The sequence below is a fragment of the Pan troglodytes genome, chromosome 13 (genome assembly GCF_028858775.2).
Source record: "Pan troglodytes isolate AG18354 chromosome 13, NHGRI_mPanTro3-v2.0_pri, whole genome shotgun sequence".
NCBI classification, from domain to species: Eukaryota; Metazoa; Chordata; class Mammalia; order Primates; family Hominidae; genus Pan; species Pan troglodytes.
Genome location: NC_072411.2, coordinates 44,326,134 through 44,470,312, shown reverse-complemented (window position 1 = coordinate 44,470,312; position 144,179 = coordinate 44,326,134). Strand labels below are relative to the sequence as shown.

The 144,179-nt window shown below is 36.3% G+C and overlaps 1 long non-coding RNA gene across 3 annotated transcripts; it reads right to left on the bottom strand.

The window, feature by feature from the left end:
• Positions 1-72,141: 72,141 nt before the first annotated feature.
• LOC107973696 (uncharacterized) lies at positions 72,142-117,051 on the bottom strand. Of its 3 annotated transcripts, none has more exons than XR_008546535.2 (11): positions 116,682-117,051; positions 100,765-100,964; positions 100,539-100,625; positions 96,908-97,094; positions 96,480-96,559; positions 87,291-87,436; positions 86,964-87,069; positions 86,742-86,868; positions 84,963-85,109; positions 75,573-75,671; positions 72,142-73,505 (listed from the first exon to the last, which is right to left on the bottom strand). It is a non-coding gene; the product is annotated as an uncharacterized LOC107973696 (long non-coding RNA). The 3 variants fall into 3 exon arrangements; XR_008546534.2 differs by having other exon boundaries at positions 100,765-100,924; positions 116,682-117,047; XR_010150280.1 differs by lacking the exon at positions 72,142-73,505 and adding an exon at positions 74,237-74,372 and having other exon boundaries at positions 100,765-100,924; positions 116,682-117,047.
• Between the last annotated feature and the right edge of the window lie 27,128 nt (positions 117,052-144,179).

Genomic DNA, 144,179 nt, shown 5'->3' with positions numbered 1-144,179 from the left:
TAGCATATAAACTATCATTTATATTTTTCTTTTATGAATTGTATGTATGTATGTATTTCTGAGACCTCACTCAATCAAGTTGTTTGTACAGATTATTTGTTCTTGCCCAGTGCTTTTACGCCACATGACTGACCACTTTCATATGATAAAGAAAAACTTGCTGTAGTTGTAGCATATTGCATAATTTGAAATTTTTATGGACCTAATTTCATAATTAGGAAGTAAAAATAAAAACAGCAGATGGAAGAGAGAAAGGAGAAAGCGGACTTCGGCAGTGTCCCTTGGATGGCTGGATGGGCAGATTGCAGGAAACTGGGAAACAGCCATTAAATTGCCAAGGATGAAGTCACCAATCAGTCATAATCGACTGACTGTCAAACCACAACCCTGTTCAGATTTCTCATGGACTTCAGTCCCTTTCTTATTTTTGTGAATGAAATTCCAACAAGGCAAATTTTTTAGTGAGACAGACCACAAGTCAAAGATTTTGAAATTCTCTTTACCCCAGTGATTTCTTGTATCTTTACCCTGGTCTTTAAAATTCATATTATTCTTGCCTAAGATGCCAAAAAGTCAAATTTTTATAGTTTGAAGAAAACTGAGCTCTTTACTTGTTTACTCTATCATTTATAAGGTATAAATACATTCCAAGTATCTTATTTTAGTGTGATATGTGATTCACATATTACTGGGATAAAGGAGAAAATTAAGTTATTTTTGACAATAAAGGCTACTACAAAATTGCAGAATGTATAAAGGAATAAAAAGTAACAAGCACAGACAGTTTTTCAGTCCTAAAATTCACTTTTTATTCCTTATAACAATATTTAAGAAATATTTTCAATTATTTATTTAACAAATATTTATAATATTCTTATTAGGCACACTAAGTAAAGTCATCTTCTAGATCCAAAAATCCAACCCACTCCCTACAAAAAATTATCTGGAACAAAAACTGCAAGAATCACAGCAATTTACAATAGTTCTAGATGAAGGCTAAACATTAATCAGATTCCTAATATTAAATTAAGTGTGTCCACATAGGCAGGGACATGTAAGAACATGGCAACTCCCAGAGGAAAGTTGATGAAATGGCAGTTCTTCCTTTCCTTTCCTTTCCTTTCCTTTCCTTTCCTTTCCTTTCCTTTCCTTTCCTTTCCTTTCCTTTCCTTTCCTTTCCTTTTCTTTCCTTTCCTTTCCTTTTCCTTTTCCTTTTCCCTTTTTCTTTTTTTTTTTTTTGAGATGGAGTTTTGCTCTTGTTGCCAAGGCTGGAGTGCAATGGCACGATCTTGTCTCACTGCAACCTCTGCCTCCTGGGGTTCAAGCGATTCCCCTGCCTCAGCCTCCCAAGTAGCTGGGATTATAGGCATGCACCAACATGTCCTGCCAATTTTTGTATTTTTAGTAGAGATGGGGTTTTGCCATGTTGACCAGGCTGGTCTCGAACTCCTGACCTCAGGTGATCCAGCTGCCTTGGCCTCCCGAAGTGCTGGGATTACAGGTGTGAGCCACCACACCCAGCCAGGAATGGCAGTTCTAAGAAGAGGCATGCTAGCCTGAGAAGCGGGGAAGCAAGGTAGACAGCAAATTAATGTATGTGCACAAAATGGGTTAAAGGAAACTTGCTGAAGAGATAGGCACTGTGAAAGGACCGGGACACAAGTTAATACATGTTCTTCCTACATTAGATATTAAAAATGGTAATATTTATAATGATCAAAACATCAGCTACATAGGCCTATTTCATTTAAATTTCATGATAACTTGATGAGTAGGTGTCGTTCTTCAATTTTACAGATGAAGAAATGTATATTTTTTGTGTTCAGGCCATGTATTCAAAATTATAGAGCTAATAAATCACAGAACTCATACGTATCTCAGTCTTTTCCTTTGATCAAGCTGTAACACTTCCTGCTTGTACATATATGTAGACATATAGCCAGACTTTTGAGATTGCTGCAGAACTAGGTTAAGCCCATGGTAGGTGAATAGAGAAGGATACCGATAGATATTGGAGCAAGCTAATAAACAAACATGAGCATGGGAGGAAGGACAATGGGGAGGAGGAAGGACAATGGGGAGGAGGGAGGGGGAGAAGGGTGGGGCAGAAAACAACTCTTAAGCAAACTATTATTTTGGAATTTCTCTTTTTTTAACAGTTAAACAGAAGATTGGTTGTGATCTCAAAAACAAAAAAGACTATCCATCTGAAATTTAAAACAAACAAAAAACTGAAACACAATCTTCACCTCCTTATATGGTAGGATTATCTTTAATGTGTTGGCACCACTACTAGGTTTCCTTTCCAATAACTTACCACCCCGGAACTGCCTCTTGTTTCTTCCCTTGGAAACAACTTTGTCAGTGTTCTCTATAATGCAAAGGCCAATAAAAATAATTTACATACAGCATATCATATCAAACACAAGTAACTCTATTCTTATCTAAAATACTAAAAGCTACCTCGAATTTTATTTGCTTATAGCTAGTGATTTAGATAGTACACCACAAAATGAAAGTTTTCCCTTGGATTATTAACTGTTTTTATTCAGTTATCTGATTTATCTGTCTAACCACTTTGGAAAGAAATGCTTCTGTGATGCACACAAAATAAATGCCCCCAAAGTGTCCAGTGAATACATCATTGGTTGAATAAATGTATTTTGAAAAGGAAACACTTTGTTATCCTCTCCAAGCATGCTCAAAACAATGCATACTTTCCTTGATTAATCAAAGTCTTCATATTACAGAACAATTATCATTCATTTTAAAGACTGTTTTATTTTACTGTAAAATAAGTATGGAGCAATGAGGAGTTATGCCTGCAGAAAGGAAAAAAAATTGCCATTTTAAGATGAATTGAAAGAAGCATAATGTAACCTAGCAAAAGAAGACTGTTTTTTATGCCAATTAAGCAATACATGGTAGAGTAAACAACAATTAGGGTCAAAATTGATTATCACAGGAATTTTCTACCTTCTGTAAAAAACAGAAAAAGACAGGCAAAAGAAAAGAAGGAAAACTACCGATTGAAATTATATTACAAAAAATTAGTGGGTGATGCTTGCAACAGATATCTTCCTCAAATTTTACCTATCTGATTCTCATTCCAGGGGAGGGATAAGGATTTAGAATTGAGTAAATCTTAGGGATATCTGAAGCACAATTTACACATAACAATAATAAAATACTATTCATATATTTCCAAGTGGGGAAATCAAATCATCAATGTTTTGCATTTGGAAGAGTTTTTTGGTTTATAGCAGATTCATTTTTACAAGGAATATTTTTAAAGTCAAGTAATAGAAAAGTAAAATTATTACAATAATTTGGGTTTTCAAAATCTGTGGTGAAGAGGGAAAGAGAAAGGTGGAGCCACAGCTAGTTTTTGTTTGTTTTAATTGTGAAACGCAAAAGATACTGGCAACCTGAGCTATCAAGTTCTAGAAAGCACAAATTATTGTTAGTTTTAATATCATTATCTTTCACTGAATTTACTGTAAATATTAGAAACTCAATAATTACTGGTTGAATGGATTGAAGGATGTGTTTAGAGTAAATAGATTCTATGTGTAAAGTCAGTACCTGAATAACTTTACTCTTTACCTCTACAGGGTAGAGATGTTATTGCGTCAACCAATTTCAGCTAAGCTGGAAAAGTTTTTTAAAGCCGGTCCTCAGCTGTATCTTGATAGCTAAACAATTGTTGTTGTTTATTTCTAAATGGATTATAATTGTAGCAATAATTAATTTGTAGGGTAGCAAAGATGTTTTATTTTTTAAGAAAAAAATTCTATTGCTGAAATTTACTTGAAGGATTGAAGTTAGTAAGACTTTATAAAGTCAGAATTAGCTTCATAATATGTGAAAAAGATACCACCAGGATTTTCGTGAATGTTGAGTTTTACTGACTTATTTACTCAGGCAACAAAGTTCTTAGGAACCTACCATATGTTGGGCTCTATGAGCCAGATTCTATGCAAATAAGAACTATTCTGTCTTCCAGATATTCCCATTATGGTAAAAGCAGTTAGGTAATTTTAAACATTATAGGAAACTAATACAGATTGAATAAAATGGGGGATGGAGGTACTGTAACCAGTACAGGATGCTGATGCACCAAAGTTGGCTAGGACAGGTCGGCAAAGACTCCCCAGAGTAAAAGACATTTAAACCAAGTCCTTGACCACAAGGAGTTGACGTTTACCAGATGGACAATTAGAGAATGGGAAGTCCAACCAGAAATTAGGTGAGAAGGAATTGCCTTCCCATTGAGGTGAAAGAGAGCATGACTCCTGGCAGTGGATAGGAAATTTGGCAGCTCTGGAATGTAAAGCAAAGGTAGAAAGGAGAACAGGAGTATGCAAATGTGGATAGGAGATAAACGAACAGATTGTGAAAGACTTTGGATGTTGTGGTCAGAAGTTTGTACTTTGTACTGTTATAATAAAAAGGTAAAGAATGATTTCATTCATGGGAACAATGTGGTCAGATCTGTGTTTCAGAAAGACTACACAGAGCCAGGGTAGTGGCCAGGCACATGGAACAGAACTGATAGCAGAGATCTTCTTAGAAAATTCTTACAGTGGTCCAGATGAGGAACGATGATGGCTGAACCAAGGCAGGGCAGACATACTAATTTTGATTGTTGTTACCAATATAATGAGAAGTTCGGGGTGATATGAAAACTTCTCTACTGTGCCTTTTCTAAATATAAGCTATGGCATTTGCACTGAAAAAAAATCGTATTTTATTTTATTTATATATATATTTTTGAGACAGAGTCTCACTGTCTCCAGGCTGGTGTGCAGTGGCGTGATCTTGGCTCCCTGACACCTCTGCCTCCAGGGTTCCAGCAATTCTCCTGCCTCAGACTCCCAAGTACCAGAGAATTTTTTGTATTTTAGTAGAGATGGGGTTTCACCATGTTGGCCAGGCTGGTCTTGAACTCCTGACCTAGTGATCTGCCCACTTCGGCCTCCCAAAGTGCTGGGATTATAGGCATGAGCTACCTTGTCTGGCCTAGTCTTATTTTAATTGTGACCCTGTGGAAGTTGTTTCTGCTACCATATCTGGTAGCTAAACATGTGAGATTATGTTCCAGATATGTTACTATTTTACCAAAGAATGAGAAGCACCAGAGTTCAACTTTTCTAAAAGTGATACACTCAATGGTCCTATTAGAGGGGAGGGGCAACGTAATTACATTGATTAAAACAGAGCCTCTTTACTCAGCAATCAGTAAGTACACCTTGACAAGGTAATAATATCCATTTGCTCTTTATAACCTTTTTTTTTCCTCACTAGCTTGGGTTCCTTTATTCCTACCAATACAGGGCGTTCATTCCATGTAGCTAAATATTGCTGTTTATTCTTAGAGTGTATCCAAAGTTTTCGAATATTTTTTAAATGTTTTATAACTCCCAATACTCTTCATTCACCCACAAAATATTCTAATTTTCATAACATCAGTAATTCAGGCTATTTCTTTCTTTGCATATATGTCCTTTAATTAAGCACAATCAGAGATTTTACCTAGGTATGTGTTACCTTGGCTCAGTCCACTAGTATTTGTGCTGCTCCCATTTCTTGAAAAATACTATTTTTGATGTTTAGCATTTGTAGACTATCCACAAAACTTATCAGAGAGAGCAGAGTCTCTGAATATATCACCTATGTTTTTATCTTAAAATTGCTATCAAGGAAATTAAATCTTAACCACTAGATTTAATGTTACCTAATTATGCATTTCTTCATTTTATAACTCTACTACACATAATTTTATTCAGTGGAGACTGCAAATATCCTAGTCATAATAGACATGTGGAAATATCTATTTTATATCAACTGAGCAGAGAATTATAAAAATATATAAATATATATTAGTTAACATGTGTTTAATGTGGAATAGTTCATGCTAAAGAATGTTCATGGTGGATGATATGCATTTATAAATTCTTTTTAAGATTCTAGGGAGATGGTTCACAAATTTCTATAAAATTTTCATCTTGTAAGAAGTATTTCTTGATTATATATTTGCTTCTCTTATCATGTTGACTCTACAGCTTTTCAGCAAGAAAGTGTGGTTTCAAATATGTAATCCTTTTATTACTTTCTCATTATTTAATAGGAATGTGGTGATGTACCAGTTATACGGAATGTACTTCAAGAAAGTAAAACATGTTATTTGTTCTTAGAAAACCCTGAAATAAGAAAGAAACAAAATGTTATGTTACAGGGAATCGCACAATCCAAATGGAGAATAATAGTACAATAAGGAAAGAGGAGAAGCTTACAAGTGAAGAAGGAAAAGTATTAGATAATGTCTATGCTCTAAAGCCCTGGCACCGGTATTTGCTAATACTTTATAACCTGTTTTTATTATTATTGCAAAGATTTTCTGAAACTATTTATTTCTTCTTTAGAAAAGTATTTGAAAATATATAAATACTAAGGATTTCATTGGTTAGAGTCAGATATTACCATATAAACCAAAAAGAAATATTTATAAACATAGTTGCTTCATCCATATATATAATGCTTCTAATAATATAGTAACATAAATGTCTACTATTTGTGTATAAATACATCAATTAGAAATTATTATTTCATTTACTTTATGGATTAAGTGTAGATTAAGTAACTTAAAATGCCTGTAATTTCTATGTGGTATATAATTTTTCAATTTCAAAAATTGTGAATATTTGTGAACAAAGTTGTGGTGCAAATATGTTTTTAAACTACTGTCCTATACAAAATGATTTAGAAAATGCTCTTCAATTCCTTTTTATCTCTTAGATCACCAGTGTTGCAATGAGCTTACTTTATTTAAGTGACTTTAAAACATACATTTTTTATATTTTTTTTGATGTTTTATAACTTGACAAAGTTCATAACTTGCCAAATCATATATTTGATAAACTTTTATATTCTGAATCATTAAATATACTAGAATTTCTTTCAAGTGCTAATTTCCCAAACATGGAATCTTCATTAGTTTGCACTTCTAAAATAAGCTGGGAACTACATTTCTTTTTGCATTGCTTTGGTACTTTCCAATAAATAGGTGGCATGATGCATGTTTTTATAGCATCCTTGAAATTTCTTTATTCAATTTTTGACATGTTTCCTAGGAACAGACCCAATCCTTCTCTGAAAGAAAATTTTTGAGGGTAGGTGGAAGGGCAGTTTTTTTTCTTTTTTCTTTTTTTTTTTTGAGACAGAGTCTCACTGTGTCCCCCAGGCTGGAGTGCAGTGGTGCAGTCTCGGCTTAGAGGGCAGTTGTTTTTGTGGGGCAATCAAACATAGGTGGTCTTTTTGCTGCTATATTTTTTAAAGTATACATATCTGCTTATTAAAAAATAAAGCATCAGACTGAGTTCTGTGTACTTGCTTGTTTTTTTTTTTTTTCGGAGTAGTAAATGGCACAGTTTTTGTAAAGCACTTTGAACAATGCTTTATACAGAGTATAGTAAAAGCTCAAAAACAATAGCTAAAAAGAAATGAGAAAAAGATCTGTTTTTCTCATTAATGCAAATTTTCAACATGGAAAACTTAAATTTGAGTATTAAGTTTTCTATATTCAAATTCAACTAAGTACAAGATACTTTGAGTAGAAAATGTCCACAGAATACTGCCTCATTCACCAATAGTAATGTTTTTCACCACCACACACAAAAAACGTCATATTACAGAGTAAAAAAACCCGTTTTGCAAATTAAATTGCAATGTTTGTTTTAAAGTCCTGTAGTAGTTGTCCATCCTTTTGAAGGAAAACATGACTATTTTCTATATACTTTAGCTTAATTTCTAAGACTTCTTTCTTGTGCTTGGTGAGTTGAAGGAGCTTTGAAAGTTAAGGATAGAAGCGCAAATATTTAAGACAAAGAAAAAATTTGCAGGTAATTGCAGCCTCTATTAAAGTCTTAATTAAAGGGCACTAGGAAAGCGAGTTAGCACATCTGAGATTTTAATCAAACTGCTATTTCAACCAATTTATTAATTGACTCCAGGATTAGGTTGTAATGTGCACTGTTAAGATGTATGTGCGTGATCTGAAAACCCTGGGACTGAGTGCACTCATTTCAGGAACAACTAAATTGAAATGTGCATTTAAAAGTGATCTCCTAGTTCTACGGGTATAATTGTAAATCTTGTAATAAGCATTTACTATTTTGTGCCTACAATAACCAAACCTAAAATATACATATATATTATATATATATTTTATATACATATATTATATATATATTTTATATACATATATTATATATATTTTATATACATATATTATACATATTTTTATATACATATATTATATATTTTTTATATACATATATATTTTATATATGTATTTTATATACATATATAATATATATATTTTATATATATATATACACATAAAATTTGGAATTCAGCAGACACTTGTTGAATGGCTGAGTGCTTATAGATACCTCTTGATAAATTTAAAGACAAAAGTTCTTGAACCCGTTGCATTCTTGATTTGAAATATGGTTCAGTCTTAATGATACTTATTCATTGGATACAAATAAAATTGATTTTCAAATATCTTAAAGCTATTTGTACTACAACCAAAAGGCATTGTTAAAAATATAGAATAATCTTGTACATTTCAATCTGAACATTGTGCATGGGGTTTATTTTATCCTAAAGGCTTCAATGAAGATTACCCTCTGTATTTTCGAATGTACAATATTAAAGGTGGAGAGAAACAACCTCACACTGTCCTCTTCATAGAAATGTATTATAATAAACTTATTACAAGCTTTAGAGTGAAATATATTTTCATCTGCTGTAGATTATGAGTTAATTTATTTGAATTACAAAGGGGCAAACTCAATTCTGTTTTAAATTTCTCTTCTACCAGATGATTTTAAACACGAACCCATGTTCTTATTCCCCTAGGCAAACAGGAAAAGGCATTCACCTTTACTTTAAATATAGTTTTTTGAATTCGTGGTGTTAGGGTTGGTGAATATCGAAGTTACCAGCGGTGAACCTGTACAGGTCTGCTGCAACCTGAATTCTTGCCTCCTCAGAAGAAAAAAATTGACTGAGGAGCATAAGGCAGAAGAAGAGACCGAGGTAAGTTTTAGAGCAGGAGTAGAAGTTTTTTAAAAGGCTTCAGAGCAGGAAAGAAAGAAAAGTACACTTGGAAGAACCCAAGCAGGCACTGTTGAGGTCACGTGCCCCATTTAACCTTGAACTTAGGATTTTATATGCTGGCCGATTTCAGTGTCCTTCACCCCTTTCCCTTCATTCTTCTCTTGGGGTAAGCCTCCCGCATGTGTGGTACCCGCCTTGCGGTTGGGAGGTGAGCGTGGGCAATGTGTTTAGGAAGTTGTACGCATGCTCACCTGAGGCTTTCTTCCCTTTTCTGGTGGAATGCCACCTGCAAGTCATACTCCGCCATTTTGTCTCTTAATGTGCATGCTTGAGCCCATTCACTCAGTTCCTGATATCTTATTGGAAGCTGCTGATTACAAATTTCAAGTGTTTTTATCTATTGGGAAATTGCCTCTCTCCCTGGTGCCAGCTGCAACCAATTATCATTTTAGTATGACAACTGCCTGACCATCACCTGATGGTCGCTTAACATTCCTAATGGGTGGGGGGAGCCCTCTCCTTCCCCACTCAAGCCTGACTAGCTACCTACTGCAACAATGATGTGTTTTAAGAAGTTGTGGGAAAACAAAACGAAAGACAATTAGAAATTTTCTAGTTTCTAGGCTCTCTAAACTTAAGAGATTACTGCCAGTCCAGAAATCTCTAGTTGTTAAGATTAACCTCTTGGGACCTGCTGTAAGGAAGAACAGATTTAATTGTTTCTTTTTTGGGTGACTAAACATAAAGGTTTTGACATTGATGAGTTGTATTAATCATGCTTGTTTATTTCTGTATTTCTGATGCTTTGGCATCTGAAACCTTGCTAATTCTGGAGAGACTGCTCCTCCCAGAGCTAAAGACAGTAAAGGACTCACTTGTGAGTGCTCTTTTCATATACAAACCAACCAATCCAGATCCCACAAGTCAACCACCTTTTAAATAAATCAGACTCTCTTACAATCTGGCCCACTATTCTCCTGCTCTAACTACTCTGAGATAAGGTCCTAAACAACTAGAGACAGATGGTAACCCTTAAAGCCTGCTAAAATTATTCAAACTAGCCAATCATAAGGCTGCTTACCCTGACTTGCTCATTCCTTCCCGCAGAACCCACAGCAAAGGTTGTTGCCCACATTTTCCTCTCACTCCTGCGCCTTCTGACCCACCCTGGTGATTTCCTACGTGGCCCCTGCATAACTTGGCAGGCCCCCTCTTCTTGGGAACTGTGAGTAGCAAGCTGTCTTTTTAATAACAATTATCTCCTGATCTGTTGGCAATACCATACCTGGATAATAATAAAATCTGTGTTTTAAAACAATGAAAAATGGTTGTGCTATTCAGAAAACAGATGGGTCTTCTCTCTTCTATTAATAGGTGAGGTGCGACCTTCTAGCCATCTTAATAGTAATGTAAAAATGTTGCTTTAAGCAAATGTCTTTAAAAGCTTTATGCTTTCTAGGAATCCATCAAATGCTAGAATCCTTTATACCAATATAATTAGTTTGTGTATTGCAACAGGAACTCATAATGCACCTGGCTAGGTGCATTATGCATAATAAAATTTCTTTTCAACATTTCACAGCAGGCAACATTTAGCAGGGTCTTACTTTAAGAAGTAAAGATTCTTTCACGTCCATTATTTTATTTTTATTTTATTTATTTTTTATTTTTTGAGACGGAGTTTCACTCTGTCGCCCAGGCTGGAGTGCAGTGGCGCGATCTCGGCTCACTGTAAGCTCGGCCTCCCGGGCTCACGCCATTCTCCTGCCTCAACCTCCTGAGTAGCTGGGACTACAGGAGCCCGCCACCATACCCAGCTAATTTTTTGTATTTTTTAGTACAGACAGGGTTTCACCGTGTTAGCCAGGATGGTCTTGATCTCTTTGACCTCGTGATCCGCCCACCTCGGCCTCCCAAAGTGCTGGGATTGCAGGTGTGAGCCACCACACCCAGCCGACGTCCATTTATTCATAAGTATAAACAGTTGAGATGCCCAGATCCAGGGAGTACTTCTTTATATATAACGATGTTCTAATTTAACATCCTTGCTGTAAAAATAACATATATGAAAACAACTCATAGACTTTCTATCTGTCATCGTACTTTGGCATTCAAAGTAAACCTATTCTGCTTCAATTTCACTTTACTATTCTAAAAATCAACTTTTCCTATTCAATTCTACGACTTTTCTGTTTTTAAGGCTGTTATTTGATCCAACCATATTCAGGTTCAGATTTCTAATAAAATGTAGGGCAAAAATGATTTTCTCACTCCTTATTGTGCCTTCACACAGACCATGATGACAAAATGTACAATAAAACTTAATATAGTATGCATCCTGGGTTAGACTATTTTATATATTATCTTTTCAATAAGTTAAAGTTCAAGACCTGATTGACACTGGATAATTGCTGGCATTGATGGATATATAAACCATTTATATATTATTTTATAAACTTTTATAGCCACCATTTCTCTTCATCATTATTAACAACCCACAGCAAGGCCATTCACTTTTGCATAGTCAGTTAAATAAGGAAAACTGCATGTATCTGAGCAGATCAATATTATTGATTCGTTAAGATTGATATGTTGTCCATAATGAGTCTAGAAATGTTTCAAACTATTATGAAAATATTTGCTTATCATTGGTGTTTCATTAAATAGCACAATAATCGACCAATCACCTATTGATAATGATCTGAAAATTGCTACTTCATTTTGGACCTCTTCATCTAATGATTAATCAATTTTAAATTGTCTTAATTCAACTTTTTAAATTTATCTTGTTTTAATCCTCCCCTCACTGCAATAGCTTTCTAGCTAGTCACTCTACCTATATTCTTATCCCTTAATAGATTATGCTTCACAGTGTTGCCAGAAAGAATTGGGCTAACATGTAGTGAGAAGCAATTTTTTCCCATGCTCAATATTCTTTAATGATTGTTATTATTTACAAGGTTTTGTACCAACTTCTTAACAGGTTGAAATCTGTTGTCTACAAACATTTTATACAGTATAATCCAATACTGTTAGACTGTTTCTGATTCCCAAACATGGCACACTAGTTTTTAACTCTTTCATACATTACTTTTACCTTTTCAAGTGCCTTCTAATGTATACTTGACTCACAAACTTGGTCATGACATTTTTGCTGAGTTCTCTAGGTGCATGTTGGTATTTTCTATAATTCCATTGGCACCTGTGTATACTTAATGATAAGTATTATTCTCTTTTTTTTATTACAGTTGTGTGTGTTTGCCTCACTGATAGGTTTCAATCTTCCTGAGTATAGTGAATATAAATTTTCAAATATGACTTTGACACTACTCCATGCATGTAATGTATTCTCAATTAATAGAATCATCTATCTCAAATAGTTGAATGGATGAATGTACACAGGGCCCCTGAAGAATTACAGTGGCTGAACAAGGTTCAGTACAATTTTCAATCCCTTTAAGACCAATATACTGCTATCTAGGTAAATTTCAAGATAACATGGTTTCTGAACTTCTGAGTTCCTTAAAGTCAGAAACAATGTATTAATAGTCAACTTCTACAACACAACAACAGAGAAAACAGTAAATTGAGTAATGCAGTAAGGAAGAACACCATCTTAATAGAGTCTTGTCGTATCTCAGAAGAGAAGGTAATGGGAGGGCATTTGCAGTATTTTTAGTCATGGCCTGGCTGGTTGACTTCAAGGTGTATCCTGCAATGTGTGGAGCTGATTTGAGTTTATGACAAAATAGCTTTGAAGTGGTGAGCACAGAGAAATGAAGGTCTTGAAGCACTTCCTGATGAGAAGACTGTTTGTATTCATAAATAATCTGTAGTTGTTTTAGTCTTATTTTCCAGAAGCAGGTATTTCATGGAGCAAGCAGCAGGTTGGTTTTTCTGGGTCACAGTAATATTTAATATACTTTCAAGAGTATATGTCCAGCTTCAGCATTGTCTAAGCTAAGCACAGAAATTACATTGGTTTTGATTCACAGTGACATTCTATAATTTGTATCTTTATCTTTAATGTCTATCATAGTACCTGAAATGTGGAATGGTTTAAATACTCCACATGCTTTAATTTATTTTGATTTGGATACTTTAAGGCATGGAGATTTTCTCTGAATCACATTGTTATTTTTTATGAAGGCAGAATTAGCATCATGCAAATATTTGAAATATAATGACTTTGCCTATAGAACCCATCAATTCTCCTGTTTAGCACTCCCCTATACCTTTTCTATTTCTTTCTAACGTTATCCCATTTTTCTCATCTTCTCTTAGTTATTCATTATTTCCCCAATCTCACTTGTCACTTGTGTTTGGATTCTACTCATTCTATACCGAAGTTAATCTCCACTTTAGTTATATATCTTCAAATACAAATTTAAAGTGATTTTCACTGTAAAAAATTAAAGAAATTTAGAAAAGCATAGAATATAATTGCCAGAAACTCACTTTTCACTGTTTACCTATTAACATGCACCTTCCTAGAAAGTGTCTTAGGCGTATATACAGACATGCCCTTGACTTCCTGGACACATTTGGGATATCCAAATGTCAGACATTATAAGAAATTTTGGAGAGTTTACAATGTTCATTTTAATTATTTAACCATTATTTTGTGCTGTGCATTTCAAACATCAAAACACAATGCAATTAAATTCAACAAAAAATTATTGTACATCTCCCATATGAAAGACAATCTATTATTTTCTAGGGAGTTAACATAAATAAAATCTTTCTTTCAAAGGTCGCCTTTGGAGTTGATTTCAGAAGATACAGAACTGACATTCTTTTTTCCCAATTTTTGTTGTGTGCACACCACATGAAATTTGCCATTTTAATCACTTTAAAGTGTGCAGTTCAGGGGTATAAAGTGCGTTCATATTGTTGTACTCATTATCACCACTCATCTCCAGAACTCTGCCTCTTGTAAAACTGAAATTCCATACCCATGAAATAATAACTCCCCATTGCCTGTCCTCTCAGCCCCTGATAACCACCATCCTACTCTCTCTTCATGATTTTGACTACTATAAGCACTCATAAAAGTGAAATCATACAGTAGTTGTCTTTTTGTGACTGGCTTATTTCACTTAGGATAATGTCTTCAAGTTCACCCATATTGTAGTGTATTTCAGAATTTCCTCCATTTGTAAGGTGGGATGATATTCTATTGTATGTATTTGACACGTGTTGCTTATCTGTTCATTCATGGAACTAATATTTCTACACAATGGCTGATATGTATCTTTTTTCTTAAGGCTGTTCTTTAGCCAGCTAGATATCTGTAATGAGACTAACCAATGACACTCTAACATGACAATTAAAAGAACTAGAGAAGCAAGAGGAAACAAACTCAAAAGCTAGCAGAAGACAAGAAATAACTAAGAAAAGAGCAGAACTGAAGGAAATAGAGACACAAAAAACCCTTCAAAAAATCAATGAATCCAGGAGCTGGTTTTTTGAAAAGATCAACAAAATAGATAGACTGCTAGCCAGACTAATTAAGAAGAAAAGAGAGAAGAATCAAATAGATGCAATTAAAAAATGATAAAGGGCATATCACCACTGATCTCACAGAAATACAAAGTACCATCAGAGAATACCATAAACACCTCTACACAGATAAACTAGAAAATCCAGAAGAAATGGATAAATTCCTGGACACAAGACTAAACCGGAAAGAAGTCAAATCCCTGAATAGACCAATAACAAGTTCTGAAATTGAAACAGTAATTAATAGCCTACCAACCAAAAGAAGTCCAGGACCAGACAGATTCACAGCCCAATTCTACCAGAGGTACAAAGAGGATCTGGTACCATTCCTTCTGAAACTATTCCAAACAATAGAAAAAGAGGGACTCCTCCCTAACTCATTTTATGAGGCCAGCATCATCCTGATACCAAAACCTGGCAGAGACACAACAAAAAAAGAGAAAAAAAATTTGTACCCAATTCTAACTTCTTCCAATTATATGACAATCAGCCAAATATTAATAGCTAACTCACTGCCTGCTCCCTCAAATGTTTTCTCTTTTATGTGCACTTTTATTATTATTTTTAATTGATACATAACTGTACATGTCTATGGGATAGAGTGGGGTATTTTGATACATATATACAATGTGTAATAATCAAATCATAGTAATTAGCATATCTATCACTTCAAGCATTTAACATTTTTTATGTTGGGAACATTCAAAATCTTTCCTCTAGCTATTTGAAAATATAAAATAAATTGTTTTTAATTATAGTCACCTTGTAGTTTTGTAAAACACTAGAACTTATTTCTTCTATCTAGCTGTACTTTTATATCTGTTAAACAACCTTTGGCTATCTTCTTCTACCCTGTAAACGTCTGAGCCTCTAGCAACCACTATTCTACTCTATGCTTCTACGAGATCAACATTTTTTAAGCTTCTGTATCTGGATGAGAACATGCAGTATTTGTTTTTCTGTGCCTGGCTTATTTCACTTAACATAATGTCCTCCAAGAAAATTTTAGGCCAATATCCCTGAGTTTTTCTTTCTTTTGGATATATACACAGTAGTGGAATTGTTGGATTATATGGTAATTCTACTTTTAGTTTCGTAGAAATATCTATTCTGCTTTCTATAGTAGTTGTACTAATTTACATTCCCACCAACAGTGTATACCTAATGGTTTGACAATTTTATCTTTGCGAAAAACAACTTTATGTTTCCATGATCTTTTGCATTTTCTGTTTTAATTTTATGTATTTACTTATACTCTGGTCTTATTTCTTTCCTTCTACTAATTTTGGATTTGATTTGTTTTTGCTTTACTAGTTCTTTGAGATGAGATGTTAGGTTGTTTATTTGAAATCTTTCTACTTTTTCGATGTAAGCTTTTCTCTTCTAACCTTCCCTCTTGATACTTCTTTTGCTGTATCTCATGAGTTTTCCTATGTTGTGTTTCTATTTTTGTTTCAACAATTTTAAATATTTTGTTAATTTCTTCATTGACCTATTGGTTTTTCAGGAGTATGTTGTTTCATTTCCATGCATTTGTCCAATTTCAAAAGTTCCTCTTGTGATTGATTTCTAGCTTTATTCCATTGTGGTCAGAAAAGAATTACTTTGTATTATTTTAATTCCTTTAAATTTCTTGAGACTTGTGTTGTGGCCTAACATGTGGTCTATGCTGGAAAATATTCCATGCGCTGATGAAAAGAATATGTCTTTTTCAGTTGTAGGATGAAGTGTTCTTTTAATATCTGTTAGGACCATTTGGTCTAAATTGCAGTTTAAATCCAATGTTTCTTTATTGAATTTCTGTCTAGATGGTCTTTCCAATGCTGCAAGTGGGATGTTGAAGTCACCAACTACTATTGTATTAGAGTTTATCTCTCTCTTTAGATCTAATAATATTTGTTTTATATATCCGGGTGTTCCAATGTTGGGTGCATATATATTTATAATTGTCATATCTGCTTGTGAAATTGATCCTGTTCTTATTACATAATGATTCTGTTTTCACAGTTTTTGACTTAAGTATGTTTTAGCTCATATAAGTGTAGGTACTCCTGCGCACGTTTGGTTTTTATTTGCGTAGCATATCTTTTTCCATCCCTTCACTTTCAGTCTATATGCATCTTAAAAGGTGAAGTAAAATTTCTTATAAGTAGCTTATGGTGGGGACATTTTTAAAAATCCATTCCATCTTTTTATACATGTTAAGTGGAAGATTAAATCTGTTTACATTCAAAATTGTTACTTATATCTGAGGGCTTATTTCTGTCATAGTATTGATTGATTTCTGATAGTTTTGTATATACTCTCTTCCTCTTTTATTATTTATTATTGCAGCTTGGTGGATTTCTGTAGTTCTAAGGTTTGATTATTTTCTTTCTCCTTTGTATATCTGTTCTACCATTGAGTTTATACTTTTTGTTTTGTTTTTTTGAGACGCAGTTTTGCTCTGTCATGCCCATGCTGGAGTGCAGTGGTGTGATCTTGGCTCACTGCAATCTCCGCCTCCAGGGTTCAAGTTATTCTCCTGCCTCAGTCTTCCAAGTAGCTGGGATTACAGGCACCTGCCACCACGCCTAGCTAATTTATTTGTGTTTTTACTAGAGATGGGGTTTCACCATGTTGGTCAGGCTGATCTTGAACTCCTGACCTCAGGTGATCCACCCACCTCAGCCTCCCAAAGTGCTGGGATTACAAGCATGAGCCGCTGCATATGTTTTCAGGATAGAGATTATTGTCTTTTAGCTTCCATACTTAGGACTACTTTGAACATTTTTTAAAACACTGGTCTAGTGTTGAATTCCCTTTGCTTATCTGGGAAATACTTTATTTCTCCCTCATTGTGAAGGATATCTTTGCTGAGTATAGTATTCTTGGTTATAATTTATATTCATCACTTTGAATATATCATCCCATTTTCTCCTGGCCTAAAAAGCTTTGTAGAGAAATATGCTGTTAGTCTAATGTTAGTCACTTATATGTGACTTGACACTTTTATCTTCCTGGTTGTAGAATTATCTCTTTGTCTTTGACGTTTGAGAATTTGATTATAATGTGCCTAAAGAAAGACCTTTTTGGGTTGAATCTATTTGAGGACCTTGGAGCTTCCTGAATCTGGATGTCCACATCTCACCACAGATATAGGAAGTTTTCAGCTGTTATTTTATTGTATGAAATTTCTATGCCTATTTTCTTTTCTTATCTCCTGGAATTCCCAGTTCACTTAACGATATTCCACAAATCTTGTAGAGTTTCTTCACTCTTCATGATTTTTATTTCTTCTTTTTCTTCAACTGTATAATTTCAAGTGATTTTTTTTCAGGTTCATAGATTAGTTCTTCTATTTGATCAAGTCTGCTGTTGAATCTCTCAACTGTATTTTTAAATTCCATTCATTGAATTCTTCAGCTTTAGAATTTCTGTTTGGATCTTTTTAAAAATCTAACTTTTTGTTAAATTTCTCATTCAAATTATAAATTGTTTTACCAATTTTTTTAAATTGTCTACCTGTATTTTCTTGTATTTCATTGAGTTTCTTTCAGCTCATTATTTTGAATTTTATTTTCTGGAATTGCATCAATTTCCTTTTCATTGGGATCTGTTACTAGAGAGTTATTATGCTCCTGTGTTACTGTCATGTTTCCTTGTCATTGTATGTTTCTTGTGTCCCTGCATTGATGTCTATGAATCTGGTTCTAATAATCACCTATTCCAAACTTTATAAAATGGCTTTTGTAGAGAAAGAATTTCAACTGCAGTTGGGTTTTAGTGTGCTGACTGAGAAGGGCGTGGTGATTCTCTTAACAGACAGGTACACTGCTACAGTCTCCATGCAGCAACAATTATGGCCACCTCAGTGGCCTATGCTGTCGAAGTTTATGACAGTGTCAGTGGCAACACAGGTTACTAATGTCCTCAGTGTTAAAGGCTTTTAGGGTTCTCCTATTCTCATTTTCCCCACCATAGGGAGACTTAGTTTAGGGCATCCCTCTTGATAAGGCCTGAAATAGCCTACCAAAGAGTGCAGTGGTACTGGGGTCCAGGTGGGGGTGTTCAAAGAAGCTATGGAGCTAGATGGCTAGGCTCAGGGTCTCATGAACCTATTGTGGCATCTGGGTTTCAGGGAGTAGGTTTGCTTTCTGTGGCAAGGTTGGATGTATGTTGCTCACAGAGTCAGGAGCTGTGACTCAGAGGTAACTTCTCTCTAGCAGCTTGAACCCAAGGGGCTGGATTGTAGCTGTAATTCTACCCTGGGGGGCAGAGTACAACACTAGCCTGTGGGGAAGAAAGTGTGCTTTGGAGATTTGGTATGATTTCAGTTCTGCAACTTGAACCAATAGGGTTCAATGGCAACTTGGTTCCCAGGGGGTGAAACACTGTGTAGTAGTAACTGTAGACTCTAGGACATTGGGTCTTGCTGGTGTCCCAAACTCTATGAGGTCAGGTGCAGTGGCAGCAAGCCCCCAGAATGGTGAAGGACAGCTGGTGTTTAAGCCCTGGGGAGGCAGGGAACAGCAAGGTGATGACTCCACTCCCCACTGAAAATTATGCCTCAGCATCTCAGACTTGATAGGGGGTAGTCTAGCATGAGGGAAGCAGAGTACTAGAGTTGTTTGCCTGTAGGGCATGGTGTCTCTGTTTCCCTGGGATGTGGGGTAATCTGTAGGCTCAGCCCTGGGATGCATGATTGCTCAGCTTAGCCAAGGCTCTCATTCTCCAGGGGGTGATGTGCCACTTCAGCTGAGGCCTGGAGACATGACTATTCTGGGCTGTAAGGTGTTGCTTCAGCTTAGGCATTGAAGAAGTATACTGCTCTGAATGTACCACTTCAGCTCTAGCCCAAGCGGGCAGGGGAAGTGGTAGTCGAAGTGGTTCCAACTCCACTTGGCCCCATGGGGAAGGGTGTCAGAGTTGCTGGCAGCTCAGCTTGGGTAAGTCAGATCACTGGGCTGCTGTGGTTCAGTGGAGGTTTAGCCTTGGGGATGAAGGAGAGCTGTGGCTCCTCACTCCTGGAGCAAGATACAGTCAAGTCATAGTTCTTATTCCAAGATGGCATGCAGCAGTCACCATATGGGCCACAAGGAGCAGGGCACAGTATCGTTTCCTTCTCTGAGAGAATCCCAGCTGTGAGGACTCAAGACAATTCCCTCAGCAGGACATAGTACCTTTGAGAACTGCAGGAGATCCTAGTGGTAAAGTATTTAGTGTGTCCAAAGTGTGAATGGCAGTTGTTGGGATCCACTTGCCTACTCTCCCATCATAGGGAGAAATTCCTCCTAGATCCCAGCTGATCCCAGTTAGGGGATGGTGGTTGGAGGTTACACATTTCCTTTTATTCTCTCTGTGGCCATCCATAGTTTCAGTGCTCATCAGGGTTTCTGTTACTTCTCTGATGCACCCCAACACTCTCCTTCAGTTATTTTTGTTTAAGTATAGGTGTTTATTCATTGTTCTGGTTGTCTTTTTCAGGGGGACATGTGCTAGGGGCATCTAAGTTGGCCATCTTGCTGATGTCACTCTCCTCCACGTGATTGCTGGCAATTACAACCATTATGTCATGTACATCAAACAACCAAGTGGAAATGGATTGAGTTTGTGTTTGTGTTGGGACAGAGGTTACAGTTGGTGGACATCTTGAATAGCAGCTACTTAGTTTTAAAAGACTAGTAAATGAGACACACCAAAGATGATTATGATATTTGCAAATCAGGGAGAGCTAAGCAAGATCCATTTGTTTTCTGGTTAATAGAATACAAGTGTCTGTGTACCAAGAAGTATAATTAATTATCTTTAATGACTATTGCATTAGTCTGTTCTTGTGTGGCTATAAAAGAATATCTGAGACTGGATAATTTATAAAGAAAAGGAGTTTAATTAGCTCATGGTTCTGTAGACAATACAGGAGGCATGATGCCAATATCTGCTTCTGCTGAGGGCCCCAGGAAGCTTACAATCATGGCAGAAGGTGAAGGGGAGCAGGTATGTCACACAGTGAGAACAAGAAAGGGGGATGTGCAACACTCTTTTAAACAACCAGATCTGGCACGAACTCAGAGTAAGAATTCACTCATTATTATAAGTACAGCATCAAGGGGATGGCACCAAACCATTCATGAAGGATCCACTCCCATGATCCAGTACTTCCCACTAGGCCCTATCTCCAACATCAGGGATCACATTTCAACATGAGACTTGGAGGGGACACACATCTAGACTATATAATTCCACCCCAGCCCCCAAAATCTCATGTCCTTCTCATATGGCAAAGTTCAGTTATCCTTTTCCAACAGTCTTAACCTCCTCTAACCCCAACTCAAAAGTCCCAAGTTCAAAGTCTTATCCGAAGATGAGTTTTTTCCAACAATGAGCCTATGAAATTAAAAACAAGTTGTTTTATTCCAAGATACAATAGTGCTATAGGTATTAGGTAAACATTCCCATGCCAAAAGGGATACATCAGCCAAAGGGAAGGGGCAACAAGTTTAATGCAAGTCTGAAACCCAGGAGGGCACACATTAAACCTTAAAGCTCCAACATAGTCCTTGATACCATGTCCCATAACCAGGGCACAATGATACAAGGAGTGGTCTTCCAAGGTCTTGGGCAGCTCTGCCACTATGGCTTTGCAGTGTGCAACCCACATGGCTACTTACACAGGTTGGAGTTGCATGCCTGTGGATTTTCCAGGCTCAGGAAGCAAGCTACTGGTGACTCTACCATTGTGTAGTATGGAGGGCAGTGGCTGCCTTCTCACAGCTCCACTAGGCAGTGCCCATATGGGGACTTTGTGTGCAGCTTTAACCCCACATTTTCCCTGGCATTTCCCTAGTAGAGAATCTCTGCAGGGGCTCTGTCCCTGGGTGGATTTCTACCTGGGCACTTAGGCTTTCTCATACAACCTCTAAAATCTAGGTGGAAGCTGACAAGCCTCCTTTACTCTTGCATTCTGTGCACCAGCAGACTTAACACCATGTGGAAGCTGCCAAGGCTTTTCGTGTCTTGTGCTCTCCAAAGCTGCAGCCTCAACTATATCTGGGGCCTTTTGAGCCATGGCTGGAGCTGGAGCAGCCAGCATGCAGGGAGCAACCTCTCAAGGTTGTATAGGGCAGCAGCAACAAGAGTTTAGCCCATGAAACCATTCTTTCCTCCTAGGCCTCTGGGCCTGTGGAAGGAGGGACTGTTCTGAAAACTTCTGAAATGCCTTCAAGGCCTTTTTCCTATTATTTTGGTTATTAGCACTTGGCTCCCTTTCAGTTATGCTGTTTAGTACATGGTTTTCCACAGCCCTCTTGTGTTTCTCTCCTAAAAATGCTTTATTTTTTCTCTCTCTCTGCCACATGGTCAGGCTGCAAATTTTCCAAACGTTTATGCTCTGCTTCCCTTTTAAATATAAGGCCCAATGTTAAGTTATTCCTTTGCTTTTATATTTGATTATATGTGTTTAGGAGCAGCCACACCACTTTGTGAATGCTTTGCTGCTTAGACATTTGTTCTGGTGGATACTACAAGTTATTACTCTTAAGTTAAAACTTCCATAGATCTCTAGGACCTGGACTCAATGCAGCCAAGCTTTTTGCTAGGATGTAACATTAGTGGCCTTTACTTTAGTTCCCAATAAGATCCTCATTTCCTTCTGAGACATCAGCCTGGACTTCAGTGTCCATATTTCCATCAGCATTTTGATCATAACTATTTAACCAGTCTCTAATAAGTTCCAAACTTTTTCTTATCCTTCTATCCTTCTGGGCCCTTCAAACTGTTCCAACTTCTGCCCATTACCCAGTTCCAGAGCTGCTTCCATATTTTCAAGTATCTTTATAGCACACTCTACTCCTGTTACCAATCTTCTGTGTTAGTCCATTCTTGCATTCCTATAATCAAATATCTGGGTCTGAGTCATTTATAAAGAAAAGGGATTTAATTGGCCCATGGTTCTGCAGATTGTACAGGAAGCATACATCTCTTTGGTTGACATATCCTTGGCTTCTGGTTAAGCCTCAGGAAGATTCCATTTATGGCATAAAGTCAAAGGATAAGAAAGTGTATCATGTGGTGAGAGCTGAAGCAAGGTTGGTGGGGAGCTGCCACACTATTTAAACAACCAGATCTCATGTGAACTAACAGAGTGAGAACTAACTCATCACCAAGGGGATAGCACTAATCCATTCATGAAGGATCTACATCCATGATCTAATACCTCCCACTTGGCCCCAGTTCCAGTATTGAGAATCACATTTCAACATGAGATTTGGAAGGGAGACATATCCAAACCATATCAACTATATTAAATTAACATTTGATAATGTATTTGGGGATGTCTGTAGATTGAATAAAGACAGAACTGAATTACCTTCTTATGCTGTATATGGCATTCATATTTTGGATGTAAATTTTTCTCCTGCTTAGTGACAGTAGTTTGGGATTTTTAATTTTGTATAGCCCATAGTTTTAATTACTGCCACAAATGTTTATCATCTAGACAAATTTTGAAAAAAATCATTTAAAATTTTCATATTATATTTTTATAATCTATGTAAAGAAAGTATTACCTTTTCATGGTATTATTATAAGGACTAAGGAAACAGTATATGGTATATAGTAAATGCTTAATGACTGTGATCAGTATTGTGGTGAGGACTGAAGAGGTTATCATTTGGCCACCAAAAAGCAATTGGTGAATTTTAAAGAGAAGTTCAATGGACTGATATTGACAAGAGGCAGATTGCCAGGGGTTATGGAGTAAATTCTGCATGAAAGATACAGGGATAATAACTGTAAACCACTTTTCCAGGAAGCTTGGTATTTAAAGGGAATTGGAATACAATTGAATTCGTGAAAGCCAGATACAGAGAAGTTGGTTAAAAAAGGGTTGTACATTTTTTAAAACAGTTAAAACAGTCATATTTTTGAATCTGAGTTGTGACTGCTATAACCAATAAAAATGGTGGAAGGTATAGCCTATTCCTGATGCTTGTTTACGAAAAGCTATACAGCCTCTGACTAGGGTTCTTAGATTGTCATTCTCCGGACATTGGTTCTCAGATCCCAGCCACCATGCCATGAGAAGTCTAAGTCCATGTGGCAATTCCAAGTGTAGGTATTACAGTCAAAAGTTTCAGCTGAGTCCAGGCTTTGAGTTATCCCACATGCCAGTTATGGAAATTAAAAAGCCTCCCAGTGATTACAGCCTCCAGAGTTTCTATTGGTACCGCCAGGTGCCAATACTCACTTGCTGGAGCTTCAGACATTCTTGAGCAGAGAGAAACCATACCTGCTGTGCTCTTCTGAATTCCTGACTCATGAAATCCATGAGCAAAATAAAGTGGTTGTTGTTCAGGCCACTGATTTATGGGTGGTGCTATTTAATATACAACAATAGATAATTGGAAGAAATAAAGCATATAAAATCATGAATTTGAGTGTGTTTGTAAGCCGAGGGAGGGGAAAAAAAGACAGGAAGCAAACAAACAAACAAAAAATGGTTGTGAGAAAATAATTGATAATAGACCAGAAAAGAAAAACAAACAATAGAGGAAGGTTCTGGAGTCAACTAGCATGGGGGGGAAAATTGGGAATAAATAATTTGGCAGTCAGACCTCTGGAGCTCTATAGATAGCTGTCAGAAGATACTCAGAGCAAATCTGTGAACAACAAGAGTAGAAAAAATATGCAATGGCAAGTACTGACAGAGTACCTAGTATGGTCTACATATAAATCACATACACACGCACGTTTCAATTTTTGTCACTCATTTTCATATTCTTTTTTGTCATGTTCTAGGACTTCCTTCACAATCCTGTGCACATTTAGAAAATCTTTTCAAAAGAAAGATTTTCTAATATCTTATAACTGCTATTCAAGATATTGTTGCATTTGATTTTTTTAAATTATAGTTAATGATGCCTGATTCATCATCCACTCATTGCTTCTTCCTCATAGACAGAATTAAATGAGGCTGCTGGTGGTTTACAAAGACTATTTGAGAAATGTGGCAAAATCTTGCAGTCAACCATCTGTATGAGGAGCTGTTTCTTTTCATAGAAAACATAAGGCTTATCAGCAACTGAAACTCTTGATTTCTTACCAGAAGAGATTGGGTAGTGTCCAGTAAGATGAAACCACTTGCTTTTCTAATGCATTTCCAAAGTCAATGAATAAAGCATGGCTGAGGCAGCACTTTAAAATATCTTGTAGGACAGGCATGGTGGCTCATGCCTAGAATTCTAGTACTGTGGAAGGCTGAGACAGGAGAATCACTTGAGGCCAGGAGTTTGAGGCCAGTATGGGGCAACATAGCAAGACCCCATCTCTACACAATTTAATAAGAAAAAAATTAGCCAGGCATGGTGATGTGTACCTGTAGTCCCACTTACTTGAGAGACTGAGGTGGGAGGATCACTTAAGCCTGGCAGGCAGGTTGAGACTGCAGTGAGCCATGATTGCACCATTGCACTACAGCCCAGGTGACAGAGTGAGATCCTGTCTCCAAAAATGAATAAATAAATACAACAAAAACAAAATATCTTGTAAACATTAAATCAGGTTCATTTTATCATTTTATACTTTCTCTTATACATGTTTCAGTAAAATCACGACCACGGACCTTTCTAGGTCATGGTACAAATTAACAATTCAATTTTCTGAGTCTTTGTTTCCATGCTGTCTTCTTGTAATGGCAGTAACTTCACAGTTGCAGTAAACCTCTTCAGGTGTTAGCACAAAAAAGTAGAGATACTGGCTGGGTGCATTGATGCACACCTGTAATTCCAGCACTTTGGGAGGCCGAGGTGGGCTGATCATGAAATCAGGAGTTCGAGACCAGCCTGGCCAACATAGTGAAACCCTGTCTTTACTAAAAATACAAAAAATTAGCCGGGCGTGGTGGCGGGCACCTGCAATCCTAGCTACTCAGGAGGCTGAGGCAGGAGAATCTCTTGAACCCAGGAGGCAGAGGTTGTAGTGAGCCAAGACTGCGCCACTGCACTCCAGCCCGGGTGACAGTGCGAGACTCTGTCTCAAAGAAAAAAAAAAAGAAGGTAGAGAGTAGAGATACTGAGCATAATAATCAACCCCATACATAGGTTTGGCAACAATGTAGATTTTTTGAAAACATAAAATAGAAAGTATCTATGTTATATAAAGAAAAATACAAGGTAATTCACTCCATTGCTTTTCCTCATTATACCCTCAGTGGACTAATGTGTCTTCTACCACCCTTTCATTCTTCATAAGTAATGCTCATATTTTTCTCATTTCTGGTAACACCATTATGTAGAGAGGACATGTTTTCTTTTAATTGACTTTTTAAATATACAAATCCTTTGAGGGCTTCTTCTTAGACTTCTTCTTTTCTTTAAAATTCTTCTTTTGAAAAATCTGTATCTTTTCCCACAATTCTGATTGTTGTTATACTTCTGCTAATGCTGAAAATGTTAACACAGAGTTCCCAAACTCACATCCAGCAGCCTGCAGAACAAATGTGGCTTAGAGTCGTGTTTTGCTTATTCCCCACAGTGAATTAATTGTGTTAATTTCCTTATCAACAATTAAAAACTGGGAAACAGTCTAAGTGCCTGGCTTGTCTTAGCAAAGCAGGGTCTGCAATGGCAAGGGTACCAATCTATTGAAGCTGAGTGGCAGCTACTTCCTTTAGAAAGACATATTTTTTCCAGTGTGCTGCCTCCCCATTACTTTTTTGTTTCAAATGCAGCCTGTTACTTCAGTAGTTCCTGTAAGCATTTGAGTTTGTAAGCCCTCTTCTAATCCATACTTTGAGCACTGAAGATCTAAGCCTGCATTTCCAGCTGGTGGTTGGACAGGTCTATTCCAAACATCTTGCACTGATCCTTCTACATAAAACTTTCTGGCTTGTTCTGGTAAAAATTCTCTCAGATACCAAGGCTGGAAGCTGTGTAGTATTTTTTGCCATTTATTTTTCCTCTTTTATTGGTATTGATTAATGGTGAGAAAAGTCTTATAGATTCAGCTTCTATAATATATTTTCTCAGCAAGTTCTTCATTACCTTTTACCTAGGACCATTAGTAGCCTCTAAGTGGTCTTCCCCAAAGAATTACTCCTAAGCATCCCCATTAGAACAATCTTCCAAATGTACAACTTTACTCATACTACCACCTTGCTCAAAAAATGATTAAAAATAAAATTTTCAACTTAGTATTCTAGGCCATTCAAAACAGGAATGAGACCAGTTGCAGTGGCTCATGCTTGTAATCCCAGCACTCTGGAAGGCTGAGGCAGGAGGATCACTCTGGGCCAGGAGTTCAAGGCCAGCCTGGGCAACATGGTGAGACCCCCTTCTCTACAAAAAAAAAAAAAAATAGAAAAAAAAATAGCCAGGCATGGTGGTGTGCACCTGCAGTCCCAGCTACTTGGAAAGCTGAGGCAGGAAAATCACTTGAGCCCAGGAGTTTGAAGCTGCAGCAAGCTATGATCTGCCCCTGTATTCCAGCCTGGGCAAGACAGCAAGACACATGACTGAACAATCAATCAGTCAATCAATAAATCAGGAACCAATGTATTCTTTTTAGATCAGACCATTTTAGAACTAGCATGACCTTAGTCATTATCTAGTTTAATTCCTTCTAAGTGTAGCTGAAGAAACTAGGTCTTGAAGGGCTAAGTCTATAACTTGATAGGTAGTTGGCAGTGCAAAGACAAAAACCCAGCTCTCCAGTATAGGTTCCCAAGGCTACATCCACACGCGTTAACCAAAGCACTTGTACTACCCAAGAGACTGGTTCCTGGCTTCTATTCCACTCATCACCATTAAGGGCTGAACAGGTGCTGTTGAGACTGTCTCCAAGATCATGCTCCCCTTAGTTCTATTCATCTCTTTCCCTTGCTTAGAGCATGGGGTACCTCCATATATTTTTAAAATGCATTATAAATTGAATCTTGATGAGGCCATAGCAAATTCACCATATTCGCTGTTACATTTCAGTATCCTGCTTTCAGCCCATCTACTGCTTTCTTCCAGTCACACTGAGGAAGAAGACAATGTTAGTCTGTATTATTCTAGCAACCAGTGCAATGTCTTGGATCTAACAAGTTGGATTGCCATTGAACTCCAAGCCTGGCCTCCTTTTCTGTCTATCTACTTTATCTTCCTCTAAGGATGTCTAGTACAATCTACTAAATAGAAATTCCTACCCTTGCTCCAGGTTGTTTCTCTTCCAAATGAGTCTCCATGTGTTTGTTTCTTTGACATTTGCAAATGCTGGAGGTCATACTTTGGTTTGTTTTTCTTTAGCATATAACTGATTTCAATACCCCTTCCCTCTCTTTGGCCTTTAGAAATATAGATTAGGAACATTAACAATTTGTAGTTTCAGTTCCATCAGCGATTTGCCGAGATTTATAAAAGATTATCACAGGTCTGAAGAGCTATAGGCGATATAAATTAAGATCAAGAATTGGTAAACCACAGAGCCCTAAATCTCTGGAAGTCTACCAGGTTTGCATTTGTGGAAAATCTATACTGTTCCTTTGATACTTGCTATTACAGCCTAAGAAATAAGCAATTTAATAGTTACTTAGCTTAATATCTATTACTAAGTAATTTTAATTTCATCAAACTGTTCATTCCAGTTATAGCTTCATGCTGTGTTATGAAATTTAATCAAATATTAATTTGAATTCAGGTTGTAACACTTCTAGTTATCTCATCATAATTAAACTCTCATTTCAAAAAGAATAAAAACAAAAGAATGTACTTATGCTTAGAATTGCCTGTCTGCTACTTCTTGTTTTGCTGAAAACTGAAATAATTAATACTAAATATAATAATGATCTGTCATATATTTAGATTTGCAGTGGTAGGTATCTTATATTTTTATTTAAGATGACTGAAGTTGATCCAAAATAATCTTTTGACTTTATGCTATCGTCTTGATATCTGCATATACAAAACCTTATTTGATCATTATATTTAAAATTAAAATTGTCACGACTACCCATTCCCTTAACATTTAAAAATACTGAACTGCAGGCATTTTTTAATAAACCAAGATGAACGTTATAAACGATTTAAATGACTGTTTATTTTCTTCGTGGTTTCCATATCATTTTCCATTGCCTGCCAATGTTAAGGCCTTTCAAAATTATACTTTCTTATTTGGGGGAGACCTGAGTTTACTTCCTAGAAGCTCTCCTACAAGCACATCAAAGGCAGGTACTCCTAGCAACGAGCACAAAGTTCTCCTAGCAATAAGCATACTGTCCTGAATTTAACAGGTGCACAAGGAATATCTGTTGAATTGTTACCAAACCCCACATCCTACATTTCCTTCATCTCAATTTGATCTTCTTCTGCAGCTTTCTATTCCTGCCTACTGGTAAGAATATGCTCCCCCCTCCACAAAACACACACACGCACACACACACACACACACACACACACACACTTAAAATTTTAACCAAGACCAGGCGCGGAGGCTCATGCCCATAATCCCAGAATTTTGGGAGGCTGAGGTGGGCAGATCACTTGAGGTCAGCAGTTTGAGACCGGCGTGGCCAACATGGGGAAATCCTGTCTCTACAAAAAAATACAAACATTAGCCAGGCATGGTGGCACATGCCCGTAATCCCAGCTAATCAGGAGGCTGAGGCAGGAGAATTGCTTGAACCCAGGAGGTGGAGGTTGCAGTGAGCTGAGATCATGAGATTGTGCCACTGCACTCCTGCTTGGGTGAGAGAGCGAGACTCCATCTCAAAAATAAATAAAATAAAATGAAATAATATAAAAATTTTAACCAAGAATAAATATACAATTACAGTTCTTAGGAATATTGTAAATGCTGTGCATAGGCTAAATAAATCAAAATGTGTTAGATCCCATCCTCCAGTGTCCTAGATAACCTTAATTCAATAGATACCTATAATGTGCTTAGATGGTAGCAGTATAGGTCTCAGGAATCCAAAAATAGTCTAAGACATGGTCCTGATCTTCAGAAGCTCATGACATACTGGGCAAAACAAGCACGTGTGTATGACAAGAGTGAAATGTCAGCACCGCATGACAACACAGAGGAAAGTAGGAGCACATAGGCCTAAGAGGCCAGGGAATACAGCACTGAAATGATGAGATTTGTGATAGGTTTGGATGGAATAAAATGCTCTCCACTGGGAGAAAAAAAAAAGGTAGAGGACACATTTTTATGTGAGGGAAAATTAGGGACAAAAAAAGAGCTATGAGAAAGGAAAAGAATAAGTTTGGCATAATCGAAAAAGAAGCTTGAGTGGAATTAAGGGCTGAGGCATGACAAGTCATGAGACACACAGCAGCTTCAAACATGGCTTTGTAATATCACATGGGAAACAAGGATCTATTGAACATTTTAAACATGGATAATTCTAAAAGCCAATCAGTGTACTCCAGAGTCAACATAGGAGTTACAATGGAGCAGAAGACAGATGTTAGGTCACATGGAAGATGAGAACTTGAACCAGGGAAGATTTATAATGTGTGTTTTATTTATTTATTAATGTGTGTTTTATTTATTTATTTATCTCTGCTAGGTAAGGAACAACAACAATACAAATGTACATTTGAAAACATTTTTCAAAACCACCCAAATTATTCTTTTTTATATTGCTGCCCATCTATGAAAAGTTTTTCATATAATCACCAATATTTTCAATAGATAGCACACCCAATATGTCAAAAGTGAATAGAGAGTCTGAATGATAAATAAATGAGTTAACTCTTACTACAAGGTATATATTTACACTTATCTCCATGTAGAGATATTTATTCTAATATATTCCCAATTATACTAATAGTCACACCATAGGACAGTCTATCCAATCCTGGTGTTTGCCAAATAGAATAATGTCCATTATCCCCCTTTCTCCCAGTGATTATAGTAAGAGATAACACAATAGCTTCTTAGTTCTAGAATTCTTATTCCTTAATATGATCCATTGTTAATGGCTCTCTGAAGGACTAGAGTTTTCTGTAATGTGACTAAGCTAGAGAAGTTTGAATCCACTTTTGATATGGATTCACTTAATTCAGGTGCCAAAAATTGCTTATCTGCTTAGTACCTATAGGGCACTTCCTGGTTAACACTATAATTCATCCCCAGCCAATAGTAATTCCAGATGGCAAATAAAACTATCATTAGATTGGCTGGCAGACAATATGACATCAAATAGTATGTGTAAGAATGTCTGACATTTTAATTTTGTGCATGTGGACTTCAATAACGAAAAATCAATGTTAGCGTCTTAATGTTTAATCACTAAAATGAATGTATCATATTTATAATTTTTAATATTTAAGTAGACTATTAATAATACTTCTTGCAAAGACAGTGGTAAGAAATAGAAGGCATATCTTGTTCCTTGAAATTACTTTAAATGTAGTAAGGAAACAAAGATACATATGCATATACTTAAAATTAATTATTAATTATAGAATATTTAAAATATTTAAAATTGCATTGTTAATGTTATTATTCAATATTAACTAGCTTAATATTAATTACTAATAATACTTGTTTTATGCACTGATTTTATAGTAGGTATTACGGTAATTGGTTCCTCAAAGACATCATATGCCCTCTTGATGAACACAGCTTGAATACTCCAAGAATATATATCAATGATACGAAATTAAAAAAAAAATGATGTAACCATTGAGATGATAAACCAAGAAGAACTTTTTAGTGTTTACAAGTCCAATACCATGGAACATCCTTTTCCAGTAGGCAATGTGATAGATCAACTGTGGTTTCCATTTGTAGAACCAAATGTAACAGATTATTGACATTTTAGAAATATTTAGTAAGTTAGCTTGGAAGTGAAAGTAGGTATATCAAAGATTTTTAAAATATTGTTTGATTTAAATTATATTAGAAACAATGTTTCAGTTCCCAATTTAATGCTTCTCTGTATGTATGTGTTCCTATGTATGTGTGTGTGTTCCTGTGTGTATGTGTGTTGTGTGTGCGTGTGTGTGTGCCTGTGGTCATGCATTTGTCCTATGTATTGAATTGACGCTGTAAGTTTGTCTGTGGCTCAATTTATACAATTTTGAACCGGTGAACAAGTTATAGAACAGAACAGATAATGACATCCTGAGATACTTCTAAGGGAAGAGCCAGTAACACTCCATCTAGAACCACAAATGTGCTTTTTGAGAAAGAAAGGCGGAAAGGACAGAGGGAAGGAAGAAGGAAAAGAAGGAGAAAGGAAGAAGTATACAAATAAAACTACTGAAGAGAGACCGCGTCTAAACAAATAAGGGTCTTTTGATCAAATTATGTATTTCAGGTGGGCTATATCTTTACTGACTTTTAAAATCCTAATGGTAATGGAACACTCTGCAAGAGCTGTAAACTGGAGACCACTAGAGGTTTATAGCCCGGTGGTATATTTTATTTGGCCATTTTGTTATATCTGTACAGGGTTTTAAAAAATCAGTGGAATTAGGTATGTGCTCTACTTGCCAGGATGCATGCAACTTGGCACATATGTGCACCTACAGTACACTTAAGATTTAGCACCTAAGCAAGGTCCATAACCAATGGTTATCAGACATCATTGATTTTAAAATTTGAGCAATTTGAAATCTTTGGAATTCTAAAAAACAGCATCTTTTTAAAGAATTACACAACAAATGAGGAAAAGATTGTCCAGGGACTAAATTGTTCCAAATTGAAGATATTGACTCAGCAGAAATGGAGTCCATGCTCAAACTCAAGTCATGCTAATTTAAGAGAATAAGGTTAAAAGCAAAGTAAAATAAAATAAAATAAAATAAAGAAAAAGAAACACAAAGAAAGGGATATTTGTAAATATATCCTTGAAAACTATCACAAAATCTTTTATCATAAATACAAAATGATTGCAAAACTACCTCTAAATTGCTTTAAGATTAATACAAAAATTGAGTGACTCATGCAAAATAAAGGAGATGAAACTGCTCTAGCTTGACTCAGAGTTACACTCTCAGGGTGAAGTACTGAAAAATACTGCTAAATATATTTAGTTTAGAAGAAAAACCAGCAGCTAGTATTATTTCTTTTGAGGATAGGTGAAGGGACAGAATGGCCATCTGGGAGGAAAATCTCTGAAAAGGGACATTTATCAGTGGAACAGAAGGACTTTAGATGTGAAATCTGGCTGCTATGTTTGAGGAAAAAGAACCATTTAAAACTTAGCTTTTCTATTTCATGGGTGTTTTCTCACATGAGAAAAATAACTCTGGTTAATATGTAATTCAAAGAAATTGTTGCATCCTATGTGTCTTATGTGTATCCCCACTATGAACTTGCTTGGTTACATGTCAATAGATAAACCTTGGAAGAGAGATGCCAGGGAGTACAATATTTCACCACAGTACTATTCCTCTGATGGTCCGTATTGCACACACTAAAGTACACCTACCTCTTTTTTTTCACACCACTCCACAATGACAACTTTCCTCCTCTTTCCTTTCCCCCACCATATGGTCCTACCGTTGCTTGCAATTTTTTCAATATGTTCCTACTCATCTCCTGAAATAAAGGATGATTTGTCTTGGTTCAGCTTTCCTCAATGCATCTTGGAGTAATGCAGGGTAATCTTAACAATTCATTTTCATATAAAGAAACCAGGCAGGGAAAAACTAAGTAAGAGGACATTGTGTGGAAAACGTCAAGAACATAAACTTTTAAGGTTTTAATATAAGGGAAAATTGGGCTTAGAAGTATATTTTATACTATACATCTATGGTAATCCAGACAGTGTTATTTTGATGAAAGGGTAGATGCATGTATCAAAGAAATAGATACCAGGAACAGATCCACAGAAATATAATCAACTAATTGGTCAAAGGCCATTTAATGGACAAAACAAAGGCTTTTCAACAAACAATGCTGGAAAAAACTTTAAATTGTGTGCTGTTCTGGGTAGCATGGTAGCCTGATCAGAACTGGCACTGTGAGCTCTGTCCATCCCAGGAAGTGAATTCTCCTTTGTCCAGATTATCCACGCTGTCTACATTTGTTCCTATTAGTCCTCTCAATGATCAGATCTACTCTCAAAGTATCACAGTGCTTGTGTTCAAGGAACTCTTATTTTACTTAATAATGGTCCCAAAGTGCAAAAGTCCTGATGCTGGCAATTTGAATATATGAAAGAGAAGCCATAAAGTGCTTCCTTTAAGTGGAAAGGTGAAAGTTTTCAAGTTAATAAGGAAAGAAAAAAATCGTATGCTGAAGTTGCTAAGGTCTACGGTAAGAATGAAACTTCTATCCAGGAAGTTGTGAAGAAGAAAAAATAAATTTGTGCTAATTTTGTTGTGACACCTCAGACTGCAACAGTTATAACCACTGGCTGAAAAGTGTTTAGCTAAGATGGAAAAGGCACTAAATTTGTGGGTGAATGACATGGACAGAAATGTGTTCCAACTGATGGCAACCTGATTCAGTACTCTCCATGATTTCAGGCATTCACTTGGGGTCTTGGAACATATTCCATGTACTTAAGGGGATATTACTCTATAGGTAGCAAAAACCATATGAAAATAAGCTCAAAATCATTTGTTAGGGAAGTGCATGTTAAAATTAAAATGGGGATACTATGGCACATATTTAGAATTTGTTTATTATTTATAGAATTTAAAATATGTTTAGAATTGCTTAAATAGAAATTTGAAAATGAACTGACAATACCAAATATGTGTGAGGATGTGGAGCAACTGGAACTCTCATACCTGGTGAACAGGAAGGCAAAATGGTATGGCACTCCGGAAAATAGTTTGACACTTTCGTGATTTGTTTCCCAGATATTTTGAGTAACACTCCAAATTTCAGAGATATCTGTTAGGGTACAAGTTCAATCTTATTTTCCTAAAATGGTACATTTTCTAACTCAGTAGGATATTATTAAAGGTAGACATGCTCTGTTTTGAACGCCTGCCCAATCTCATTAACTTCTTGAGTGAGGCCTTTTGTTTTGTTTTTCTCTTTGCTTATTTGACATTGTATAGCTTTTCTCTCAGTCTTTTAATCATACCATGTGTGATGGTTAATACTGAGTGTCAACTTGACTGGATTGAGGGATACCGAGTGTTAATCCTGGGCATGTCTGTGAGGGTGTTGCTCAAAGAGATTAACATTTGAGTCAGTGGGCTGGGGAAGGTAGATTCACCCTTAATCTGGTGGGCACAATCGAATCACCTGCCAATGAACATAAAGCAGGCAGAAAAACGTGAAAAAGAGAGATTGGCCTAGGCTCCCAGTCTGTATCTTCCTCCTGTGCTGAGTGCTTCCTGCCCTCAAACATTGGACTCCAGGCTCTTCAGTTTTGGGATTCAGACTGCCTCTCCATCTTGCAGACAACGTATTGTGGGACCTTGTGATCCTGTAAGTTAATACTTAATAAACTCCCCTTTATATCTATCCTATTAGTTCTGTCCCTCTAAGAGAACTCTGACTAATACACCATGCCACATTTTTCCTATTTTCTGGGTCATGTATAAAACACAAAATAAATTGACAGAGGACACAGAGAACTAGTTCAGAAATCCTTCTGAGTATTTAAAGTTTGGACCTCAAATTGAAGCCCAGTTTCTCTCCTTTTCCAAGTGTTACATAGCCAACTCTTTTTCTAAGGTGCCATCTGTTGGCCTATGTATGAACCCTGGGTGATATAAGGGGTTATTTGTAAAGCAAGTGCCAATTTACTAAGATAAGGCTTTGTTTAGTTAGTTGGTGATATTCAATGGAATATTAACCTACAATATCCATGATAGTATTTTTTTTTTAATTTTTAAATTTTCTTTTGAAACAGGATCTTGCTCTGTCATCCAGGCTGAGTGCAGTGCTGTGATGTCGGCTCACTGGAGCCTTCACCTCCCAGGCTCAGGCAATCCTCTCACCTCAGGCTCCTGAGTAGCTGGGACTATAGAAGCATGCCATCAGGACCAGATAATATTTTTAATTTTTTGTAGAGACAGGGTTTCATCATGTTAGCCAGGCTGGTTTGAATTCCTGGGCTCAAACGATCTGCCTGCCTTGACCTACCAAAGTGCTGGGATAACAGGCATGAGCCACCACATCAGGCCTAATTTTTTATTGTTTGTAGAGAAGGGTTCTCACTATGTTGCGCAGGCTGGTCTTAAACTCCTGGATGAAAGTGATCTTCCCACCTCCGTCTCTGCCTCCCAAAGTGCTGGGATCACAGGCATGAGCCATCATGCCCAGTCTCCATACTAGTTCTTAGAGGCCACCAAATGATTATTTTTAGCTTAAGAATCTGCTCCTGGATGCTTTCTAAAAATACTAAAGAACCTTTATGTTTCCAGCAGTTTTGTTAGGGTCCAATCTGTTTCACAGAAAATACTTTGGCGATAGCCACCTAAGTGTCTTAGGCAACATCTACACATTTTCTAAGGCCTCTGGGCCTCATAAGTCACCTTAATTATTCTCTTCCCACAAAAGTTTTTGCTTATGAGGTTCTTAATAGAATATAAATCAATTGATATTGGGAAGGTTTGATTATATATTTCTAGATCTGTCCTACCTCAGTCTGTAAATTTCTTTCTATTTTGTCTAGGCTTTAGAAGTCTTTCACATTGACTCTTAGCTCAGACTGAGACCGGGGCTTAAGATCAATCACAATGGGCCTGCTCTGTTCTGAATGGCATTAACTTTCAGAGGCAATTTATCTTCGTAAATGTCTGGCCAGCCAGAACTAAAGGTAGGTGGGTCTGAAAGGAGTATGGGCAGAATGTAATGGAGGGTTATGTAGTGGAAGGGGAGCAAGAGTGGTGTAAAGGTTCAGTTTACAGGGTGGAGAACCTGAAAGGAGGAGCCTAAATAGTAAGTATTCACAGATTTAACTTGCCTTGTTCAAAGGAACTTTTAAGGATGCGATGTTGTTACATAAAATTACTTCAGAACTTCCTCATGTCAATGAATAAATGGAGATCACTAGATGCTTCAAATTTTTCTCCCTTTTTGTTTTAAGACATGTCTATACATCTAAAATAAATACTATTTATATTCAAAGCTCACAAAGCATCCACTATAATTTTAAATTATCATTGGTAAAATTATGCCAACTAGAAAGATAGACGTTAGGATTAGAATGTGAATACATGTAAGAAGATAGAATCAGACCTAGCAGAGACATAGACTAAATTGAGAAGAAATCATAAAGGGATGGATGGCAATGGTCGGTCAGCTATGTTGCTGGTGCACCTCATGGCTCAAGTTCCCACCCTAATGACTGGCTGGATCCAATTACAGACCCAACAAATCCAGCGAATGCAAGTTTTTGAGATGGGATCTACCTTTGAATCATGCTCTCAAAGACCAAACAACAACAACAAAAGCCACAAAGGAAAATTTTCATGCATTTTAAATAGCCCAAGTTTGTCCTACAAACACAGCCTACTTTAGCAAGGGGGAATATAGCATAACATTGAACGAATCTTCATAGTTTCTCAGAATGGAGTGGTCATTGTATAATATTTATTAAGGTTTAGGGTCTGGGCTAGAATAGTTTAAGATGAATCTTTCTAGGAATGGAGTTACCTGGGATGGAGAAAATTTGTGATATAACTGTTTAGTATTGAATTAAACAGTATCAAAAGAGTCTTTCAGTGTTTAAAAGTAAGTTGCAAAAGTAAGGTGAGCAATATATTGTCATCATAGGAGAGATTTTTGCCCAGCAGCAAACTACTTGCCCAGATAAATTGGTTTATAGTAATTTCCTGAAGCAAACAGTTAAGACACACTAATATAGATGGCCTCAATTCTCAGTCCTGATAGTTTAGCTATGTGAACAAGGTGATCTCAATTCTATATTTAGGGGGAAAAAAAGTCAAAACAAAGAAAGGCACATGCTTTGAAGCTTCAGTTCACATGCTAGTTTTTCTCCCTTCTGAGTATCTAACCATGAACAAATTAATTAGTATTCTGAAGTCATATTTGTAATGAATACTATAATTGTATCTTGCACAGACTTTATCAATATTAACTTAATAATGCATGTAAAGAAGCCAGTGTGTCTTATAAAGAAGCTGCACATTGAAAATAAGTTATTTCCCCCTTGAGAGAATTAAATCAATAGGATGAGTAGTGAAAATAATATTTTAAGTCCTTGGAGTGTAGAAAAAAACTAAAATTGAGAAAGTAAAGCCTAAATACCCGATAGAAAAATGGGAAAAAGACATAAACAATTCATTCCTAGGTTTATACCCAAGAGATAGGAAACATATCCTCAGAAAGATATGTTTATTTCCTTTTATGCTCACAAGGCAAACTTCTTTACATATACATTTGAAATACTAATTAAGTTGTGTTGATTCATAGTTGCCATGTTAGAAAATTTATTACTCACAAAACTTTACAGTGTTTGGAGGATACACTTATGACAGCTTTAATGAGTTAAATTTTTATTTTTATTAAGTTACATGTCATAAAATTTACACATCAAAAATGTATAGTTTGATGAGTTTAGGTAGATTTATACAATTGTTCAGCCATTATGTGTGAGATTTGGAATACATCCCCAAAATATCTTCATTGTCTATTTACAGTCAATCCCTACTGCCACACTTTGCATTAGGCAACCACTCATGTTTTCTGTCTTTACAGTTTTATTTTTTCTGGATATTTCAGATAAATAAAAATCATATAGTTTGTAGTAATTTGTGTCTGCCCATTTCTAGTTAGTATAATACTTTTGTGAATCATTCATGTTTTGGCATGACTCTAAAATTTGCTCTATTTTATTGGTTAGTAGTATTTCATTGTATGGATGTACCACATCATGTTATCTACTCCCACGTTGATTGACATCTCAGTCATTTTTAGGTTTTGGTTACTAGTCATAATGTTGCTATAAACATACATGTAAAAGTCTTTCTGAGGATGTTTCCTCTCTCTTGAGTATATACCTAGAAATGAATTGTTTATTTCTTTTTCCTATTTTCTATCAGGTATTTAGGCTTTTCTTTCTCAATTTTAGAGTTCTTTACAACTTAAGAAGATTAGACTTTATCTTTCATATATGGGGGAAATATTTTCTTCTAACTTATTTATATTTGACTTTGCCTACATTGTGTTTGTATATACAATCACAAAATTTTTTTATTGCCTCTGAATTTAAGTCACAGTTAGAGAAAATTTTCACACTCTCGGGTTACAAATGAGTTTAGTTCTGTTTTATTGTGGATCATATATAGTTTTTTGTTTTACATTTAGGTCTCTGGCTTCTTTGAAGTTCTTTCGGCTGAATGGCTTGAAGTATGAGTCCCTTTTTATGTTTTTCCGAAGGATGTCTTGTTATCCCAACACTAATTTGTATGAAAGTATATTTCACCTCCCCCCTGCCAGTGACAAGATGTTGAAACAGGAAAAGTTCCCTTATCTTCCTCTCAGGGCTTGCCACAGAGGGAGTGGCTCACTTTTTCAGTGCCCTACAGCTCAAACTCCTAGGGGGAGCATGCAGACGGGCAGGTCATTGGGAGTGTGGGCTCAGGTCCCACAGTAGTATCTAGGGTTGAGTGCTTACAGCTCCTGAAGCCCCAGTGGGTGTGTGTTACAATATGCTCTTTCAGCTTAGCCACCCACAGGTGTCTTGTGTTAATCAGCTCAATTAGACCCTCTGCCTTATCGCAAGGACAGAGGGCTTGCTGTATCCCAGGGTTCTTGCCTTAGTAGACTGCAAAAAATTGGATCACACATGGGCTTGGAGAATGAGTGCAAGGTTTTATTGAATGGTGGAGATACCTCTCAGCAGATTGATGGGGAGCCAAAAGGTGGATGGAGGAGTGGGAAAGTGGTCTTCCCCTGGAGTTGGGCCGTTCAGTGGTTGGGCTCTCCTCCGACCACCCTCAGCTGAATTTCTCTTGGCATCTGCGTCATTTTGCGGTCAATGGCATGTTGGCATCTGTGCGTTCTTCTGCTGCTGTGTTCCTCCTGACGTCCGGTTCCTTGTGTGTTTTTCTACCAGTGTGTTCCTCTCTATGGCCAGCCACTTGTGTCTGTGCCCGCTAGGGTCTCAGGGTTTTTATACGCATGGGATGGGGAGTGTGGCAGGCCAGGGTGGTCTTGGAAAATGCAACATTTTGGCACAGAAACAGGAGCTCTTGTCCTTACCTAGGTCAGTGGGCAGGCACAGGCCCGAGGGTGGAGCCCTTGCCAGGAACCACGCCCTCCTCTACCCAGCACTTCCCTGCCCCACTCCCGTATCAATGTGACCTTCTTCATATTACTAAAACGTTAAAATATACTGGATTCTTTTTTTAAAGCTTTCTTGTCTTTTCCACACATCTGACAACTTATGTGTCAGTTTCATACTACTCCGATTTTTGAGTCTTTAAAGTATATTTTATTATTCGGTAGGTCTAGTTTCCCCTCGTTAATATCCTTTTACAGGGACTTCCTAGATTTTCTTGAATGATTGTTCCATATACTTTAATTTCATTTATCTCCCAATGTCATCATATTTATCCAATTTTTATGTTGATATGGGGATACTTGACATTTGTATAATGTTCTGTGTCTTAGTCCATTAGGGTTGCTATAACAAAATATCATAAGCTGGGTAGCTTAAACATCAAAGATTCTTTTCTCACAGTCCTGGAGGTTAGGAAGTCCAAGGTCAAGGCACTGGGTGAGGGACTGCTTCCTTAGTTCATAGACAGCAGTCTTCTTGCTGTGTCCTAGGATGGAAGAGAGAGGAACCAAATGCTCTCAGGACTTTTAAAGGACACTAATTCCATTCATGGAGGCTCTACCTTCATATTCTCATCTAATTTTAATTATCTCTCAAAAATCCCTACTGCCTAATATTATCACATTAGGGGTAGAGTTTCAACAAATGAATTTGAGGACACAAATATTTAATCATAACGTTTGGCCATCATATCTGAGAACATAAGATATTATTTAAATTTATTTTTATGTCTTTTTGAAGTGCTTTTCAGAGATTTTCTCTGTCAGTTTCTCAATTTTTTAATTAAATGTATTCCCAAATATTAATACTTATTATATATGGAGCTTTCCCCTTACATCTTCTAACTGGCCATATTTGTACATATAAAAACTACTGATTTTTATACACGAATTCTAGATACTTTATTTGGATTATTTTATCATTGTGAAAATTTTATAATTGTATTTCTTATGTTATCTAGAAAAACTGTCAAATCATCTGCAAATGAAAATAATTATTATTTGCTGGTTTTTAAGCATGTAATTGTTTTCCTTTTGCTAGTTGTTTTGGATAATATGTCCAATAAAATGTTAAATTCTAATGGAGTTAGTGGGCATCTTTACACACTGAGATAGCATATATTTAATAAAGTTTTCTTTCATTTGTTAAATGAATTAGTCGATTTTAGGACTGAGAAAATGTGTGTGTGTGTGTGTGTGTGTGTGTGTGTGCAAATGTCTACTTTACTATATGTTGAAAAATTAGGAATGGGTATTGATTTTTTTGTCAAAATCTTTGCAGCACCAGTACCTATAGAGACATTTTCCACCTTATCTCCTTTAATTTTTTTTTAGTTTGAAATGTTTTAGGACTCATAAAAAGTTGTAAGAGGAATACAGACTTTCTATGCATACTTCACCCCATTTCTCCAATTTTTTTTTCTTTTTTTTTTTTTTTTTTGGAGACAGAGTCTCGCTCTGTCGCCCAGGCTGCAGTGCAGTGACACGATCTCGGGTTACTGCAACCTCCGCCTCCTGGGTTCAAGCGATTCTCCTGCCTCAGCCTCCTGAGTAGCTGGGATTACAGGCACCCACCACTACGCCTGGCTAATTTTTGTATTTTTAACAGAGACGGGGTTTCATCATGTTAGTCAGGCTGGTCTCGAACTCTTGACCTCAATATCTTACATAACCATATAGCATTGTCAAAGCCATGGGACTGATATTGATACAACACTAATCACTCAAATATAATTGGTATTTGTATTTTACCTTTTTATTACACATGTACTATTTTGGAGGCTGTATTCTCTGATTTTTTTTGCATGTGTAGATTTTAGTACCCATCACTGAATTTGCCATAGAGAATTGTTCTATTATCATATAGAAACTCTGTTGTGTTATCTTTCGATAGTCATACCTTCTTCAATCCTAACCCTTGCAACAATCCATTTGTTCTCTAATCTTTTTATAGAAATGCAATTCTATAACACATAACTTTTTGAGATTGACTATTATTTTCTTTATTCATCAGGTGCCACTCGGATTTATCCACACTTTTATGTGTATCAAAAGTCTATTGTTTTTTATTGCTGAATAGTGGATGCATGATAATCTGCTTAACCTCCAACCTGTTGAAAGATATTTCAGTTGCTTGCAGGCTGGGGCTATTAAAAATAAAACTATGTAAATTCATGTGTAGGTTTTGTGTGAAATTAAGTATTTATATCTCTAGAGAAATGTCCCGACATATGTTTGCTGGATCATACAGGCAGTGTATGTTTAACTCTATGTGAAATTGTCAATTTTTCAAACTGGCTGTAGCATTTTACATCCTCCAACAATACATGAGATATGTAGCTGTTCCACTTTCTCACCTGTACTTTATCAGTTGGTATCTTTAATTTTTTTTAATCTATTCAAGTAGGTGTGCCCTTATACCTTATCTTACACTTATTTGCATTTCTCTAATTGTTAATGATTTTGAATGTTTTTTTCCTCTCTGCATTTGCTGTTCACATGTCCTCTTTGGCATTGCATCTTTCTTCCTATTGAATTTAGGAAGTTATCTGTATATGCTGGATCCAAGTCTTTCATCTTGAAAACATGACATTTACAAATACTCTCTCTTGGTCTGTAGTTTGTCTTTTCACCCTCTTTATAAAACTTTTTATTTTATTTATTTTTTGAGACGGTCTCACTCTGTTGCCCAGGTTGGAGTGCAGTGGTGCCATCTTGCCTCACTACAATCTCTGCCTCATGGGTTCAAGAGATTCTTGTGCCTCAGGCTCCAAAGTAGCTGAGATTACAGGTGTGTGCCACCAAGCCTGCCTAATTTTTTTTTATATTTTAGCAGAAATGATGTTTCACAATGTTGGCCAGGTTGGTCTCGAACTCCTGGCCTAAAGTAATCCACCAGCCTCGGCCTTGCAAAGTGCTGGGATTACAGGTGTGAGCCACCACTCCTTGCCCTTTTCATCCTCTTAACAGCTTCTTCTGCAGAGCAAAAGTTTTAAAATTTGATAATGTTCAATATATATATATATTTTTATTTTATTTGAAGCCATGTGTAAGATTATCTGCATACCTTTGGTCATAAATATTTTCAATTGTTTTCTAAAAGTGTTTTAGTTTCACATTTTACATTTTGATGTAGAATCCATTTTCAGTTAATTTTTGTACAGGAAATGAAGTTTAGGTCAAGGTTTATTCTTTTTCCTGTGAATATCCAATTTTCCCATCACAATTGCTTGAAAAACCTGTGCTGCCACTGTATATCACCTAAGGAGAAAAATAGTCTAATACTGTTTTCAAAATTGGGAAATATAAAATTGATATAATACTATCATCCAATCTATAGTATCAATTCATATAGGTGCCTTAATAATATCTTTGTAGTACAAGAAGATGAAGGTGAAAAAGATGAAGATAAAGAAGAAGAAAGAAAAGAAAGAGAAGGAGGAGAACAGGAAGAGGAAAACAAAAAGATGTAGGAAAAGGAAAGCAGAGGAACACATTTTAAAAATTTTCTGCTGCTAGATGATACATTAGTAGACATGTATCTGGTTTCTTTAAAACTTTTTTCTGAGCTTTTTTTGCCTTTCTTGACGTGGACATATTTGAAGAGTATCAGCTAATGTTTGTATGCTCTCCCTCAATTAGGTTTTTTGATACTTACAATTAGATTACTGGATTTTTAGCATAAATATGACAGTTGTGTTTTTTTCTCTTTTAATTATTGCGGTAAGGAGATACCAGATTATGTTTGTTTGGCTGATTATTGGTAATATTAACTTAATTTACTTATTTAATGTTGTGTCTTCCAGGTTTCCCTATTATATGATTAGTTTATTTTCCTGTTATTAATTTCAAAAAATTCTTGTGGATATACATTATGATTACATATATTTTGTCCTTCATCAAATTTTCACCCACTAATTTAGCATTCATCTATTTTAGTACATAAATATCCTTTATATTTTTACATAATTGGTATTTTTGTTCACAATTGTCTTATTATCTTATGTATTTTACTATTTTATTATTATGCTATTATTTCATTGTGCAATTTTCTCTGCTTTTTCAGATTAAAAAAATTATTTTGGTATTTTCAAAGTTTGTATTTATATTATGTAGTTACCATTATGAGATTGATCTTTATGACATTAATGCCCTTAAGTATCTATCATTTGATAGCACAGATTCAAATGATATCCCTTGATGTCAACCTCTTGTGTATGCTTTAAAGAATGAACATCTTTTACTTTAATTCTGCCCCTTTCTTTTTGAACCCATTTATTTAGTTGTATTTTTTCTTCTTGTCCAAGGCATATAGGATTTATATCCCAATCTGCCACTCTGCCCCCACCTTTTATATCATCTTATATATGTTCCCATAAGTCACTGGGCTAGAGTGTCCCCTGTCACCTTTGGTTGGGTGATGTGCTTCTTCTAGTAGACATCTTAAGTGCTGTATGCATACGGAGTGCTCCTTGAATGCTTGTAGCTTTAAAATTATTTAACTATAAGCATATTCCTAAATGACAGGTGAGCTGTATATATATATATATATAGGCTTTTGTATTTTAAATTTAATTTAATCTGTAACTGACAAAAAATAAGTGTACATATGTACCGGGTACAATGTGATTTTTAATATAAGTTTATAAATATTCACTTACTGATATTTTGTTCATCTTTATATACACAGGATACAAAATATGACCTTGTAAAAAGCAGGTGATCCATAAAGGTTTAGCAATTGAGTCAAATAATGTAATCGGAAGAAAACATCGTATTTTAGTTGCAGAGGGATGGAGCTCAACTGCATGTAGTTTCCTTAATATGGAGTGACAATATCTGTAGAACTTTTAGAAGACTTTTGTCATGAGGATATTAATATACTCATATTCTTCCTTTTCAATATGGAAGCAACTTGGTCCTGTCTCTAAAAAGTCATGTTTTGGCAAGTTCCATGTAAATGCTCTTAGATTCAATTTCTTCTTTTAATTAGCTAATTAATACTTCACCTATCTAACAGTACTGAGAGTCAGGATAAATACAAGTGGAACCCCATTATAAATTATGAATTAAATTTAACTACAGAATTGATTTTAAGGAGTGAAAGCTTTAGTATGACTTTCTTTAGTAGAAAAAAAGATTTTCATGCAATAGTTGAGATAATATCAGTTATCTAAGATTCAATTCCCCTCCCCTGTTTTCTATAAATTACTTTCTAAACTATCTACTCAGATAAAAAGTAGGTTTAGAGTAACTTACCCTCATTTTTAGATATAAAGATTCATAATTATAGTAATATGACAGGATATGCTAAAAATCTGGTTAGAATGGCCTACTTTTTGCTTTGCTGTGGTAGCACAGATCTCTTAAAAGACCACTGAGATCTTGTTTGCCTTTGTCATTCTTCTAAAAGTGTTTTAGTTTCACATTTTACATTTGTCATATTTAGTTTGTCAACTTCATTTCATCTTCTGTCAGCTAAATGTAATATTGTACATTTTCTGTAAGAGACATGAGACAAAACATCTGGGTCATCCTTTCTTATAGTAAGCTGAAAAAATATCTTTCCCACTGGAAAGTTTTTCTGATCATTATAATAATGAATATGTAGTGAACTTTATTTTGCCAAGTTGCCTCGGTGGTTAGGAGGGATGTGCAGCCTGTGCCTCTCTAGCTATGAGTGAGAGATGACCTCATTTAGTTTTAATAACATGTTAGGTGATTATTATTTTATTTTTATTTTTATTTATTTATTTATTTATTTATTTTGAGATGGAGTCTCACTCTGTTGCCCAGGCTGAAGTGCAGTGGCACGATCTCGGCTCACAACCTCCACCTCCCGGCTTCAAGTGATTCTCCTGCCTCAGCCTCCCGAGTAGCTGGGATTACAGATGTGCACTTGGCTAATATTTGTATTTTTAGAAGAGAAGGGGTTTCACCATGTTGGCCAGGCTGTCTCAAACTCCCGACCTCAGATGATCCGCCTTCCTTGGCCTCCCAAAGTGTTGGGATTACAGGCGTGAGCCACTGCGCCCAGCCAATTATTTGATTGATGCATTTTCTACTTTTTATTAGCTTTGGAGACAGTCATTGGCAATAGTGGTCACTTGTGGCTGGAGTGTATAAGTAAGTGTGAGTAGCACATGCGTCAATTTGTTTAAAAATATATTGCAACCCCACACAGTGTGTAGGCCAAAAATCTGCAAAATGGTATTATTTTTTAAGCAATGTGGTACTTCGCTATTTTAGGCAAGCTATACTTCTTACAAAATTGCATTTCCAAAAGCTATATTATAGAGCAGATGGCCATAAAATCAATTGTATTTCTTCAGAAATAATGCTATATGTAGATGCTATGCTCTTCATCAAAAATGTGTTCTCATGGTAGCTATAGAACTAACAATATGTCAAAAAATTAAAACACTTAACCTCAGAAATATGCAGTTATTTGGATAGAAGGCACATGTTCTCGTAATCATATTATTTCAATGCTACAGATATCCTAAAGATCAGAATTCCAAGATCAGAATTTAAACCAAATTTAATTATTTGCTCACTATTAACTATCTAGTTGTTGAAAAATACAAGACTAGATTCTAAATCTCTGTACTCCAGGCCTAATTACATCTCAATTACTTTAGAGCAACCTCCTTTACAAAAATCTAAAAACTGAAGTTATTTACAAGTGAGTTAGTTTGTCTGAAGATGTATCATGTCTGACAGATGTTCTATTAGGTCTTAAACCTGCACAGCTCAAATACTTTTGAAGAATTTTATTTATAACCAGATTATGAGACCTGTTTTGTAGGAAATATGTTACAACTGCCAGATATAAACAAGATGCCTTACAGAATGGAAATTTACCATTTTAATTTAGATTCTGCTGGAAAAGGAGGGGGGGAATAAGAGTTACATGTCCATTTCTCACTAGAGTGGATATGACTAGAAATTTACAAAGCTGACTTTCTATTTTTTTTTATTTACACATTTACTCGATAAATATTTATGGAGCACTCACATTTAACAGGACCTGGTTTCATCATAGCAATAAAATAATTCATGACCTCTTATTGCAATTTACTCTGCTTTCATAAAATATCATTTGAAGAAAGTATAATGAGCCTACACAGTATCTGCTTTTCAGGCTTTGGTATGGAAAAGTCTCTAGTTTCTGTAACTATACAGTATTGCAGCACTCAGAAAGGTAGAAACACAGGAAGGTTGTGACTAGTACTTAATACATGGTAGTTGTTCTTTTTCATTTTTCTTTAAAAAGCCCATATGTGATTATCCAGTTGTGTGTATAAATGAGCTCCGCTGTTGGCCATCTTTTTGTAGAGGACCTCTGTGGGGAACATGAATTGCCTTTAAATCAAGCAGGCTTAAATCAATGAACTAATTCCCAAGCCTTAAAGTGGTTATGCATTCATATAAGGAAGTGTCAATCATCAAAAGGTCAGATAAGAAAAAATTTACATGAATCAATCAATGGGAGATTTCCTGGGTGGCCAGAAGATATCTGATTACTCTGAGACTTGACAGAGCTAGAGGTGAAGAGAAGTTTGTATTTCTAATCTGTGTGCTAGGAAAGAGTCTGCCCAATGTGAAAGTCCCAAAACTAATCCAGGTAGTGCTGAATAAATCTTTGACAGTGATTAGCTTGGCTCTTAAAAGAGAAGACTCTCCTAAGTGTTGGTTAAAAAAAGATAAAAAGGCCGGGCGCGGTGGCTCACGCCTGTAATCCCAGCACTTTGGGAGGCCGAGGCGGGCGGATCACGAGGTCAGGAGATCGAGACCATCCTGGCTAACACGGTGAAACCCCGTCTCTACTAAAAATACAAAAAATTAGCCGGGCGTGGTAGCGGGCGCCTGTAGTCCCAGCTACTCGGGAGGCTGAGGCAGGAGAATGGCGTGAACCCGGGAGGCGGAGCTTGCAGTGAGCCGAGATCGCGCCACTGCACTCCAGCCTGGGCGACAGAGCGAGACTCCGTCTCAAAAAAAAAAAAAAAAAAAAAAGATAAAAAGCGCAATTTAATGTCCAGAAAATTTTTAAAAAGGTAACAGGAGAAAGCTTTATACCTACCTTTTTTATTAGTTTACAGTCTATGCAACAAACTGTGGTGTCTAAGGGCATGGTTACTGGAACCATAATTATGGAAACCACTTCCCACCTCCAGCACTTTCATACGTTTCTTATGTAACATGGAGCTCATAAAAATACATAATTCAGAAATTACTTGTAAGGATTAAATGTGTTATTACACATACATATTTAGAACAATATCTCTCTACTTATTCACCATTCTAATTTCATTATTATTATTATCATTTTTGTGACAGGGTCTCACTATTTTGCCTAGGCTGGTCTTGAAATCCTGGGCTCAGTGGTCTTACTGCCTCGGCATCCCAAAGTGCTGGGATTACAGGTGTGAGCCACCATGACAGACTAATTTTATTATTATTTGATGATGACAATGATGATAATGACAATGATGTAACTCTTCTGTGATGCCTGATATTTTGTAAATATCTGAAGTCTAGAAATGACTTCAGATAGTTACATAAATCTGCCAACATTTTAGTAAACTAAGATAAGAAGGATAAGTTGTTTTAAAATAAATAATAAAGTTTTTAAAACTCAGAATCTGTAGTAGTGGAGAATTATCAAGAGAATTTCATTAATGAAAACATCAAGAATGTCTTCCCATCATGACTTTAACATGTTACTACAGATAATGGATGAAGAAAGAGAGAGAGAGAGAGAGAGAAATAAGCATTTATAAAAACTAAGATAAATTCATATTTAAAAATAAAAGAGAACAGAATTATTATTATTTGTGATATGGGCAGGAGACAGGGAAACACTGGGTAGAAGAGGGCGGTTCCCTGGCAAAGGCCCCACCCTCAAGCGTGAAGACCCCTGGCCCTAAATGGGAACAGGCATTTCTGGTTTTGCACCCAAAAAGTTGCCTTTTGGACTGCCACACTCCCCTATCCTGTACCCATATAAACTCCGAACCCCAGGATCCAGAAGCAGATGAGAGACAAGACCAGGAAACAAGCAGGCAACCAGAGGGACAGTGGAATAACACAGCAGAGAAAGAAAGGAGGAGGAACCTCTAAACGCCCGCAGCAGTTTGGCTGGGGGTGGTCAGAAAGGGGTTTAGCTGCTGGATAGCCAGGATGCAGGGAAGAACATCTTCCTACTCCATGCCCCTCTTCCAGCTTCTCATCCATCCCGCTGAGAGTCACTTCCACCACTCAATAAAACTTTTGCACTCATCTTTCCAGTTGGTGTGTGACCCGTTTTTCCGGGAAGCTGGACAATAGCTAGGAATACAGAAAGCTATTGCACTGGCCACCTGGCCGTGCAGAAAGGCAGAGAGTCCATTGAGCTGATTAACAATTAAGCAGCGACTGAACAGGTGAGCCACACCCCTGTCGCATGTCCTGCGACGGGGATCAGGGAACTCTCCCGTTTAAACAAGAAGTCACAAAATTTTCTTTAAGAAAATCCAAAAGAATCAGATAAAATAAAATTAAAATCATTTGTGAGTAAGTATAAAAGCTAGAAATAAAACTAAAATGCATAAACATTTACATATAGGTCAGCCAAAGCGAAGAAAGAAGTATAACAGAAAAAGACACCCTTTAAAACTGAGGAAAAAATTTACAACAGATTTAGCAATATAGCAAAGAGAAAATGTGCAAGGCTCCAGGGAAAAATATCAAAGACACAAAAAAGACACAAAAAACAGTGCCAGAGTGAATGTTAAAGTACCAATTGTGTTTTTAATAATTTATAAATTTAACACAATCCTCCTTTAAAAGTTCAATAAGATTGTAGAATTTGGAAAATGATCCTCATATTAACTTTTAAAAGTATAATTTTTTTTTTTTTTTTTTGAGACGGAGTCCCCCTCTGTCGCCCAGGCGGGAGTGCAGTGGCGCAATCTCGGCTCACTGCAAGCTCCGCCTCCTGGGTTCACGCCATTCTCCTGCCTCAGCCTCCCAAATAGCTGTGACTACAGGCGCCCACCACCATGCCCGGCTAATTGTATTTTGTATTTTTAGTAGAGACGGGGTTTCACCGTGTTAGCCAGGATGGTCTCGATCTCCTGACCTCATGATTCGCCCGCCTTGGCCTCCCAAAGTGCTGGGATTACAGGCGTGAGCCACCGCACCCGGCCTAAAAGTACAATTTCATAACAATATCCAAGAAAATTATAAAAAATTGATGACAAAAATTAAATAAGTATCTTATATAACATAAATATCTTATATAACATACTACAAAGTTATACTAATCAGATATGTAACATAAGCACAAGAAATAGGCAGCTGGATTAGTGAAATAGCTAAGAACTGCCATTTCAGAGATCACAGAAGAGTTATATTACTTGTAACATGAGCAACAGAAATAGACAACTGGATTAGTGAAATGGCCAAGAAACAGATTCATGAAAAAGTTACTTTTAAATATGTGTGGAAATTATAAATGACATTTATATACAGTGATTGATTATCCATTAGGGAAAACTATTTGTTGTCCAATTTACATTATACACAAAAATACACGAATTAACTCCCTTAAAGATTAAATAGCTAAAGGTTAAAGACATTATTTTTAACTGGTCAAATATGAAAGAATAATTTTATAGAACTGTGGGGCAGAATACTTTTTTAAGCAACACAACAAATTGAACAGAAAGTGAAAGACTGACAGACCTGACCACATAAAAATTAACATTTCTGCAAAAAGTTTCATGAAGAGAAATAAGAATAAGCAACAACAAAAAATAGAATAAGTAACACATTAAGGATAAATATTCATAACAGATAATAGTTAAATGAAAGAGAAAAACCAATCCTATTAAAAAACTGGGCAAAAAATATAGGCAGATAATATACTCAATGAAAGCATGTAAAGTGGCCAAAATGAAAAGATGTTCAATCTCTATATAAAAATATGAAAAAAAATCAACCTCAATAGTAATGCAAATTAAAATAAAAATAATTCATGTTTTACCCATCCAGTTTGGGAATAATTTTTAATCCAGTTTTGGCAAGTTTTAAAAATGAAGTGTAAATTGGTTTAACATTTTTAAATGGCAATATGGCAATATCTAGCAAAACTTTAAATTTGCATACTCTTTGTTTCAGCAATTCTACTAATCTGGACACATACTCACACATATGTAAAAAAAGGGTAACTGTTACGTTTTTATAATAGTTCAAAATTGGATGGAGCTTTGAATAAATGATTGCCCCTAAGTACTATAGCAGATACTATTTCTGATACAAAATAGTTTTTCTGTTAACATTTGCTATACTTTTAGTAGTAATTATGATTGTTGGGATCTGTGTTGGGTATTTTCCATTTCTCCTCCAGATCTTCACTTTCTACCTATGTCTATCTTGTGTGGACCTTGGAAGCTAAACTCTGTGGAGTACAACCACAGACTTTTGCTTCTGTTTGGGCCTCACTAGTAAGTGGAAGGATGATTAGAATAAGGCTGAATATTTATTATACTGACTCCTTCCATGCTAAGTCACTGTGGGTTAGATGCTTCTCTCTCATACAGGCCACAATTTCAGTCAGGTCCCCATTCTGGTAGAAAACTTTCCTTGTTTTTTCAGGCCTGAGGTGGTAACAGCTCCCTGCTATATTGAGCCACAAAGTTCTGCACTATCCATTGTCTGTTTTTTTAAGGCCCACTCACACCTTTGTAAGTAGTTCCTATAGTTAACTCTCCTCAAGGTTTCAGTGAACCATTGATTTATTGCCAGTACCCTTTCTGACACTATACATAACAATGTTTAATTTTTCTTTATTGCTGACTGCAATAGACTGAATGTTTGTGTCCTTCCCCAAATTCTTTTGTTGAAATCCTACCCACCAATGTGATGATATTAGGAGGTGGGCCCTTTGGGAGGTGATTAGATCGTAAACATGGAGCCCCTGTGAATAAGATTAGTGCCCTTGTAAAAGAGGCCCCAGCGACTTGTTATCCCTCTTTCTGCCATGTAAGGATACAATGGGAAGAGGGGCATACAGAACCTGGAATAGGGTCTTCCCCAGAGCTTGACCATGCTGGCACCCTGATCTCAGACTTCCAGCCTCTAGAACTATGATAAATACATTTCTGGTTTTTTTTATTAGCCAGACAGTCTATGACACTTTGTTATAGCAGCCCATATAGATTAGGATACTAGCAAAGCTCTATTTTACTTGCAGGCCTTTGCCTTCTCTTTTACAGCTTTTTGTTCAGAGAAGGTAACTTTTTCCTCAACATAATGATCAATCTTGATTATTCTGAGTTAATAGAATGGTAATTCTATTAACTGTGGGAAAAATTGATTTACAAGTGGTTAATGGGATATGAAGAGAGGGGCTTCTAGGGAAAGCTCTCATGAACTTAAAAAAAAAGACAAACAAGAAGAAATGTTTTTCTGGTGGACATGGTCAAGTCTGGATTGATATCTGGCAGCCATTTTGTAACCACTGCTGGAGCTGACTTGTGTACCACACCATCTTGCTAATGTGGCACAGAAGGCAATGTCAAGACCCTGGGCTTTGAAGGACATCGATGAGCTGACAGATCTATCAACCTTAGGGTTGCCTTGTCTTGTGTATCCTCTTTGGTGAGATAATTGTCCCTTATTATTTAATAACCTACGTTGAGTTGATTTTCTCTTAGTTGCAATTGGAGACATGCCCACTGACATGAATACTATTAAATGTTGAATATTGAATGTTGAAAAGCACTAAAAAAATGGTAAATTGGCTGTTATTGAGTTGCCAATATTTCTGAGAATAATTGTTCACTAAAGAAAATTAAATGAAGATTTTATATATATACATATATATCATTTGATATTGCTATATATAAAAATATCATTAGATTATACATATTTATAAAATAATATTTTGCCTCATATCCCCAAACTAAATAAGTATACATGTTATCTATATAATTGGTTTATTGAATGTTCTGGAATCAATAGATTATAAAAAGTAAACAACTTATTTTTACTTCATGCTACTCCATTAAGCCCACTCATCAACTTACTCTTCCCTCCTCTGGATGTAATATTTGGCAGATCCCATAGCTCTTGTGAGAAACCTCAAGGATTCATGTGTAACCTGTGTCTCCTTTATTAAATGATCTAGTCTAACCTAATGGCAAAGTTTCTATCTTTGATTAAATTTAAATATTTTTTCAATCCAACTTGGGCTTCCTTAAATTTTTAAACCTGCATTAGAAAGGGAAACATTTAGGTCTTCTTCACTTTTTCACCACCTCGTTCATCTACTACCCTTGCTCATGTTCTTGGCTCCCGTAGAGTTGTAAGAGGGAAAGAAGGTGAGGGATATAAAAAGTCTTAACTTATTGGCTGGCACTGGGGCTTTTTGCGTATCATGTTGACAATGCTGGCTAATTTTCTCATGAAATTTATTTATATGTTTCTTGGGTGATTTTCTCTGGTGAGGGGCTCAGGCTGAAGCTCTATGTAAAGGCAATGCCTCCTTTACCTTATTATATATCTATTTCCTCAGCACTGATTTTTCTGAGCTCTATCCCTCTGTAGGGGCCATCTCATCCTGTGTGAAATACACTTCGAAGGGATTCATTAAAGATTAACCGTGTTTTTCTTCCTTTATCAGAGTATATATCTGAGAAACACACATCTTTTTCTTCTTCTTGTGTGTATTAAACATATATCTCTCTGTAATCTCTCTTTCTCGAGCAATTCTACTCAAAATTCACCTCTTGAGATTTGAAGGTTTTTTTTTTCTTTTTTTTTTTTTTGAGACGGAGTCTCACTCTGTCGCCCAGGCTGGAGTGCAGTGGCATGATCTCGGCTCACTGAAACCTCCGGCTCCCGGGTTCAAGCGATTCTCCTGTCTCAGCCTCCCCAGAAGCTGGGATTACAGATGTGTGCCACCACACCCAGCTAATTTTTTTATTTTTAGTTGAGACAGGGTTTCACCATGTTGGCCAGGCCAGTCTGGAACTCCTGACCTCAGGCGATCCGGCTGCCTCAGACTCCCAAAGTGCTGGGATTATGGGCGTGAGCCACCATGCCCGGCGGAGATTTCAAGTTTTTATCAGACCATATTCTCAGACTCCAAAAGGCCAAGTTCTACAACTGCTTATCCCAAGTTTTGCCTATTATTTACCTCCAAATATATAAAAGAATGGTAGAATCCATTAGGTTTCTAAAGGAATTGGAGAATATGAATTTCTTTAAAGGGATATTTAGTATGCTGTGATGTGATTTCTATGTTCTTTTTTTGGGAAAAAAGAGGGTATAACCTGTCATGTAACTGATGACAAGCCAATCGTTGAGCTAGACGTAGCCACCCTCTTTGCAAATGGTTTAAAAGTTTAACTTATAATTTGCCCTTAATTGGCACCCCATTTTCTTGGCTTTGAGATAATTAAGACTGAGTCTTCAGTTAAAATGTTAAGACCTAGAAAATTTCATTTTAACATGTCATTTCCAGTAATAGATATGCAAATGCCTAGAAAAAGGATGTCTTAGCATCAAGAAGAAGTATAAAGAAGTATCAGAACAACGTACTTCATGTTAAAGGGGCTAGTCTTAGGGAAGGGAAGGATATGGAATAGGGTGTAGGTCAAAGTAGAAGAGAACATTTAACATTCATAGTATACACTTCTTTTTTGTTCAGATTTTTAAAATGAACCTTCATATATCATTTATGTACCTGTAAACAACAACAACAACAAATAAAAAGAGGTGAGTACAACTAGACCTTTGGAGCCAAAACTATTGGAGAATTCATTAGATCATGAACTGTTCAGTAATGGAATTATGTATTTTTGTATCACTGACTCCTTTTTCTTACAATCTTGATGCATGGAAAGTTTAATAAATCTGTGCTGAATGTAGAAACAGAAGTGAAAACAATATACTTGAAGTTTCTAATCATGGAGTCAGGGTATATTATGTTTAGACACGTTGAGGACACTGCCATACCAGCTAGAAAGAAAATGGGCACACCTTAGCCCATTCCCCTCAAGTATTATGCAGGAAAGGGAACATGTGTCTTTTTCCCCCAACTTTATGAGATTCATGTGTAATTACAATTGGCTGTCCTGAGAAATGAAAATGACCACCTAACCTCGTTGCCTCTGGCACACTTAATATAGTTTTGTGGCAGCCTACATATGTAATAAAACATTTTATCTGACTAGGAATTCCTATAGTAAAAGAAAAAATCTAAATCCCTGGGGCTGCACAGGTGGATTAGATTATGGCAGTATTAACAAAAATACTTTTCTAGTTCTGTTTGTCATAAACACAAAACATACATAAAACATTAATTATATAGGGAGCTTTCACTTATGAAAATATTAATATATAAAAAATGTAACCCTGTTCCAAATTTAGACCATGCAAAATGAATCTACTAATCACTCAAAGTGCTAAACATATTTTTGACTATGTTTTTATTTGACTTAAAATTTAGAAGGGCTTTCAGGGATGTTTTCGAAATCTATCATTAAAAATCAAACAGAAAAATTTTCATTATTATAAAGCAAGCTGAAATATTCAACATCATTCTTCTGAAAGCTTATTTGAATAATGATTCTTGTAGCAATCTCAATCTTTAGAGGAAATGCTAAAGATTGCAATTTCTAGGGATTAGAGAAAGCAGTCCTCTCTTACCAGGTATATCTCTTGATCATAGCCTCTCGCACCCCCACCTTATTTCTCTACTCTCCCCTCCCCAAGTTTAAGGCAGAACAAAAAGGAAATAGTGGTTTGTATGTCCTAAAAGACAAGAAGCATGACCAGGACTGTAGGATAAAGGCAAGAGGAGGCAGTCTTCATTTGCTGTGATGGAGGATGGGAGAAGAACGAACCATGAGCTAATTGGCTTCAGAATGTTCACACCAGCTGTTGGAGCCCTTTTCTTGATCATTGCTGCAGGGTCGCTGACTATGTGGGACTCTGCTATAGAAACTAACATTCAAGTAAGAAAAGGCCTGAAAAGAGAGGAATAGCTGTTAATTAGACAGTACTGAACAAGCTGAGCAGTGAAAATGTGGGACTGCCATACCTTGAGGAGAAATTTGGCCAATGTGATAACCTACATATTAGTGACAGCAAAGAATGTCTGCAAAGGATAATTTTCTAAAGGTTGAGACTTTATTCTTGCTTCAAAGTTCCTTACATAGCAAAGGGGTTTATCATTCACCTATCACTGTCACAAAAATAACGAGGGCTTTGAGGCTTTCTGCTGAACTTTACAGATATTTGCAAAGCATTTATGTGGCTCTTAAAGGTAAATGTGTTTCACCAGACTTACATAAACACTATTAGGATGAATATAGCATCTCAGCCATTTCTCTCTTTTTAATGTCTTTGAGTTTACAAATATTACCTCTGGAAAGTAAATGGAACTTCCTTGTTCTCTTACTGTGGTATAGACTCTCAACTCTAATATTGAAACAGAATAAAATTATCTTGCTATGCAGTTGAGATCCTGTATTTGAGATTGTATAATAAAGAATCGTTTGTGTGCTAAAAATTTTGACACAGAAGTCTGAGAGGTATAAGGAACAATGCAAACTCATTTAATGCACACAATCTCCAGGCACTTTTGGCATTTTTAATAGGATTTTTAGGCATAACATCTTACATAACCACACAGAAACTGTTTCATTTCTAGTCTTTTATCATGAGCAAGAAATTAGAAAATAGTGCTTCCTATGCTAAAGAAAAATTTGCTGGTGATTACACTTTTTATGGTTGAGTTCCTTACAGATGATTTTTCCCACTTGTAAAGAATGTGGTAGTAACCATCTCATATTTTAACAGAAGAAATGAAAGGAAATAGATCTATTTGCATCACATTGCATTGTATTGAGTTTGTAAAGAAGTTCCTCAATCTTCTGAGATTTTGTTTACAAGGATAGTTTCTATATACTTGGCAATAGTTTCAGTGCCTCTGTAGTTTACAAGTCTTAAAATATATGAGATTGATAATGCTCCACATATACAACCATGCAACTGCTCCAGAGGAAATCTTTTCCTTTTTCTTTTCGACTTTAAATGAATGGCCAGTGGATATTTTCAAATGGGTGAAGGTCTAATTATAATATAAATTTTAATGCTTAGAGGAATTAAGATTTTTCTAATAAGGTTTGGGTGGCCACAAAGAGCAATGCATTGCTTTCTTGGACATTCAAAGATTTCTAAACATTCTGCAGAAAATACAGACAGAAAATCTACACAATGTATTTTAGTTCTGTGCCTTCCACATATAGAAAAATTATATTTGAAAAGCCAATATTCAACTAGAATGGGAATCTAGCCTATATTTGGGAGTCAACATTAATATTAGAAGAAATATTTAACTTTGATTAATGAATGACAGAACTTGGGAATTTTTAGTAGAAACGTATATGTAAATTATTTTAATTAGGGTGCACTCAAAGTTTTATAATAATGACAATAATAAGACTCAGCGCTATGTAAAGTGTCAAGGGCTAGTTATGCTCCAGATCCTGTGAAGGATATTTTGTGTACATTTCATTTATACCCAAGCCAATTTTATGAAATAGATACTTTTATTCTCAATTTACAGATAATTTAAAGTGACAATTCTAAAGTCATATAGCTGGAAATCGTTAAGCTTAAATCCAAGTACTAGTCCCTTTGATTTCTTAGCTTATGCTCTTGGCAGTTGTTTTGATTGTTAACGCTACACTAAAAATCACCACAGACATAATGGTGTACAACAAAAACAACACTCATTTATTAATATTAGCTTCATGGTTTGGGGGTTGACTGTGCAAAAGTAGCTGAGTCTCTTATATGACTGCACTCAGTGTCTGAGACTGGAGTTATCAAAAGATTTCTCACTCACAGGCCCGGCTATTGGGCAGAGAACCCTTACACATGGTTTCTTCATGTAGCTCAGGCTTCCTCAGAGCAGAACAGCAAGGTTTCAAGGGGGGAGTATCCCAAAAGATAGAGCTCAGAGGAACCTTTATTGTCTCTTCTTAACTACTCTTCAAAAACACAGCAACACTTCTGCAGCATTGTAAATAGTAGAAGTGACTCACTGAGGCCAGCATATTGTCAAATGGAGGGAAAATATGCTCTATCTCTTAATGCAATCAGTGTCAAAGATTTTGTGAACATTTCTTCTTCTTTTTAATTTTTTTTTAGTTCAATAGGTTTTTGGGGAATAGGTGATGTTTGGTTACATGAATGACTTCTTTAGTGGTGATTTCTCAGCTTTTGGTACACCCATCACCCAAGCACTGTACACTTTGCCCAGTGTGTAGTCTTTTATCCCTCGCCCCCAATCCGCCCTTTCACCCAAGTCCCCAAAGGCCAGTGTATCATTTTTATGCATTTGGGTCCTCACAGCTTAGCTCCCACTTATGCATGAGAACATATGATGTTTGGTTTTTCATTCCTGAGTTACTTCGCTTAGAATAATGGTCTCCAGTTCCGCCCAGGTTGCTGCAAATGCCATTATTTCATTTATTTTATGGCTGAGTAGTATTCCATAGTATGCATGTGTATGTGTGTGTGTAGGTATGTGTGTGTGTATATATATATACACACACACACATATATATACACACATATATACACATATACACACACACACACACACACACACACATATATATATACACATTTTCTTTATCCACTCATTGATTAATGGGCATTTGGGATGGTTCCGTATTTTTGTAATTGCGAATTGTGCTGCTATAAACACTTGCTAGTATCTTTTTTATATTATGACTTCTTTTCCTCTGGGTAGATACACATGAGTGGGATTGCTGGATCAAATAGTAGATTTACTTTTCGTTCTTGAAGGAATCTCCACACTATTTTCCATATGGGAGTACTAGTTTACATTCCCAACAGCAGTGTAAAAGTGTTTCCTTTTCACCACATCCACACCAACATCTTCTTTGATTTTTTAATTATGACCATTCTTTCAGAAGTAAGTTGGTATCACATTGTGGTTTTAATTTGCATTTCTCTAATAATTAGTGATGTTGAGCATGTTTTCATATATTTGTTGGCTGTTTGTATATCTTCTTTTAAGAATTGTCTATTTATGTCCTTTGCCCACTCTTTGATGGGATTGTTTGGTTTTTTGTCTTGCTGATTTGTTTGAGTTCCTTGTAGACTCTGGATATTAGTCCTTTGTTCGATGTATAGCTTGCAGAGATTTTCTCCCACTCTCTAGGTTGTCTGTTTACTCTGCTGATTATTTCTTTTGCTGTGCAGAAGCTTTTTAGCTTAATTAAGTCCCATCTATTTATCTTTGTTTATGTCACATTTGCTTTTGGGTTCTTGGTCATCAAGTCTTTGCTTAAGCCAATGTCTAGAAAGGTTTTTCCAATGACATCTTCTAGATATTTTTATGGTTTCAGGTCTTAGGTTTAAGTCCTTGATCCATCTCGAGTTGATTTTTTATAAGGTGAGGGAAGAGGTCCCAGTTTTATTCTTCTACATGTTGCTTGCCAATTATCCCAGCATCATTTTGTTGAATAGGGTACTTTTTCCCCACTTTATGTTTTTGGTTTACTTTGTCAAAGATCAGTTGAATGTAAGTATTTAGCTGTATTTCCAGTTCTCTATTTTGTTTCATCAGTCTATATGCCTGTTTTTATACCAGTACATGCTGTCTTGGTGACTACAGCCTTACAGTGTAGTTTGAAATCAGGTAATGTAATGCCTCCAGATTTGTTATTTTCCTTAGGCTTGGTTTGGCTATGAGCGCTCTTTTTTAGTTCCATACGAATTTTAGGAATGTCATTTCTAATTCTGTGAAGAATGATGGTGGTATTTTGATGGGAATTGCATTGAATTTGTAGACTGCTTTTGACAATATGGTCATTTTCACAATAATGTTTTTACCCATACATGAGCATGGCGTATTAGTCTGTTTTCACACTGCTGATAAGGACATACTTGAGATTAGGCAATTTACAAAAGAAAGAGGTTGAATTGGACTTACAGTTCCACGTGGCTAGGGAAGCCTCACAATCATGGCGGAAGGCAAGGAATAGCAAGGCACATCTTACATGGATGGCAGCAGGCAAAGAGAGAGAGCTTGTGCAGGGGAACTCCTCTTTTTAAAGCCATCACGTCTTGTGAGACTTATTCACTTCATGAGAACAGCACAGGGAAGACTTGCTGCCATGTTTCAATTACCTCCCACTGGGTCCCTCCCACATCCCACAACATGTGGGAATTCAAGATGAGATTTGGATGGAGAGACAGCAAAACATGTCACATGGGATATGTTTCCATTTGTTTGTGCCATCCATTATTTATTTCAGCAATGATTTGTAGTTTTCGTTGTAGAGGTCTTTCACCTCCTTGGCTAAGTATATTCCTAAGGATTTTATTTTATTTTTGCAGCTATTGTAAAAGGGGTTGACTTTTTAATTTGATTCTCAGCTTGGTTGCTGTTGGTGTATAGCTGGGCTTCTGATTTATGTACATTAATTTTGTATCCTGAAACTTTGCTAAAGTAATTTACCAGTTCTAGGAGCTTTTTGGATGAGTCTTTAGGGTTTTCTAGGTATACAATGATATAATCAGCAAATAGTGGCAGTTTGCTTCCTCTTTACTGTTTTGGATGACCTTTATTTCTTTCTTTTGTGTGATTGCTCTGGCCATGACTTCCGGTACTATGTTGAATAGAAGTGGTGATAGTGGGCATCTATGTCTTGTTCCAGTTCTCAGGGGGAATGCTTTCAACTTTTCCCCATTCAGTATAAAGTTGGCTGGAAGTTTGTCATCAATGACATTTTTTACCTTAACGTATGTCCCTTCTATGCCAATTTTGCTGAGGGTTTTAATCGTAAAGAGATGCTGGATTTTGTCAAATGCTTTTTCTGTATCTATTGAAATAATCATGTGATATTTGTTTTCAATTCAATTTATGTAGTATATCACATTCATTGACTTGTGGATGTTAAACCATCCCTGGATCCCTGGTATGAAACCCAGTTGACTATGGTGGATTACCTTGTTGATATGCTGTCAGGATCAGTTAGCTAGTATTTTGTTGAGGATTTTGTATCTATGTTCATCACGAATATTGGTCTATAGTTTTCTTTTTTTGTTATGTCCTTTCCTGGTTTTGGTATTAGAGTGAAACTTGATTCATAGAATGATTTAGGGAGAAGTCTGTCTTTCTCTATCCTGTGGAATAGTGTCAATAGGATTGGTACCAACTCTTCCTTGAATATCTGATAGGAATTCAGCTGTGAATCCATCAGGTACTGGGCACTTTTTGTTGTTGTTGGTAACTTTTTAATTACTATTTCAAACTCACTGCTTGTTTTTTGTCTGTTCAGAGTTTCTATTTCTTCCTGGATTAATCTAGGAGGGTTGTATATTTCCAGAAATTTATCCATATCCTCTAGGTTTTCTAGTTTAGGTGCATGGAGGTGTTCATACTAGCCTTAAAAGATCTTTTGTATTTCTGTGGTATCAGTTGTAACATCTCCCATTTCATTTCTAATTGAGTTTATTTTGGTCTTCTCTCTTCTTTTCTTGGTTAATCTTGATGATGGTATATCACTTTGATTCATCTTTTCAAAGAACCAGCTTTTTGTTTCATTTATATTTTGCATTGTTTTTTGGTTTCAATGTCATTTAGCTCTGCTCTGATCTTGGTTATATTTTTCTTCTGCTTTGTTTGGGTTTAATTTGTTCTTATTCCTCTAGTTCCTTGAGGTATGTCCGTAGATTGTCTATTTGTGCTCTTTCAGACTTTTTGATGTAGACACTTAATGCTATGAACTTTCCTCTTAGCACTGCCTTTGCTGTATCCCATATGTTTTGATAGGTTGTGTAACTAATATTGTTCGAGTCAAATAATTTTTACATTTTCATCTTGATTTCATTGTTGACCCAGTGATCATTCAGGAGAAGTTTATTTAATTTCCATGTAATTTCATGGTTTTGAGGGTTCCTTCTGAGTTGATTTCCAACTTTATTCTGCTGTGGTCTGTGACAGTACTTGCTATAATTTTGAATTTCTTAAATTTGTTGAGTCTTGTTTTGTGGCCTATCATGTAGTCTATCTTGGAGAACGTTCCATGTGTTCATTAATAGAATGTATATTCTGCAGTTGTTGGGTAGAATGTTCTGTAAATATCTGCTAAGTGAATTTGTTGTAGAGCATAGGTTAAATCCATTTGTTGACTTTCTGTCTTGATGACCTGCCTAGTGCTGTCAGTGGAGTATTGAAGTCCCCCACTATTATTGTGCTGCATCTGTTTCATTTCTTCAGCCTAGTAGAACTGTTTTATAAATTTGGGAGCACCAGTGTTAGGTGTGTGTGTGTATATATATATATATATAGAGAGAGAGAGAGAGAGAGAGAGAGAGAGAGAGAGAGAAAGAGAGAGAGGATTGTGATGTTTTCCTGTCAGACTAGTCCTTTTATCATTATATAATTTCCTTCTTTGTATTTTTTAACTGCTATTGCTTTAAAGTTTATTTTGTCTGATACAACTAACTCCTGCTTGCTGTTGGTGTCCATTTGCATGAAATGTCTTTTTCTATCCCTTTACCTTAAGGTTATGTGAGTTCTTATGTTTCAAGTGAGTCTCTTGAAGACACTTGAAGTCTCTTGAAGATACTTGGTTGGTGAACTCTTATCCATTGTGCTATTCTGTATCTTTTAAGGGGAGCATTTAGGCCATTTACATTCAATGTTAGTATCGAGATATGAGGTACTATTCTATTTATTGTGCTATTTGTTGCCCAAATACCTTGGTTTTCTTTGATTGTATTGCTGTTACATAGGTCCTGTGAGATTTATGCTTTAAAGAAATTCTATTTTCATGTATTTTGAGGATTTGTTTCAAGATTTAGAGCTCTTTTTAGCAGTTCTTGTACTGCTGTCTTGGTAGTGGTGAATTCTCTCATAATTTTCTTGTCTGAAAAAAACTATATCTTTCCTTTATTTATGAAGCTTAATTTCACTGGATACAAAATTCTTGGGTGATAATTACTTTGTTTATGGAGGCTAAAGATAGGACCCCAAACCCTTCTAGCTTGTAGGGTTTCTGCTGAGAAATCTGCTGTTAATCTGATAGGTTTTTTTTTATAGGTTACCTGATGCTTTTTTCTCACAGCTCTTCAGATTCTCTCCTTCATCTTGACTTTAGATAACCTGATGATGCTGTGCCTAGGCTATGATATTTTTGTGATGAATTTCTCAAGTGTTCTTTGAGCTTCTTGTATTTGGATGTCTAGGTCCCTAGCAAGGCTGGGGAAGTTTTCCTCAATTATTCCCTCAAATATGTTTTAAGTTGTGGCAACACATGTAACATGTAACATAAAGTTGACCATCTTAATCATTTTTAAGAGTACAATTCAGTGGCATTAAGTAAATTGACACCATTATGAAACCATCACCACCAACCATCTTCAGAACATTTTTCATCTTTTAAAACTGAAATGTGGTACCCATTAAACAATAATTCCCCATTACCCCACCCCTGGAACTACCATTATCTTCCTGTTTCTATGAATTTGACTGCTCTATGTATCTCATATAAGTGGAATCATACAATATTTATCCTTTAGTGACTGGCTTATTGCACTTAGTATATCCTCAAGGTTCATACATGCTGTAATATATGTCAAAATTTCCTTTCTTTTTAACATTGTGTAATGTGCCATTGTCATTATGTGCCACATTTTGTTTATTCATTCATCTGTTGATGGACACTTGAGTTGTTTCCACCTTTTGACTACTGTGAATAATACTTTATGAACATGGGTGTACAAATATTTCTTTAAGGAGTGGAAATGATGAATCATATGGTAATTCTATTTTTGATTTTTTTTCTTTTTGACACGGAGTCTCGCTCTGTTGCCCAGGCTGGAGTGCAGTGGTACAATCTCAGCTCACTGCAGCCTCTGCCTCCCAGATTCAAGCAATTCTTCAGTCTCAGCCACCTGAGTAGTTAGGACTACAGGCACTCACTGCCATGCCAGCTAATTTTTGTATTTTTAGTAGAGACGGAGTTTCACCATGTTGGCAAGGATGGTCTTGAGCTCTTGACCTCGTAATCCATCTGTCTCAGCTTCCCAGAGTGCTGAGATTACAGGTGTGAGCCACCATGCCCAGCCTATTTTTATTTTTATTTTTTAGAAACTATTATACAGCTTTCCATAGTTACTATACTGCTTTACGTTCCCACCAACAGTAGTGAAGAATTCTAATTTGTTCATCTCCTCACCAACACTTATTTCCTGTAGTTTTTTAATAGTAGTCATCCTAATAGATAGGGGGTGGTATCTCATTTGGCTTTAATTTATATTTCCCTAATGATCACTGATGTTGAACATCTTTTTATATGCTTTTGGCCATTTATATATTTTATTTGGAGAAATATCTATTAACTTTTTTGTCCATTGTAAAATTGGTTGTTAGTTTTGTTGTTGTAGGAGTTCTTTATGTATTCTGGATATCAATTCTTTATCAAGTATATTATTTGAAAGTACGTTCTTCCATTCTGTGGATTGCTTTTTCATTCTGTCGATTGTATCCCTCAGTGCGCAAAAGTTTTAAATTTTGATGTGATTCTATTTATTTATTTTTTAATTGTTGCCTGTGCTTTTAATGTCATACCCAATAAATCATTGCCAAATCCAATTGCACGAAGGTTTTACCTATGTTTTCTTCTATGAGTTTTGTGGTTTTAGATCTTATGTTTAGGTCTTTGATCCATTTTGAGTTAATTTTTGTATATGATATAAGATAAAGGTCCAACTTCATTCTTTTGCATGGTTATACAGTTTTTCCAGCACCATTTTTTTTTAGGAGACTGTCATTTCCCCATTGAGTGGTCTTTGGCACCCTATTGAAAATCATTTTACTATATATGTGAGGATTTATTTCTGGGCTGTCTATTCAGTTCCATTGGTTTATATGTCTGTCTTTATGCCAATGCTATATGGTTTTGATCAATGTACCTTTGAAATATGTTTTGAAATAAGAAAGTGTGGGGCCTCCAGAGTTGCTCCTTTTTATTATTGTTTTGGCTCTTTGATGTCTCTTGAGATTCCATAGGGATTCAAGAACTTTTTTTTGCAGTGTATATGGAATTGTTTTCTTAATTTCCTTTTTGGATTGTTCATTGTTACTGTACAAAAACACAATTTTTGTGTACTTATTTTTCAGCTTACAAATTTATTGAATTCATTTATTAGTTCTGACAGAATTTTTTATTTTGGTTTGGTTTTGTGTGTATGTAGAATCTTTAAGGTCTTCTACATATAGGATCATGCTATCTGTGAATAGAAAAACTTTTGCATCTTCCTTTACAGTCTGGATGGCTTTTACTGAACTTTCTTACCTAATTTTTCTGGCTAGGACTTTAAGTATTATGTTCAATAGAAGTGCCAAAAGTGAGCCTCCCATCTTCTTGATTTTAGAGAAAAGCTTTTAGTTTTTTCTCATCGACTACCATGTTAGCTGCTGAGAATATCTTTTAAATCACCACAGGAATTTTGAACATTTGTTTAACATATTTTTTCTAGAACAAAATTGTATTTTACTTATATTTGAGCCACAGGGAATCACTAACATAGCTTTTGGTCAGTTATGCAAAAATTAGAAAGAAGACAGACAAAGCAACCAAAGGCAATGACAAAAACATTAGCCAGTTTATCAGAAATGGTATTGTGAAATCAGGTACCATTGTTATATTCAAGCCATGCTGGCTTATTTGTAATTATTTTTAATCCCCCAAAGATTAAAGCTACTACCTTCATAAAAATAGGCAATCAAGTTTAAGTTTCAGTTTTGTTTAATTATGTTTAAGATTACTCTTTAAAACACATTTTAAGTATGGCAATGGTAATATTTCATATACATGAGGAAATAATAGATTACTTAATAAGTCATGTTGAGAAAACTTTATGTTGTTAGAAAACAAAAATTAATTTCAATCTTTAACTACCACAGTCCCCAATCTATTTTACAAGAACTAAAAAATTAAACAGGAACAATAAAGCCATCAAAATATAAAAATAATATAAGAAGACAGTTTTTATAATATTGGGTTACAGGAGACCTTCCAAAGAATGACATAATAACAAAGATTGACACACACGACAAAATAAAATTTAAAACTTCTGAATAGCGTATGACACAAAAGCGAAAGGCAAAATGGGGTTCATTGTTACAAATATGAACGAGAGTTATTATCAAAAATGGATAAAGAAACTCTACTGAAGAAATTTTTAAAAAGATTTACACATAACCCAATATAAAAATTTACTAATTACATAAGCTGGCAATTCAGAAAAAAAGAACAACAAATGAGCAATGGACATTTAAAATCACTTGACCCAACTACCAATCACAGGAAAACAATGATGTTTATTTCTCTGCTAGAGTGGAAAATATTGACACACTTGGTGATTTCTAGAGTCTGGAGTGTGCTGGTTATTTGCCTATGTACTCTTCACTCCAGTTTTTGCTAATTCTCTTCTGTGTTCTTCATGGTAGGAGGGCTGGTGCTTACAGAGCACATTACCCAGCTGCTAATATCCATTGCCTTCCAGCCGCTTTTGACAAAGTAATGAACTGGTGGAAGACTGCAGGTTGAACCAAAAGAATAAGTCAGGTTATTTCTTACCCCCCTCTTTGTAGTGTAGTGGCTGTGGCCAGCAACACTGCTTCCTTGGCTTTGTTTCTAGCTGATACATTCAGCTTCCTGGCTCTGGTAACACCTCATCCTCCCACTGTCCCTCCACCAGTGTCATACCCAATGCAAAACATTGGAGCAGTAGGTGTGGGCTATAAGGGAGTACCTTGTCGGAAGATAATTTTAAAATCATATTGAAACTAACAAGCAGTCTGTTTTTATTATATCTATGTGCTAGCAATTCTAAATAATGTCAATGACAAAATTCTCCTCTTACCAAGGCTATCACTCCGCATGTACCCACCTTAATCCCCAGCTTGACATACCATAAATTCATACCACATAGGAGTAATAGCAGTAGCCTTCTAACAGTAAGCTTTCTAATTAGTAAATCCCAGAATCACTTGACCACACTTGGTTTGGTTTCTCAACTCTTCAATTATCTGTGTCACAAACTTCCTATTTTAAATGTAGAGGGGCCAAGGCAGGAGGATACCTTGAGCCCAGGAGTTTAAGGCCAGCCTGGGCAACAGAGTGGGACCCCATTTCTACAAAAAATTAAAAAAATTATCCAGGTGTGGTGGTGCAGGCCTGTAGTCCCAGCTACAAGGGAGGCTCAAGTGGGAGGATTGCTGGAGCTCAGAAGTTCCGGGCTGCAGTGAGTAGTGATCATGGCATTGCACAGTAGCCTGGGCAACAGAGTGAGACCCTGTCTCAAATGAACAAATAAATAAATGTAGAGATACCTGTTTTCCTATTTGAACCCTGACTCATACAGTTAGTGTATGTGGAAACTGGCAAGTTCATTTGTTGTAGGTGTTAGTGAAATAGATATAAACTCTTAAGATGGCAATTTGATAATATCCAACTTTCAATGTGCATTTACCTATTATAGAAGTGAGAGTGAAAGGTAATAGAGCTTATGTTTTCTAGATTAAATTCTTTTGTATTTGTTACTTGCACTACTTTTTAAGTAAAATTACGTGTTTCTAATTTGAAAAGGAAAAGAAAGTCCTATACTTTAAGCATATGCGGCATACTGTCAAGCTGAGAATGTAAGTGTGCATTTCTGATTGTCAAGGTGTGTTTACATAACAGAAATTTTTTAAAAATAAAAATATTAGTTAAAGACAAATATGACTGGAACAAAAATCCCAGAAAAGTAGAGGGAGAGAAATAATCAATGGTGAAGGATGGACCTGCTGCTAAGATGCAATTAATTTCCAAGCAAAATACATAATGAACTGGGGTGTTACAAGATATGTTATGAAACCTGCTGTGAAGAAACAAAAAGTAAGTAATCATGCCAGCTCAGAAGGATGTATTCTAGTTTTATCAAAAGTTGAAGAGGTAAGCAGGCTTTCAGGGATCACTTTTGCCAAGCTGCAGGAGGTCAATGAAGTGGGAGCCATGTGTGTTATTGTAGAAATGTGATGGATAATTCATAGCCAGATAAAGCATGCAGTACTGAGTGGTGTAAAACACCAGTTCTCAGGGTTTGTGACACAGGCACCTGGGGAATGCAGTTATTGTCCAGGTGCTACACAGGCAGCATGTCTTGGCTGTAAACTTACTGAGTAATATGTCTGACACATTACTATGAGAAACAACCTATTAATGTATCTGGAATCAAGCAGACCTGAGTTTGAATTTATAACCTCACTAGCAGTGAGGCTCCAGACATAACTCAAGCTCTCTTAGTTTCTTTTTCTCATCTACAAGATCCTGATAAAAATCCTTACATCGTATACTTATTGTATGACATGGGTAAGCACTTATAATAGCCCAGTGCTCTTCCATTATTCAAATACTCATAATTTGATGAATAATTTATCAAAATTCATTTATATTCAAAACTTGTTTGTTGTCATTATGAAATATTCTCAATCAACTACTGTTGAAAGTATGCAGACTATTATATTGAGTTCCACAAAAATGATTTTTTACAACTCAGACAGATTGGAACCAACTAAATGTAAATATTATGAATATATGAAGTGGTGACACTAAAGTTTACTAGGGAGATTCCCATATTACAAAAAATAAAGGTAGTCATTTTAAATGACATCAGTATAAGTGGAGAAAAATCTCAACAAGATAATGTCAGTTAGGAGACAGTAAACATCAACAATCTGGTTCTTATCCAAGTTCTGTGATATGAAAAGCAATGAACAGTTTTATGTGATAGTTATTGTATATTTTATAATAAACAACACACAAAGCACTTACTGTACACCAAGTGCTATTCTAAACATCTCAGGTAAGTTAACTCATCTCATCCTTATAAAAACGTCATGAGATGAATGTTATTATTATTCCCATTGTACAGATGAGGAAAAGTAGCGGGTAGGCATTTGAAGTTAAGGTATTTGAAGTTAAGAATACACAGAGGTATCATATTTGCTACTTGAATTGTTAGCTCGAGAGTAGACTAACATAATATAGTGCACAAAGTAAAACTCTGAGGTATGGTGATATGGTTTGGCTGTGTTCCTACCTAAATCTCATCTTGAATTATAATCTCCATAATCCCCATGTGTCTAGGGTGAGACCTGGTGGGAGGTGATTGGCTCAGGGGGAGTTTCCCCCATGCTGTTCTCGTGATAGTGAGTGAGTTCTCACAAGATCTGATGGTTTTATAAAGGTCTCTTCCCCCTTTGCTGTCATTCTTCTTTCTCCCGCCATCATATGAGAAGGTCCAAGCTTGCTTCCCCTTTGCATTTCACTATGATTGTAAGTTTCCTGAGGCCTCCCCAGCCTTGCAGAACTTTGAGTCAATTAAACCTTTTTCCTTTATAAATTACCCAGTCTCAGGTATTCTTTTATGGCAGTGTGAGAACAAACTAATATGAACTAAATGAACACTTGGAGTCTATTTCAAGTGTTATATCTCTGTCGTTAGTATTTCAATTCAAAAAGATGTTACTATAGCAACTCTGTGATGGTGTTTCTGTGCCTGTGTAAGTTTTTTGAGGATTTCTTTGATCAGAATGAGGAAGTTACTATTAACTACTACTTTTCTGAGACATAATGAATTTTTAATTGATGCTACTGCTTCTATTAAGTTGATCACAGGGCTTTTCTCCTCTATTCTATTATTATGATAAATTAGATTGGTTTTTAAACTGCTTTAACATTTGCTTTTTGAGATAAATCCCACTTAGTCTATGTACTAGATCTTAGTTTATGTACTATCATTTTTTATAAATATACATTGCTGTATTTGATTTGCTAATTCATTGTCATGAGTGTTCATGCCTATGTTTATAAATGATGCTGGTGATCTGTAGACTTATTTATTTCTAAGGTCTTGTCTAGTTTTGGTAATGTTGTCCTTATAAAATTCCCTAAAAAATATTCCCCTGCCTCTCTATTTTCTGAAAGAGTTTGCTTAGAATTAGTATTATTTCATCCTTAAATATTTGGTAGAATTTACCAGTAAAATCATCTAAGCCTAGAGTTTTCTTTGTGGGTTAGTGTATTCAATTTATGTAGTAGATACAGAATTATATAGGATATGAATTTCTTCTTTACAACTCCATATATCATTTTCATATAAATTACTAATATGTTGGCAAAATTTTTCATAACATTCTCTTATTATTGTTTTAATCTGTAGGATCTTGTATGGACAACTCCTCTTTAATTCCTATTACTAGTGATTTTTGTCCTCTGTTTTCTATTGATGGGTTCAGCCCAATTTTGTTGACTATTTTCAAAGAACCAGCTTTTAAAAACGTTGATTTTCTTCATTGTCTTTCTTCTAGTTGGTTAGATTCATTTTTATTTTTATGGAGTAGAACCTTGGGTTTTTGACTTTAAACTTTTTTTGTTCAAATAAAACAAAAATTTTACTTCTAAGCATTATTTTATGTGTATCCCCAAAAGTTTTAGATAATATGTCTTTACTATTATTCAGCTTGAAATACTTTCTATTTGCCTTTGTGATGTTTTTCTTTTACCAATAGATTTATTGATTATTTATTATAGATTTATTTTACCAATTATTATTTAATTTTCAAATATTTGGTAGTTTCCTAAACATCTTACTATCATTTATTCCTACTTTAATAACCATTATGATCTGAGGAGATAATTTATGTGACTTTCATCATTATAAATTAATTGAGACTTATTTTATGTTCCAACTTCTTGGTGAACACATCATGTGCACTTGTATAAAATGTGTATTATAAAGATTTTGCATATTATATTTTATAAATATCAATGAGATTAAGCATTTGTGAGTGGTCTTCAGATGCTCTATGTCTTATTTACTTTTTGGTAGATTGTTTCATTAATAGTTGAGAGAAAGAGGCATTAAAATACATTCCCGTGGTTTAGAAGTTGTTATTTTTCCCTTTCATTTTGTCAATTTTGCTTCATGTATTTTGAGGCTGTTAGAAATATAAACATTTATTATTGCTATTTCTTCCTGATGAATTGACCTCTTTTTGTGATTCTGAAGTGCCCCCTCTTTATCTGGTAATACTCTTTATCTTGCAGCCTATTTTGTCTCATATTAACGTAACCATTCCAATCTTCTTATGCTTACTGTTTGCATAATATATATTTTTTCTGTTAATTTGCTTAGAGTTTCTGTATATCTGTGCTTTCTTTATACTTCTTGTAGACAACACACAGGTGAATCTTGTTTTTTATCCATTTTGATAATCTTTGACTTTCAAATGGACTTTTTAGTTTATTAAAATTTATCATAATTACTGTTGTGTTTGGATTTAACTCAAAAGAAGTACTTGTTTTCTGTTTGATCTCACTGTTTTTTCTTCACTTTGTTCACCTCTATTGTCTTCTTCTCTTTAATAAATTAGAAATTATTTTATTTTTGACATTTTTTTCTGTTCCTTTTGACATTTTTTACTGGTTGTTATAAGGATTAAGACATACATCCTTAATTTTTTTCACAGCCTACTTAGAATTAATATTTTATCACTCTACATAAATGCAGAAACCTTTCAACCTAGGCCTATTCAACACTCATGTGCCATTCTTTATCTCACTGTTTATATATGCACTATATCTCCATATATTATATACCCTAAAACATAGCATTAACAATTTTATTTTATACAACCGTATTAATTTTAAAGAAAGTAGAAACAAATATTTTTTTCATTTAGCAATCTGATTTTATTTACCAACATGATCCACAGGTTAAACTATCATTTCATCGCTTGCGTTGTTTCTTCATGCAAACCCAAGAAATATTGTCAGTGTTACAGTGTTCTGAGACCATGTTTGAAACTTAGAAAATGGATCTTACTATACGTAATTGCTCTTAAAAAAAAACACAGAAAATGACCCTAACTATATGTCTATATTATAATACAATTCTGATGCTGCCAAAATAGACATATAAAATCAGCAATTATTTTAAAATCAGAAAATTAATAGTTAAATGATTTGGTTAGTTAATACATGTTTTGAAACTTTTATTCACTCATTACAAAGGAACTTTTCTGCTATCTTGCCATGAATTTATTTTAATCAAATATCAATCTGCATTTTTGCCATACTTTTATGTTCGTATACATTTTTGTTTCCATGCTGAATCAGGGTCATCTTTTTGAAGATATTTTAAGGATCAATAAAGCATAACACGTGTAGTATTAATAATGCACATAACTCAATTTATTTGAAGACCATATGAGCAACTATGACTAATTTTAGGCTTTCTGAGGAAATGACACCTGCATCCTGACTGCTGCCTGACCAGTCGTTCATTTTTAAATCCTCTCAAATGCAGAGATCTCAAAATGTGCAAATGTGTTTCTTAGCATACATAAAATACTGCTAAATATTTTACTTTATTTTTTAATCAAGAAAATAAGCACACCTATTGCTTGAAGAAGGAGCCATTCCTCTAGATAAATATATGAGACATTTTTTTGTTTGTTTGATCCTTAATAGAGCATTGTGGTCTATTTGTTTTCATGTGTTAAAATAACACAATTATTGGAAATTATTGCCACAGACTATATTTTTTGAAAATAAAAAATCCAGAATCAGATGTTTGGTCAACTTTCCAGACTAAGAATAAATTAACTTGAGCTTTATTTTATATTGTGGTTTGCACCCTCCCTACACTCCTATATATAATATGTTTTAATATAGAGAGAGTTTTTGATGTCTGTTGAAAGAACTGCATAGAAAAAGTCTGAACCTCACCTTCCTCTGTGCCAAGACTTGTTTGTCTCATAAAATGAATAGAAAAATTGGGAGAAAGGTCAACTTGTGTTATCCTTTTAAAGTAATAGAAACAATGTGGAAATACTGTATTTCCTAAAGAGCGCTCTTAGTTCCAAATAAGCAATTACGATGAGGCACATACAGGGAGCAAATTTTAAAGGGGGATTTTCATTAGATATGTATATTGCAAATTTTGAAATAATTTGTAGGCATTTGATCTGCCCCCAATGACCTCATCCCACCTCCCCTTTAGTTTGAAATCTTTTCCTTCTCCAACTCCTTGCATTTCTGCACCATTATGATCTTTTCACCTGTATGTCTTCTTCATGCGCCACTGTTTCATGGCTTGACTTTCTTTTTCATCTTTGCTTAACTGAACCCTTTTTCATCCTTTAAAACTCATGGCATTGCTTATTCTAGGAAGGTCCCTCTGATTTGAGGATATTTTATTCTAATCCAAATTTTAGTTAAGAGTTTTTGGGTATTTTTTATTTTCCTCCTTAACTTTTTTTTTTTTTTTTTTTTTTTTTACCTTCCTTGGAATATAGAGTTGGAATGTTCTGGTTCTGCGTTAGTCAGCTCGGCCAACAGAACAAATCCCACAATCCCCGCTTCCAGAATTGTGATGTGTAACCCCATCTGTGGCTTCAAAGTTAGAAATTTATTTTCTTAAATTCTAGAAGCTGGGATGTCAATGATCAAGGTGACGGCAGGTTCGGTTTCTGCTGGGGGACCTCTTCCTGGCTTCTTGCAGGCAGCTGCCTTCTTGTGCTTTCTCACCTGGAAGAGAGAGAGAGAGAGAGAGAGAGAGCTCTTTGGTGTGTCTTATATAAGGACATTGATCCTATTGGATTGGGGTCACACCTTTATGATTTCATTTATCCTTAAAGTGTCTGTCTCCAGACACAGCTGCCCTAGGTTTTAAGACTTCAACATGTGAATTTGGGGAAGACACATTCAGTCTATAACAGATTCTTTGAGTAGTTCCTTTAAAATCTGAGAAACAAAGATGCACAAGAGGGCAGCTGCCTGCAAGAGGACAGGAAGGGGTCCCCCAGTAGAAACCGAATCTGCTGTCACCTTGATCTTGGACATACCAGCTTCCAGAATTGTAAGGAAATAAATTTCTAACATTGAAGCCACAGATTTGGTGTGTCTTATATAAGGACATTGATCTTATTGTTTTATGTAAAAACAACTGTTCCGTAGCCTCATGGATCATGACTTCAGGGTCAGGAGCAGTAATATCACCTCACTCTTGAACTAGAAGTGGCATCATTACAAAATGTCATGAATAGTAGACCGGATTGTCACCCAAAATGGAGTTAGGTTCCCATCCTTTTTCATTCTCCCTAGGCCCCACCCACTAATCCTCTGTGATTCCAAGATTCCCTGGGAATTATTGTTTGTTTGTTTGTTTTTCATTTACTGTTGATTTTCTGATGTCCTGGGTATTTTCATTTTCCCTTCAGATCCACTCTTTATTCTAACCCAGTCTTGACACAGCAAATGAATGGATTAATAAGTATAGTTCTTTATTAGCTATATTTTCAGTCCTCAGTTTGTTGTATGTTCTTGTTACAGATTTAACCCATAATATCCAGAATCATTTTGGAGTCTGTCATTTGGACCATCCCGAATTTTCTTCTGAAATGCAAAACAGGAAGGAATAAGTGTTTCCTTTGCGCAGTAAAAATAAATAGGACAGTAAATCAAAACTCCAATCAGTATGTCCCTCATTTATGGTGGCTATCTAATATAGAGTTTTCTTTTTTTTTTTTTTTGAGATGGAGTCTCGCTCTGTCGCCCAGGCTGGAGTGCAGTGGCACGATCTCTGCTCACTGCAAGCTGCCCCTCCCGGGTTCACGCCATTCTCCTGCCTCAGCCTCCCAAGTAGATGGGACTACAGGTGCCCACCATCACGCTCGGCTCATTTTTTTGTATTTTTACTGGAGACGGGATTTCACCGTGTTAGCCAGGATGGTCTCAAGCTCCTGACCTCGTGATCCACCCATCTCAGCCTCCCAAAGTGCTGGGATTACAGGCGTGAGCAACCGCGCCCGGCCCTAATATATAGTTTTCTGAAGAGCATTTTGGATTGAGTAAAATGTTGATAGAGCTTGTTGAAGAGTGAGGAGTGAATTTTATCTTATAGAAATAGAACATTGGATTTGCCATCTTGGTAAGGCACAATAGAGGAAATGAAAGGGATCAACTGAATATTACAGAAAGGAGAGAGGAAAAGCCAAATTACCCGAGCATGAATAGAGAGAGTAATGGTAGGATTAAAATTCTGATATGAGACATATTGTCTCATGGATCTTTTGAATTTGAAAGGTGTGATTTTGTTCATTCTTTCCACTTCTCATTTGCATGTAGGACTGGATTGCTGAATTTAGATAATTTGCTCATATAAATTCTCTCGCTTGATGACTCTTGTTGAATATGCCTTCTTTCAAAGAGGCACCAAATGGAGAGAAAATATATATAACAATTAGGATGTCTGAAAAAAATTACAGTAGTCCTTTGAAATGAAGACACAGATGGGAAAATATAGTTCTTGATTTTTCTGAAAATACATTCCTTTTCTGAGGAGGGGGAAGCCTGTGATACCTACACATAACTGATTAGATGGATAGTGCTATTAAATTTAACTGTAAGATCCAACTGCAACCTACCTGGAAATGTTCTCTAGAAAATGTTGAAGGTGATTGGTATAACAGAGCTTAATTTGAAGGAGGATATATAAATATAAATATAATGCAATATTTAGCATTATAGAAAAATCATTGTGTTTGGTCTGAGGAAGACAAAGAGGATGATAAAATAATACAATGTAGTTTTTACCTCGTGCTGGTATAGTGGTGATAAGGGTGTGAAGATCATTGGTAGATCAGTGCTTGGGCCCTCAAACTGGAATGCACCACCACCTTGAAAACACAGAGCCTGTGGCACAGAAAGACTTTCTCTCAGTAATGGTTTAGATAATTCCTGACAGAATCTGGAGAATTTTGCATGCAGACTAAATAAAGCTCATCCATAGTCCCAGAGATTTGTTCTCATGGTATATGGAAACTTATGAATGATTAGAAAATAGTTTAGAGTTGAACTACCTAGACATTTTTATTTTTCTTTCTGTCTTCCTGCCCCTACTTCACTTGCTTTTTATTGTTGTTTAAGAAATTCTGTAATATTCCGTATGGTGCATCAGTCTTCAGGACCTGGAGAACATTTCCTCTAGCTAATTTAACACCTGTATATTCTCCCAGACGTAGCTGGGTCTGGTAGCCTCATGGAACATGCCTGCCTTTCATGAAAGAGGCAGAACTCACAGTTCTTATTGAGGAATCTGTTTATCAAAGTACCTAGCCGCAACATTGTAGCTTGTTTCTAAACAGAAAAAATATTTATCCCAAATATTCAGTATTCCTTTTGTTCTGTATAAAATAAAAGAATTTCTGATTTTAATATTCTTAAAAGCTAAATTAGCAATGTAACAGCTTAGCTGCATAAAGTGTAATATGTAACAAATTGCTGTGTTAAAATAGAGATCTAATGATACCTTCATTAACTTGATCACTGAAATGGCAAACCCTCTTCCAACATAACAGTTTCTATAGATACCACATGCTTATGATCAAAATTGCTTTTCTGAATGTGTTTTTCTCTCCCATTTGATTGTATTTTATATCTTCTTTCTGGCTGTAAGTTACAATTAAACATAAGGAAAAATAGTGCAAGGCAAAATATACTCTGCATCTGTTTTACTGCTCAAATAAATACACAATCTGCACAAAACAGATTTTCCTAGTGGGCAAATTTCAAATGACTCCCTAGATAGGTTCTAGATTTTTTTAATGCCACCAGGGATGCACCAAATGTTGCTGGAGGAAATTTCCATGTATTCTAACTACCTACCAAACAGCTAAATTCTCTGTCAAAAATGTGTAATTTAAGCTCTTATAATAATTGTTACCACAAAAGATGGATCCTGGTTGATAAGTAGATTTTTATCCCCAAGCATAAATATATTTCCCTATTAATTATTATTTTGCAAACATACAAACAATTGTTTTGGGAAAAGAGCCTTTGAAACAAAAGGAAACTTCAAAAAAATAATCAGTGAAAATGCTTGATTTGTAGAAACTGTCATTTTTTTCTCTGTAACATTCAAAGAGTTTTATTGTTATTTTGTTGTTGTTTAGTATTTTTCCTATATATTATAATAATAAAAATAAGTCAGACCACTAATGAGGAACCAAACAAAATATTATTCTATTTGCCATGGGAACAGTTTTATGTTTGAAATTTTATGCAGATAATTTCGAATTAAATTTTGGAGAAAATTATGGCAAGGAACCAGTGGACCAAGGAACCATACTGAAGCCTAAGGCAAAAGGAAAATTCAGTAATGCTGGAATTATCTTTACTACAATTTTTGATATTTTGTCCACCACAGATTTTGTGGATTATTTTTGATTTTTTTAAATGTTGCATTAAAACAAGATTTATCTTGGTTACTGAGGTTTGACATGCTCTTAAATTTTGCATATAATATAAATGTCTCACTCATCTCATTACCTTCACTGTCGTCATAGTTTTGCAAAGAGTGATATGTTATAATTATTAAAATTATTGAGCAATAGTCTACATATGTTAAATTCTATTTTAATTATTAAAAACTGAAAAAAGTATTGTGAATTTCACAACTGATTCATTTCAGCTTGGGCATCATGATATTATCAGCCATCATAGCCCCAAAGATCTCCACATAATTTGGCGTGGACCCTCAGCAGAGGTTGTGTCATGATAATGATATTTTATTTCATTTAGTGAAGTACTTTATAATTTATGAAATGTAAGACTATCACTTTAGTTAATATACTCAATAGTTCAGATGTTTCCACATTTATGTACTTTTTTGTTTCCACATTGACATATTGTTTTAAATACTCTGACTCAAGCTACATTTATTTATCCCTTATGATGTCAAAAGTTCTTACAAAAACCTTTTCCATGCTCAAATTATATTTAGAAAAGCTGCATAGGGCATTCTCTCTTGAAACTTCACAGTTCACATTAGTATGTTAAGTACTCTAAAATGTTCTGTAATAAATGCACTTGTTTAATTTTGATTAATTCAGTTTTTCCCAAATTATTGACCCTAAAATCTTTTAGTGCATTTTTGGTACATAAAACTTTTTAGCCTTTATAAGTACATAGGTGTATTAGTTCATTCTTGCATGGCTATAAGGAAATACCTCAGACTAGGTAATTTGTAAAGAAAAGAAGTTTAATTGGCTCATGATTCTGCAAGTAGTGCAGGAAGCATAACACAAACATCACTTAGCTTCTGGGGAGGCCTCAGGAAGCTTTTACTCAAGGTGGGAGATGAAGAGGGAAGCAGGCATGTCACATGGTGAAAGCTGAAGCAAGAAAGAAATAGTGGAGAGGAGGTGCCACACACTTTTAAATGACCAAATATCACAAGAACTCACTATCATAAAGATGGCACCAAGCCATGAGGGATCCACTGCCATGATCCAAACACCTCCCACCAGGGCCCACCTCCAGCACTGGAGATTTCAATTCAACCTGAGATTTGGGTGTGGACAAATACACAAACTATACCAATATAATTTCTCAGAACACAATTTAGGAAATACAATTTTGAAAGAAATTAATAGACATTTGTTATACTGCTATACAATAGCATTTATAGTACTTTTTCAGCCTCAATATTATTAGAATGCAAATAGATATGTGTTTGGCAATATTTCACATGTATATGACCTGATTTTACAGCTTTGGAAACTGAAGAGGATAAAGGAAAGAGGTCAAAGATGAAATTACTTTTCTAACCCTAAACCATATATTAATTCAACAGAAAATGATCCTCTGAAAAGCACAAGAACTGTATTCTATTTCAAATATAAGTCCTTGAGATATTTATAATGTCCAATAAACCCATTAGTTCTCCTTTTTATATACTTTCCCACATCTTCAAATATCTAGACTTTCTAATATCTATCCTGTCTTTTGTCAGGTGCTTTGGTAAGTATTCCATGCTTTCCTAACCAGTTTCAAAGTTTTCTTGTCTTAGTACACATGCCTACTCCTCAAAGAAGTGTTTTAGGGATGATCCAAGCTGTTACTTACATATTTCTCATCATAAAATTCCTCTACTATCCTGTGAGGCCTTTGAAGCTAAATGTCGTGCTCTATTATTTAAATAAATTACAATGGGTGGCATATTGCTAAATAAACATAGGTGTATCATTAAAATTTCTGACTTAATTAAAGTAGCCAAATTATGGGTAATTGTTAAAGTTTTGATAAATATCCTTCACCAGGAAGAAATTTTATATTATTTTCTTTTTAAAAATGCCAATTGAGACGTTACCAAGTGGTAGAGGGTAATACTGAATACCATCTGGCATGGTTGAAAGTCTGGACTATGTGGCAGTTATACCAGGGATCAAAGTCCATGTTCTTCTTTTACATGTTGCAGGAAATTAAGATGTCACCTTGAATGTATATTACTATAAAATGGAGATTTTGCCGGACTTCTAAGAGGATTAAATGGCACGATATATTTGAAAGAGCCTAGTAGCTCCTGTCAGTTCTCAAGAATTTCTTAATGAAGGGTGGCAGAATATACCACCCTAAAGCATGCCACTTTGACAAAGGATTCATTTGAGATAAAGACACTTGAACAACAGCAAATCCAAGAAGAGCATTTTAATCTCCCTTTTCTTACTAAAAACAGGAGATAAAAGCTCCTCTGTGGAAGACACCCTCCCAGTGCCAGGAGAAAAAAATAATTCTTCCAAGGCATGTCATAGCCTAGAAAATTCTGCACAAACTGACCTTGTTAAAATAATTCTTAACGTTTTTATGTCTCCTCACACAGTTTTGTTACTTTAACCCCATATGAAATTTAGGTTTTGTCAATTCTTTGTGTCTTTATTTTCTTATGAGGGCTCCTGTGTCCTGTAAAATGTACATAACATTTGTATGCCTTTCTCCTGTTAACCTATCTTATGCCAATTTAATTCTCAGGCCTAGCTGAAAATCCGGATAGAAATAAAGTTTTGCCTCCCTTACACTAAGTACTTACTGGGGACACTGTATCATCTTCAGCATTGCCTTTCGTCAAAATAGGCACTTAACATAACATTAACATTGCATACACAGGACTCCATAGAGGGAAAGCAGAAAGTATTTTATTTTCACCCATTTCTTTGCCTGTGGATAAGATGTTGCTCTGGTTCCATCACGTTTTAAGTCACTTCTATATAATAATAGACTGTTGATCATCTTTATTTTCCCAAGTGGTTCAATAGGTGGTATGGTTTGGATGTTTGTCCCCTCAAAAATCTCATGTCAAGATGTTATTCTCAGGGTTGGAAATGGGACCTGGTGGGAGGTGATTGGATCATGGGGGTGGAACCCTCACGAATGGCTTAGCATCATCTGCTTGGTGATGAGTGAGTTCTCAGTTAGTTCACATGAGATCTGTTTTTTGTTTGTTTGTTTGTTTGTTTTCAAAGAGTCTGGTACCTCCTCTTTCTTTTTCTTGCTCCCTCTCTCACCTCACCATGTGATACTGCAGCTTTCCCCTTTGCCTTTCACCATGATTGTAAGCTTCCTTAGGCCCTCACTAGAAGCCAAGCAAATGTTGGTGTCATGCTTGTACAGCCTGCAGAACCATAAGCTATTTAAACTTTTTTTTTTAGAAATTACTGAGCTTCAGGTATTTCTTTATAGCAGTGCAAGAAAAGACTAACACATAAAATTGATACTGAGGAGTAGAGTGCTGCAACAAAGATGCCTGAAGATGTAGAAGTGGCTTTGGAACTGGGTAGTGGGCAGAAGTTTGAAGAATTTGGTGGGCTCAGAAGAAGAGAAGAAGATGAGGGAAAGTTTGGAACTTTGTAGAGATTGGTTACATGGTTGTAACCAAGATAGCTGATAGAGATGTGGACAGTGAAGGCCAGGATGATGAGGTTTCCGATGGAAATAAGGAACTTGCTGGGAACCAGAGTAAAGGTCACATCTGTTATGCACTAGCAAAAAACGTGGCTGCATTAAGTCCAGGTAATAGGGATCTGCAGATGTTTGAACTTAAGAGTGATGATTTAGGGTGTCTGGTGGAAGAAATTTCTAAGAAGCAAAGCATTCAAGAATTAGTATGACTGCTTCTAATAGCCTATGATCAGATGAGAGCAAAGAAATGACTTAAAAGTTGGAATTTATATTTAAAAGGGAAATGGAGAATAAAAGTTTGGAAAATTTGTGGCCTGGTCATGTAACAGAGAAGGAATCCAAGCAGGCTGCAGAGCAACCATTTGCTAGAGAGGTTAGAATGACTAAAAGGGAGCCATATGCTAATATCCAAGACAGTGGGAAAAAGGCTTTGAAAGCATTTCAGAGATCTTGAAAATAACCTCTCCATCACAGGCCCAGAGGGATAGAAGGAAATAATGGTTTCAGGGGCCAGGCCCAGATCCCCACTCAAAGCACTGTTCCAGAGAGTTCAAGTCATAAACCTTGGTGGCATCTACCTGGTTTTAAGTCTGCAGGTGCCCAGAATGTAAGTATAAAGGAAGCTTTTTGGCTTCTACCTAGATTTCAGAGGATGTATGAGAAAGCCTAGATGCCCAAGCACAAGCTTGTTGCAGGGGCAGAGCCCTCACAGAGAACCTCTACTAGGGCAGTGCAGAGGGGAAATGTGGGGTTGGACCCCCAAACGGAGTCCCCACTAGGGCATTGCCTAGTGGAGCTGAGGGAAGGAGGCTGCTGCCCTCCAGACCCCAAGATGGTAGAACCACGGGCAGCTTGCATCCTGATCTGAGAAAAGCCACAGACACTCAGTTCCATTCCATGGAGGCAGCCATGTATGCTGCACCCTGCAAAGCCATAGGGGCAGAGCTGCCCAAGGCCTTGGAAGCCCACCCCTTACAACAGTGTGCCCTGGATGCAGGGCATGGAGTCAAAGGGGATTATCTTAAAGCTTTAGGATTTAATGACTGCCCTCTGGGTTTCAGACTGCATGGGACCTGTAGCCCCTTTCTCTTGGCTGATTTATCTTTTTGAAAATGAGAATGTATACCAAATGCCTGTAACACCATTGTATCTTGGGAGTAAATAATTAGTTTTTGATCTCACAGGTGGAAGGAATTCATCTTCACATGAGACTTTCAACTTGGGACTAGGAGTTTGGGACTTTTGAGTTAATGCTGGAATGAATTAAGACTTTTCAGGACTATTGCAAAGGCATGATTATATTTTGAAATGTGAGAAAGGCATGAGATGTGGGGGGCAAGGGGCAGAATGATATGATTTAGTTGTTCAAATGTAATTCCCAATGTTGGAGATGGGCCTGGTGTGAGATGATCGTCTCATGATGGGTTGCTCATGGATGATTTAGCACCATCCCCTTGATGATGAGTGAGTTCTTGGTCAGTTAGTTCACACAAGATCTGGTTGTTTAAAAGAGTCTGGCACCACCCCCTTCTCTGTCTTGCTCCATCTCTCACCATGTGATACCACCAGTTTCCTCCTGTATCTTCCACCATGACTGTAGGCATACTGAGGCCCTTACCAGAGTCTGACCAGATGTTGGTGCCATGCTTCCTGTACAGCCTGCAGAACTGTTACCCAATTCCATCTTTTTTCTTCATAAATTACCCAGCCTTACATCTTTCTTTTTAGCAACACAATAACAGACTGCCATGATAGGTAAAATATTCAATTCAAATTAATGACAAGACCTTCAAACTGTGAAGTTAAGATTCTTTTCCCTTTTCCTCTTGGTAATGTTTTAGGTCAGAAATGAACTTTTTCCTCTGCCTCTCCACCACCTTTCAAACTGTGGCTTTGACTTCTTCAGTGTTTTAGGATGTGTTGGGAAAATGAGGCAAGGTAAGTTACAGGAAATATATTGCTTGCTGGGTACTGGTGTCATCTCACTTTGGCCTCCTCTGAGTTTGGTAGATTTTCTAAGCTAGTTCTTTCTCTCATGGGAATAGTTTCTGCTTCTCCAGGATTTTGCTGAGACTGTCCCTTCTGCATTAACATGTCATGAAGAGGATTAATTTCATCCTTCAGCCCCTGGATATTTCTCAGTGTACCTCCTTTGCTGGGTTGCAGTGACCCTTCAGTGATTATTCATTGACAGGATTTAAAATGTCACCAAGTCTGCTCTCTTCTATGGGGCCCATATTGGTCCACGAAAAATATCCACATATAATTTTCCCATATATGAAGTCAGAGTTTAGCCAGTTCTCACTTATATATTAGTACTTTGGGGATTCCATAACAATGTACCACAGATTGGATGGCTTAAACAACAGAAATTCATGCTTCACAATTCTAGAGGTTGTAACTCCCTGATCAATGTGTTGGCAGTGTGGGTTTGTTCTGAGGCCTCTTTCCTTGGCTTGTAGATGACCATTTTCCCCGTGTCTTCACATGGTCTTTACCCTTTGTGTTTCTGTGTCCCAATCTCTTTTTACAAGGATACCAATCATATGGAATTAGGGCCTACTCTAATAATATCATTTGACCTTAATTCCTTCTTTTTTAGGACCCTGTCTCTAAATACAGTCACATTATAAGAAACTGGGGGATAGGATTTCAACATATAAGTTTTAAGGAAACAAAATTCAGTCCATAACATCAGTATAGGCCAAATTTTCTCTGTCTCTCTCCACTATTCTCTATGGTTAGCCACAGCCTATGCATCATACATTGAAACTTCCCAGGACACTCTAAAAACTAAGATTCTATTTCCTGCAAGCACCAGGAGATAGATAGATATATATCTCAGGTTTTCTGAGTTGTCCCCTATAATTTCTCCCACTTTACTTGAGGGGACAAAAGAAAAAATTGCACACCTCAGCAATTTTATCTATATATATTTTCTCTTATGGCCTTCTTTTTCAGTTGCCACCCTTTTTACATGTTTGAGGTGGCTATTAGGCAAAGATTTGCAAAACGTTTTTTCAAGCCTGTCACAAATTTTCTAATAACTCATATTAAAATACACAAACAATTAATTTGTTCACACACATTTAAAGACTTGGCTACATTGGGGGAAAATAAATTAGATTATAGCAGATAAATTTTCTCACTTTTTAGGTATAAAAAATACAGATTTTCCAAATCTTTCTGTTTTTGCAAATTATTTGAACAGAAAGAAGCAGAGACAGAGGGGCTGACAAAGGCTATGTTCACAGAGTCCCTAAGATGCCTGGATGAAATTTATTTTTCCACATCTCAGTTTTATCATTGATTCTTAACATTCAGAGGGTCCCAAAGTTTACTAAAATATTAGGATTTTCCTTATCCCTTTTCCTGAACCTTATAGGAGACAGAAAAATCTGTTCTTTAAGATTATTTTGTATTGCTGCTACACATTCTCTTGATAAGCCAGAGAAAGGGAGCAAGTACAGGCCTGAGAGAGAGTAGAACCTACCATGTATAACACATGTGTGCACATGCACACACACACACATCCCACATCAAAAAGAAATTTGGCAGTATAGACATGATGCTCAATATTTTCTGAAAACTTGGAGAAGAGAAAAAATTGAATAGGCAAAAATGATCAGTAATATTTTGGCAGTATCTCTATGTATGCCAGGTATAAAACCTGCCTCAATGGTAAGAATTTGATTTTTTTATTTAAGACAGAGTGGCTGGAGGATCCTTAGATAACAATATTTTTTTAAAAAATTAGATATATATTCAGAGGACTTTACATCATCATAAAAAATACATTAAAAATACATTAAAAATAGCATATTAGCTATTTTTTTTTGTCTTTTGAGGTCTTCAAATTTAGGGAGGTAGTATTTCCTTGCTCCCAAATACATTTGAAAACATAGCCTCTAGAATTAGTAAGCTAAATTATGCTTCCAAATGTGCTCCTATACACAAAACTACAAAGTGGAGCCTATGCTCCATTTCCTTTATGCACTATTTCTCTTCATTCAGATGGAAGATATACTGATCCAGCTATCAATATATATTTGGACTGTGAAACTTTAACTTTTTGTAATTTGAGAATGATATTCACTAATAAACCTAACATTAATAAAGTCTCTTTGTCTTTGTCTTTGTTTTCCCCTTCATGTAGTTTTTTAAAATTACTTTAAAAAATTATTAATTTGGTCCAAATTAATCCCATTATAGATCAATGCTTTGTATGTATTATTTAAAATAAATTACCTTTTCCCATAACCAACTATTTCATAAAGTCCAGATGTTTCTCTTCTACTCTTGTTACGCTGTCATATCCAATTTGAAAAGAATCAGCAGTTTTACAATGTGTATTGTGTCAGAGTGAACATTAGAAAATGATTAACTCAGTTGAACCTATGGAAAAGGAAAAAAGAATAAACTATTCCATTATGGTGATAATATAGGAATTAATATATTTATTTCAAAAAAGTGTATAAAATCTATATGATATTAAAAACTTAATTACTTCCTTTCCAAAATAAGGATCAAGATACCACAGAGTTGATGGATTCATACAGCAGTAATGCCAAGCATTTTCTGCCATTTATTAGATTGTGAGAATAGCATCACCCAGCATCTGGATTGTTCAGTGGATGCCTCCCAGCAATGTGTTAAATAGATCTCCTCCTACATTTCAAGCACTCAAACCTAGCTGCTGATATATTTTCCTGAGATAAGAGAAAGATGTATTTACCCATTAATGAAGAGAATTTCAGAAACCCAATTTCACCAGCTCTTGCCTCATCATTCATTTTCTTCATTTTCTCCCTAGCTTCTCAGAACAATGAGAAAGGTGACTGAGAAATCTTGAATATGAATGTGAATCGGCATCAAAGATATGATAAATCTAAAATAGTGGCTATTTTTTCAAGTAGTGTCACCCTGCTTTCTATTTCTATTGTATTCCTTGATAGTGTGTAGAAAATGTAAAAAATGTACAGCCCTATTTCCTTTATTTTCCTCCTCCGAAAAAATTAATATAGTGTGTACTGTGAATGACCACATTCAAACTAAAGTAATAACACTTGAATTTACAAAGTGATTTATAGAAATTGGTTAAGGATTTAGCATGCTAAACCCATTTTTGGACTCTCATGTTGCCCAAACTTTAATTCTTAAAATTGATGGTAATAAAATCATATCCATATGTCCCAAGACTCATCAGTCTTGACTATCAAATGAGGTCAATTTTATTATACATGAATCAATTATGGGGATAAGGATTGATACCAACCTGAATTTAGGCAGCTAGACCCATCAAAATGTCTTAACTGAGAGATACCAAAGAGTGACATATATGAGCCCTAAAAGGTTTAGCAACTAGTCAGAGAAAGACTTTGAAAAAGCAACCAATGCTACGCTAAGAGGAAAATTTAGAATGAAAATATTTTAAACAAATATTTTTAACACAATTTTCAAAGTTGTAGACCTCCTTCCTCTATTGCAAACATCACCTTTCCTCTATTGCAAACATCATCTTTCCTCTACAACTCTTCTTTGGCTAAAATGTGTAATCCAGCCCTGGGCCAGCCCTTTGACCCTTGGTGAAGACAGAGTAGGAGATCTAAGATTGAGGGCAAATCATCTCTAGGCTGAGGGCACTCCTTCCTTTACTTCTGACTTCTCTCCATCACTCTTCTTCTCACACTTTTAATGCAGGTGATTTGGAATTATAGTCTGGCTGCTGTTCCTTTGTGGCAAAATCAGTTATCAAATATCTTTTGATATTTTCCTTCTACCATATTCTGTCTTCTTTTGTCCAAGATACTTGGTGAAGTCTCACTGATGAGTGTGTTCCTCAGTGAGCTTTTATAGCTCCGGGTCCATGTTGACTATGAAAGCACATAAACTGCTTTACGTAGTTCCCACAAGAGTGGTCAAGAAGGCCCTGGTCCCAAACTTTAAGTCACTGTTTGTCACCTAGGACTTGAAGGTATTCTGCCTCCCCCTAGAGTCTTACCATGTCTCTGTGAAAAATAAACCCACCAGTTTCTGGTTCTTTCACTTGTAACCATAGTGATGCAACCTGCTCACAGGACTCTTGAAGTAGATGAAGTTCCAGCTACTTCACTTTTTAACTTTCTCTGCTAAGGCTGTCATTGTTGTCTTTTTCCTAGTTAAAAAAAAATTATTTTAGTCATATTTACAGCTGTAACCTAAACAAGAAAGTCGGGGATTAAATGAAAAGAGTGTCCCCACTAAGAATACCTGTGTGCTGAATCATTTCATTTTTCAGATCCACTCTTCACCTTCTCCATCTTGCTCTGTGCCCTGAGGGTACCCTGTGTGGATTACAGATTGCCTTTCCTTCCAGCTTGGGTTGGTCGGTGAGAAGCATGAGAGAAAGTGAGGTCAGATTATCCATCCTACTGAATAGCTCCTGGATCAATCTCAGCAGTCAACAATGTCCCTCTATCAAAGACCACAGCTTCTATCTCCTGTCAGGTGGCCCTCTCCTATGATTTTAGTTTTCTTGGATTTCCAAGCAATTACTCCTTCTTGGCTTCAAGATTAGAGGTTATAATGGTTCCTCACCTACGAATCCTAGGGCTCTTTGCCAACTCTTGTTTGTTTCCCTTGTGAACTCTCCTCAGTCGCCTCATTTGGATGTGGAATCTCTTTCAACGTTCTCACTCAATCTGCTCTCCATCATAGTAAATCTAACATGCCCTGTGATAGCACTTTAAAAAGAAAAAATCAAAAAGTTGTGATGTCCCTCCACCTACACAGCTAAGGGTTTTCAGCCGGGGTCCTTTGTAGATACCAGCTTCTTACCTTCTTCCTCTATTCACATGGTTCTTTTCCTATCCTGAAACATCATGACTTAGATAATAAGGGAAATGTTAACTAGCTTAAATTAGTGAGCCTTTTATTTATATGTAAGTCATTTAGTAATATAAAATAAATCATTTAAAATAATAAATCAGGCCGAGCGTAGTGGCTCACACCTCTAATCCCAGCATTTTGGGAGGCCAAGGCAGGTGGATAACCTGAGGTCGGGAGTTGGAGACCAGCCTGGCCAACATAATGAAACCTAATCTCTACTAAAAAAAAAATAATAATAAAATGAAAACCAAAAATTAGCCAGTGTGGTGGTGCATGCCTATAGTCCCAGCTACTCTGGAGGCTGAGGCAGGAAAATCACTTGAACCCGGGTGGCCGAGGTTGCAGTGAGCCAAGATCATGCCACTGCACCCCAGCCTGGGCAACAGAGCAAGACTCCATCTTGAAATCATAATAATAATAATAAATCAGAATTTTTTTCTATATGATGAGAGCTTTATGTTCAAAAGTCAAAAGAACTGTTATCTAGAAAGTATTGCAAATAGAAAGTTCCTTCAACCCAGTTTCTTCTTGCATTATGGAGATCACATAGTCAATGATTATTCCCGCCAGGAACATTTCTCTGAAGTGATAGTCATTCTTTGATAAGTGAAGGCCAAGTCACAATCACAAAAAGCCACTACAGACCATTGCTTCCCACTATGGGAGAATCTCCAAGAAAGTGCAATTCCCAGGGCATCGCACAGGATTTAAAACAGTACTTCAGAAGTCTGTTTACTTAACATATGCTAAAATGAGCCACCTTCATTCACACCAGTCCACTACTCCTAAGCTTAATTCTCCAAGAATTTCTTTATATAAAAACCTGTTTTCCAAGATTTTAAATAGTATTTTATAGATTAGGGAATAAGACCCCTTGAATAATAAAAGATATATACATAGATAGTCTTCAAAATTTATTCGTAATATTGTCATTACAAATATTAATTCTTAAAATATTTTATTTGTGGTCACACTGTTCATACAATTTTTCCTATATTTTTATAAATATTATGTCAAAAGCATTTGCTCCGTTTCAAAGCATATGTCTTTGAAATAATTTTTTTATGCTGTATCATATTTTTTACAAAATTACATGATATATACTGTAATGTGCAGAGAGATTCCCTGTTGTTGGGTATTTAGAAGTTTTCTAGTTTCTAGTTATATTTTGGATTATTTTATAATTAACTTCTCAAAAGCATAATTCCTAGGTGTTAGGAATTATAATTATGGATAATTATTAAACCCTTGACTTTTATTGCTAAAATAGATTGCAAAATCATGCTTTACATTCCCCCCAAGAATTAGAAGAGAAGTCTGTTTTCCCACACTGATCTATTTCTTAATCCTAAAGGGAACTACATCTTAGAGAGTTTACATAGTAAATATCCAATGCAGAGATAGCATGTACATTTTATATTAGTTGAATTTCATAGCATTTGTATTGTGAGACTTTAAAAAATATTGTGCATATATTCTACATTTAAGGTTATTTCTATTCCATTTATGTTTTAAAATTATTAATTTTTAAAATCTGTTTTGTATCTCGAATATGTATCATCTACTCTGAATATTGTTATTCTCTATCACCAACATAAATTAATAATGTTTTAATTATCTTGAGAAAACAATTAACTTCTTTGGAAATAATAAATTTTATCTCCATGTATATTACTAATTTTTGGAAAAAATGATACTGAAAATATTTTATTTCATTTGAAACATTATAAAATCTTTCTGTCCATTTTAATGTATTCAGAGAGTCCTTAAAATACAGCAATGCAAAAAGTAAATCATACTTCAGCTGTCATCTCTACTTCCATTTTCATTAATTTTACTTCTAAAAGTTGAAATATACAAAAAAAATTGGTAACATTTTACCTTTATAACTTTAAGACATTCACTCAAACTATTCTGTAAAACAACTGGCAGTTTCTGACCTTCTCATTATTCTTCTCATATCCAGGGCATCCAAGCACGTTGCAAGACATTACAGGAAACTGCTCCTTAAATATGTGTGATACACGATGCTTGACTTTACTACTCTAATGACAGTTGAAAGTTCAGGTCACTGCTTTCCTTTCAAATGATAGACTAATGGAAAAATTGACAAGTGTGTTCCTTACAACAGAATCATTTCCAAAGTCATTTTTACATTTACTTATGTTGCCCAGTCAGACCAATATTCTGATATGCCAAGTCCAAATCAGGACTCTCCTGATGAGGAAAAGTTGTTTTTCTATTCACAGATGAGAAGAATAAATTGCAGGAGAATGTGAGTTACCATTGCCTAGGGCAGAAATATGGTCTCAAGAGATTCCTGTTTAACTTCCCTGCTCAATATTTAGTGGCACACTGGGAAGTCAAAGCCAGCAATTCAAGGAGCCAGCTGGCAGTGTACAGAACAATTTGGCCTTGAAACTTGATCCTGTATGAGGATGAAATGAAATGACTGTGTAAGCTCCTTAGAAAAGATAAAAGTGTTATAGACAAATGGAAGGTATTATTACTTAGGTCAGATAAAATTTGTGGCCAAAGACACCCCTTTTTCTTGCATTCTCAGGGCAGTGCTGGTAGTATAGTTGGGCTATGATGTGGACCTTTCATAGGCTTTAAGATAATTCCTGGAGAAGAGTAAGCCCAGTGGCCTTTTTATTCTTTTATAGGGCAAACAAGAGATATAAAATAAAAGGTAGGCTCCAAAACAGCAGTTATATAGGACTAAACAAATAATCTAAAAGTTAAAGGTCACAAACAGATTTGCTTTGTGCGTTTGTTTTAGACAGAAATTTACTTTTTTAGAAGGATAGATGTAGAGATCGCTTTAGGAGGGAACCTAAGTGTGTCATTTACATGTGTCATTCCTCAGTGTATTCTCAGGCCCTAAAGAAGGGCCTGGCACAAAGGATGTTCTTTTGAGTTAGTGAATAAAAATTTGGCATGCATTTTGTCCAAACGGTCTCTAATTGCCAGATCTCCTTAACAGAGTACCCTTGACATTATTTCCCCACTATCTTAAAGCAGAACCACAGAATACAGGAACAAAGGAGCTGATAGCCTGGATTACCATAATATACCCTGCCACTGACGTCAAAATGATGTTCCTATTAATCTAAAGAGATTTCTTCTCTCTGCCACTCTTGAGCTCATATAACCAAGTTCAAATCCATCTATCTTGTCATGATACCTCAAAGGATCAATACTTTTCAGTTTATGAAATACTTTCCTTGCTAAGCTAAGTTTATGGTAGCTATCCATATCACATATTACCTTCCTGTACATATTCTCTTACCTATTATCTCTGATACTGTCCTTGGTTTTTGCCCTAGTAAGTACTAAAGCAGCTCAGTGAAGCTGGTTTGTTATCTGTTGATTGCAGACAGGACATTTTGGGTTTACACTTCTACTGAATCATCCAGACACTGGTGATAGATAGCAAAAAGCAAAGCTGAAATATGAAACAAGCGCATGCCCACTCTGGTAGTTCCTCTGGAGGCCACCTACTGGAAGTCCAAATTTCTGTGCATTTGATACCTGTGCAGTTAGCCGATCAATGAGGACTCTGATTCTACAAGACTGGTGGGTGCATGGATGAGGCTCCCAGTTATCCTTTTGTCTCTATCACCCATGGTCCCTGCATGGGGTTTCCACTAGCAAATCACTGATGTAGCTTACTGACTTCATTGGTTTTCTAAGGATGCTGCAATAAGTTGCCACAAACATGGAGGCTTAAAACCACAGAAATTTATCCATTCATAGTTCTGGCCATCAGAAATTCAAAATTAGTGTCAGCAGGGCCATACTCTCTGAAGGCTCTCAAACAGAATCTTTCCCTGCTTCTGGTGGCTCCAGGCATTCTTTGTCTCATGGCTGCGTCACTCTAGTCTCTGCTCCAGTCTTCACCATAACCTTCTACTCTGTCTCTTCCTTTTCTATAGAAATATTTGCCATTGGATTTAGAGACCACCTCTATCCAGGATTATCTCATCACAAGATCCTTAACTTAATTATATGTACAAAGATAATGAAATTAGCAAGAGCTCCTCTTTGTGTTCTTCCCTTATCATAGCCCTTGTTGAAACTCTCAGTGGAGCATTACATTTGGAGTCCGAATGATAAGAAACTAAAAACTACACCTTTAAAGAAACACAGACCTTAATTGTAAAATAAATTTTCGTAATTCCTCTCCTTTGGGAAGAGAGCAGTGAACTTCCCAATCATTCTATGACTGAATAACTCCTCGTGAATAATGAAAAAGTCAAAATAGGCCAAAACCTGGTGATATTGAACACGTTCACTTATTTTGTAAACCTTAAACAACTAGAGCCTACTAAATGTACACACAAAAACTAGAATAAACTCTCTATATTTAAGTATTTAATTTAACTATATAAGAAGAATGTATTTAGAAATTAATGATTACAAAACAGCTAAATAGATATCATTCAAATTTTGGCTTTAATTGAATCTGACAGATTATTATGTTCTGAAACTAAATGACCACTGGTGAGACAAATGTGATTGCTGGCTACTGAATGTATTCTGAGACGTGTTGACAAAAAGCATCAAACTCCGTAAAATATTTGAAGAGATTTATTCTGAGCCAAATATGAGTGACCAAGGCCCGTGACACAGCCCTCAGGAAGTTCTGAGAACAAGTGACCAAGGTGGTCAGGCTGCAGCTTGGTTTTACACATTTTAGGGAGATGTGAGACTTCAATCAAATGCATTTAAGAAATATATTGGATTGGTTTAGAAGAATGGGACAGCTTGAAGTGGAGGGTGCTGTGTGTGGTGCTTTCAGGTTATAGGTAGATTTAAAAATTTTCTGATTGACAATTGGGTGAGTTTATCTAAGGACCTGGGATCGATAGAAATAAAATGTCTGGATTAAGATAAAGGATTGTGGAGTCCAAAGTTCTTATTGTGTGGAGAAGGAAGCCTTCAAGTAGCAGGCTTTAGAGAGAATAGATTGTAAATATTTCTTATCAGACTTAAGATCTGTTGATGTTAATGCCAGGGAGGTATAATGGGGCATGTGTCACCTCTGCTTCCAGTCATGGCCAGAACCAGTCTTTCAGGTTAAATTTTAACAGTGCCCTGGCTGAGGAGGAAGTTCATTCAGATGGTTGCGGGCCTTAGAGTTTTGTTTTTGGTTTACAGCTGTGTGTTGTAGGATTGTGCCACTATTTTGTCCACCCAAGTGACTGTCTGGCCTTTTTCCAATATTGGGCTGAATTGGCCTTTCTACTCTTTAGGCAAACTCTGTTTCTTTCTCTTTATTAGAATAATGAAAGGGGTAATATTGAGTGCTAATACAACTTTTAAAATGCAACTATAACACCAAAACAAATGCAGGGCTGTAAACTCTTAAGTAATTAAGTAAATTATAGAATTAATCTCCAAAACTAATCCATCCACACTTACTGGCTTCAAGTTTGGGATGGAGATTCTGTATGCTACACCTTTTGGGTTGAAATGATGATGCTGACGTCTGGAAATTTAACTCAACACTCAGGTGTCTAGGGAATTACTTTTTACATTTAAAAAGTCTTGCTTTAGTCGGAGAATTATGTACTGAGATGAATTTTTCTCTGGCTGAATTTCAAGCAAATCAGGTAATGTGTGTTGTTTACTAGAGGGAGAAAAGGCATAGCCATAAAGTCATATCACTTGATTTTTCCAACTAGCTCTAAGACCAGTCCTGAGAGCTATAAGGGACATTTTTTAACTGTTTCTCAACAACTACTTTTAGATTGGAGACTGATGAAAATATATTGTTCTTAACTACTTCATTATTCAAGTAGAACAGAGATTGTTATATATGGAAACTACTGTCCCTATAGAAAATGGAAAAAAATGGAAACAGGGTCATTGTTATTCAAATAGAAAAGAGATTGTTGTGTATGCAAACTATTGTCCCTATAGAAAAGGAGGAGACACAGAGTGGAAGGTTATGGTGAAGACTGAGGCAGATGGCAGTGATGTGGACATGAGCCAAGGAACACCTGCAGCTGCCACCAGAAACAGGGAAAGATTCTCCTTGAGAGCCTTCAGAGAGGAAAAATACAGTTTTATGCTTAGTCTCAAACACATAAAGTAGATAGGAATACTGTGGTTCTGCAAGTGTCTAGAAGAGTCAAATAAAGACTGTTTGGGTCTCAATTATCTAATGTATTATAGTGTTATGAACTGAATTGTGTCCCTCCAAACTTTGTATGTTGAAGCCTCCACCACTAATGTGACTGTATTTGGAGAGAGGGACTTTATGGAGGTAATTAAGGTTAAATGAGGTGGTAAGAATGGGCCCCTAACAGGATATATAACTTGTGTCCTTATAAAAAGGAAGTGACATTGCAGCTTGCTGGCTCTCTGAGCAAGCACAGAGGAAAGGCCATATGAGGACACATCAAGAAGGTGGCCATCTACAAGGCAGGAAGACAGCCCTCACCAGAAACCAAATTCACCAGCACCTTGATCATGGACTTCTGCCCTCCAAAACAGTGAGAAAAGAAATGTCTATTGTTTGAGTCACCCAATCTGTGGTACTTTATTATGGCAGCCTGAGCTGACTAATACACATGGCAAAGTGTCATTGGTCTCTATTATTCCAGATAATAACCCTACTCTGCACTTTGCTCTCCACCTTTAGCTATAACTGTTACCAGTGGAAGTTATCCAGGTTACTGTCTGCGATTCTGCATGGGGTCTGCAGCAACCTCAATTATTGCTTCCTCAGGATCAAGAATTCAACTGAGGGTCATAAGACAGAAGAAGAGACCCAGGCAAGCTTTAGAGCAGGAATGGAAGTTTATTAAAAAGCTTTAGAGCAGGACAGAAAAAAAGGAAATAAACTTGGAAGAGGCCCAAGCAGGTATCTTGGAGGTCAAGTGCATTTGACCTTTGACTTGGGGTTTTATATGTTGGCATACTTCTGGGGTCCTGCATCCGTTTTCCTTGATTCTCCCCTCAGGGTGACCTGCCCACATGCGTGGTGGCCTGCTAGCATTTGGGATGTGAACAAGTGCAGCGTATTTACTGAAGTCATACACATGCTCACCTGAGGCATTCTTCCCTTTCCTAGTGGAATGCCCCTGGAAGGTCATACTCTGCCATTTTTGCCTCTTAATGTGCATGCTTGAGCTCACTCTCTCAATTCCTAAAAGGTGCTGATTATCAATCACAGGTATTTTTATCTATTGGGAAACTACCTTTCCCTGGCACTGTCTTAAGACCAATTATTTTTTAGAGAGGCAGTGTGACAACTGCCTGACCATCACCTGGTGGTCAGATGACATTCCTGGTGGGTGAGGGGAGCACTCTCCTGCCCCACTCATGCATGGCTAGCTACCTACTGTAACAGTAACTGTAATGTCAAAGTTTGATAGAAATGGTTGCATCTGTGACGTGGCTGAGACATCGTCAAAACATTCTGTTTTGCAGAGTATAGGAAATGATTTTAAGTTTAATCAAGTTCTTAAAGGACAAAAGTTGGCATCACAAAACCTCCCATCACCACTGGCACTAATTAGTCTTCTTCGTGACAGCTGAAGTAGGTATGACTAGGACTGAATATTAAACCAAGATGGAATAAATCCCTTTCTCCCTTAGAGTTTATCTTTCTTTCCCATGGTTGAGATATTTCCCCCTAGAAGTCAATGGAAACTTGTACTTTGCCATTCTGGTTTTCTCACCAGTTAGAGTATTTTATTATTTTGTCATTATGACATATTCCACCACAGCAAAAGGGCAGAAACAAAAAAACAACTTATGACTTCTTCAAAAAGTGATACACAACAGTAGTATATTTTGAAAACACCTGAGTAATACAAAATCTTTGTTCATATTAGAAATGATGCACACTATGTTCATTCCTGTATTTCTGAAATGAGTTTTTAAAATGTACTAAAATGGCTTTAATTTATTTCAAAAGGTAGAAGAAAGTATTCATTAAATCCATAAATCATTGAAAATTCAAATTGGTTGACCATCAGGTGAGTCTCTTCTTTTTATTTAGCTTACTTAGCACTTCTACTTTGTACTTTGAATTTGTAAAGTGCTTATCAGCCTTATTAGTTAACCCTTGTAATGTGCCCAAGAAGTAGATGGATGGCAAGCATTAGCGTGACATACATTAGTGTAGTCCTTTGAGAGATGCTATCAATGAAGCACAGGGAGGTTAAATGATTGCTACACAATTGCCCATCAAGCCCAAAGAAAAAAGTCTTGGTCTCAATTTCCTACCTTCTAACCCTTAGCAATAACAAGGGTAAAACTAAACATAAGATCATAAGATCATCCACAAGCATCTAATGTGTAGTCCCCTTTAAAAATGAAAGCTCTCAAATGCATTTTCTTAGGGTACTGAAAATCTATCCATCGAACAAGTATATTAGATGTATATTTCTTTGTCACTTCCCCATTTAAGATGGGATCATCTTAAAAGGCTATGACATAAATTGTTGTAGAAAAGATCGATTAGTTTAAAAGCTTTTTCCTTTTAACAGATCAGATAGTCATTATATTTCACCCTTTTGTGTGTGATTTTCATTCAGCCATTTTAATCATTTATTCATCTGAAGAAATTTCACCAAAAACCGAGACATTCTACAAATCATTTATCAGTTCTGGGTTTCCGTGCTAATCACTGGGTTTGAACTTCTGGGAATTGGGGACAACTCCCTGATTCTAGAATCCGTATCTTCAGAAGCAGATTTTCTTTAAGAGCTCTTCAATTCTCCTCATGGGTGAGGCTCATTACTTCATTTATAATCCTTTATCTCATTTGAGAACATTATTAGGAAATGTTTATGAGACATCAAAGAGGGCTATGTTTTGAACCCGAAGGTAAAGGGAAGATATTGCAGTCAGCTCGATGGGAAGAAGTCTAACTATTACCTTTTTTGGATGAATCAATCTTTTAATTTCACTTCTTTCACCAGTATTTGGCTTCTTTGTTATTTCACACCTGCATGGCACTTTTAGTTGGAAATGGACAGAGAGAAAAAAAGCATTCAAGGTAAATTCATATTGTTCCATTGGCTCTTTTGTAATATAAATGAAAAACTGATGTAAAAGTTAAAACTATTAAGATAAAAGGAAATTCACAGATATAAATTATTCCACTGTTTGGACCCCAAACATGAGAAATCTAGCATTTTGAAATAACATCATAAAATAGTGACTGATATTTGTAATAATATTTGCATTTTACAAAATACTCCCATTTTAAAATTTAACTCGACACTAATGTTAAGTTTGAGAAGCTGTTATTATATATTATCAATTCTAGTTGACAGCTTTAAAAAAAATAAAGTTCAAAGAACCTGAGATGTGTTGACGTCACATGGATGATATAAGTTATAGAGCCAGGACATGAACCTCTTGACACCAAGTCCAAAGAAATTCTCTTTATAATTTCCTCTCACTATTTTATACTATGGTTCTAATAGTCAAGCATATTCACACACACATATTATATCTTGAAATATGTGCGTTATCACCCAGTTGCACCTAAAATGACAAATACAAAAGTCATGGCTGAGACAATACCAATAGAGATCTTGACAAACATTTCTCATATTAACCCATATTAACTCACAGATATAGGCCAAAATATCATTTTCAATAAGTTGTTAAAGATTTTTGACATTTTATCTGCAATTAACTAAGTGGGTGGTTTCCAAATGAAAATTGATCCAGAAATGCTTCATGTGATTATTGCATAAGAGCTAAAAATTACTTTTAAATGTTCCAGAGAATAAGTACTTAAGTGTTAATTCAGTACCTGTCTATGTGTCCAGGAATCTTGCTATATCATCTAAAAATATTTTCAGTACTTTATGTATCTCCCTTATAGGCTATTAATGAGAGTTAATGTGCTCTGAAAAAGACCCATCCCATGGCAAACAATTTCTGCCCACCTTATGAAATCATGTTGCCTACAGAATCAAGTCAAATCCTCTTACCCTGACATTCAAGGCCCATCAAAACTGGTCCCAATTTCCTCTCCAGCTTTCCCCTAACTAATCATATTCATAAATCTACTTTTATTGCTAAACTTATCTCCTGCCCCTTCTTCAGATTTGCGGTGTGCTCTTTTACATGTGCGCTTAAAATATCTTATCCTTCTCTCCTGTCTATCCAACTCTTATTCACTTCTTACTATCCAAATCAAGACAGAGTTCCTCTAAAATTTCTCTTTACTATTATTCCAGCTTTAATGCGTGTAATGTTAATTTGAAATGTAAAAATGCACTGCTATTCTTGCATCATATACAGGTTTTAAAATCTCTGGCAGCATTTTACTTTCACAATTTCATTTTTTAAGTGGATCAATATAATCAAGCATAATGTTTGCTAACAATCACTAAATGTTAGGGTCAGACACCAGCTAAACACTTTAAATACATGTCCTCACTTAGTACAACAATGCAGAAGTTGCTACTGTTATTGTTCTTTTTTCAAAACTGAGCCAACCTGGGGCCTAGAAAGGTTCAGTTACATGACTGCTGTTACAATGGTGAGATAATTGGCAAAAGAAGAATTTGAAATTAGTTGTTTCTGATCCTACAACCCAATGTTATCTTACCTCACCACCTCTATCAAGGATCACTATTAAGGATGCAATAATGAATTAAAATAATTTATATCCTTAATGCAATGATGTATTTTGTATTAAATCCTGGAACACAAAATAACATTATTTAAAAACCTGTCAATGAAAATAAAGTCTGTGGTTTAGTTAATAGTAGCATATCCTGTTAATTTCTTAGTTTTGACCAATGCTCCATTGTTATAAACGATATTCACATTGGGGGAATCTGGATATAAAGGGTGTCTCTGTACTGTCTTTGAAACATTTGTGTAAATCTAAATGTGTTCTAAAATTTTTTAAAGTTTTGAAAATTCACATGAATAATTTATATCTGCTCATAATTAATGTTCTATTTATAGTTTCTCAGTCATATAATTTTCTCTTCTTTCATAGCCTCAAAATACTGTATTTACTTGTTTAATAGAATTGACCTTGTTATTTATATTTGCGTCTGCATGCATATGTGTCTGTGTGTGTGTGTGTGTGTGAGAGAGAGAGAGAGAGAGAGAATACTTGTTTTTGCCCCTTACAACTTTGTCAACTTTGTAATAGCAGGCATTTTGTCTTATTGTTTGATTTTTCCATAAGCTTTTGCTAAAGTCTCATATATAATGAAAGTGTAAATGAAATTTGTTAAATTAATTTCAATTTGAGTTGATAATTTTGAGGTGATTTTTGGAGTTGTGATCAATTTTCACATAGTCAGTTATCCTCCTTCCCTCCAGTTTAATTTTCACCACATGTATCCAGCAAGATGACCATTAAGACGGATAACTATAGTCTGTGGTTAATAAATAAAAAAGCAAAGGCATGTGATCTCAAAACTATGGCACATGACACTGCTATTAAAATTCACCCCCAGATGGTGGTTTTAGACATTGCGGAGAATGAAATCCAGTATTACACAGTATCCATCACCCAAGGAATGTAGATTTTGAATTCAGAAAATAACAACGGATGTTTCTTCCCAAATGCAAAATCTGATGTTTTTCCTTTCTGTTTTTTATTTCGAAAATGTATTCATCCATGCATGGACGTCTAAAATCTTTTCAAAAACAGTTTTATTTTTTCTTAGCCTAAAGAAGGGGAGAATTTCTAAAAATAATAATAATGATAATACTGAAAATAAATCAATGCTTTTCTTTTGATGGTTGAAGTTTCCCTGAAAACCAAATAATCATATCATATAAGACGTCAGGACAATATATGTGACTTCATAAAGGCAAAAACCTTTCCCAGTCACAGACTCCAGGCTCAGCTCTCAAGGAAGCATGTCTGCCAGTGCATGCCTGGTTCCAACGAGTAAAGGAAGTGGCAAGGAATGATGACAAATCTATGCCTCCTACTCTAAGGGTTCAACTCTTCCTGAGCTCGAAGGTAGTTTTAAAAATTAACCCTCCAGCATTATTGTGCCTTGTCTCATTGGTAAATGTAACAAATCAGTGGCAGTTGAATTAGAGTTCTTCGCCCTTGACACCTCAAAGTACTGCTCAGCCCAGTGAGTTAACGGGATATTGCAATGGCATATTACAGCATCCTGATTTCCGAACACTTTCATACTTAAGAACAGACTGACAGGATGCTTTAAGTCATCAACCAGGAAAGATTTCTCCACTTGTGCCTTGAAAATGGGAATAAATGCACAAATCTATACCATTGTGCTTCATTTGCTATCTATCTTGTCAAAATGAAAATCGACATGGGAATCAAGTCAAATGTGCTTCAGCAGATTAGAGAGAAATAATGTATATTTTTCCTCTTGAGTCGCTCAGAGCAACTATCATTTCCTGCTGTGCTAATTTGTCTTGGGCAAGTGGTTCTGAAGGTGAAACTTTGAAGGTCCTATGTATGAGAAGCCAGTGCTGCATAGCATGAAATAAACACAGAAAGAACAAAGTGTGGATAAAAGTATTATAGAACAACTGTAAGTTGCATTTTGTTTTATTTTCAAGAGAATATAGTGTTCCCTTGAATACTATTAGAAATAATTAAAAGAGAAGCTGTAAAATTGTAAGTAAAATATTTTTCTAAAAAAAAATAAAGGGAGCTGTTTAATTATTTCTAGTTTTCATTCTGTGTTTTCTGTTATTTGATCTCAACTTATCCTAAAGCTCCCCTGTGTAAGTTTGAGGAAGCAGGGTTGCCCAGGAGAGGTGGGGAAGGCCTGTGAAAAAAAAAAGAGAGATAACTGATGGATAAAACTTGGACTATTTGAAGAATGAATTCTGGTCAGTGTCAAAAGCCAAATGTGATTCACTGTATAAACCACTCATTCATCACCCTGCCTACATGTTTGCTTTCTCTGCTAACACTATTATATTCCCTTTAGTGCACCCCTACCACCATGATAATTTACTCACCTCTGTGCAGATCCTTATTCTTTTTCAAGGAAATGACATGCTGCCCTCATTTCTAAATCTAGATGTCATCTTTTTAAAGAAGAGACCCTGGGATATTCAAAACAAAGAACAGATAATTCTTAATAATGTTTTGCCTTCATGAGATCACTTTTTGAAATCCATCAAGGCGACCTACATTGAAGACCCAAAATATTATAATGCCCCTACCCCCATCCTTGGGACTCACCAGCAAGTCAGGTTGTCTAGGAAAATCTCATTACTGCAGAACTCACTGTCCAGGCTACTGTTAGTAGAGAGGAAACGGAGAAAAGTAACCCAGGTGACTGTCTGCAAACGGGCACAGATTAACTGTTCTTTGTCCAGAATCCTGGTGGAATACTGAAGAGCTACGGAAAGTCATTTTCAGACACAACATTGAGAACAGAGCTGAAAGATGATACACACATTTCCATGAATTGCAATCAATGCCACACAAGTGGAAGAACTATCATGAAAATTAATTTGGCCCAAAACTGTATCCAAAGGAATAGTTTTAGGCAAGCTTCAGCATGTTCCCGCAGCTGACAATTTGTTTAATTAGGAAGGTTATTAAACCATTTGGTTGAAATGGACAAAATTCTTTGAGATTGTGGAGCATATTCATAGTCACAGGTTTATCTTCTCTCCTTGTATTCAATTGAGGACACTAATTCAATTCATTCACAAAGCAATAGATTTCATTGTGGACAATGTTGGTTTCCTTCCAGGAATCAATTCCCATTTTAAAAGGAGGCCTAAAGTGTCTGGGCCTCAGCCAGATGTTTCTAAGAGGAGAATGTTTAAAATTATTGCTAATTCCATGGTGAGTATTTTTCTCACCATTCTCATATTCCCCCTTCAAGAGTCAAAATGAACCATACTCTGCATTACATATTTCTGCCAAGGTTATTTTAATTTGTGTTAGTCTAAAATAAATTTTATGAGTGTAGAAAGAATTTAGAGGAAGCACAAGTTTGATATGGACATATATACAACATTGAGGCCAAGACAAATGATATTGATCCATGGAAAGATAAATGTATACTCTGAAATTATGACCATTCCAATTAAATTAAAATTCTTTAAAGAAGTTGTAATCACTAAGAATCACTTTGAATTTTTTTTGTAGTTAATCATACAGAGGCTTCTTGACTTATGATGGGGTTATATCCTGATAAACCCATCATAAGTTGAAAATATTGTAAGTCCATAATACTTTGAATACACTTAATCTACTAAACATCACAGTTTAGCCTAGTCTACCTTAAACGTCCCTAGAACACTCCCATTAGCCTTAGTTGGGCAAAATCATCCGGCAACACAGAACAGTGTAAAGCATGTGTTCTTTGCCCTTACAATTATGTGGCTGATTGGGAGCTGTGCCCCAGTGCTGCTGCCTGCATCATGAAAGAGTATTGTATCGTGTAACACTAGCCCAGAAAAAGATCAAACTTCAGAATTCGAAATGTGCTTGCTGCTGAATGCATATGGCTTTCGCACCATCATAAAGTCAAAAAATCCTAAGTGGAACCATTCTATGTTGGCGACCATCTGTATTTCTAAGTCCTTGCCTTTAACAATATTTTAATCTGTAAGTTTATGATACTAACCCACAGCATCTGCATTTTTGAAAGGGCAGTTACAGTGAAATGACCAGTTTCCTTTGAGAACCCAACTGTTATGAGTAACACACATATATCAGCACCAAAACCAAAAGTTCTAGAATTTATGGATAATATAAGACTTTCCATTAGTCTATGATTTGGCCACAGGTTTGCCTGTCTAGTCATTTCTTATTTCCATTACTGTGTAATACTTACAAAGAGCCCTGATCTTTCTATTGGAGACTGCTCAAAATCAAGATACTAAAATGTAAGCACCTGCTACAACTCTTTTGACATTTGTATTCCTATTGCATTTGCTACTTAAATTTCAGTCTTTAAATACTATTGTATAAATCTATGCAAGGCAAGCAACTTAGGAGGTATGATTATGCTTTGTAATTATTTTCCAGAGAAAAGCACTGAAGAGATTTCACTGTCTATGGTGCATACTGTCATAGAAGTGGTTTGTAAATCAAGTTGGCCTCAAGTAGGAGAAATTTAAATATCACAGCCACCATAAAAATATTGATTTTCATATTCCAGATGAGGAAATTTAGCATCAGAGAAAATATCATAATCAGTAAAACCTAGCCAATAAGAGAGACAGGCAGGAAGGCTATGATGTAATCACATGTCCTCATAGAACCCTTGGACAAGAGTTAGGGATGATGATGACAGCATTGGGTTAATTGGGAAAGGCTTTGGCATCTCTCCTTATTTAGAGCACAGCAGCTTCAAATGCAACTGGTTTATGTTGGAATTGGAAGTAAAATTTTGTTTGAATAAAATACAAACAGCTTAGATGATTTACTGCATTACACATAGAGTAACCCAACTGTCCTGGTTTGCCTGGAACTGAGGGGGTTGCCAGGAAACAGGAGTTTCTGTGCTAAAATGGGGAAAGTCTTAGAAAAATAGGAATAAGTTGGTCACCCTACTAGTCTACTTTCCATCAAAATATTTATTTTTTGAAGGCTTCAGACTGAACAGATAGGAAATAATGCACGTTGAGGGCTCTAATGAATGTGGAACATAGCCTTGATCCATAGCTTCACATGATTCAGCATTGTGAGGATTTGTACATTTCCCTTGGGCCTTGACCTAATGCAAGAGGGATGCAACTCAGTACTGACCCATATGACCATTCCTATGCTCACCCTTTTTAAAAGTATGCATAAGTATCTACATTTAAATATTAGAATTAGATTGTTTCACATATTGCATATTTTACTTCCCTGGAGCAAGGGCTTTCAAAACTTTGTGACTACAATCCACAGTAAGAAATCAATTTTACAATATTGCTTAGTACATGGATCACAGATAAGTGTTACGGAAGTTTCACAGATAATTTTTATGTTTGTTATTAACCTTCAGAATACTACACGTAGGACCTCCATGTGCTACCAAGTTCAGTACCATAGATTTCTATTTCTGCAATCCATTCCAATACCCATTGAATGGCCTAAGGTTATGGTTCTCTACCCATAGTGAACAAAAACATCACCAGGGAGTGTACTAAAGTTGGCAGTATCATAGTACAACAGAAAGAGTTCTCCATTCCAGGCTTGATTATGAGCTAGGACCAAGAAACTTGCTTTAGCAATAAGTAATCCAGCCCATGCTTAGAACACTGCCTTCAGGGCTCTGGTCCTGAGCTATCCCACAGCTTATATATCATCAATTTATTTTTCTGCTATTTACTTCTCCATCCAGCTTGTATATGAGAAAAATAAGTGGGAGATTCTGGAGGTATAAGCTTCGCATTGCTAAAACACCATTGAAAGAAGTGCATAAATTTAAAATAAGATAATCATTCTTATTAACAAAGTTTATATAGTATTTCAATGCAAGATTTGTTTTAGTTTTCCCTAAACCATAGGTAACTACTAGAGAAATTTGTGCAAAAAAGGGATACCCCTTTTTGCTGGCTATAATGATCACTCTGTTATGGAGGAAAGCAAGATAAGAGGTGAGGTGATCTGGAAAAAGATGTTGGAACAAATCAGGTAAGTGATGATGAGGCAATTGATATGGTTTGACTCTGTGTCCCCACCCAAATCTCATCTCAAATTGTAATCCCCATGTGTTGAGGGAGAAACCTGGTGGGAGGTGAATGGATCATGGGGAGGTTTCCTCCAAGCTGTTCTCATGATAGTCAGAGAGTTCTCAAAAAATCTGATGGTTTAAAAGTGTGGCAATTCCCTCCTCTCTCTCGCTCATTGTCCTGCTGCCTTGTGAAGAAAGTGTTTGCTTCTCATTTGCCTTTTGCCATGATTGTAAGTTTCCTGAGGCCTTCCCAGCCATGTGGAACTGTGAGTCAATTAAACCTCTTTTTTTATTAATTACTCAGTCTCAGGCAGTTCTTTATATCAGCATGAAAATGGATTAATACAGAAAATTGTTACTGGGATAGTGGGGTACTGCTATAAAGATAACCTGAAAGTGTAGACAAGACTTTGGAACTGGTTAATAAGCAGAAGTTGGACTGGTTTGAAGGGCTCAGAAGAAAACATGAAAATGTGGGAAAGTTTGGAACTTCCTAGAGACTTGTTGAATACTTTTGACCAAAATGCTGATAGTGATATGGACAATGAAATCCAGGCTGAGGTGGTCTTAGATAGAGATGAGGAACTTATTGGGAACTGGAACAAAGGTCACTCTTGCTATGCTTTAAGCAGAGACTGGCAGCATTTTGCCCCTGCCCCAGACATCTGTGAAACTCTGAACTTGGGAGAGTTAATTTAGGCTATCTGGCAGGAAAAATTTCCAAGCAGCAAAGCATTCAAGATGTGAACTGGCTTCTTCTGAAAGCATACAGTCATATGTGTTTGCAAAACGATTATCTGAAATTGAATCTTATGTTTAAAAGGGAAGTAGAACATGAAAGTTTGGAAAATCTGCAGCCTGGCCATGCAGTAGAAAAGAAAACCCCATTTTCTGGGGAGAAGTTCAAGCTGGCTGCAGAAATTTGCATAAGTAAAGAGAAGCTGAATGTTAATAGCCAAGATAATGAGGAAAATGTCTCCAGGATAGTTCAGAGATCATCATGGCAGCCCCTCCCATCGCAGGCCCAGAGGCCTAGGAGGAAAAAATGGTTTTGTGTGCCAGGCCCAGGACTCTGCTGCTCTGTAAAGCCTCGAGACATGGTGCCCTGTATCCCAGCCACTCCATCTCCAGCCATGGCTAAAAGAGGCCAAGGTACAGCTTGAGCAATTGCTTCAGAGAGTGCAATCCCCAAGCCTTGGTGGCTTCCACATGGTATTGGGCATGTGGGTGCACAGAAAAAAAGAGTTGAGCTTTGGGAGCCCCCACCTAGGTTTCAGAGGATGTGTGAAAATGCCTGGATGTCCAGGTAGAAATCTACTGCAGGAGTGGTGCCCTCATGGAGAACCTCTACTAGGATAATGCAGAGTGGAAATGTGGGGTTGGAGCCCCCACACAGAGTCCTCAATGAGGCACTACCTAGGGGAGCTGTGAGAAGAGGACCATCATTCTCCAGACCCCAAAATGGTAGATCCATTGACATCTTGCACTGTGCACCTGGAAAATGCACAGGCACTCAATGGCAGCCTGTGAAGAAGCTGCCTAAAGCCATGGGAGCCCACCCTTTGCATCAGTGTGCCCTGGATGTGAGATATGGAGTTAAAGAAGATCATTTTGGAGCTTTGAGATTTAATGACTGACCTACTGGATTTTGGACTTGCATGGGGCCTGTAGCCCCCTTTGTTTTAGCCAATTTCTCCCATTTGGAGTGGGAAAATTTACCCAATGCCTGTACCCCCATTGTATCTTGGAAGTAAGTAGCTTGCTTTTGTTTTAACAGGCTCATAGGTGGAAGGGATTTGCCTTATCTCAGATAAAACTTTGGATTGTGGACTTTTGGGTTAATGTTGGAATAAATCAAGAATTTGGGGGTGTGTTGGGAAGGCATGATATGTTTTGAAACGTGAGAAAAACATGAGATCTGGGAGGATCCAGAGGTGGATTAATATGGTTTGGCTCTGTGTCCCCACCCAAATCTCATCTCAAATTGTAATTTGCACATGTCAAGGGAGGGACCTGGTGGGAGGTGATTGGATAATGTGGGTCATTTCCCCCATGCTGTTCTAGTGAATGATGCTTTAAAAGTATTTGGCAGTTCACTCCCATTCCCTCATCTCTCCTGCTGCCTTGTGAAGAAAGTGCTTGTTTCTCCATTGCCTTCCACCATGATTATAAGTTTTCTGAGGTTTCCCCAGCCATGTGTAACAGTGAGACAATTAAACCTCTTCTATTTATAAATTACCCAGTTTCAGGTAGTTTGTTATAGCAGTATGAAAATGGACTAATACAGTAATGTACTAAAGAGTTAGGCTGAAAATGGTTGTAGATGATGAATATACAACAAGCAATAGGAAGTATAACCTCTCATAGCATAATAGGTCAGGTAGACAAGCAGGTGGTCATCCTGATGCAGTGCAACATGTTCTGTGCAAATGGTATTTGTAATTTGCAATGATTACAAAAGGCAGAAACCCACTCAGAAACACTGCAGTATGCACTGCAACTCTGTCTTCAAGCAATCAGCAGACTGTGGATGAGCATTTGACACTCAAATCAAGGTGGCTGGAAAACAAGATGAGCTCAGAATATTTAAATATATTTTAATAAATTCCAGAATAAAATACCATTTAACATTGCAATGAATTAGAGACAAAGAAAGCAAAACTTCATTGTTATGCACTCGATTGTAAACTCCATCCATCTAAATGTAGATGCATAAAAAGCAGGGTGCTATAATATTTTCTCTTAATTTTATGTAATATTCTAACTTAGTCTACATGTAACAGTGTACATGAAAATCCTCAGGACCTTTTTCCAAGACAATCCAGAGATTGATGACTCTCCTCCCCATGACATTCCTGTTCAATTAGGTAGAAGTCATAGAGACATCTGCTTCATATTTCACCAAAGAGTATTAAGGACTTCAAGGGAAATGAAATTCTTTAATTTTAGGTCTTGGCACACACAAAGCAAACTCACCATTCACTTATAAAAAAAGATGACAATTAGTTGAATTTTTCTACCAATTTTATTTTAGTTTTTAAAAATTATCCATTTATTATTTATAGCATGATTTCCTTAGTTTGAGCTCCCTTCTCTGACCTCCTTGTTTACCCTCCTTATATATAGCTTGACTCGGGATCAAATGCAGTGGAGGGTCTCATTAAATGCTGAGCAGCCAGTTTTGACAAACTCTACTTTCACACAAGTTACACAACAGAAATACATAATATAATTTTTATGGTTGACTGCCTTGAGAAAATTTAGCACACCAGACGCATAATTCATTCAAGGAAAAAAAAATTCTTTAGCTGACTTATTACCTGAGTGCAGCTCTGCTGCTGGAAATAAAGTTTGAAAGCTTCTGCGTACATAAGGAGTACAAATGGATTTCGGTCATCAATAACGTGACTAAATTAAGAATCAGAGTGTTAAGGGATTTCCCTCTAGCAAGTTAACAATAATACGCCTTGTGTTTGTGTCTATGATGTGACAGAATTCATGCCCTACACTTTGCATGTGTTACCTTGCTGTAATTCTAACAGGCCTATCATATGAACATCATAATCCCCACTTACAGATGAGAACGCTGAGGATCAGAAAGGTTAAATAACTCCCACAGGATCACACTGCTGGTGAATGTTGAACCCAAGTCTGTGAAATTCCACAATGATGGGTTATCCTACGATTTCCATGAAATTTTACTTCTCATCCTAGAAGGTTTGATCATCATTGAGTGTCTGCAAACCATGTATTTGACGTTCTGCCTCTTGTCAGTGCAAGCAAGAGAGAGTACTAAAAGTGCCTTAAGAGGTAATCTGATACAAATAAAAGCAATCAAAAGATTTTAGACTCGGAAACCCCATTCAGTGTATGTTTAACAGAGCAGTCGAGGATGAAGACAGAGAGGACAGGAGCCAGAGCTGATTCTGATGCTGATGCTCAAGCACATGAGACTGTGTTTCCCTTGCCAAATCATTTGTTTGCTGTTGTTTGCAAAGTCTAATTGTATCACAGTACAGAGTGTAAAATGCTAAGTAAAATGTTTCTTTGCCATATCTATCTGTATATAGACAGAGCTTTGATTTCCTAAATCCAATATTTGCATATATCCAATATAGTTATAAAGACAGAACCAAACTGCAGTGGCATTTTAAGAAAGTCATTTAGAAAGTAAATGAGAAATAAATATAGGACCTGTAACTAGGGATATATTATGCTTCTTTCTCTTCTGATTCCTGGCCTATTCCCTTTCTTCCTGTGTCAATTAATTCATCGGTGCCATATTTATATTTAAACTCTTTGTTATAAGAACAAACCCTACTTTTCTTCATGAAATAAAAAGAAAGAAGTGTGGTCAGATAAAAGAAGAATGAAACCTGGAAATGCAAAGATATCAGGCAGTTGAAGTAGTACTGTTCTCTCATCTGCAGTCTCCAGTCTCTATGGTTTGGGGTTTCTCTTCCCCTGTGAACTTTCTCTGATACTCAATCTACCTGGAAGGCATGGGATGGTCATTCGGTGACTCACAAGTTTATGTGTTATGAATATCACAAAATGAAAGGACAGATAATCTTAGTGCTAACTTCAGTTTTCTGGAAAAGAAATGCCAATTTCCTCATTTTATTTAAATCTCCACTCTTGGTCCATGTCATGTGATCAGGTGCTCATAAAATACTAATGTGGCTTTGGTTTTCCCCATTTGGAGAGCTAAGGTCAATTGAGAATCATCCTGAACAGAACAAATACTTCAAAATGATTCACTGTACCTTCTTTGGCTCAATTATTCAAGTAGTAGCCTCTGTACCTAAAATATCCTCTTCTTTCCAAAGCTTTCTCAAAATATCTTTGTAATAAAACTTATCTGATAATATTTCTCCATCCAGAGGAGGAGCCTTGGCACAGTTAATGGAGTCACTTTGGCTTTCTCACTCAGCTGACCAATGTGGATCACACAATGCCCATTAGATCATGGAAACTGGTGTCAATTAGAAAAGATTAAAATATTCACACCAAAGTCTTGCTTGGATTAGAAAAATCTGTTTTTACCACTTACCACATATGTCCTATTTCCAGTCTATGCAACACTTGCATAGGAGCCCTAAATAGTTATCATTTGATTGTTAAATCCTTTTTTCTGTTCCTTGTATAACTTTCTTGTTGCTATTTGCCATAGAAATAAATGCCATCTGTTTATATACTTTAACCTCTTGAGAATAGGGGGAATAGCCAAAGAATTTTGCCTAAATACTTGTAAACTTCCAAATGGAAACCCTTAATAATTATCATTTAATGGCAATGATCATGAAGAAGATGATAAAAAATAAAATGGAACAATATATTAATCAGTAACAGAATATAATCAGTAACTGAGAATAAAAATAAACATTCTCATTCCAAGAACATTATGCCTAAAGACAAAGCATCTGTTTCCTGTGGCTTAAAATTCTCAAATCACTTCAAGGAAAGTTGAAATATTTAGTGAATCATCATGCCAAAGCAGTAGGTCCATCATATAGTACAGGCAGTAAAATAATCTAAGAGCAAACATTATTTAACTCTTCATTGTAAGAAAAACTGGTTTTATGTTAGGTCTCAGGCTAACAAAGTACACAAATATTCCACCAGAAAAATCTTTTGTAAAAATCTGATCTTGAATAAAAGACCTTTGTATATATGTGACAAGAAACTCATCGACTAAACAAATTACATGTGAATTGCCCAAAGACATATTTACAAAAAAGAATATAAAACCCAGCATATGTGATGACTAGTACAAAAAATCATTGTGGAGAAATTTTATCATAAAATATAGTTTGGAAGAATATATATATATGTGTGTGTGTGTGTGTGTGTATATATATATATACATATACACACACATATCCATCTATCAAAAGAGAAATATTAATACAAATGTAGAGATAGAGTGTATATATAACTCGAGACATGTTGATAAACTTAATTTTAACTTACATGTGGTCAGTGTTAACCTACAATGATGAGAAGGTTAAGTCAAGTGATATTTTGAAAAATACTTTGATTAAAGTCAAGGTACCAAAGAGGCAGAGGGTAATTCATGGTCACAATTAGGATAGAAATAATACATTAAACCTGAAGGAATAAATGAGCTAGTGATTGCAAGCTTACCAGGAGCAGTTTTAAGGTAGGTTTTACATAGGAAGAATGTTAGTGTCTGGGATGTTCCTCCTTTGCCTTAAGTATCCCAAGTCTGTTAAGCTAGATCTTTCCCTATATATAATCAGTTATATCCTCCTCCTACCATAAAGGCTCAATATCTTTAGCAAAGGTATTTCCTCTGGACAGAATGAATGTCTCTTTGGGAGCCTCCCTGCATCAGTAGTGGTCTCATCAGAGTCTATTTTTCCTTGATTATGTTGACAAGAAAAGAGTAATGTAGTCAATTATTCTTTTCCTGGGTTTCAACTGCCTTGCTGCCCCCACCTCCAGAGCACAGGACTTGATAACTGACCTTTAAACACATGTATCACCTCTTAGGTGAAGTATCTGTAACAGACTTTAAAACTCCAAATTCTCTTTTGTCTCTCTGCAGTAGGCCATCTACCAAAGTTGTTTCGTTTCACTATTGGCCTTCAATTTGTCCATGATTTCATTTTGTGATAATTTCAACTAGAAGTTTACATGTAAACTAAACATGAGTAAGGGAACATACTTGAAAGCAGGAAGAACACAGAAAAACTATGGACAGAGTCTCCAGTACTACTCTTAGAAAGATCAAGCTTTAAAATGTCTGTGTAGAAAAAAAGAAAAATGCAAACTAAGTTGAAAATTCATTGTTACCTCCTAATATTAAATTTCTCCTCTGAGATTGATCTGTATTTTCAGTAAATAATTTCACACATGTATCACAATTTACTGTGATTCTCTAATAACCACCACATGGTGCAAAGAGTAATTTTTGCCAGCCTCATTTCATATTGGTCTCCTAAAGAGAGAACACATGGTGGCAGGTCTGGGTGTGAGGCAACACAGGTTTTTCAGAGCCTAACAACAGTGATGGAGAAACCATGAAGGCTAAAAGAGCTATAAGAGACATTTGCCGTGAACACCTTAAGACCAAACTTTATGAATGCATTATAAAGTGAGGCCAATTTTTAAATGAAAAAAGAAAGGGTTCAGAAACAACAGCTTTCATTTTGTGGATTGCTTTACACATGAAGATGAGTTAACATTAACAGAAGAAAGAAAAGTTCTGCTTAAGCACAAAGATTCAAGACACTTCAAGAAATCAAAAAACCGAGATAGTATTTTTCAAAATCAGGCTAATGTGAATACGTGGCTGCTTTGGGAATGATATGTAGAAAAGCATGTAGTCATGCTTTTCTAGGGAAACCAAGAGGGCTGGGGCTGCTCTCTATTTCCATCATCTAGTTCCAAACTGTGGCTGTTAACCAAGCCACTTTGGTAGAAAGTCGAAGGAGAAGAAACTTTACATTCCATTAGGGAATAATATCTAAGAGCATGATTTTAGCAAAAAACATTGAATTTATGTTAAGGGTCATGGAGTTACTGTAGGAAGGAATTCATGTCAAATTCCTAACAGGGGGCTCTCGGGGCATGGAAATATGTCTGTTGTCATATCTGCTTAATGAATTCTTCAGTACAAACCTGGGCCACAGTTTAGTGACCACATTCATGAACATGCTTCCAATCTGGAGACAATTATGAGAAGTTTGGTAGATAGTCCTAGAAACCCAAAACCTCAGGATGGGTGGGAAAATTGAAGGAGAAAGAGAAGAAGAAGATCTCCTGGTAGTCTGGTATCAGGTGACAATCTGAAAATAAGAAGTTCTCCCTATTGGACCTCCAAAAATGAAAGTTGGGAAATGATGGAGGGACCTGAGGGCTGAACTCTTTCCACATCAAAATAACTGAAGCTCTCCATTCCCTAGGGAAGAGGCAAGATCCATGGAGGAATACAGCAGATATGGCTAGGTGCTCATCTGATGATGCTTATATCCACTGTGAGGGGTTAGAACATCTCTGATTATGGAAGAAGTGTGGCAGAGGAGTAGGCTGAGAAGCCTGTCTCCTGGATTATCTTCAAATTTTAAACTGCTGTATATAACCTATGACATTTCCAGAGACATCTACCAGCATCTCTTTGCCCCTCTCACTGGGTTTCTGTAGTGATTATACGTGGTATTTCAGCTGGCTGTGATTCCATGATATGAGAAACTATTGACCTAGAGGAAAGGACAAGAAGATTTCTTCTTACCTTGGGCTCCAGGATAAGCCAGAAAGTCAGGCCATTAAAGGGCCATCAGAGAAAAATCCCTCCAAATCCTTCATAGCGAACAAAAAAGAGGGAGTGTTCATCCATGAGTCCAAAGATACCAATCTGCAACTGTTAATAATCTTCATCTCATGTACCAACAGGAGACAGAAATAATTTCCAATGAACTAAAACTAGTTTCTCAGGAAGGCACTATAATATGTGTGTGTGTGTGTGTGTGTGTGTGTGTGTGTATAAAATGTATTACCAGAGTTTTCATGGTACTAACAAAATAATGCAGTAGACTGGAGGTACATTAACCCTTTCAATGAGACTGCCTTTGGCTGGAGGTGTAAAATATCAGAAGAAAGAAATTCAGGAGGGTTCAGGGCATGAAATGTTGGCAGTGCACAATTCCATGCTTTCTGCAATGCTCAAAATCTCTGGATAGTTTAAATACATAAAATGTATGGCTTAGTTGAATTTTTTATTGTATCTTGTGAAATCAAGAAGCTCATACTGCATTTTGTGGAACAGAATTTGGGCAATAGGTATGAAGCAAAGGGTAAGAAGAAGAGGCAACATAGGAAGGTTAGAGATGTAGTAAAATCTTAATCAATATCTGAATTTAACAAGCCATGAAATTGGGAGTTTCAGCTAATGTTTTAGCCATAATTTGAAGAATAGAGATATCAAGTAAAATGTGGGATACATATAACTCACCTCTGTATTCTAAATGTCCTCTTGATTTGTATTATGACCTTCCAAGAACTAAAATATGGTTTTAGCATACCCAGTGTTCATGATTCTGGGGAATATCTAGTTTTCCATGCTCCTTACTATGGTTCTCAATCTTAGCCACATTAGAATTGACTTGGAAATTATTTTAAAATTCTTGATGCCTGAGCCTTTCTCCAAAACATTTATTTAATCTTGTTGTGTGGTATCTGATAAATGATTTTTTTCAAGTTTTCATATAATTATAGAGCCCAGCCAGGGTTGAAAACCATTGACCTAGAAGCACTGCTATTTCCAACTAGCAGTTATACAGCCTTAACCTTTACCCTAGATAAATTAGGGCAGCATTTTAGTAGTCTCCGAAATTTTATTCTTGTATGCTATCATTCATTCATGTATTTATTTATCAATTCAACTATTAGTGACTACATTGCTTTTAGGTAGCAATATTGTGTTGATACTGAAAATACAGTCGTATAAGTCTGTTTGAATTGCTATAACAAAATACTTGAGGCTGGGCAATTTATAAAGAAAAGAGGTTTATTTGGCTCACAGTTCTGCAGGCTGAACAAGAAAAATAGCTCTGGCATCTGCTTCTGGTGAGGACCTCAGGCTTCTTTCACTCATGTTGGAAGGTGAAGGGGAGCTGTCATGTACAGAGATTATAGGGCAAGAGAAAAAGCAAGAAGAGAGGGGATAGGAGGAGCCAGGCTCTTTTTTAACAACCAGCTCTCCCAGGAACTAATAGAGTGAGAACTCATGAAAGAATGGCACCAAGTCATTCACGAGGAATCAGCTCCCATGACCCAAATATCTCCCTCTAGGTACCCACATCATCTAACACTGGGGATCAGATTTCAACATTAGATTTGTAGGGGCCAAACATCCAAACTATAGCAGCAGTAATGAACAAAAATCTTACCACCAGACTTAGTAGAAATGATAGTCTTGTGGAATAAAAATATGGATTAAATAGTCACTAAAATAAAGGTATAATGGTAAATTGTAACACATGTTATCACAGAAAGGTAACATTTTGATTGCATTTTAACAAGGGCCCCTGATTTAGATGTTGAAGTTATGTGGATAATCTCTGGAAAAGTTTTAGAGCAGAGGCCTAAAGGATAAGATATGAGTGATTTTAAAAGACCTAGAAGGTAAAGGGACTCTAAGTGGAAGAACAATTTTGTGCAAAACTCTGGGATAAGAAAGAGAAGCCATATATTTGAAGAAATGAAAGAAAATCACTCTGTTGGAAGGAGAGAAAATTATGAAGGTTTAGTAAGGTATAGCCCTGGAGAGGTAGCAAATGTCAGCTAAAGCAGGGCTTGGAGACCTTGCTAAGTATTTAGATTTTATAGTGTGATATACGTGTGTGTGTGTGTTTCTTATTTTGTTTTTATTGTCAATTGTATATTCAGTAGACCACCACTGAAAATGTTTTAAGTAGAGGAAGCTAGTCTCTAGTTTGCAAATTCAAAGACGATTCTGACATTCTGGCTGGCTGCTAGAGAACGATTTCAAGGAGGGCAAGATTAGAAGTAAGATCGGTTCACAGATAATTGCACTAGTTCAAGTAAAATATTATAATTATGTGAGGCAAAGGGAAAGAGTTGCAAACAAATGGGTGAAATTGAGCTATAGTTTGAAAAAAATTCAACGTGTTTTAGGGGACTAGATAGATCATGATAGAAAAAGATAAATTGTATGGAATCCTGACTCTTCCACTGATCTGTGAGACATGAGGTGAGTTATTTAACCTCTCTATGCCTCAATACTCACGGATAGAATGAGAATTATGTTAGTTCTTTCCTAATGCATATGCAAATATTATATAGCAGTCAACTTCTGATCTTCAAAACACTACCAAAAAAACATTTTGATCAAACAAAACTCAGTTTAGTAGACTTATCACAGTAGGGAGAATATCACCTTGACCAATCTTAGTATTTTCTCAGAACAAGGTTGCCTGAAGAGGATATTTATATAATTTCAGGGCCTGAATTGAGTGATTTTTAGGTGAGTTGTGCAAGTTGAGAAACGAGTTGGGATTGCACAATGTGTGTGACATAACAGCTTTGGACTGACCAGCCTAACAAGGAAGAGGGCTAACCTTGATCAACCAACCAGTGGTTGCTCTTGAAATGTTAACTATTTTATTTAATTTGGTCTTATCTTCCAGGAGCAAGAGCTAGTTTTTGTTGTTTTCTCAGTATTTTTAAACACATGTGTGGAAAACTCTTGCTATTCCAGAATAGTTTAACAGGTAATGTTTTCAAGTTCCTGTAAGATGTTAATATTCCGAATTCAAGAATGAGAAATTGGAATTCAGAAATTCTTGGGAATTCTTTTTTTTTTTTTTTTGAGATGGAGTCTCACTCTGTCGCCCAGCCTGGAGTGCAGTGGTGCAATCTTGGCTCACTGTAACCTCCATCTACCAGGTTCAAGCGATTCTCCTGCCTCAGCCTCCTGAGCAGCTGGGATTAGAGGTGTGTGCCACCACACCCGGCTAAATTTTTTGTAGTGTTAGTAGAAATGGGGTTTCACCATGTTGGTCAGGCTGGTCTTGAAGTCCTGACCTTGTGATCTGCCTGCCTCAGCCTCCCAAAGTGCTGGGATTACAGGCATAAGCCACCACGCCCTCCTGGGAATTCTTAAAAACATTACTATTCCTTGTTTTTCGTGAAAATTTATTTACATGTTTTTACCTAATTATGTTATTATAATAAACTGAATTATTTTTATGATTAGGCTATACTAAAATTTTCATGTAATTTTTGAGAATAATGAAAGTGCATGCTCTACTCTTAAAATAAACCAGTATATTATGACAAGATTAAATATTTCAATAACATCCAAATTGATCTCTAACTTGATAGAGATATTTCATAAAATAAGAAATTATTAAAACAAAGTAAATGACAAATAATAATGTTCAGATTTAAAAAGCAAATATTTAATATTTAAATGGTATTCTTAAACTGAAATTTTAAAACACACAAGCATTGTTATCTTCAAGATAGGTCTTAGAGTGTATGTTGCTTCATGTAAACTTGTTTTTTAACTATGAAAATATTTTTTGTGCTTGCCTAAATTTGGCTTGCTGTGGAAATCAATATTGCTTTTGTTACTTTGGATTTTATACCTGTTTTGGGTTCATATCAGAGTAGTCTCCGACAATATAACCATCAGCTTCTCTTTGCATCTTTTCTTAAGGCATTTACAAATAACTGTAGGCTAAAGCAAGTGTTTAAACCCAAAAAATCACCGGTGTATACTTTCAGGTAGTATTCAAATAACCTAACATTCTGTTCTCTCAGCAAAGATAATGGCATAATCACATAATCACATTTCTAAATTGTCAATTTAAGGACTTATATTTCTTCTAAAACTTGTTACTTCCTGGAGTACCACAGATAGGATTTTTATAAAATATACAATATAGACTTATTAATATTTATTTTATTTATAAGAAGGACTCACCATTAGCAGCAGACAGGACCATGAAAACACACTTACGACACAGCAACAACTATGAGCAAACCTGAGTGATTAGATCATCAACATCTCTTCCCAGAAATGTCCAGCCTTATTCTCCAACTCTGAGTGTTAGTGCACCCAGCTCTTGCTTTCAACGTGACATCAATGGGTTTTGTCAAAACACTTTCTACTTCTTTTAATTGTAGTAGCAGAATTATAGTAGTTTTATAGTTTTCCTAATTTCTTGACAGGTTTTGTTTGGGATATGAGATTTGGAAAAACATTTAAATTTCCAGACACACACACACACACACACACACACACACACACACACAGACAGAGAAATGTGTGCTTGGAAACACCAGCCACAGGAAAATATCTTGGCTCCCATTGTTGTTTAAAACAAGATTATGTTTGTTTTGGTTCTAGAAGCTGATGACATCAAGCACTTAAAACATCACTTGGCAAACATTACATTATCAAACATTTTAGTAATTATTATAATTGGAGCATCATTTTGATGAAGTTGTCATTCACGGAAAGATGGATCTGGTTGGGAAAAGAGAGAAGAGGTAATGAGTTCAGTTTGGGGTGTTAAGTTTAAAAAGCCTGTGGGGTAGTCAAGTGCAGAAATCAAGAAGGTAGTTGGGTCTGTGTCTAATAAAATCTGATGTGGAGGTATACATAATATTGGTATGTAGACAGTGTGTAAAGCCATGAATAAGGATAAGGTCACATACACAGAAAGTAGACTGTGAGAAGAGAAGAAAACTAGGCTCAAGTACTGACTGGGATACCTGATTTTCATGCATTCTCTGAACTGCACTTTTCTATTCACCTTATTTTATCCTCTTAGTAAGCGGGCTGCGTCTTAGTTTTCTCAGTAGCAGGTTATCTGCTCTTGAAAAATTGCTTAGCTTAGTGTCCCAATACCCTGCCTAACACTTCCTATACATTCTCCCTAAGCCAGAAGTTCCCCCTCTATTGCTAATTTGCTGAGATTTTTTTTTTTATGAACAGGTGTTGAATTGTGTCAAATATATTTTTCTGTGTCTACTCTCATGATCATGTGATTTTCGTTCTTTAGTCTGTTGGTGCGAAGAATTATATTAGTTGATTTTCAAATGTTGAACCAGCCTTGCAACCTGGGATAAATCTCATTTGGTCATGGTGTATAGTTATTTTTATACATTGTTGGATTTGGTTTGCTAATATTTTGTTGAGGATTTTTGCATATATGTTCATAAAATATATTGTTCTGTAGCTTTTTTTTTCTTGCAATGTCTGATTTTGTTAGTAAGCTAATGCTAGCCTCATAGAATGAGTTAGGAAGTATTCTCTCTGCTTCTATCATCTTCTGGAAGAAATTGTGGACAATTGTTTCCTCTTTAAATATTTAGTGCAATTTACCAACAAACCCATCTGGCTGTGGTGCTTTCTGTTTTGGGAAGTTATTAATTATCAATTTAGTTTCTTTAGTAGAAATAAGCCTATTCAGATTGTCTATTTCTTCTTGTGTGAGTTTTGACAGATTGTGTTTTTCAAGATATTGGTCCATTTCTTCTAGATTATCCCATTTATGGGAATCAAATACATAGTATTCCTTCCAAATTTCTAACTTACATCATTTTTCTTCTCTGAAGACTTTCTCTGATAGATCTAAGAAGGATTGTTGATTTTTCTGTCTTTTGAGCCTTTTACTTGTTGATAGGATGAAGTAACAATTTCTAAGCTCTTCACATGCCATATTAGAAGCCAGAAGTGAACAATTATTTTCTTAGAGAAGACATTGAACCACCAAGGAATATATGATGCCTTTTGTTTTATCTTTTATTTTAAATATCTCCTATATTAAGCTTTATTGGTTATTAAGAAATATCATAGGATGGGACCAGTAATTTATCTAAGTTTCACTGTGAATGCATGGTGCAATTTTGTACAAGTTGCAGTATATCCCTGTGCCTTTTATCTGAAAATTAAGTGCAATAATATTGGCCCAGCTGCCTCAATCTTGTTGGTAGAACAACAACCACAAAAAAGTGAATGTGCCTTACAAATTAAAATTATTAAATGAATTAAATGTTTTATTGACATGAGTAATTAATGGATATATTTACATGAACAAAATACTAAACTTTTCTTCCCTATTCATGTCTCCTAAGCTTAATAAAATACATAATTACCATTTATTTTAAAAAAGAATTAACATTTTCAAGAAGTTTGAGTGTTATAGAGTGAATTTTTCTGTTTCTACCAAAATTCATATGTCGAAGCCCTAATCCCCACTGTGACTGTATTTGGAGATAAGGCCTTATAAGGAAGTAATGAAGGATAAATGAAGTCATAAAATATGGGACCCTGATCTGATAGCATTAGTATCCTTGCAAGAAGAAATATAAGAGAGCATTCTTTCTCTCTCCCTGTGTGTCATGGTAGCACACAGCAAGAAGGTGGCTGTCTGCAAGTCAGAAGGAGAGTCCTCACTAAAAGCAAAACTCAACTGGACCTTGATCTGAGACTTCCAGCCTCCCAAACTGTGAGAAATAACTTGCTGTTGTTTAAGCCACCTAGCCTGTCATCTTTTGGTATGGCAGCCAGAGCTGACTAATATACTGAATAATTTTGTATTAGATGATTGTTCTCTGTACTCCCCTAATTTCGTGTAACATTATTATTATATTTACACCAGATCAAAATTAGATTTTCATTTCATTTCCCACCACTTGACTGTAATCTTTGAGGGCTAGAGCTATATCATATTTAAGTTTGAATGTCCATTAGTAAGTATATTGTTTGGCATACTAGGTGCTCAGTAAATATTGGTTGCACAAGTAAATGTTGCATAAGAACTCTAGGTCTTCTATCATGAAAGAGTGTGTATGTGTGTTTACGATTTTGATAACTCTGATCAACTCTAAGAGTTAGTTGTGTTGTTGGTGGTGCTGCTGATTTGCTGGTTTAATTATATAGTTTTGTTGATAATGATTTGAAATAATCCACACTTCATGGTGAGTTGAGTTTGTTGCTATAAAATATATCCTTATATCCTAAATCATTTTTCTTCAATAGATTTCTCTTTTCTAATAAATCAACCAGGTAATATGAAAAGCACTGATTTCCAAATAGGTAACTACACCATCTTAAATACAAACTCAAGAGTCTAATTTGACATGAAGAGGAGAAGATAAAGAGACAGTGCTTGGACATTCATGGATAAATCACAAAGCAGGAGAATCCTGGAAAACTACTGTATACACAAGAGAGACATGAGAAAAATAAGAAAGTAATGCTGCATGAATACAACAACCAAGAAAAGGACACATTAGAATATAAAAAAGATGAGTTCTCACTTTTAAAAAATAGGTTGGCTTTAGAAATAGTGTTATTCTTCATACTGGAAAATTGCAGTTTTCAAGCCAGGATTATATTATGAGGATCAGAAAAGCTGTCAATATGTCTCATAGAAAGAAAAAGAGAGAGAGAGAAAGAGAGGGAGAGAGAGAAAAGAAAGAAAGAGAGAGAAAGAAAGAGAGAAAAGAAAGAAAGAAGAGAGAGAGAGAAAGGAAAGAAGGAAGGAAGGAAAGAAGGAAGGAAGGAAGGCAGGCAGGCAGGAAGGGTGGAAGGGAGGAAGAAAAGGAGAAAGAAAGGGAGAAGGAGAAAGAAAAGTATGTAGGGGCATGTGTGTCTGTGTGTACATGCACACATGCATGCTGTCTGGGGGCAAAGGAATACATGAGAAAACCAGAAGACAATGCAAAGGCTCCTTATTCCAACGTTAGTTTTCAATGGCTTCAGTGAAGCTATTCTTGATGATTGCGCTCGATTAGTCACATGAAGAGCCAAAAGCAAGGTAATTTATATCCTGTAACTCGTTAACTAGTGAAAACATTTAAAAGAGGAAATCTTTATTTAAAATTATGTTTCCTAATCTGGTATTCAACTGACCCTGACTCTTCTGCTTGATGGTTGTAGTAGTATTGTGAAAAAAAAATTAAAGTTAAATAACTTTAGATGTAATTGGGTTAACAAAGGAAAACAAGTTTATTTAGCATGTGAAGTCTTGACTCAGTTTTTCAGTAATGCACATAGTGAATCTCTGAGAGAGGGGATGCGTTGTTAATGTGCTGTGATTATTAGACAATGGAAACCCACCAAAGCACAGCATCTATTAACTCTCATTAGAAAGTGTTACATTAAAATCTCATCATACTCCATAATTTCTGTTGAGAGTTGAGATATTTTAGGAATGATTTTTGAGCAACATCATTTTCATCAAAACTCAATAATGAAAACCTTTGGCCCAGTAGCAATGAACACAATAAACACCCAGATATTGATTTCTAAATACCACTTTCCAATAAAAGGAACCAGGGCTCCTTGGAGAACTGATTGATTCCAGGTCTGTGGCAGGAAAAATACAAGAAAAGCCTACAGTATCTTGCAGTGCCAGAAAGTAAGGATATGGAAAATCAAACTAAATAAACAAAATGACGAGAAACATATCAAAAGGGCACAGAAGTCAGCCTGAAAGAGTCCCCAGTGGTCAAAGTTGAAACAACTGAAAATAAAATAAATAATGATGGCATTAATTACATTCCAAAAAAATAAAATAATATTTATAAGTTAATAAAATAAATGAACAAAGAAAGAGCAACAGCTCTTCTTTATTGAAGAATTCCAATTAACACATATAAAAGAAATGAGAGAAATATAAAATCACCATTAAACCTCATAGTAATACTTACATCAAATGAGGTCATTCAATGGATAATAAAATGAGTGGGTGAAAGTTTAAGCATAAACAAGATATTTGTATTGTCTCAAAGTATCTCTCCCAAAGCTTTTAGTAATTACAAACAGAAAAACAGTGACTACAGCAGAGGATTCTAAAAGACACTGCTTCAGGCAAATGATTGAGATTAACATCACCATTAATGCATATGAACATTATGTACCACTTAATACAATGCTCTGGGAAAAAACAGCACATCTTCTCTGTGGTATACTTTCCAGTAATCCATAACCTACATTTAAGAGCAAGAAAAGATCAGTAAAACCCAAACTGAGGCGAATTCTACAAAAAAAAAAAAAAAAAAATTAACCAGTACTCTTCAAAAGTATCAAGATCACAAAATATGAGAAGAAACTAATATTTGTTACAGAATGAGGGAGATCAAGGAGACAAAGAATTAAATGGAATATGGGATTCTGAATTAAATCGTGGATCAGAAAAAAAAGACATTCTTTGAAAAACCAGTGAAATCTGAATAAATTCTGGACTTTATTTTATAATACTGTAACAAGATTAATTTTTAAATTTCAACATATGTCCTATGGTTTTCAAAGATGTTAACAAACAAGGAAAGATGGGATATGGGTTCAGGAAAATTCTCTTTGCACTATTTTTGCAACTCCCCTGTAAGTCTACAATTTTTTTCAAAAATTGATGCAAAATATAATAATACATTTTTTACAATAAAAATCTGAAAGTATAATAAATAATTAACTAAGTAAAGACTTTGATATGACAGTATTTAGACATGGCTAACAACAGCTAGATTCTAGCATGATCACTCCTAAAGCTCAATCTGTTACCTGTATTAAATTCTGCTATTGTAAATACATAATGGGGAGAGTTTTACTTTGCTTCAGACTAATAAAAATATTTTTTTTTTGCCTTTTTCAATTCTGACTTCTTTTTCTTTGACATTCAAAATGCATTGTTCACCTCACAGCAATTGTTAAGTAGATCTTCCTAAGCTCCCGAATCCAACGAGAAGAGAATGAAAAATCCCTAGGATATTATGTATGATTCCTCTTGGTTGTAATTTGCCAAGTTAAGAATTAATATATCAACATAATAAAATGTTATAACTTTTTGGTTCAAGCAAAAACTATAAGAAAATTGAAGATATCTGAGTACATATTACCATACTATGCGTGAAATTGCCTATTTAGAAAGAGAAATAGTTAAGTGATAATTGTTAAGATGTTAAAATCTCTGAATGGAAATTGACATGTCAGCAAAGCCAAAATTTCCAGTTGGCTTATCAATAACATTGTAATTTCCCTTGGGCTCCACTGTACTTTCTACTGTCTTCTGAATAAATTTCATGTCTTCTACCAATGCAGGAAGCTGACTTTCTCTAGGAGGATTCAATGGCTGGCTAGCTAGTCTAATGCTCATGTCCACATTTTGTTCGGGTGAACTGAGTTTAAAATGATCAGCAAGGTCGGGTGCAGTGGTTCACGCCTGTAATCTCAGCACTTTGGGAGGCTGAGGCAAGTGGATCACCTGAGGTCAGGAGTTCAAGACCAGCCTGGCCAATGAGGTGAAACCACGACTCTACTAAAAAAAAAAAAAAAAATACAAAAATTAGCTGACATGGTGGTGCTTGTCTGTAGTCTCAGTTATTCAGGGGCCTGAGACAGGAGAATCACTTGATCCCAGGAAACAGAGGCTGCAGTGAGCAGAGATCACACCACTGCACTCCAGCCTGGGTGACACAGTGAGACTCTGTCTCAAAAAATAAAAATTAAAAATAAATAAATAAAATGAACAACAAGAGTGGTGAGGGAAAAGACAAGACATGAGAATCACTGACAAGTCTGTGTAAGAACTGATGGAGAATGAGCCCTGCTAAGTAAATGATCCTATCTTACATGGCTCTTAGAAGGAAGCTTAACGACATACTGCGTGCATGCATTTGAATCTTGGGTATTGTCTTAGTGTATTGCATCGCTATAAAAGAATACCTGGGGCAGGGTAATTTATAAAGAAAGGAGGTTTATTTGGCTCATAGTTCTGCAGGATGTACAAGAAGCATGGCACCAGCATCTGCTTCTGCTGAGGGCTTCAGGAAGCTTCCACGCATGGCAGAAGGGAAAGGGGGGCAAACATCAGGTGGCCAGGGAGAAGGAAAAAGAGAGAGAGTGGGGAGGGGTGCCATGCTCTTTTAAACAGCCAGCTATCAGGTGATCTAATGGAGGGAGTACTCACTCATTACTGTGGGATGGGGACAAGGGGACAGCAAGTCATTCATGAGGGATCTGCCTCCATGACCAAAGCACCTCCCACTAGGCCCCACCTTCAACATTAGGGATCAAATTTCAACATGAGATTTGGAGGGAACAAATATCCAAATTATACCTGGTATCTTCAGTTCCTGCTAACTGCCTCTCTGAATCACTGACAGATCTAGAAAGAAGAATTCAACTAAATCTCAGGATAATCCCTGAGTCATGATACCCTAGGAATAGTCCTGGGGGAAGTTTTAGATATTGGTTAAAGGGTGGAACATCTGAGTACAAAAGGAGCTTTTTGGGTATACCTGGGCTTTCTCTAAAGCTGCAACATTAGCTCATTTTACTCTCAGCCTTCCAGGAACTCTCATCCTGGAGTGTACATCGTTTGACTTAAAAATAATTGAAGACTTTCCATTTTCTTTCTCTCTTCTTGATACAAATCATCTTTTAGTTTTATAGTAGTAAGTGATGTAACTGTGGACCTTTCAGTCTTAAACAGAGGGTTTCCTTTTTTCTAGAGTCACCTGAAATCCAAGATATTAATTATTTGTAATTTTGCTGATTTATAATGGTAATCCTAAGGATTGTATAGTGAGATACAATGATGAATGAGATACTTAATGAATACGTTAAGCGAGTTAATCAGTATTCTCATCTAAACATGAGAATGTTAATCTTATTCATTCCCCTGGGTGTATATAATAAAGGGAAAGGAAATAGAAGGTAAATAAACTCTATAGAGGTAACCACATATTTTAAGTGATTTTTTAAAAAATTCCCCAAGTCAACCCAAATGAATTTATTGGAACTATTACACTTCTTTGGGAAGAATACATCTACTGAGTGGATGGATCCTAGCTTCACAATCAGCCTTCATTTTTCAAGCTATTATTACTTTATCTTCTGCTAAAGCACATGACAAGGAGATATGTTTATAATCACCTCTTGGGAGCTTAAAAATTCAGTTTCTTATTCCTATTCCCAAATGCCTTTATCAAGTTTCTGCTTCTATGATTATCATGGGCAACTTCAGAGCCAGATGCATAATTGCTTACTTAAGGTAAAAAAGGCCTGTGCTGGAGCCCTGTGTCACGTTCTGCCTACCTTTTTATTAGGGTCAGGCTTGTCCAACATGTTTTGCGTTTTAGCAGTGTTTGGCCCAGTGCCTGTTTTGTACTCAGCTGCAATCATCCTTAATATTTCCTTTGGCACTTGTGCTTGGGAGGGCTCAGCAGCACTCCAGTCCTGTGTTTCATTGGTGCTTACCCTAGTGCCTGCCTATCAGGCTTTTCTTAGCCTTGGAGTATTGCATTCATCCTTTGAAAGACTGCCTTGGCTTTTTGACTTTGATTAATCTGCATCGCAATTCTTGTTGGTTGGTCTATAAATTTAAATTCTTCTGTTCCTTTCCCTTCAGTTAATGAAGGGGAATCAATTTAACTGCCACATAGCACAACATTTCCTATTCTTCATGCTGTAAGATTTCTTTTCTGCTAGAGAGGAAATTTGGTATTCAACACCAAATCCTCGCCATTGTTCTCAGTCAACAGCTGATCAAAATTATATTCATATTTTAAATTAATATTGATATTCATTGTTAAGTAGTAAACTTATCAAACTTCATAGAAAACTTCTTTAGACTTAACCTATCCAAACAATAATAATAAAAAAAACAACTATGGCAATTTGTTGGATGGATGTTGAGTTATCACAGGAAACCTAAGAAGAGAAAATGCAGCTGGAATTAGAAACAATTAGGGGCTTGGCAATCTCTGTCATTCATTCCCTCTTCCTATCCCTCCTCCATATCCCATGCCACTCCACAGTCAGATCAGATACTCTGTGTATTTACTTCAGGTATGCTTCTCTTCCTCTAAAAGCCTTTCATTTTCTGCTTTTGAGTACACATAGCCACCTCAGCCTCAACTTCCACGGCCTCTTAATTCCTCTCAAATACACCCTGAGTGCCAGAGCGCCAATTCCAAACTCTCTGCTGAAAGACTCTAATTGACTTAGGTGTTCATCCCTTGTCCCATTAGCAGTGGCTATGAGCCAGGCACCTTCCTCATCAGAAAGGGTATGTAAGGAGACTTCAAGAGAAGAGGACCAAATGCCCAGCTAACAACTACAGGTATAACTGATTGATTTATGACATTTAGAGACTCCAGCTTTTCATTGCACCGAAAGATGTAAATTTGCATGTCCTCATGTTGGTTTCGCATGCCACTGTCTCCCTCCAACAAAAATGATATTAAAGTATTTGAATGTGATTGGTACATTTAAGTCTTTCCTGATGAGATTTCTTCTCCTGTTACAGGAACTCATTTCTAAGCAAAAATTTCTCTTTCCCTTTCTCAAAACATTTAGTGACATTCATTAGGCTAAGATCATTTTCAAGATGGCTTTCACTAGACTTAACAGTATAAGACTACTTTTCTAGTTGCATACATGGTCAGTGATGTTACATACATGCTTCCCTAATTCAGTGGTTATCAAGCCTCAGCAGGCATGAGAATCACCTGGAGGACTTATAAGAGCACAGATTTTGGGGCTCCACTTTTAGAGTTTCTAATTTAGCAGGTACAGGCAGGGCCTGATAATTTGTATTTCTAGTAAGTTCCCAGATGGTACTGATGTTTTTGGTTCTAAAGTGACACTTTGGCCAGATGCAATGGCTCATGCCTATAATCTCAACATTTTTTGAGGTTGAGATGAGAGAATCCTGGCTTGCGGCCAGGATTTCAAGATCAGCCTGGGCAACATAGTGAGTCCCATCTCTACAAAATATTGTGGGTTTTGTTTTGTTTTGTTTGTTTGTTTGTTTTTAATGAACTGGCCGTGGTGGCACATGCCTGTAGTCCTAGCTACTCAGGAGGCTGAGGCAGGAGGATTGCTTGAGCCCAGGATTTCAAAGTTGCAGTGAGCCATGATCAAGCCACTGAACTCCAGCCTGGGCAACACAGCAAGACCCTATGTCTTAAAAAAAAAAAGAAATAAATAAAAATAAATAGATAAAATCACACTTTGAGAACCTCTATCCTAATTCATCTTTATTCTCATTGCAAGGGAAAATACCTGGGAAAAGATCTTATGTTTTACCTTCAGGGGTCCAGGTATGAGGAATATATTCTCTTGTTCCCCAGCCTACACTATGTCCAAGTTCTAAAATCCACAGTCTCTTAAAATGGGAAGGAAGGACCTTTAAGATTGTGAAGTCCTGCCTTTCCTAAACATGCTCAAAATATGTTAATGTGCTTTTCCACTTCCATGTACCATCTCCACTCTTATGTTCCTAATGTCTTTATCTTACTTACAAGGGAAAAATTATATCACTCTCTAAGATGGAAAGGAAATATTTTTTTTGCTTTAGTTGAAGGTAGCTATAAAAATAAATTTAAAATGTTACTTTATTTTTAAAAGTAATGAGTATAAGTGATACCAAATCAAATAGTTTCAAAAATACATGTGCAAAAATAAATTTTTCAGTGAGAATAAAAAATGCTTATAATTCATTCTTAATAAAGGGATAATCATCTCAATGTCACTTTGCTTAAGATAGAAAAGAGATTCAATATCATTAAGTTAATTCCATTTTTTAGTTGTGTTATATGCTTCCACTGAGAATCCTAATGCATCTGTGTGTGCAGTCAGAAAAGGCCAAAGAGATCTCAGAACATTTCTTGAAAAAGTTGGATATTAATATTTATTCCTAGTGCTGTAATGCAAGTTATTTTGTTTAACCAACAGAGTTTCGAGAAGACTTCCAGAGTCATCTTCAGAATTGTTTTTCTACTGGATTTGGTAATGTGCAATGTGAAGGCAAAACAAAATTTGTTCTCTCCCACACTACCATACACTTCATAGAAAAATTTATGGAAGCAACATTATTCACATTGTACTTTCATAATGCTTACAAATGCCTTCATTGACTTAGCTGGTAAATATAGGTAGGTTCTTCTGAGAAGAATATTTTATAGTTTAATTTAATGAATGAATGAAGTTTGCAGACCCTCTCTCCAGTCTCTCTATGCACCATGTCAATCACAGTAAAACAGTACCATGCAATGAGTGGTATATATGAAAAACATCTTTTGGCCAGGCGCAGTGACTCATGCTTGTAATCCCAGCACTTTGGGAGGCTGAGGCAGGTGGATCACCTGAGGTCAGGAGTTTGAGACCAGGCTGGCCAACATGGCAAAATGGCAAAATCCTGTCTCTACTAAAAATACAAAAAAAAAAAAAAAATAGCTGGGCGTGGTGGTGGGTGCCTGTAATCCCAGCTACTTGGGAGGCTGAGGCAGGAAAATCACTTGAACCCGGGAGGCAGAGGTTGCAAGGAGCCAAGATCGCACCATTGCATTCCAGCCTGGGTGATGGAGTGAGACTCTGTCTCCAAAAAAAAAAAAAAAAAAAAAAAAAAAAAAAAAAAAAATTAAATCTTACTAACTTCCTGAGGCTTGCATTATTATTCCCATTTCCATAGGGGCAAAAGAGGGTTGGAAATGCAGAGAGGCTGAAGTGATTTGCCAAAGTAAAACTAGCTAACAATGACTGAGCCAAGACTCTCATCCACACTAGAATATTCTTTCAACTCTGAGTCTGCTGTCTTGGGTGATTGAATCAGAAGTGGAGGCTAAAGGTAGGATTCTGCTTTCCCATGGATGTTCTGCTGTCTCCACCCTGTCCTGGCCATGCTTTCTTCAGATACAGCCTAAAAGGCCCATTTTCTGAAATCCCTACACCTGCTGATCTGGAGAGAGGTGAAGATAGTCCACTGGCCTGCATTAGTGGACTAATCTGTCAGTGTCAGACCTAGGAATGTAAATAATGCCAATCACTTTGCCCTCCCTCACTTTCTTCTCCTTCCATCCCTGCCTCCACTCTGTCAATTAAGAGACATTCTTCAGTTCTTTGGAAAACACTAGTTTAAATTAACCTCGAAATTTTATAGATGGGGAAAGTATTTTTACTCTCATGGAAGCAACCAATCTTAAAAAAAGACAAATGTGTGATCTTTAAATGTTAAAATGTAGAATAATTAGTATTAGATTTACAAAATTAGCACACCCCAAATTTGTACTAGTTTATGTAAAAATTCTAATGAAAGTGCATTTTTTGTTGTTGTTTGTGCGTGTGTGAGTGAATATTGTAGCATGACTTGAAGAGAGCTCTAAGGCCCTATCAGTCCAAAAACGTTTATCTGAAGCCTCCCATTATACCTGAATAATGCCAATAAGTGTCATCATTAACAGTGTTAAGAGGAGCTATACCGTCGGGATTAATCTGCACGCTGCGTCATTTACTTGCTGTATCATGTGGGGGAGTTTGTCTTCTCCGTGCCTCAATTTCTCCCCTGCTTCTATTGTGCAGGTGCCCCGTGGGTCATCCCACTGTCGGTGCATGGCAAAATTTTGATGAGATTTAGTGAAAGCACTTTCCAGCAGAGGTGTAGGATGGCCCTCAAGAATCCCTCTAACCCCTGCTGTTGCTCCTTGGAGGTCAGCCGGGACCACAGAGCTGTGGAAGAGCCCTCTAGTGGAGGGAATTCTACCCCTGCACTAGTTACATAATCACAGGTTGGACTGAAAGATGGTAAAGCACACCTAACGTTTTATGTACAAAGGGACTTTCTGGCCTAAGGCCCTTGAGAAGCCTCCGAACTCAGCTAGAGGTTTGGAACACTAATGCTACTGCATCAGTCTGAAACCTTATTCGACTTCTGTAAAGTAGTTCAGCCCAACTAATCCAACTCCCTGCCAAGCCACTGGAAGAACATGAGAAGGGCAGCCCCACAGTCACTGGAGACCAGAGATCTTTCTTTCCTCAACTTCATAGGAATTTTGTGAAGATTAAATATTAATATTGTATATGCAAAGTGCTTAGGACAGTACAAAGCACACAAGTTCTCAATATTAATTATTCATCTTATTACGTATCATGTAAAAAGCACTTTGGGAGCACCTTACTTATTTTGGTTGTTTTGTTTTCTTTAATTCTCTTGAAACTATGAGGTAAGCATTATTATTAATTCTCCTTTTAGAATACTGACTGACAATAATAATTGAAGCTCAGAGAGGTTAATTTTCATGCCTAAGTTCCCACAGATCAGTGGCAAACCAGGCTGTCCGACTTCAAGGCAGTTTAATCCTCTAACGTATGAACTCTCATGAAACCTTTACAGCAGTTACTGGAGAGCCTATTACAAATACTGTGAGGTAGCCTCATGCTGCAGTTCATTTGGGAGGACTGGGGAGCATCTGTAAATTTGTAATTTTAAAACACAACTTTCCAGGCGACATTGAACTGAAGATAATTTGGTCATTACTAGAAACACTGTCTATAGATGAGGAAGGATGATCATAAAAGTTATCATCCAAAACATGCTTTTTAGAAAAGTAGATATAATAGAAAAATAGATAGAAACCCTAGAATGCCTGGGGCTATTTGTCTGCAGATGAAATGAAGTAAGAGTGTAATAGATCATCAAATTTTGTACAGATTAGAGTTTAAGATGGGTTAGAGTTTAAGATGGTTCTCATAGTCTCACAGAGGTTTTATCAGGATAGAGACCAAGTTGAAAAATTGGGAGTGCTTCCAGGGGCATGTGGGATCAGGTAAGCACCACAGGACAGGCAGTGAGTGTTAGAGGAAGGGGAGGAGGGGACAGAGCCAGGCCTGCGTGAGGCTGGAGTGCTGGGGACATTCCTCTCACATCTCTTCAACTTGGGTGCATATTCAAATATAATTTCACTGGATCACCACTCAAGTCAACACAGCTAATAACATTTACAATCATTTGTCAAAAACTATCCTCTTCACTTCAAATCTGGAATCTTACTATTCGGTCACGGCTATAGTAAATTATAAAAAAGAAGGCAAAGAATGGGAAAGTAAAAGCGCAGATAAAGACAAACTTCATCGCCTTTGAAACGTTGATGACCACTCTCTCCACACAGCTCTTGATTCAGAATCAGAAGAGGAAAATATGTTGGTGGGTCCAATTTGCCTCTAATTTCTTTCAGCATATATTTTTTTTCTTGTTCCAACACAGCAACTATCCTTTAATTTAAAAAAATGATCTTCATAAGGGAGGACACTGTGACAGCCTACAAAAAGAATGGTGTTTTTACTCTTTTGTGAAGTTGGTAACATTCTTGTAAAATTGTTTTTTACAACTCTATATTGTATTTACTCTAGGTGAGATTTTACAAACAATAACTGTCTCTGATGGCTTAGTACTTTTTCCATCACATCAATCACCTCAGTTCTAATTTATCTCAGCGATTTGAGATTTGGAGGGTCTCTGTAAACAACATCTAAAACTTTCTCAATTTTGTGAAATGCTTCTGAGGTAGCTATTCAACAAAAAACACCATCGTAACGATAATGATACACAGTGTACTGGGAAAGGCCCAGCTTACACCTCACTATAGGACTGGTTTATGTCAGAAATCAAAGGATTATTACGTTCAACTTTCTTTCTTTGAGTAAGACAGCATTGTCATGGTTTCTGATCTTCCTAGTTACAAGTCTGCATGAAAAAGAAAAAAAATTTATAGAAAACATGAAGATGCCATAGCTTTGATAAGGAATTCAAATACAAATTGATTCATCTGAAACGAAGCAACTGCATAGCTTAAATAGTAATATATATTTTATATTTTCTAAGAGAAATAAATAATAAATAGGCTCACCACAGGGATTTATTGGAAAGGAAACTAATAATCTGAAAAATTGCATGTAATGAAGCCAATATTGACTGACTCATTGGCCTTCACTTCTGGGATTCCAGGGTGGTTTTGTCACAGCAATGTTATAAGTAATGGCGTTGAAGTACAGTTAGAAGTGTGCCTTAAATCATCAAAGAAACTGGAAATCATCATTCTCAGTAAACTATCGCAAGAACAAAAAACCAAACACCGCATATTCTCACTCATAGGTGGGAACTGAAGAATGAGAACACATGGACACAGGAAGGGTAACATAACACTCTGGGGACTGTTGGGGGGTGGGGGGAGGGGGGAGGGGGGAGGGATAGCTTTAGGAGATATACCTAATGCTAAATGACGAGTTAATGGGTACAGCACACCAGCATGGCACATGTATACATATGTAACTAACCTGCACATTGTGCACATGTACCCTAAAACTTGAAGTATAATAATAAAATAAAAAAATAAAAAATAAAAATAAAAAACGAAATATTTTGTAATTGTTTGAAATATACTCCTTTAATTTGAAGTTATTTTCTATAACATGATAGCACTATAGTATAGATATTTGGGAATATTTCTAGAGTAGATATTTGGGAATATTTATAAAGCATTACTTGCCTTCAAGTCCCAGTTCTGTTAATTACTACTTACTGATGTCAGTTTTCACGATGTAAAACAAGATACTAGTAATATCAAACTCATAGGATTTTAGTATGTTCAGCCTATATGATCTATTAAGTACTAGTTACTACTGCTAATAGAATTATCATCTTTTAAGGTAATCTTTGGCAATATTAACCAGGCAGTCTATTTGAATTGTTATTACTGAGTGTTAAATAAATAATATATAGGTAGATAAAGTAAATCCAAATCTCATATCTGCTATACACCTCCTCTAAAAACCCAGGCAAGCTAATTACTTGATCCTTAGTTAACTCATCCACAAAGTAGAAGTAATAAAAAATACTTATTTCCTAGGCTAGTTGTAAAAAATAAATAATATATCAGAAGAGCCTCATATAGTGTGTGGCATATAGTAAAGTATTAAACAACAGGGACATTATTTTTTCTCCAACCACTTAGAGAACTAGCTATTTACTAAAGTGAAAGTGCAATTATAGTCCATTTAAGATAAGTTTTCTGCACCAAGTCACGTTTTTCAGCCAAATTTTGGTGAAGACTGCTTTTGAAATAAGGAAAACATACTTCATTTTCAGATAGTAAAACGTACCCATACTATTTAGTAACATTTATGCCACTGTTGTATTAAATCAAGGAACAAGTTTACAATGTTTGTCCTTTAGGTTTAATCAGGATTAATCAGTGCTAAATCTCCTTCTTTCCCTTCATTGTGCTCTGAGACCCAAGAAAGCCTCACAGTGATGGGGATAAAGATTATTGAGTGATTCAGAAACAAAGACAAAGCAATCTGGTGGAAACCTTTATTTAAATGATTATTGAGATACATGAGATGGGGTTCAGGGCTAAGTTCTTTTCTTGTATTTTTTGTTTGGAATAGAGTATTTTAATAAACAAAAATACTTTCGTTCATTCTTTTAAAATAAGTTATGACTTTCTAATTAAAAATTGAAGCCTGGTTCTGGGTTTTAAAAAAATTGAAATGCATTTTCTTATTCTCTTACCCGGAAAATAATGGCAGTTAGAATTTCCGTGCCCTCACAGGAGTTACAGAAGTAAACAGAAATGTTTCTTTGCTAAAACCTAGGAAGAGAGTAAAAATGCTGCAGGGGAATGTGTATAGGCTGGATAGACTTTCAGAATATTTGAATTGGAACGTGATTTTGCTTCAGTGATTTTAAAAGAGAAATAAGGGCAATTCAGAAGATCTTGCCTGGAAGTTGTTTTATTGTCAGTTCTAATTGAGTTGTATAATGCTCTTACATAATGTGAGACAATGCATAATTCGTTCTTTGACTTAACTCTCTGTAGAAATATACTCTTTAAAATGGTGACACATTCAAATAAGAAAATTACATTTTTCCCCTGAATCACTAGAATTTTTTTTTCTTTGTCAATAGTTGAAAATTATTCTTGCAAGGATTACCACCGTCCACACACTCCTCTGACAACTATCAGCTGTAGTAGAACAGTAGGCTGGACTAGGAATAAGAAACCTGCTCTTATTTTCAGTTTGGACATTGGCTAATTATATGACCCTAAGCAAGTCATTTCATCTCTCTATGTTTTAGTTTTTTCATCTGTTAAATCAGAAAAACGAATTAGGTGGACTCACAGGATTCATAAAATGTTGGAGATGGAATGGACCATAGTCTACAAATGGAGAATTCTTTTTTCAGATGAAAGAACAGAGATCCAGAGGAATTTAGCGTCTTGTCCAATGTTCAATTGTGTTAGGGAGAAAGTGAAAAATATAACTCAGGTATTCCAATTTCAATCCAATGCTCACTTCTCCACATTGAAATTTTATATGCTTATCTATTAGACAAAGAACTATGAATTAAACACTTTCCTAATTTATAGATTGAATAAATATATAAAGAATATTTAAGGTATTTAAATATATGCATTCTATATTTGTTGTATTAAAATGTGTTCACTTAAATATATGTAATATTCGTCTCTCTTGTCTGGATTATCAATAGCATGTGAAGATGATTTTTGTATATTTTAGGGTTTCTTGTTTGAATTTCTAGAAAATTTGACATTTCCAAACAATCTATTGATGCAATGCAAATAAATCAGTATTTGTTCATGGCTGCTTAACAACAAATTTGTAATCACTGAATTTAGTTTAGATAATACTTAAAGGTAGGCTGTGTTATGAAGTTCTTTATGATTACAGAAAATCATCATATAAAATTTCCAATAGGACAGAGAATTAAACCTGTACAATAGCACAGAGGGATGTTCCCTGGGATGACATGGTAACTGAATTTCCAGGTCCCCATGGGATCTCATTAACTTGGTGAATTTACCTCAACTTTGGAAAATCGATTTGTGAAATCCTTGTAATTTCAAAGTCACGGAAAATCTCTCAGGATTTGTCCCAGTACTAATCTCATAGGAGAAGATACATAAAACCCAAAAGTTAATTAACTAATTATGACTAAAATATAAATTCCAAGGTAACTAAGGAGTTTTTCAGTCTTTTGACCAATTCTTTTTGTAGGTAAAACACCAGGGTAGTCAATTTGTAATAGAAAGTTTGCCTTCAAATAAAATCAAGGACAGGTAATTTCTTACTGTGAATACTAAGTGGTGTTAAGTGAGGTAACTAGTCATTTTCTCAGTCACCATGCCCTCTGCTGAGAGAACATGCCACTTGTTCAGAGACTGACTTATTCTCTAACATTCCTGTTCTTTCTTAAGTCACATATATATATATTTCCTAAGTCATATATAGAGATATTATAGTGAAAAAATTTTCTTTCATAAATATTTACACCAGTAGGAGTAATACACAACGAAGTTGGAAAAAGTAGGGGATAAAACAGATAGTTCCAAAAGTCTTAGAACAGTAAGCCCTTCGGCCTCTGATTCGGCCAGCCATGGTTCTTATAGTTGCTGAACTCAGCGGGGAGAGCAGTCTGGAACCCCCTGTGGTGGAGGCAATCTGGTGTGCAGGGCGGCAGCTACCAACCCATGTGGAAGTATTTCAGTATTTTTAGCTGGCAGTTCAGCTGTCCTGGTGCATACTGGCTGAATATCTCTCGTGAATGTTGAGAGTCTTTCTCAATACATTCAATTTTGTTGTTGTTGTTCTGCCCACTTCAATACATTATAACTTAAACTTTTTCCTAATGTTTAAGGTGGATTTTTAGAACAAGAATTATTGCAGCAAGTTATAATAGTAATGCCTCCGGGTTTCCAAAGTGCACCAAATGATGCCAGATTGCTATGACTTTTGGAATTCTTAAATCTGCTTTCGAAAATCTCTTTTTCTGTCTCTTTCTGTCAGGGCTGTCACTTCTCATTTTTATCCATGCACTTTCCTCTAGCAACAACCCTCAAATTTCTCACATACTGAACCTAATTTAAATCTACTCTGAGCAGGAAAACCTGGCCAATTTCTTAGAAATATGTGTAAAATAATGATGAATAAATTCTATGTCGTGGCCGAAGGAGCTATTTTATGAATAAAGGTACATACATTTTAGTTTTGGACCTTGTGACGGATGTGTTGTCTATTCTGAATATCTTTTCAGTCACTCCATGGTCCTTTAATGTATTAAAAGTACTCTAGTTTGACCCAAAGGAACCACTGGATAAGCAATCTAGTGTGCCTCGTATTATTGTAAAGATTGAAAATCAGTAGTCTGTCACAAACCCACCTAGCCAGTAGTTGTGTTTTGCCAGCAAAATATTAATGACAATGTTTTAAAATTTTTGGTAGGCAGCCAATATTTACTAATCAGAATATTTTAAATGTGAAGTCAAATCTCTAGATTCTCTTGATAAACAGAAGTCTGACAACATTGGACCTATATCTTAACATGAAAGCAATAGGTGAGAGCTAAATAGCAGCTGCTTTCTTTTGATTGTGTTATGGGTTGAATTGTGTTCTCCCCTCGACAACCCCCCTCCCCAAAATGTTGAAGTCCTAACCCTGAGTATTTCAGCATGTGACATTATTTGGAAATAGGATCATTGAATACGTGATTAGCTAAGAAAAAGTCATACTGGAGTAAGATGGACCCCTAAACCAATATGACTGGTATCCTCATAAAAAGAATGCCATGTGAAGAAGAGAAACACAGGGAGGAGAAAGCAAGGTGAAAATGAACTCAGAGCTTAGAGTTAAGCAGCCACAAGCCAGGAAACTCATGAGGCTTCCAGAGGCTGAAAGAGGCAAGGGAGAAACTTCCTCTTCGGGTTTTGGAGAAAGCACGGCCCTACCAACGCATTGATTTTTGCCGTCTAGCTTCTAGAACTATGAGAGAACATGTTTCTGATGTTTTAAGCAACCCAGATTGTGGTACTTTATTCTGGCAGCTGGAGGAAACTAACACAGATAGAATTTCCAGACTGCTTTTCTGACAATATGGTTGACTAGATATCAGAATTCCTCCACAGAATTAATTTAATGTTGAAAAATTTCTAAAGACATCTTTTTTTGCATAGCTGGGACACAGACAAATAAGAGACAAGGCTTTGAATATGCAAGAGACAAGAAACAAGAATTGACCCTTAACAAGGTTTTTATCATCAGTCGAAAGTGGAAAAGAAGCAGTCTTTCCCCTGGTAAAGGAGTCCACAGAGACAGAGACACTGGTCTATATCTGCCCAAGAGCTCAGGGAAAAAGTAAAATAAGAACAACAACAACAACAAAAACTGACCTGTGGCTTTCAAAGCATAGACGTAAAACTTCCCGTGGTCTGGGTGTGTAATTAAAATTCCACTAGTGTCCCAGCAAACTAGGAAATGAACATAACAAATGATCACAGGCTGATAGCACCCTGGGATCAATAGCTAGACCTCTCTGAAGAGATCCTCAACCCAGGCCTTGAAAGATTCCTGTAGAAAAAAATATAAAGATAAGACATAAATGCATATTATGTGAGTGAAGTCCCCTCTGCCCCACTGGATATAAAGCTCTTCAGATTAAAACAACAGCATAACCCCAAATTTCACAACACATAGATTCATCTTAAAACACAAATAGCTGCATTAGACCTTCAAGAATTTCGTATAATAGAATTATTAGACTAGATTAGAAATTATGTTTAAAGGATTAAAGAAGAAAGAATAAGGAAGACCATTCAATGACACATGTTTATTTTACTTAAGATTTTTCAAGGAACAAATTATGTCAGGCATTTTTCTAGTTATTGGGAATACAAAACTTCACCACTGCCATCCCCCCTTCACTGTCTTTATAAAATTTATATTCTAGTTGTAAGAGACAGATATAAAGCAAAATAAGCAAAATATGTTTTATACTGAAATGTGCAATGAATGGAAATAAAGCAGGAGGGGTGGGTAGGGAGCTCTGGGTAAAGGTGTGATTTAAATTTTATTAATACCTTGGAGATCAGGGAGAGCCTCACTGAGAAAAGGATACTTGAAGCTAAAGGAGGTAAGGGTGTAAGTCAGCTGTATATCTGAAGGATGAATGTTCCAGGCAGGGAAAATCCAACATGCAAAGGCCCTGAAGTAGTAACTGTGAAAACAGTAGGAAGGCTGTGTGGCTGAGTAAGTCTGAGTGACAGTAGGAATAGTAGGGGTAGTAAAATATGAGGTCCAAGAGGTAAAGTTAGGGCAGAAAAGTAAAATAAAATATGGTATAAAAATGACAAAAAAGCATTAAAAAAGGAAGTTAAAATTTCTGACAACAAAACTTATAATTGTTAAAATATAAAAATTGAATGGTTGGTTAAACTGCAGATGAGATAAAGCTGAAGAGAGAATTAGGGAAATAAAAGGTAGCACTGAATAAATTGATGAAAAATCATTACACAGAAAAAAGATGTAAAATATAAAAACCAGGCTAAAAAATTTTAAGTACAATAAATAAGTCTCATGTATATATAATAGGGGTTCCAGAAATAGATAATATGATTGGAGAGAAGCAATGTTTAAAATGATACTAAATTTGAGTTTTCTGGAGTTTCAAAAAATATACGACTCTTCAGATTCACAATGGATCCTGAGCAGAATAAATAAAGCTAAATATATATCCTGCCATATGTAGATAAATTGCAGAACACCAAAGCAAAAGTTCCGAGTTGAAAATAACTCAGAAGTAGAGAGAGATAACAGAGATAGCAAGTTCTACTTGATGTAAGTCCTCTATCTTACCTGCTTCATTCATTTAGTTTGCCTATAAGTTTCCTTATAAGTATTTGAAATTGTGACACCTGCAGGACTGTTAGACTTTTATAGTTCTAATCAGTATGTGGTAACTTCTCTCCTTAAACGGTATTTTTATCATGAGGTGCTTGCTAAAAGAGCTGAAAACAAATATTGGCATTTCGTTTTTATTATCTCTATCTCTTTCCTCTAACGCTTTTGACTTTGAGAAGAAAGAGATGGAGATGGGTGAAGAAAGAAAGTCCAGTCTAAGTGTGGTGACTCATGCCTGTAATTTTCAACACTTTGGGAGGCCAAGGCAGGCAGATTACTTGAACCCAGGAGCACTAGACCAGCCTGGGCAATATAGCAAGATCCCACCTCTATGAAAAATACAAAAATTAGCCATGCCTGGTGGCACGTGTCTGTAGTCCCAGCTACTCGAAACTTAATATTAGAAAAAAAAGAAAAAAAGAAAAGAGAAAATGCGGCCTGTTTTTTTTTTTTTTTTTTTTGTACTTGGATATGGATGTCTACTCTTCCGGGTGGGAGAATATTTTAACTTTAACATTTTTATTTAGGCAAATATAATTGTCTACATAATTTATGATTGTCCTTGATTGAGTGATCTTGAAAGGCTTATCTGAAGATTTTTTTTTTTTGGTATTCAGGCCTGTGTGGTTGCCATTTGAAAACCAGAAGCTGGGACCATGACTTCCAAATTTCAGAATATTAGCTGGAGCAAGATGGCAGAATAGAAGTGTCCACCAATCATTGCCCCTGCAAGGACAGCAGGTTAACAACCCTCTACACAGAAAAAAATACCTTCATAAAAAACAAAAATCAGGTGAGCACTCATAGTACCTGGTTTTAACTTCATAGCACTGGAAGAGGCACTGAAGAGATAGAAAAAAATAGCCTTGCCTCACAGACGTCACAGCTTCCCCGCCCCCATCAGCAGCAGCATGGTGCAGAGAGCATCTCCAGGTGCTAGTGGGGTAGAGAGCATCTCCAGGTGCTAGTGGTGTAGAGAGCATCTCCAGGTGCTGGTGGTGCAGAGAGCAGCTCCAGGTGCTGTTGAAACTCCAGAAAACTCAAACCACTTGTGATGCATTGAATTCCGTGCTGTCCTGTTAGAGCAGAAAGGAAAACCAGACCAAACTCAGCTGATACCTGCCCACCTAAGCAGCATTTAAACCAGTACTAGCCATAGCGGAATCCCCGATACCAGCTGTCAGAACTTGAGTTCCTGCAAACCTCACCACCAAAGGCTACAGTGCTGTAGGTTTCTAAGTAAACTTGAAAGGTAGCCTAGGTCACAAAGACTGCAATTCTTTGGTGAGTCCTAGTGCTGAACTGGGCCCAAAGACAGTGGACTGGGGGGCATATGACTAATTGAGACACCAGCTAGGGTGACTGAGTGCTGGCATAACCCCTCCCTTAACTCCAGGCTGCACAGCTCACGGCTCCAAAAGAAGACGCCTTCCTTCTATTAATATTATACTTGAGAGGAGAGGGAAGAGTGGGAAGAACATTGACTTACATCTCAGATACCAGCTCAGTCACAGCAGGTTAGAGCACTGGTCAGAATTGTGAGGCGCTAGCTCCTGGATGATATTTCTAGACACACCCCAGGCCAGAAAGGAACTCACTGCCTTGAAGGGAAGGACTTACTCCTGGCGGCATTCATCACCTGCTAACTGAAGAGTCCTTGGGTCCTGAATAACCAGCAGCAATACCCAAGTACTACATCGTGGGCCGAGGGTGAGCCTCTGAGACTTGCTGCCTTCAGGTAAGATTCAGTATATTACCAGCTCTGGTGGCTATGGGACAAAACTCCTTCTGCTTAAGAAAAGCCCCTTAGGTACCAGCACAACCACAGTGGGGTAAAGCACCAAGCAGGCTCTTTAGGGTCCCTGATTCCAGGACTTGACTCTTGGATGGTGTTTCTTGACCTGCCCTAGGCCAGAGGGGAGCCCATTGCCCTGAAGGGTGAGTACCAAGCCAGGCAGCATTCACCACAAGCTGACTTAAGAGTGCTTGGGCCTTAAGGGTGTATCAGTGGTAGTCTGGCAGTACTTCCCGTGGCCTATGGTGTTGGTGGCTGTGAGGTGAGGCTCCTGTGCCTTTGGAAAGGGGAAGGAAGAGTAGGAAGGACTGCATCTTGTGGTTTGAGTGCCAGCTCAGCCACAGTACAATAGAACACCAGGTAGACTGCTAAGGTTTTTGACTCTGGTCCCTGACTCTTGGATGGCACTTCTGGACCCACCCGGGGCCTGAGGGAACTTGCTGCACTGAAGGAATGGACACAGGCCTGGCTGGCTTTGCTATCTGGCAACTCTAGAGTTCCAGGGACTTGACTGAACATAGGCAGTAGCCAGGGAGTGGTTACCGCAGGCCTTGGGTGAGACCCAGTGCTGTCATAGTGGCGGTGGCCACAGGGTGCCTGTGTCACTCCACCCCAGCTTTAAGTGGCACAGAATGCAGAGACTCCATTTATTTGGGAGAAAATAAGGAAAGAGAACAAGAGTCTCTGCCTGGTAATCTAGAGAATTCTACTGGGTCCTGTTCAAGACCATCAAGATATTACCTCTATGAGTCTGCCAGAACCACAGCGTTATTGGGCTTGAGGTGCCACCGAAAGTAGAACCAGCTTAGATTACACACTCAAGTCCTTTCAAATATCTGGAAAGCCTTCCCAAGAAGGATAGGTAAAGACAAGCCCAGACAATGAAGACTACAATAAATACCTAACTCTTCAATGCCCAGACACCAAAGAACACCTATTAGGATCAACACCATCCAGGAAAACATAATCTCAGCAAATTAAACTAATAAGTCACCAGGGGCCCATCCTTCAGAAACAGAGATATGTAACCTTTCAGACAGAATTCAAAATAGCTGTGTTGAGAAATTCAAGATAACACAGAAAAGGAATTCAAAATTCTATCAGATAAATTTAACAAAGAGGCTGAAATAATTTAAAAGAATCAAGCAGAAATTCTGGAGGTGAAAATGCAATAGGCATACTGAAAATACATCAGAGTCTTTTAATAGCAGAATTGATCAAGCAGAAAGCAGAAGGAAATTACTGAGCTTGAAGACAGGCTACTTGAAAATATACAGTCAGAGGAGACAAAAGAAAAAAGAATAAAAAACAATGAAACACACCTACAGGATCTAGAAAGTAGCCTTAAAAGGGCAAAACTAAGAGTTATTGGTCTTGAAGAGGAGGTAAAGAAGTTATAGAGGTAGAAAGTTGATTTAAAGGGATAATAACAGAGAACTTCCCAAACTTTGAGAAAGATGTCAATATCCAATACAAGAAGGTTATAAAACACCAAGCAGAATTAACCCAAAGAAGACTACCTCAAGGCATTTAATAACCGAACTCCCGAAGATCAAGGATAAAGAAAAGATCCTAAAAGCAGCAAGAGGAAAACACACAAATAACATACAATGGAACTCCAATACATCTGGCAGCAGACTTTTCAGTGGAAAAGTCCTAGAGGTTAGGAGGGAATGGCATGACATTTTTAAAATAAGGAAAAAAAAATTACTTAGAATAGTTTATTTGGCAAAAATATCCTTCAAACATGAAGGAGAAATAAAAGCTCTCCCAGACAAACAAAAGCTGAAGGATTTCATCAGCACCAGATCTGTCCTACAAGAACTGTTAAAGAGAGTACTTCAGTCAGAAACACAAAGATATTCATGAGCAATAAGTAATCACCTGTAGGTACAAAACTCACTGTCAATAGTACACAGAAAAACACAGAATATTATGACAGTGTAACTGTGGTCTGTAAACTACTTTTATCCTAAGTAAAAAGGCTAAATGACGAACCAATGAAAAACAATAACTACAGGACTTTTCAAGACACACAGTACAATTAGATATAAATAGAAACAACAAAAATTTAAAAATCAGGGGGACAAAGTTATGGTGTAGGGTTTTTATTGTTTTATTTTTGTTTATGCAAAGAGTGTTAAGTTCTTATCAGGTTAAAATAATTGTAATAAGATAGTATTTGCAAGCCTCATGGTAACCTCAAACCAAAAATTGTACACTAGATACACACAAAATAAAAAGCAAGAAAATAAATCATATCACCAGTTCTAAATTTCAACATCAGTCTAGGGTAGGGTTTCTATTTCCCATGATATGTCAAGCCATCTCTCTTCTCTTCTCTGAACTTTTGGATTAATGGCTTATTCTTACTCATTACCACAGATAAATGATCTTTCTCATACATATGCTTAACTATTTTTACTAACCCGCATTTTTTCTTAATATTAGGTGATTTAGATGGATGAAATTTTACATTTTTTGTTCTAAATAATACAAAAGACTTCTGACTTACAAAATTATAAGTCACACACATACACAGTCATCTATTCTAATTAATAACATCTTCAAAGCATACTTTTTCTGGGGGCTGAGACACTATAAAATATTGTGACGTGTAAAGTAGGAAGCCTCTGGCAAGTGAGAATTTTCACAATCTTCTCACCCTAATGCATGCAATTTAATTTAAGAAATTAAAACAGATTTACTTGGTAGGGAAAATAAAGCCAAGATATAATTAGGGGGTTTTCAAAGTTAAAAGGCACTTTAAAATGTGTTCTTCTTTGGGGAAGTTTTGGTTCTCCACTCTAGGGACTTTCAACTAATACCTATCTTTGGGCAGGGTCTGAGAATTAGGCATCTGAGAACTTGTCCTAGGAAAGTACAGAGCTAGTGGAGTGCAGGATCTCATGTGAATGAGGCTGTCAGCCCCCATGAGATATATTCAACTGTCCAATCGAAATTCACTTGCAAAACCCAAATTCAAAGATGAAATTTGTAAGAACTTCAAGAAAATGACCACATAGCATTAAACCCCAAACACAAAGTCCCCTTTTGAGCACTGGGCTCTGTGATACTGCATTACACTGGTCCTATACCCATGAACCCAGCCATAGGAGTTAGCCTGTAACAACACATGTTATATACTTTCTTTTTTATACGGAAGTGTTAAATGCACATTGATGTGGTTACCTTGTAAACAGTCTAATGACAGATAGCATATGTTTGAGATTTTAAAGTCTTTCTAAATATTTTGTCGAGGAAATGCATGAGTTGTGCTTGAAAAATAGGAAACTGTTTAAAAATATTACTTAAAATAACAAACAACCACATTCTCAATATTTAAGCAATAGTCATATGCCTGGTCTTCTGTGTAATATGAAGAATATTCAGTCATGGGGAACAGAAAACCCTAATCCAAGTGGCATAAATAATTTGGGGTTTCCCTTTCTCATAAAACAAGAACTCCAGACAGCGATAGATGCTGGCATGGGTTCAGTGGGAGAACATTTTGGGGGCAGCCGTCATTGAGATTATGGTGGCCTTTTCTTTACATGTTGCTTCACGCCGACGCAGGTGCAAACATTATATCCCTAATGTAGGGAGAACACAGTCAACATGCATTCCTATCCCATGCTAAACAATCATGAGAATCAATCTGCTATCCTTTTATTTTGTGCTAGTCAATTCTAAGATAAATCATATATTCTCATTTCTGTGCTAAATAATCCTGAAATTAGGCAAAAATTATTGAACTATTTGTTCAGGAAATATGTTTCTTTATATGGTTGCTTATTGAGGTGAACTCTTGGCTAGTCAGGACCTACTTCAAGACTCTCACCCCAGGCATTTATCCATTGAAAGCTATGGTACTGTGCCGAATACCAATCACTTACCTGCCTTACAGGGCCCACCTTAATAACACCAATTTCTGGCCAGAAAGCTCTGAAACTATCCTCCTTTAACCTCCCCCTTATGAGACACTGCCAATAATCTCTCAAAGTGGTATTTTTTCTCATTGCAGGGTGATTAACAGATTTTCTAGAAATCATTCTGTTGAGTGGGAGTATAAGGACTAGAAGAAGGAAATTAACCACATATGCCCTATTTGTCAGGAAATCAAGTGTTCCCAGAAATCA